General features: G+C 49.2%; 3 protein-coding genes and 1 long non-coding RNA gene across 6 annotated transcripts; 2 read left to right on the top strand and 2 right to left on the bottom strand.

The window, feature by feature from the left end:
- Positions 1-5,116: 5,116 nt before the first annotated feature.
- BHLHA9 (basic helix-loop-helix family member a9) lies at positions 5,117-8,091 on the top strand. Its single transcript, XM_033181940.1, has one exon. It carries the CDS (start codon positions 5,232-5,234, stop codon positions 5,922-5,924), a length of 693 nt encoding a protein of 230 aa, XP_033037831.1. The 5' UTR covers positions 5,117-5,231; the 3' UTR covers positions 5,925-8,091.
- A 4,360-nt stretch (positions 8,092-12,451) lies between these two features.
- Positions 12,452-27,279, top strand: TRARG1 (trafficking regulator of GLUT4 (SLC2A4) 1). Its single transcript, XM_033181939.1, has 3 exons — positions 12,452-13,143; positions 22,810-22,942; positions 24,577-27,279. The coding sequence occupies exons 1-3, from the start codon at positions 12,757-12,759 to the stop codon at positions 24,594-24,596; spliced, it is 540 nt and encodes a 179-aa protein (XP_033037830.1). The 5' UTR covers positions 12,452-12,756; the 3' UTR covers positions 24,597-27,279.
- Positions 27,280-69,409: 42,130 nt separating this feature from the next.
- YWHAE (tyrosine 3-monooxygenase/tryptophan 5-monooxygenase activation protein epsilon) lies at positions 69,410-132,571 on the bottom strand. 3 transcript variants are annotated; one of them, XM_033185194.1, is made up of 7 exons: positions 132,243-132,571; positions 90,320-90,519; positions 86,038-86,144; positions 85,117-85,323; positions 79,592-79,728; positions 73,553-73,599; positions 69,410-70,397 (listed from the first exon to the last, which is right to left on the bottom strand). In XM_033185194.1, exons 1-6 carry the CDS (start codon positions 132,304-132,306, stop codon positions 73,592-73,594), a joined length of 723 nt encoding a protein of 240 aa, XP_033041085.1. In that variant the 5' UTR covers positions 132,307-132,571; the 3' UTR covers positions 69,410-70,397; positions 73,553-73,591. The 3 variants fall into 3 exon arrangements, with proteins under 3 accessions (XP_033041085.1, XP_033041086.1, XP_033041084.1); XM_033185195.1 differs by lacking the exon at positions 73,553-73,599 and adding an exon at positions 95,800-95,832 and having other exon boundaries at positions 132,243-132,458; XM_033185193.1 differs by lacking the exon at positions 73,553-73,599.
- Positions 105,537-120,032, bottom strand: LOC117067960. Its single transcript, XR_004430909.1, has 3 exons — positions 118,376-120,032; positions 117,068-117,072; positions 105,537-105,631 (listed from the first exon to the last, which is right to left on the bottom strand). It is a non-coding gene; the product is annotated as an uncharacterized LOC117067960 (long non-coding RNA).
- Positions 132,572-142,303: the final 9,732 nt, after the last annotated feature.

The following is a 142,303-nucleotide window of genomic DNA, read 5'->3' as shown; positions in this document are numbered from 1 at the left end:
AGAGAAAGTTAATATTCACAGAGTTCCTTCTAGGAGCCAGGCCCTGCACCGAGAGCATAAAAACATGGTGTTTCATTTAATCCTACAGCAAACTTGATGAAGCAGTACCACTGCATACCCCATTTTACAGACAAGGAAACGGAGGCTCAAAGATGTGAAAGCATCTTGGCCAAGGCTACACAGCTAGTAAATGATGAGCCTGTTCCAGAACCTACGCGATGCTCTGCTGCTCAGTGTTACAGGCAGGGCTGCGGTGAGTGCAGGTGAAGAGCCAAGCAACATGCCAGCATTAGAGCAAGAAAGAACAAGCTGTCGGCAGGTGCTGGATGGGGGGACGCTGCTCTGTGGGCTGGGAGTGGCAGCAGCAGAGAGGACCAAACGTGTGCATGAGCTTGTTAGAAAGGAACCCTGGGGTATTGAGTATGTTCTCCAGAAAAAGGATAATAATAACAATAACTAATTATTAATTTTTTTTTTTTTTGAGATGGAGTCTCACTCTGTCAACCAGGCTGGAGTGCGGTGGCGTAATCTCAGCTCACTGCAACCTCTGCTTCCCCGGTTCAAGAGATTCTCCTGCCTCCTGACAGCCATCCTGGTCAACCTCTCTGACTCCCAAGACAATCCCAGCTTCAAGAGGTGCAGCAGGTGACTTAACCTCTCTGACCCTCACTTTCTTCATCTGTAAAATGGATTGGTAACTGCCTCATAAGAGAGCTGTGAGCATTAAATGACACCATGCACAGAAAGCCCTTAGGATGGTACCTGGCACATTGTGGGCACTTAATAGTTATTATCGGCCAGGCGCGGTGGCTCACGCCTATAATCCTGGCACTTTGGGAGGCTGAAGTGGGCGGATCACAAGGTCAGGAGATAGAGACCAACCTGGCTAACACGGTGAAACCCCGTCTCTACTAAAAATACAAAAAATTACCCAGATGTGGTGGCGGGCACCTGTAGTTCAGCTACTTGGGAGGCTGAGGCAGGAAAATGGCTTGAACCCGGGAGGTGGAGCTTGCAGTGAGCCGAGATCATGCCATTGCACTCCAGCCTGGGTGACAGAGGGAGACTCTGTCTCAAAAAAAAAATTATTATTATTATTGGCTAGGTGTGGTGGCTCACGCCTATAATCCCAGCACTGTGGGAGGCCAAGGTGGGTGGATCACCTGAGGTCAGGAGTTTGAGACAAGCCTGACCAATATGGTGAAACCCTGTCTCTACCAAAAATACAAAAAATTAGCCGGGCGTGGTGGTGGGCGCCTGTAATCCCAGCTACTCGGGAGGCTGAGGCAGGAGAATCGCTTGCCTGGGGACGCAGAGGTTGCAGTGAGCCAAGATAGCGTCACTGCACTGCAGCCTGGGCAATAGAGTGAGACTCCGTCTCAAAAAAAAAAAAAAAAAGGAAAAAAGTCTGGGAAATTAAGGTTGGGAAACTCATAAGAATCACAGGAACCTGGGCAGCTAGACCCACGGCCAAGCCAGGAACCTCCTCTAGATGCCAGTGTGGGACGTGGAGGGCCACCAGCCCCAGCACTGGCGCTGTGATTTCTTCACTGTTACCTATTTGTTTCTTTGGGACATCACTCCAGATTCAAGTCAGGCAGTCAAGTGCCTGGACTCATGTCTGTCCCAATTACCAGAAATCTCTGCCACGCAGAGCCCCACCACAGAGGCTCTCTTCTCCCCAGACAGGTAGGCTGTTCAAATGTCGCATAGGAAACAGTGATAACAAAAACATCCACCACGGTGCACACCTGCAGTCACAGCTACTCGGGAGGCTGAGGCAGGAGAATCACTTAAACCCGGGAGGCGGAGGTTGCAGTGAGCCGAGATTGCGCCACCGCACTCCAGCCTAGGCGACAGAGTGAGACTCCGTCTCAAAAAACAAAAACCACTGGTCGTGGGTGCCCTGGGTCCGAGGTGACCATATGCCACTGGCTTTCTTGTCCCCATGTTCATGGTTGGAACTTTGTAGAGAGCGTCTGAACTAAGGCTTCTGCTCTTAAAGGAGGATATGGAGATGACACCCCTTTTTGTTGTCTGCTTTATCCCATTGGCACCCCCACATGTCAATTCTATTTTCCAAACAGGTGTTGACTCCGTGCCCTTCTCTCACCATCACCTGCATAGCTCAGGCCCCCCCTTCCTCCAGGATCCTTGCTTCCTAAGTAGAATTTGTCTTAACATTCATTCTCCACACTGCTCAAAAAGCTCTAGCTGTAATTCAAATACAACTGTCATTCCTCAGTTTAATAACCTTTTGCGGTACCCAGCTGCCTACAGGATGAAAAGCTTTTGGCAGGACGTCTGGTGATCTCCAGCCTTATCTCCCATCACGCCCTGGCCTCACATTTGGTGGTTTGGCAAAGTCACTTTCCTGTATTTTCCGCATCATCCTGTGACGGTTTATACTTCCAGGGCCTGGCACCTGCTGTTCCCTCTACCTCCTGTCTGCTTGGCAAACTGCTATTCATCCTTTGAAATCCAGTTTAGGGCCGGGCGCGGTGGCTCACGCTTGGAATCCCAGCACTGTGGGTGGCGGAGGCGGGCGGATCACTTAAGGCCAGGAGGAGTTCGAGACCATCCTGGTCAACATGGTGAAACCCCGTCTCTAGTAAAAATACAAAAAATAGTTGGGCATGATGGTGGGCGCCTGTAATCCCAGCTACTCGGGAGGCTGGGGCAGGACAATCGCTTGAACCCGGGCGGTGGAGGTTGCAGTGAGCCGAGATCGCACCACTGCCCTCCAGCCTGGGCAACAGAGCGAGACTCTGTCTCAAAAAAAAAAAAGAAAAACAAAAACGTTGTTGAATGAATGCATGAAGGGGCAGAGGCTGAAATTGCGCCCCTACGTCTCCCACACTGGGCCGCGTGTGGGTCGCCCGGGAGAGAAGGAGGCTCAGGGCTTCCTGGGATCCGCACTCTGGAGGGGGTGGGGTCCAGGACCCCGTGAGCGGCTCCTTGACTTTCTCTCCCGCGCGTTCTGTCCTCCCTCGGGGAGCGGCGCCGGAACTTCCGGAGGAAGAGCCGGAACTTTTGAACCCCAGGCCCCGCCCGGCGCTAATAGGCACCTTCCCGGCCGCCGGCGGAGCCGCCCGACCCTAAATCACGCCGCCCCGCCCGCCGCCTCCTCCCGCCCCGGCCGAGAACTCGCGCTCCCGGGCACGGGCAGGTGCTGCGGAAATGCCAGGCCCGCCGCTCGCTTTGAAGTCAGCCGCGCCCCGCAGCGCCCAGGAGTCCCGGGTTCCAGGAGGGGGCGCCTGTCCCGGGTCCTCGGGGTTTTCACGTGGGGCTGTTTCCTGACTTGCGCGGGGAAGGGCGGGAGCGGCCGGGAAACGCCACCGGGAAACGCGCGCTGCGTGGGCATTTTCTTTGCTTTTACTTACCTTGTTTGTTTTTTGTTTGAGACGGAGTCTCCCTCTGTCACCCAGGCTGGAGTGCAGTGGTGCTATCTTGGCTCACTGCAACCTCCGGTTCCCGGGTTCACGCCATTCTCCTGCCTCAGCCTTCCGAGTAGCTGGGACTACAGGCGCCCGCCACCACGCCCGACTAATTTTTGTATTTTCTTAGAGACGGGGCTTCACCATGTTGGCCAGGCTGGTCTTGAACTCCTCACCTCAAGTGATCCGCCTACCTCGGCCTCCCAAAGTACTGGGATTACAGGCGTGAGCCACTGCGCCCGGCCTCTAGCTGCTTTATAATTCCACATATATTGCAGATTTGGGGGAAATAGAACCTGGGAAATGCAGATGTCCTTAGGATGGTTTCATCCTACTGGGCAAGACAGACAATCACAGAAGTAAATACATACACTCTGCTTCCTAATGCCTTGTTATTTTCTTCTATGGAGACACTCAGTTTGAAATAATGGGGTTACTGGCAACGCTCTCTTGGCGAGATGGATGTGAACCACACACACATAACAATGCCACAGGCCTTGGCATTTTGGAGGCATTTGGGTTGTGACTGGGAATGAGTGGCCCTCAGGTACTCCAAATAACTCAGCTGTGGATGCCGGAAATTCCACTGGGGGTCTTTCTCTGGGAATAAACATTATCTTTTTTCTGAGACCCTCTTTCAAATGCAAATCCCTGGGGGAAGAGGACAGAGGCTGCTCATTGAGTTCATAACCTGGCAGGGCTGTGTCACGAGTTAGGGCTGCCCGAGGGCTCTGGACCCCAAACATGCCCCTGATGGGGACCCAGGGCTGCAAAGGGATCTTCCCCTTCACCCTCTGCTGCCGACTCAGCCCAGCTCTGCCTGCAGAAGGGGAGTCAAAGGGCAGTGGAGAGAGAGGCCCAACCAAAACCTGAACAGCAATTGCAGCCAGCCGCACTCCATAGCTGAAAAAGCCGGAAGCTCTGGGTCAGCCTTACCTGCAGGGCCCTGGCCCTCCCATATGAGCCCTGCTGGCACACTCATGCTTTTCCTCAATGACATCTCTGTGGTTGCCCACAGGACTTGACAAGACCTTTCAAGGTTTGTTGTTGTTGTTATGAGATGGAGTCTCGCTCTGTCACCCAGGCTGGAGTACAGTGGTGCGATCTGTGCTCACTGCAACCTCCGGCTTCCGGGTTCAAGCCAGTCTCCTGCCTTAGCCTCCCGAGTAGCTAGGATTACAGGCACCCGCCACCACGCCCCGCTAATTTTTGTCTTTTTAGTAGAGACGGGGTTTTATATACCCTGTTGGCCAGGCTGGTCTCGAACTCCTGAACTCAAGTGATCCGCCGGCCTCGGCCTCCCAAAGTGCTGGGATGACAGACGTGAGCCGGCGCCCAGCCCTCTGCCACTCTTTATTTCTATCAGCTTTCCTGCTAGAAACCAAACTTAGCACCGTATCTGGGAGCGGGGAGGAAGAATGTGGAACTCAGACACCCCACAGCAGTCCTGGAGCGAGGCAGGGCAAGGTCCCCGGTACAGCGTGGCCGGACTGCCGTCTGGTCTCCGCTTACAAGAACCTGCAAGCTTCCCTCCTCGCTTTCCTTCTTCCCCTCGGTTCCTCCCTCGCCGACCTACCTGGAGGCCGGTAATAATGCAGGAGGAGGGAGATGGATGGATGGGAGGGCGGGGCGCCGCGTGGTGACATAAAGCCCAGCTGGAGGGGGCCTGTCTCGGGAGTGTCCAGCCCCAGGAGCCGGGAACCGTCCGCGTAGCGAGACGGGGCCGGGGCAGGGGGCAGACGGCAGAGGGCAGAGGGCCGGGGCTGCCGCAGAGGGTGAGGGCCCGGGAAGGCCATGCTGCGGGGCGCGCCAGGACTAGGCCTCAGGGCGCGGAAGGGGGCCGAAGGCTCTGTAGAGGACTTGGGGGGCCCCTGGCCCGAGCCTGGGGGTGATTTGGGGATGTTGGGGGCGAACGGCGCTTCCCGTGGCCAGGGCGAGGCAGAAGAGCCGGCTGGCAGGAGGCGCGCGCGGCCGGTGCGGTCCAAGGCGCGGCGCATGGCGGCCAACGTGCGGGAGCGCAAGCGCATCCTGGACTACAACGAGGCCTTCAACGCGCTGCGCCGGGCACTGCGGCACGACCTGGGCGGCAAGAGGCTCTCCAAGATCGCCACGCTGCGCAGAGCCATCCACCGCATCGCCGCGCTCTCCCTGGTCCTGCGCGCCAGCCCCGCGCCCCGAGAGCCCTGCGGACACCTGGAGTGCCACGGCCCGGCTATGCGCGGGGACACCGGAGACACAGGCGCCAGTCCCCGGACGCCTGCAGGGCCCAGTCTCGCGCGCCCAGACACCGCCCACCCCTCGGTGCCGTCTGCGCCCCGCTGTGCCTCATGCCCCCCGCACGCGCCCCCAGGACGGCCTAGCGCGGTGGCCGAGGGGCCGGGCCTAGGCCAGTCCTCCTGGGGAAGCTGGAGCCGCTGTCCAGGGCCTTCCTCTGCCGGGCCGCCTCCCTGGCGAGCCGCTCCCGGGATGGGCCATCCGCGCTCCTGACCAGCCTCGAGGCACCAGCGGGGCTGGAGGGAGGCCGGGCTGGCAGCTGGACTACAAAAGCCGGGACTGCAAAGGCGTCCTCGACAAGAGCAGAACTGGACGGGCTGAGACCTGGCGTGAAAAAGACGCGGCCTCCATAGAGAGAAGGAGCTCTGGGGCCTGAGGCTGCCCCCCACATCCCAGCCTGGGCCAGAGAGAAGGAGCTCCAGGGCCTGGGGCTGCGCCCCCGCATCCCAGCCTGGGGAGGCAGTTCCCAGAAAGGCTCAGGATCCTGAGCTCATCTTGGACTCGAACTCGCTTGGAGCCACCTTTGCACCCCTGCGCCTCCGAGCCCTGTGTGCTCTCGCTGCTTTTAGGAGAGTGAGGGCTCTGGGGCAGCAAGTGTGGGAGCGTGGGAGTGCGGGTGGCACCTGCTGTGGTCTCGAGGGCACATGAGTGCGGAGTCCCCTTCCCCTGCCTGCGCTGCTGCCCAAACCTGATCCGGGAGAGGCAGCAGCAGCAGCCAAATAAAAAGGAAAAACTCATTTCTGTCCGATACCACGACTCCAGTGGGCCCAGTAGCCCAGGGTGGCAGGAACGCCTGAGGGCCCGGGGCTCGCCTTGGTATGCTGGGCGGGGCCTAAGGCCCACAGGTCGGCGCCTGGGGGAACTCGTTCATAGCAAGACCCCAGGTGTGGCTGAGCACTGTGGGGGCCCAAGGGGAGGAAAAAGACATCCAGAGACCCCCCTCCCTGCGTCCCCTGGGGTGGGAGAGGGCATGATCAGGAGAGGGGTCACGGGGCCTGGGAGGATACGGATGCGGTCAGCCGTGTCTCTGGACCTGCCTGGAGTGAGCCACAGCGAAGGGAGAGTCTGGTCGGGTCTCAGGGAAGGAGGCCAGGGCAGGGCTGAGGATTGGGGGCCTGTGAGTCCTGCGTGCACGTACCTCGAGCGACAGGCAGGAAGAACTCCCAGGGAACTGTGGGCCAAGGCCCCCATGATGAGGGGCCGATTTGGAACCCAGGAACGATTCTGGGGAGGGGGTTGAGTGAGGGCACAGGGGCCTCAGGTCAAGCCCGCTGAGCGAGTGAGAGGCACAGCCAGCTGCCCCCGGAGTTTTGTCCAGAGAGCTGACCTGCGTCTGAGATGAGCTGGTGTCTGGCCCGGATCAGACTAAGGGTCTAATGCGGCAGGGGCTGCCTGCTAGGCCAGAGCCCAGAGGTGCTGGGGGAGAGCTGGGCTCTTGCCAACAGGAGAGGGAAGGGTTCCCCACAGCAGAGTGGGGATCCCACAGAAGTTAGAGAAACGCCATTAGGCATAAACCCAGGGAGAGTTTCCCAGAGCAGTTGGGGTGAGGCCCACCACTACAATTAAAAATGCCTCTGCTGTCTGCAAACCCCAGCCCTGGCTGGCGCGCTCAGCATCCTGTCCCCAGTCACAGCCCTTAGGGTTCCCAATTGCACAGGAAGGCGTGGCACAGACCACGGGGAGGCTTTGACTCTACTCAGCGGGGACGTGGGGTCTAGCCAGGAGCAGCAACACGTGAGATGCTGGCCCCAGCCCTGCCCGCCGAGCCCCACAGTGCCACGGGCTGCCAGTGGGAAGGAAAGAGCCAGGCCTGCCCCGGTCCAGCCCCTGCTCAGCCACCTGTCTCAGCCTCTAGTTCCTCCCCTCTGACATGAATAATGATTCCAGGGTGGCTGTGAGGATTGTAAGTGGTTCGTAATGGACCATTTCTGGCAAACAGAAGGTGTTCAAGGTGTTCACAAGCTGTCACTGTGTACTACTAGGATCTTACGAGAAACCAGCTTGGACAAGGCTGTAGCCGTGTCTCAGCCTCAGGTATTTATCATCTGGAAACATGATACGAGGACCAGCAAGTCCTGCTTTCCTAAATTCCAGGACTGAAAGAAATAAGGTGGCCGAGCGCGGTGGCTCAAGCCTGTAATCCCAGCACTTTGGGAGGCCGAGACGGGCGGATCACGAGGTCAGGAGATCGAGACCATCCTGACTAACCCGGTGAAACCCCGTCTCTACTAAAAACACAAAAACTAGCCGGGCGAGGCGGCGGGCGCCTGTAGTCCCAGCTACTCGGGAGGCTGAGGCAGGAGAATGGCGTAAACCCGGGAGGCGGAGCTTGCAGTGAGCTGAGATCCGGCCACTGCACTCCAGCCCGGGCGACAGAGCGAGACTCCGCCTCAAAAAAAAAAAAAAAAAAGAAATAAAATGTTTAAAAATCATGTGTTGAGGCTGGGCGCGGTGGCTCACTGTAATCTCAGCACTTTGGGAGGCTGAGGTGGGCGGATCCCCTGAGGTCAGGCGTTTGAGACCAGCCTGGCCAACATAGTGAAACCCCATCTCTCCTAAAAATACAAAAATTGGCCGGGCTTGGTGGCAGGTGCCTGTAATCCCAGCTGCTTGGGAGACTGAGACAGGAGAATCGCTTGAACCCGGGAGGTGGAGGTTGCAGTGAGCTGAGATCACACCACTGCACTCCAGCCTCAGCAACAAGGGGGAGACTCTATCTCAAAAAATATATATATATATTGAATCAACACTGTGCCAGCCAAACCCACCTTGTGTGAATGCAACCCATAGGCCTTCATGTAAGACCTAAGTGAGAACCTGCCTGGAGCAACTGCAGACGGGAGCGGAGCCCTGGGCAGCTGGTTGCGCTGGGGTCCGCTGGGCTGCGCTGGGCTGCGCTCACAGCGGGGACCCCAAATCCGTGGCAGCCTCCCTCTTGCTCGCTCCACTCTGGTCATGCCCCTCATCACTAGCTGCCACTAGGTGGCGCTGAGAATCCAGCATCCCACGCAGGCTGAACGAACGGGTCCCTAATTCCCCCCACCCCAGCCGTCCAGGCAACCTCCTGCCAGGGACTACTCTGAGGACTTCTTAGTTATTTCTGTCCTCCTTTTATGCAATCAAAATTTAACATATAGCCAGGCGCGGTAGCTCACACCTGTAATCCCAGCACTTTGGGAGGCTGAGGCAGGCGGATCACCTGAGGTCAGGAGTTCGAGACCAGCCTGGCCAACATGGCGAAACCCTGTCTCTACTAAAAATACAAAAATTAGCCAGACGTGGTGGTGGATGCCTGTAATCCCAGCTACCCAGGTGGCTGAGGCAGGAGAATGGCTTGAACCCGGGAGGCAGAGGTTGCAGTGAGCCTAGAGCCAAGATCACACCACTGTACTCCAGCCTGGGCAACACAGCAAGACTCTGTCTCAAAAAAAGAAAAAGGGGGGGTCTTGTTCTGTTGTGTAGAGGTGTGATTATGGCTCACCGCAACGTCAAACTTCTGGATTCAAGTGATCCTTCTGAACAGCAGGGACTGTAAGTGCTTGACTTGAAATCCCAATTTTTTTTTTTTTTTTTTTTTTTTTGAGACAAAGTCTCATTCTGTCACCCAGGCGAGACTCTGTCTCAAAAAAAAAAAAAAAAAATTAAAAAAAATTAATTTTCGACTAGGCATTTTTAAAACATAAACAGAAGAAATCAATAATGTTGATTTTAATAATGTTTTCTTTAACCCAATATATCCAAAATATTATCCTTTCAATATGTAATCAATAAAAAGTAATAATGAGATATTTTACATTTTTTGTGTGTTTGGACCCAGTCTTCGACGTCTTGTATTTTACACTCACAGCACACCTCAACTTGGATGAGTCACATTTCAAAGGCTCGGAAGCCACAAGTGGCTAGGGGCTACCGAATTGGGCTGGGCAGCTGTCGCCCCTCCACCTGGGCATCAGCTCCTAGGCTGTACCATGGAATTCTGCCCAACTGGATACTGGCTTGGAGCCTAAGGGGTCTCAGGGACTCACCTAGCCACCCTGTGAAGGAGCTTTCCTGTTATACAGGATTATCATATTTCTGGATGCTCCTGAGCAGGGGAGCCCAGTTCGTTCCCAGGCCCCACACCTGGCCTCCCTGAGGACTGACAGGAGGACGAGGCAGTTCCCCAAGGTCTTCATTTTGCAAATAACGATGGGTTTCCTTTAAAAAGTTTTTTTTTTTCTTTTTGAGACAGTTTCACTCTGTCACCCAGGCTGGAGTGCAGTGGCGCAATCTCTACTCACTGCAATCTCCACCTCCTGGGTTCACACCATTCTCCTGCTTCAGCCTCCTGAGTAGCTGGGACTACAGGCGCCCGCCACCATGCCCAGCTAATTTTTGTATTTCTAGTAGAGACGGGGTTTCACCGTGTTGGCCAGGATGGTCTCGATCTCTTGACTTCTTGATCTGCCTGCCTTGGCCTCCCAAAGTGCAGTGATTACAGGTGTGAGCCACTATCCCTGGCCTGAGCAAAATTCTTAATTTAATATAGTCAAATAACTGAAACCTGAAAAGTTGTCCCAAAGCCACAAACATTGTTTTTGTTTTTTTGAGACGGAGTCTCACTCTGTCACTCAGGCTGGAGTGCAGTGGCACAATCTTGGCTCTCTGCAAGCTTCGCCTCCCAGGTTCACGCCATTCTCCTGCCTCAGCCTCCTGAGTAGCTGGGACTACAGGCACCCGCCACCACGCCCAGCTAATTTTTTGTATTTTTAGTAGAGAGGGGGTTTCACCGTGTTAGCCAGGATGGTCTCAATCTCCTGACCTCATGATCCGCCCACCTCGGCCTCCTAAAGTGCTGGGATTACAGGCGTGAGCCACTGCGCCCAGCCTGTTTGTTTGTTTTTAGATGGAGTCTCATTCTGTCACCCAGGCTGGAGTGCAGTGGTGCAATCTCAGCTCACTGCAACCTCTGCTGCCTCCCAGGCTCAAGTGATTCTCTTGCCTCAGCCTCCTGAGTAGCTGTGGTTACATGCACCGGCCACCACGCCCGGCTAATTTTTGTATTTTTAGTAGAGACAGGATTTCACCATGTTGGCCAGGCTGGTCTCGAACTCCTGACCTCAAGTGATCCACCTGTCTCAGCCTCCCAAAGTGCTGGGATTACAGGTGTGAGTCACCGCGCCCAGCTGAATTTTCAAATCTTACTCATTTCCAGGTGTCCTTTCAGTGCCATAGCTCCCATTTGAGCAGCATGATCTTGGCTCACTGTAGCCTTCACCTCCCAGGCTCAAGCAATTCTCCTACCTCAGCCTCCCAAGTAGCTGGGATTACAGGTGTGCACCACCACACCCACCTAATTTTTGTATTTTTTGTAGAGATGGGATTTTTCCATGTTGCCCAGGCTGGTCTCAAACTCCTGGACTAAAGCAATCCTCCTGCCTCGGCCTCCCAAAATGCTGGGCTTATAGGCATGAGCCATGGCACCCCGCCTGATTGTAGGATTTTAAACTATTTCATGCAGCCACTTTTTTGTTGTTGTTGTTGTTGAGACAGAGTCTCGCTCTGTCGCCCAGGCTGGAGTGCAGTGGCCGGATCTCAGCTCACTGCAAGCTCCGCCTCCCGGGTTTACGCCATTTTCCTGCCTCAGCCTCCCGAGTAGCTGGGACTACAGGCGCCACCACCACACCCGGCTCGTTTTTTGTATTTTTTAGTAGAGACGGGGTTTCACCGTGTTAGTCAGGATGGTCTCGATCTCCTGACCTCGTGATCCGTCCGTCTCGGCCTCCCAAAGTGCTGGGATTACAGGCTTGAGCCACTGCGCCAGGCCCATGCAGCCACTTTCAAACCACACACATCCCTGGCGGCTCCAGGTCACATTTGTAAAACAATGTAAGAAGAGGCGTCAGGGATATAGAGAGAAAGAGATGCCGAGGATAGAGAAGAAGGCAGAGACAGAGGGAGAAAACCTAAGAGAGAACAAAGACACAGAGGAGAATCTGAGAAGACAAACAGCCTGAGGTCCTTCCGAGCTGGCATCTTCCCGGAGCGGCTCGGACCTAGCGGCTCTTAACACCACAGAGTCACTCTGATGGGCATGAGGCGGACCCAACACTCCCCCTTATCCTCTTCCCCACCTGGTGGTGAGCTACGTAGAAACCCTTTCACAGGGCCCTGCTGGTCCAGGCAGGATCCAGGGGCTGCTCTGGTGCTCACACCTCCCCTTCCCTTCTGGAGTCGGCAGCCAGGCTTTGGCCTGGATGCTCCTAGCTGTGGAGGGTCAGGGGCTGGGTGGGACGCAATAGGGGGGCCCAGGTTCCGGCATTTCCCAACAGAGAAGAAGTACAGGCTTGCTTTGGAAGAAGCAGCAGAGGGCTCAGTTCCTAGGACAGGTGAAGACACACCCCTGTGGGGCCGGGTGTGTCTCTCCCCATCCAGAGCCCCCGCCCAGCGGAGCAGGCCCTGAAGCTGCAACAGAAACCAGAGGCTGGCCCAGGTCCCTCTGGGCTGGGCTGGGCTGGGCAGAGCTGAGCGGGGCTGGGCTGGGCTGGGCTGGGCTGGGGCAGAGGCAAAATGCTGCCAGGGTGGTTCTCTGGGGAGAGGAGAATTGAAAAGGAAAAGCATCACCAAGGAGGGGGAGAGGGAGGGAGGCTGTGTGGTGCACACCCACACACACGAACACACACACACACACACACACACACACACACAGAGCCTCCCTAAGAGGCGCATTCCCCTCTCTGCTCTCTGAGATTTCTGTTGCTTCCCTGCCCATCTGTGCTCTCAGCAGCACCAGCAAAGTTGGCCTCAAACTTGAACGAAGCCGCAGGCTCCAGCATCTTTCTGGGAGCGCCGCAGGGGCAGCAGGCAGGCCACAGCCTCTGAACTCAGCTGGCCTTGAGGAGCCCAGCCCAACCCTTCCAGCACCCAGCCGGCCCTCCGTCCCCTGAGGGACGCCTCTGCCCCCGACCTAGAAGCCCTCAGTCAGGGCTGGGGAATGGTGCACTGAGGTCCCTCCAGAGTCCCTTGTCCCAGCCTGGAGCTGCAGCCGTGCAAGGCCCAGGCCCACATGGCCAGTCCGGTGCAGCCCGAGTTTCCTTCAGCACAGGAGCCAGGCTCCACCGCACCCCTGGACCTGCCGGAGATGGAGAAACTCCTCACCAAGGCAGAGGACAAGGAAGACAAGACCCTCAATCTGTCCAAGACCCTCTCGGGGCCTCTGGATCTGGAACAGAATGGCCATGGCCTGCCCTTCAAGGCCGTCTCCGAGGGGCACCTGGAGGCCCCACTGCCTCGGTCCCCCTCCCGGGCCAGCTCAAGGAGGGCGTCCTCCATCGCCACCACCTCCTATGCCCAAGACCAAGAAGCCCCCAGAGATTACCTCATCCTGGCCATCGTCTCCTGCTTCTGCCCCGTCTGGCCCCTCAACATCATCCCCCTCATCATTTCCATCATGGTAAGTGCTGCTCTTTGTTCCAGGGGCAGGGGCTGGGCCCAGGGCTGTGTGTCCCCCAGGCAGGCACCAAACACACTGCCCAGGGTGTGGAGAAGAGAGACCTGGGAGTGGGGGGCTTGAGGAAGACTCCTTTCCTCGCTGGCCTCCTCCTTCCCCTTCGAGAGGGGCCCTGGGGCTGCGAGAGCTCCCGTTCTGTTCTCTCATCTCTGCTTCTGGGCATCAGAGCTTGACTTTGTGCCTATGGCTGCTGGGGAGGGGCACTCAGGGAGCTGCCTGGTGGTACATCCCGCAGGCCAGAAAGATAGCCAGCTGGAGGTCTTGCTGTTTTAGGAGGGACGGGCGGTCCTAAAGAGTCATCACCGAGTGGGGCTGTCTCAGCAGAGGTTGTACCAGACAGGGGTCCCAGGGCCCCGTGTGTCCTCCCAGGCCACCTGGACATGCTCCCAGCCTCTGCCAGCTCCGGTTTCCCAGAGTCACAGCAGCTTCCCTGCGGTGCGCTGAGGGCTCCGGGGCCAGGATCCCCCAAGGGGCGCACGAAGCGGGGAGAGCTGGAAGGCTGCTCCTCCCCAGGCGTGGAGCTCCCTCCGGAGCCCTCTGCAACTCCTCAGCTGGGCTGATTTCAGCCTCCGTCTTCACGGCAGGGGAGGTCTGGGTCACAAGTGAAAACTGAGAGTCAGAGGGCATGGCCCGCCGTGCCCAGGAAGGGGCATGTGGCCGGGTCTTCATGTCTATGGGGTTTTGAATGAATCATCTTAGACTGTATCCAACCCAAGCCATTTGGGTAGAGCTACTTATAAAGGACTTCATAGAAAATGTCAGCAGATATTGGCAAGTGACTTTTGAAGTCCAGGAAGAAGAGAGAGTTATGAAAGGGCAGGGAGAGGGAGAAGCAGGGCCCAGCAATGATTTCAGAGTGAGGTCAGGGGCAGGGGGCAGAAAACTGCTGGCCCAGGCTGGTCAGAGCCAGAGGACTGGCGGAGGGGTGCGGGCAGCTCTCCCAAGAGGGACTCCCTGCAGAGTCACCATCACCAAACCCCCAGGAGTTGTCCTCTGAGAAAGCTCCTATTTCTTCAAACAACTCTGTCTACCTCAGTGAGGCCCAGCCTCCCACCAGGGAAACCTTCCGCATCCCACCAAAGCTAGTACTACCTTTCAGGACATCAGGGAGCCCTGGCAGCCTTCCTGAGTCTGAGGGACTTGGCATGGGCTCTGGAAGCAGGGCTGGGCAGGGGCCTTCCGGGCAGCTCTCTGTGATGCCTGCTGCACCTGGGGACCACTTCCAGGTACAGCCAGGACCCAGGGGTGCAGCCAGTGTCTCTGGGCAGGGCCCACCTCTTGGTTACAGGGAAAGGCCTCAGGAGGGGAGACCAGATTTGGGGAGGGAAGCCACCCAAAGGCTCAGGAGGAAACAGCTGCTGGAATCCGTCTCCGGGTGGGGTGGCAGGTGCAGGCTGGGCAGGACCTGCCTCTGTCAAAGGGAGCCTAAGTCCAAGGCGAGGAGACCACGGAAACATGCCCCAGTGCATTTCTACTTTTTCTTTTTTTTTCAAGACAGAGTCTTGCTCTGTCACCCAGGATGGAGTGCAATGGTGCGATCTTGGCTCACTGCAACCTCTGCCGCCCAGGTTCGAGCAATTATCTTGCCTCAGCCTCCTGAGTAGCTGGGATTACAGGCATCCGCCACCACACCTGGCTAATTTTTGTATTTTTAGTAGAGATGGGGTTTTACCACATTGGCCAGGCTGGTCTTGAACTCCTGACCTCATGATCTGCCCACCTTGGCCTGCCAAAGTGCTGGGATTACAGGTGTGAGCCACTGCGCCTGGCCTGTTTCTACATTCTTTAAAGGTTTTGTTTTGTTTTGTTTGAGACAGAGTCTCACTCTGTCGCCCTGGCTGGAATGCAATGGTGCGATCTCGGCTCACTGCAAGCTCCGCCTCCCAGGTTCATACAATTCTCCTGCCTCAGCCTCCCAAGTAGCTGGGACTACAGGCGCCTGCCACTGCGCCCAGCTAATTTTTGTGTTTTTAGTAGAGATGGGGTTTTGCCATGTTGGCCAGGCTGGTCTCAAACTCCTGACGTCAGGGAATCCTCCCATCTCGGCTTTCCAAGGTGCTGGGATTACAGGCGTGAGTCCACCACACTCGGCCCGTTTTACGGTTTTTGTGTCAGGTCTGATGAATACTGGGCTGGACACAGGGAATACAGTGCTGACCAGACACCGTTGCCAATTCCCCAGAGCCTCCAGTCCTGCGGGGAGGAACTCTTAAACAGATTCTTACGACATATTGCAAGAAGCACCCATGCTAGACATAAACTTAAGGTAATTAGCTGGGAAAGTCATTCAAACGGCTCTTCTCCCCAGCATGCCCGTCTGCAAAATGGGCATAACCATAATGCCTGCACGAGAGAGGGGGTGAAGTGAAACGGGCCACACCCATGGCTTCAGAACAACACCGGGAGGGTGTGGGGCTCTGACAGGGTCATGGTATGGTTTTTTGGGGTTTTTTGTTATGTTTTGTTTTTGAGACAAGTCTCGCACTGTTGCCCAGGCTGGAGTGCAGTGCCGCAATCTCGGCTCACTGCAAGCTCTGCCTCCCAGGTTCACGCCATTCTCCTGCCTCAGCCTCCCAAGTAACTGGAACTACAAGTGCCCGCTACCATGTAGAAATGGGGACACGGCGCTGCCAGCCACTTCCTCCTTCTTTCCCATCCTGCACTTCCCAGTTACGGCCCTCCCGCCCTCTCCCGCTCCTCCTCCGGCTCCCTTCCAGCCTTCTTTTCCCCAGCACCCGCTTTATTTATGAGTCAGTGTTCCCCACAGTCCTGTCTGTCTTTCCATCTGCCCTGGGATGGCCTCAGTTGCATCCCTGTGTGACTGACTCCTGCGCAACGGGGCCGGTGTATCCAAGTACAGCTACATCCCGCGGCACTCCCCACCTCTGCCCAAATCCAAGCCTGAACACTGCACGGCCCCCTTCCTGGTTCCCAGCTGGAGGAAGGGCACCTCCACTCATCCTGCACCCAAGCCGGGAACCCTGGAATCCTTCAAGTCCCGTTCCTCCCCCACACTCCATCTCACCTTTCACCAAAACCCATGGATTCTACCTTCAGAACTTCTCAAGTCTGAACTCTTTTTCAATCCTCTACTTCGTTCCCATCTTTGAAACTGTCTGCTCCCAATCTCTGGCCCATACTCTACACGGTAGTCAGAAAGATCATTCCTAAAATGAAAATCTGATCCTGTCCCCACTTCATATCCTTCATTGGCTCCCTGTTCCTGCAGGACAAAATCCTGACTCCCTTATGGGACCGTCAGGCCCTTCGTTTGTTCCTTTGTTTTTGAGGCTGAGTCTCGCTCTGTCGCCCAGGCTGGAGTGCAGTGGCACAATCTCGGCTCACTGCAGCCTCTGCCTCCCAGGTTCACGCCATTCTCCTGCCTCAGCCTCCCAAGTAACTGGAACTACAAGTGCCCGCTACCATGCCCAGCTAATTTTTTGTATTTTTAGTAGAGACGGGGTTTCACTGTGTTAGCCAGGATGGTCTCGATCTCCTGACTTCGTGATCCACCTGCCTCGGCCTCCCAGAGTGCTGGGATTACAGGCGTGAGCCACCATGCCCCACCTTTTGTTTTGTTTTCTTTTGAAACAGAGTCTTGCTCTGTTGCTGAGGCTGGAGCACATGGCGTGATCTCGGCTCACTGCAGCCTTTGCCTCCCAGGCTCCAGCGATCCTCCTGCCTCAGCCTCCTGAGTAGCTGGAGCTACAGACACATGCCACCACACCCGGCTAATTTTTGTATTTTTTGTACAGATGGGGTTTCGCCATGTTTCCCAGGCTGGTCTTGAACTCCTGACCTCAAGCACTCTGCCCACCTCGGCCTCCCACAGTGCTGAGATTACAGGCATGCACCACCGCTCCTGGCCCAGGGCCCTTGTTGATCTGGCATTTTCCCCCTCCCCAATTGCTTCTTGTACCATGTCCACATCATGGTCTGTGCTGTGCCCCCATCTCTTCTTCTGTGAAATGGAGTAATCACAATCCCTGCCTCGTCGGAGTGTTAGAAAGGTGATACGGCTTGGCTGTGTCCCCACCCAAACCTCATCCTGAATTGTAGTTCCCATAATCCCCTCGTGTCCTAGGAGGGACGCAGTGGAGGTCACTGAATCCTGGGGCAGTTACCCCCGTGTGCTGCTCTCGTGATAGTGAGTTCTCACGAGATCTGGTGGATTTTCTTTTTTTTTTCTGAGACAGAGTTCTGCTCTTGTTGCCCAGGCTGGAGTGCAGTGGCACGGTCTTGGCTCACTGCAACCTCCGCCTCCTAGGTTCAAGCGATTTTCCTGCCTCAGCCTCCCAAGTTGCAGGTGCCACCACACCCGGCTTATTTTTTGTATTTTTAGTAGAGATGGGGTTTCACCATGTTAGTCAGTCTGGTCTCGAACTCCTGACCTCAGGTGATCCGCCCACCTCAGCCATGCAATGGTGCAATCTCAGCTCACTGCAACTTCTGCCTCCCGGGTTCAAGTAATTCTCCTGCCTCAATCTCCTGAGTAGCTGGGATTACAGGCACCTGCTACCACGCCCGGCTAATTTTTGTATTTTGAGTGGAGACAGCGTTTTGCCATGTGGGCCAGGCTGGTCTTGAACTCCCGATTTCAGGTGATCCACCCACCTTGGCCTTCCAAAGTGCTGGGCTTACAGGCGTGAGCCACTGCACCAGCCAATGTGATGGTTTTATAAGGGGCTTTCCCCTTTTGTTCAACACTTTTCCTTCCTGCCACCATGTGAAGGAGGACGTGTTTACCACCCCTTCCGCCATGATTGTAAGTTTCCTGAGCCTCTCCAGCCATGCTGAACTGTGAGTCAGTTAAACCTCTTTCCTTTATGAATTACCCAGTCTAGGGTATATCTTTATTAGTGACATGAGAACAGACTAATACAGGATGAATTGCTCTAATGGGTGGCAGCATTTAGCATCGTTCCCAACATAATATACATTCCAAGAGTGCCAGGGTTTATTATTCTTCTGGCAGAGCTGGAGGAATCTTGGTGGGCTTCACAGAGGAGGTGGCCTTGGAGCCACCCCTTAAAGGATGGAGGGATTTGGACATGTGGCGTTTTGGAGAAGCAGGAGAAATAGCCAGAATAAAGCCTTGTGGAGGTCGTTGCTCGAACCTCAAGCAACTCAGATCGGCTGGGCCCAGTGATTGTGGAAGAAAATAGTGGAGGATAAAACAGAAAATGTAGGCTAGGCATAGTGGCTCATGCCTGTAATCCCAGCACTTTGGAAGGCTGGGATCACCAAGGTCAGGAGTTCAAGACCAGCCTGACCAACATGGTGAAACCCTGTTGCTACTAAAAATGCATAATTAGCTGGGCATAGTGGATGCTATAATCCCAGCTACTTGGGAGGCTAAGGCAGGAGAAATGCTTGAACCCAGAAGGTGGAGGTCGCGGTGAACCGAGATCTCGCCATTGCACTGCAGCCTGGGCAACAAGAGCAAAACTCCATCTCAAACAAACACACACCCACACAGAAAATGTAAAGCCGGCCTACATTTGGACTTTGTTCTGTGGAAGACCCTGAGCAGCTGGGATTGCCTCAGCCACCATCATCTCACTGAACCTTCGCAACAGCTCCCGACTCATCTCCCTGTGATCCCCATGCTGCAGCCAGAAGGGTGTTTTGGAAATCTGTATCCAGTCCTGTCACTCCAGACTCACATCCTACATTGGCCCCTGCTGCTCATGATATAAGGACCATTCTCCTTCTGGTGCTGCTCGAGCCCTGCCTGGCCTGGCCCTGCCCGTCTCTGCAGCCTCGCCCTCCTCCCTCCATCAGCCCCAGTGACGCTGACCTCCGTCCGGTGCCTCCAACCTCCTCAGTCAGCGACTGTTTTTTGAACATGTACACATTTGCCATGCAGCACCTTTGCACATGGCTGCTCTCTCTGCCTGGGATACTCCTTCTTCCTTTGGAAACAATCGAATTCTTGCTCATCCTTCTCCACATCTCAGCTGAAATGTCCTTCCTCCAGGAAGTCTTCCCCGGTTCTCCCCTTTCACGAGCTCTCCTGGTACCACGTGCCTCTCCTTTGTCATGCTACCCATAGTTGCATTTTTACCTTTCTTTGTGTGATCACAAACATGGCCAGTGGGCTGAGAGTGCTGTGACAACAGGAACCGGATACTTCTCCATGCCGCTGCGTCCCGGGGCCTCGCAGAGTGCCTGATACAAATACAGACAGTGTTAATCAGGGCATGAGCCTGGTATAAATACAGTGTGAATCGGGGTCATGAGCCTGGTATAAATACAGTGTGAATTGGAGGTATGTGCCTGGTATAAATACAGACAGTGTGAATCGGGGGCGTGGGGAAAGGGTGAGGAAGAACAGAGACTGGTGCCGGGCACGGTGGCGCAAGCCTGTAATCCCAGCACTTTGGGAGGCCGAGACGGGTGGATCACAAGGTCAGGAGATCGAGACCATCCTGGCTAACACGGTGAAACCCCATCTCTACTAAAAAAAAAATACAAAAAACTAGCTGGGTGAGGTGGTGGGTGCCTGTAGTCCCAGCTACTCGGGAGGCTGAGCCAGGAGAATGGCGTGAACCCTGGAGGCGGAGCTTGCAGTGAGCCGAGATCCGGCCACTGCACTCCAGCCTGGGTGACAGAGCGAGACTCCGTCTCAAAAAAAAAAAAAAAAAAGAACAGAGACTGGTGCTGGGGGGATCTTTGAGAGGAAAAAGGCTGGGCGCAGTGGCTTGCACCTGTAATCCCAGCACTTTAGGAGGCCGAGGACGGATCACCTGAGGTCAGGAGTTCGAGACCAGCCTGGCCAAAATGGTGAAACCCCACCTCTACTAAAAATACAAAAATTAGCCAGGCATGGTGGCAGGCGCCTGTAGTCTCAGCTACTCGGGAGGCTGAGGCAGGAGAATGGCGTGACCCTCGGAGGTGGGGCTTGTGGTGAGCCAAGATCACGCCACTGCACTCCAACCTAGGCGACAGAGCAAGACACTGTCTCAAAAAAAAAAAAAAAAAAGGAAAGAAGCATAACAAGCTGCTCAACAGGCTGGGCACGGTGGCTCACGCCTGTAATCCCAGCACTTTGGGAGGCCGAGGTGGGCAGATCACGAGGTCAGGAGATCGACACCATCCTGGCTAACACAGTGAAACCCCGTCTCTACTAAAAATAACAAAAAATTAGCCAGGCCTGTTGGCAGGCGCCTGTAGTCCCAGCTACTCAGGAGGCTGAGGCAGGAGGATGGCGTGAACCTGGGAGGTGGAACTTGCAGTGAGCCAAGATTGCGCCACTGCACTCCAGCCTGGGCGACAGAGTGAGACTCCGTCTCAAAAAAAATAAAAAATAAAAAATAAAGCTGCTCAACTGTCACAAACAGGTTTATTTCAGAGAGTAAACCTGAGAGGGGCTTCTGGCCAATTTTGGTCAGGACTGTTCTCTCTTACAGACTAAGGATATTTAAGGGTTTTGGAAGCAGGGGGCTTATCACAGGTTTGGAATGTTTCTACGTGAGGAAAAGTTGACTGCGGGCTGGAACATCTCTATCTCAGGGTTGGCATGTTTCTGATTGGAGAGGGGTTCATCTCGGGGTTGGCATGTATCTGGTTATGCTAACATTAGGCTGATGTTTTGGGGCTAGATTTAGGCGGTTTTTTAATCAAGGGAAACTTAGAGTTTGTTCAAGATAGTGATGCTCCTGCTTTATCACAGGGCAGAGGAGCCATCACAGAGAGGGAGGAGCTCAGGCCTGGACAAGGAGGAGGAGAGACACAAGGCACAGGTTGAATTTGATGTCGCGGGTTGAGTGTGATGGTATCACACTGTCCCGGACGGAGCTTGGAATGAAGTGCGGGGCTGGGTGGAGGTTGGTTAGAATTCTGAGCAGTGAAATGAAAGGACCCCAGGAAGCCACCTGCAGAGAGAGGAGAGAGGGAGGAAGGGGCAGGGCTCTGAGGCTCAGTTTCTTCCTCAGGGAGGTGCGGCTGCATTGCCAAACCCCCAGGATGACTGAAGCTAAATGAGGTAATCTAGGTACAGACTTTAGCAAGCTGCCTGGCACGAAGTAAACTCATCATCGTCTTCGTCATCATCTTCATCATACTTAACCGCATTTCCATGTTGAACTCAGGAGCCTCAAATAATCCGAAAATAAAATAACCAAGGGACTTCCTTGAGGCCCTGAAATCAGCCATAATCAGAAAACAAAATAACCAAGAGACTTCCCTGAGACCCTGAAACCAGCCACACCATCAGAGAACTTCTGCGTGTGCCTCTGTTCTAGGGAGGTGGGGACACAGGACCCTTAGAGACGCTTGGCCCCACCTCCTACCAAGTCACCCCAGGACCCTCCTAGGACCTCTGTCCTCACCCTCATCCGTTTTCACTAGGTTCAGGAAGAACAGAGCTCACTGAGAAGGAGTGACACATATAACAGGGCCCCCGGGAAGCCACATGTGGCCCCACCCAGTCCTGGTCTCCCCAGGCAACCACAAGGCGTTTCATGCTTTTGTGTGACCAGGGAAGTGGGCTCGACTGAACAAGGATGTGGTTCTTGGGTGGGAAACGGAGGCTGTAAAGACAGTTTTTTTTTTTTTTTTTTTTTGAGACGGAGTCTGGCTCTGTCGCCCAGGCTGGAGTGCAGTGGCCGAATCTCAGCTCACTGCAAGCTCCGCCTCCCGGGTTTACGCCATTCCCCTGCCTCAGCCTCCAGAGTAGCTGGGACTACAGGCGCCCGCCATCTCGCCCGGCTAGTTTTTTGTATTTTTTAGTAGAGATGGGGTTTCACCGTGTTAGCCAGGATGGTCTCGATCTCCTGACCTCGTGATCCGCCCGTCTCGGCCTCCCAAAGTGCTGGGATTACAGACTTGAGCCACCGCGCCCGGCCGACAGTTTTTTTTTTTTTTTGAGACGGAGTTTCACTCTGTCACCCAGGCTGGAGGGCAGTGGCGCAATCTCGGCTCACTGCAAGCTCCGCCTCCCAGGTTCATGCCATTCCCCTGCCCCGGCCTCCTGAGTAGCTGGGACTACAGGCGTCCACCACCACGCCCGGCTAATTGTTGTACTTTTAGTAGATACGGGGTTTCACTCGTGATCCACCCGCCTTGGCCTCTCCAAGTGCTGGGATTACAGGTGTGAGCCACTGCGCCCAGCCGACAATGTCTCTTTTTATGGCGGTAGGGGTGGAGAGGAGGCCGGTGTGTCAGGCTGTAGGAAGAGCCAGGGGCTGTCTTTGATCCCAGTGCCTCTGCAGAAGTGAGCCTTGCGCTGGAGTCTGGGGGTCCTGGCCTGTCTGTTCTTATCAGTTGGCCTGGACCTGGTCCACTTTCTCAGGCCCTCAGTCTCTAGCCTACCACCTGCCACTGCCGCCGCCGCCCCCTCCACCACCACCCTGAGAAGTGCCAGGCTTTTCTGGGTTCTGCTCCCAGCTGTCCCCAGCCAGGAAGGGACAGGTGTGGTTAGGGGTCAGCACGAGAGGCCCCGGCCACTTCTCCATGGGGAGCCCTCTTCCTCTCCCCTAGAGTGGACTGTCATGGGGACAGGATGTTTCCGGAGGCCCAGGCTCAGGACCACCCCAGGGCTGCCTGCTGAGGCCCACGAAGCTGACAGCCTTCCCGGTTCCCGGGGTCTCCACGCTCTCTCCGCAGTCGCGAAGTAGCATGCAACAGGGCAACGTGGACGGCGCCCGCAGGCTGGGCCGCCTGGCTCGGCTGCTCAGCATCACCCTCATCTTCATGGGCCTTGTCATCATCATGGTGGCCGTGATCGTCAACTTCACAGGTGAGACCCAGCTCCTTGGAGAGGAGGGAGCCAGCTTGCCTGGCGGGAGGACTGCGCAAGGGTGTACCCAGCCTCAGGGGCAGACGTGGTGGGTTGGGGGAAGAAGGAGGGCCGGTGGGGGCCCCGGCCTTATCCTCCCACTCCAGAAAAGGGACCCAGTTCCCAGCAGGGACCGGCTGAGTGGGGATGGGCTGGCAGACTTGTCTGATGCCTGGAGACTGAATTGATGGCAAGGGTGTGGAAAGTCCACAGCCTCAGAGTCAGCGGCCAGGAGCTCCAGCCTCAGCTCTGATGGGCCTGGGACTGGGCCGGTTCCTGACTAAGCCTCAGTGTTTGCTGGTATCAAGTGGCAGGAAAGAGCCTTCAGCACAGAGACTTTCTTAAGCATCACCCAAGATAATGGATGTGACTGTGCTTTGTAAACACTAAAATCCCTGCATAGCCAGCCAGGAAACCCCAGAAGCAAACAGTATATATGGTGGAATTCAAAAAGTAGGTGACCCTTCTGTGGGCACCCATAAATGGCCCAGTGAAGTCATCCAAGCAAGGGAAATTTTATTTTGTATTTTTTTTTTTTTTTTTTGAGAGAGTCTCGCGCTGTCGCCCAGGCTGGAGTGCAGTGGCCGGATCTCAGCTCACTGCAAGCTCTGCCTCCCGGGTTCATGCCATTCTCCTGCCTCAGCCTCCTGAGTAGCTGGGACTACAGGCACCCGCCACTTCGCCCGGCTAGTTTTTTTTATTTTTTAGTAGAGACGGGGTTTCACCGTGTTAGCCAGGATGGTCTCGATCTCCTGCCCTCGTGATCCACCCGTCTTGGCCTCCCAAAGTGCTGGGATTACAGGCTTGAGCCACTGTGCCTGGCCCTAATTTTATTTTTGAAACGGAGTTTCACTCTTGTTGCCCAGGCTGGAGTGCAATGATGCGATCACGGCTCACTGCAACCTCTGCTTCCTGGGTTCAAGTGATTCTCCCGCCTCAGCCTCCTGAGTACCTGGGATTACAGCTATGCACCACCATGCCCAGCTAATTTTGTATTTTTAGTAGAGACGGAGTTGCTCCATGTTGGTCAGGCTGGTCTGGAACTCCCAACCTCAGGTGATCCGCCCACCTTGGCCTCCCAAAGTGCTGGGATTACAGGCACCCACCACCACGCCCGACTAATTCCTGTATTTTCAGTAGAGATGGGGTTTCATCATGTTGGCCAGGCTAGTCTCCAACTCCTGACCTCAGGTGATCCGCCGGCCTCAGCCTCCTAAAGTGCTGGGATTACAGGCGTGAATCACCGCGCCCGAACAGAGTGGCACACATTTTAATCAGTCCAGTAACTAAGCAGGGAAAGAACTGTCAATAGTTACCTAGTGAAAGTCTCAGGACTGATTCAGATTGGCTCAGTTAGGGTTGCATGCCCACCTCTAACCCAGTGCCCACCTGAGCCGGTCACTGAGGCCGCAGTCCTCTTATTGGCAGGAGTTCAGTTTTTCCAAGAGCCCCAAACCAAAGAGGTCCCCAATCCTTAGCCTTATCCCTATTACCATTTCCCACTGGGAACCAGAAATCCAAATCCTCCCATCAGGGACCTGAAGAGCCAGGGTTCTGAGCCCTGTTCTGCCTTTTATCTGTTCTTTTCTTTACAGTTCAGAAGAAAAAAACTTAACCGGGGAGCTGGGCTAGCAGAGGCCGGCCCTGGCCATCGGGAGAGCTCTGACCCACACCCCCCACACACCGCGGGAGGCCGGGGTGGTGACTGTCAAGCATCCCCTGTCCCCAAGTTCTAAAAGCACAAACTCAGAGGGAAACTTCCCAGTCACCCATCGTCAGCCCCCATCCGACGGGAAAGCCTGGAGAGAAGGAAAACACGGCGAACCCGACGGGTAACGTGGTTTACTCTCCCGGGCGTGTCCTGGGATTTCAACCCCGGCACTCTGGCTTGTTTCTCGTTCCCACCATTTCCTGGGTTCTACCAAGCAGCGAAACTGCCAGGATAAGGAAAAAACCCAGCCCCACAAACGAGACACACGCCGGCAGGGAGAGATGCAGCAGAGCTCCTTTGTGTCTGTGGACCAGTAGCAAAGACGTGGGGCTCATCTGTTGTATTTTTCTCAAGCGGGGAGAGAACGGACTGTTTGCATGCTTCGTGCCACCTGCCTGCTGCGATCCCAGCCAGGGCCCTGAGCGCAGAGGTGGAGCTGTGCTCAACACAGGCCCGGAACATCCCCCGCCACCTGCCGCAGGACCTGTGGGGGGTGCAGCTCCTGGGAAGGAGGCACCTGCCTCAGTTGACATCCTCCGCTGCAAGGTGATGGTGCTGAGAGGGAGGCATGTCTGTGAAGACAGGTACCGAGACGGTGTGACCTGCATGCCTCTTCCCAAACCTGTCAGCTTTGGAAGCATCTCTACAGGACTCTGGTCCCAGGATGTCTCTCAGGACAAGCCAGTCTGCCTCTTCCTCCTACTTCTGCTGTAGCCCGGGGCACCGACCAGACCTGGCCAAGGTCAGCCAGTGGGGAAGGCCGAGGTCTGAGCTCTTGTCCTGCCGTGGCCTCTGAAATGGCCTGGGATGCAAGCTCGGGGCCCCGAGTGGTGTGGCTCAGGTGGTGGTTTCAGGCCTCCAGCCTAGCCCTAGGCTCTGTGCTTGGCCCTGGGCCCCCGGCCATCCACAAACAGCAGGGGCCTTCCCTGGAGGAAGTTTTGGGACCACCCTGGGGGGACTTCCCAAGGGGTCCCAGGCTGTCAGGGGCGTTTGTGCCACCTGCAAGGGCGTGAGCCACAGTTTTTATGGGGTCTGTTTGACGGTCCTGAGACCAAGGGAAGGGCTCAGCTGAAGGACTCCGTCTGCAGAGAGTGGGGGGACCAGGTTTGTGGATATACTTGCATGCACAGAGCCTGGGGCCTGGATGCCACGGCCTGTCTTAGGACCTAATGGGACCCCCAAAAGGAGCCAAGCGGGGCCCTCGGCCTCTTCCCTTGTTCCAGGCCCATGATTTTCCCTAGACTTCTCCCTGGCCCAGGCTCCAGCCACAGGTACCTCTCCTGCCCCCGCCTACCCTCCTGACTGCAGCTCGCAGGCCTTGGAGAGGGATGCTCCAGGCTTTCCTGTCCTAGGAGGCCCCACCTCACAACCAGAGTCAATGCCTTCATGGGCAGGGTTCCCAGCCACAGTCAGGCTGGCCCAAGGCTGTTGAAGTCAGCATCCTCTGTGCCCCATCAGGACCCTCCTGCCTCCTCTCCAGGGCCCCTGTTCATCTCCCCATCCTCCTCAGAGGCCTGGGGAAGGGAAGAGCAGGTCAGTACAGAGGTTCTGTCTGCAGGGAGGGGCCCTGGGCCTATGCACAGCTGGAGCTCTGAGCCTTCCAGAGCCCGTGTGACTGCTGGAGGGCAGGGGTGCAGGGTTCGGGGTGCCAGGTTGGTCCTTTGGAGCTGGTGTTCCTATGTCAGTCCCCCACCTGCAGAATAAACTCCAGCCTCTCCTGGTCATATAGAAGGGACTGGTTGGGTTTGCTTAATGGGATCTTTGAGGCCAAAACCGATGCCCCTGTTTGTTGGGGAAGGGTGTGAGCACCGAGTATTTGTGTCACTCGTGAGGTCACGTGACCCGGGGGAGACGTGAGGTGGATGGAACTGGCCCCGCACAGGCTCTGGAAGGAGATGATGAGTGGGTGTTTTCCCAGCAGGCCCCCGGGGTCCTCAGCCTCAGCAACCCAGGGAGAGGAGAGAAACGAACCGATGGTTGAGGGATTGTCACAAGAGGAACGTGATACCCGAAGGGACTCTAGGTGCCCTCAGAGCGCACACATGCCCAGACCTTTTCACACCCGCACAAATAGGCTCCGCCATGCACTCCTCCACACACACACACACACACACACACGCTTGTTCACACTTGGAACCCAGGACAGCCATAGGCCCTGCTTAGGGGAAGCCACTGCAGATGCCCCAGGAATGGGCACAGCCAGGGCGCTCTTCCAGGCAGGTGAGGATGACTTGAGAGTTTCCTCGGGCGCCGGGGACAGAGCTCAGAGGCCCCCGAGGTGTGTGGAGGCGGCGGAGGCCCACAGAGCACAGAGCAGGAGGGCTCGGGCCCTGGAGGAGAAAGCCATTCTGGACACCAGGGGACCTGGACGGAGGGTCCCGCAGCCCCTGCCCCACACCACCTGGAGGCCAGAGGGGTCAGTGGCCCTGCTGACCTGCATGAACACAGTGGCCCGGCTTAAGGCACTAACCCAGCCTCTCCGTGTGTCCCACAGGGAGTAGCAAGACCCACCCCTCACACTGCCTACACCAGTGACACTGCTGTGTGTCTCAGCATGGAAAGAAATAAACCTGAATGTGCACACTCGCCTCCGGCCTATGTGTTTGTGCTGCGGGGGTCAAGGGGGTTCCAAACAATAAGGGGGTGAGCAGTCCACTCTGCCTGTGGCCCCAGGGTCAGGCTGAGGCTGGGCACCGGGAACCTGGCACACTCTGTGGCCAACTCAAGGCATTCCTCTGGGCAAGTCACTTGTCCCCTCCAGGACTCAGTTTGTCCAACTGTAAAATAAGTGGTAATGTCAGCCCCATCTCCCTTTAGTCCTTTCTGCATAGATCTCAGGCCTGGAGAGAAGAGGGCAGGCAAGAGTTCGAGACCAGCCTGCAACATAATGAGACTCTGTCTCTACAAAACATTTAAAAATCAGCCAGGCGTGGTGGTGTACACCTGTGGTCCCAGCGACTCAGGAGGCTGAGGTGGGAGGATCGCTGGAACCAGAGAAGTTGGAGCTGCAGTGAGCTGAGCCATGTTCCTGCTCCTGACTCCCAGACCTCCTGGACAGTCCCTAGACCACCAGGTTCCCCACCCTGCTGGCCTCACTACTGAGACACTCACTGCCACCCCCAACAACCAACTCTCTGCCTGCCTAGCGCGTTTTCTTTAGGTCAGAGTCGCATGGTCCAGGAAGGTGTCCTGCATGTCTGCATCCTCAGGGTTCAGTACGGGGCCTGGCATGTAGCAGGTGCTGAGGCCAAGTCTGTAGAAGGGAGGAGGGAGGGCCCCAGCCACCAGGAGCCTCCGGGTTGCAGGCTTCCTGTGAGTGAAAGCTCCTTCCATCCAGACTGGAGGCCACAGCACCGCTTCCTGCATGCCAGGTGCCGGGCTCCCTGCGCTGCTGGGATTACCTCATTTAATCCTCACAACACTTCCATGAGGGATCCTCCCCTTTTCCTGGGAAGAAATAAAACTCAGAGAGATCCAGAGAGATCCAGAGGCTTAGCCAAGATCATAGTCAGGAGCCAGCCAGGGGCTTAGCTGAGGTCATACAGTCAGTAGCCAGTAGAGCAGGACAGTCCCTGAGAAGCATGCTGTGGTGAGAGGGGCCTCTCCAGCTGTGCTGAGGGAGTTGACCGTTTCCACATCCTGTAACCGCTCCCAGCACTTCAGGAGGCTGAGGTGGGCAGATCACCTGAGACCACGTTTGAGACCAGCCTGACCAATATGTTGAAGCTGACAAGCTTCAAAACAAACATTGATTGAACTGAAAAATATGATATACACGTATACTTACATACTTTTTTTTTTTTTTTTTTTTTTTGAGACGGAGTCTTGCTCTGTCGCCCAGGCTGGAGTGCAGTGGCCGGATCTCAGCTCACTGCAAGCTCCGCCTCCCAGGTTCACGCCATTCTCCTGCCTCAGCCTCCTGAGTAGCTGGGACTACAGGCGCCCGCCACCACGCCCGGCTAGTTTTTTGTATTTTTTAGTAGAGACGGGGTTTCACTGTGTTAGCCAGGATGGTCTCGATCTCCTGACCTCGTGATCCGCCCGTCTCGGCCTCCCAAAGTGCTGGGATTACAGGCTTGAGCCACCGCGCCCGGCCACTTTTTTTTTTTTTTTGCTTTTTTGAGATGGAGTTTCGCTCTTGTTGCCCAGGCTGGAGTGCAGCGGCGTGATCTCAGCTCACTGCAAACTCCACTTTCCCAGGTTCAAGCGATTCTCCTGCCTCAGCCTCCCAAGTAGCTGGGATTATAGGCACCCACCACCATGTTGGCTAAATTTTGTATTTTTAGAGACGGGGTTTCACCATGTTGGCCAGGCTGGTCTCGAACTTCTGACCTCAGGCCGCCCAAAGTGCTGGGATTACAGGCATGAGCCACTGCGTCCGGCCACCTGGAGGTCATTAAGGTGAAATGCCACCAGTGTAATGTCAGCAACTAAGCCACACTCAGGTGAGCCGGCCCCTTCTACACACCCTCTGTCCGCAACAGCCACGCCCTTTTACAGCAGGCATGGGGGCCTGAAGTTTCTTTGGGATCATTTGTCAGACACCGATTTCAGAAGTTTAAAAGCAGGTTGGGAGGAGAACATGTAAGGGGAAAGTGAGGCTCTCACCTTGCAGAGGCTTCCATGGCGGACACTGTGCTTCTGGGACCCGGGGGCTCTGGCTCCCTGTCTGTAAACAGGGCTGTGGGAGGCCCGACAGAGAGCAGGACACACAAAAGGCCGTGTCCTGGGGCTCAGCAGGCAGCTCCTCCCATCCCACAATCTGGGAGGTTCTGGGTACCCCAGGCTGACCGTGATGTTCTGATCTCCTCCAGGCCCAGCCCTACCTCGCCTCCTTCCCGTTCCTTGATGCAAAACAGGAGACAGCCCACTGTGTCCAGGAACCAGTAGCGCCTGGCCCGGTCCCAGGCCTTTCACGCATTGGCTGTGTGACCTCTGGCAGCTCCCGGCCTCCCCCTGGACCTCAGTCTCCCTGTGTAAAGGAGGGACTCAGCCCGGAGCAGGCTTTTCAAGCGTGGCCACACACTGGAATCACCTGAGATGTTTAAAAAATCCTCCTACTGGCCAGGCACAGTAGCTCACACCTGCAATCCCAGCATTTTGGGAGGCCGAGGCAAGTGGATCACCTGAGGTCAGGAGTTCACGATTAGTCTGGCCAACATGGCGAAACGCCGTCTTCTGCTAAAACTACAAAAATCAGCTGAGCCTGGTGGTGGGTGCCTGTAATCCCAGCTACTCGGGAGGCTGAGGCAGGAGAATCATTTGAATCCAGGAGGTGGAGGTTGCAGTGAGTTGAGATCGCACCACTGCACTCCAGCCTGGGTGACAGAGTGAGACTCTGTCTCAAAAAAAATAAAAAATAAAAAAAATCCTACTACCTGGGTGCCACTGCTAGTGAATCTGGCTTAATTGGTCTGGGTGCGGCTTGCACACCAGAGTTTTAAAAGCCTTCCAGGTGATCCCAGTGGACACTCAAGCCTGGGCCCCACCGGTCTGGACTCTAGAGGCTGTTGCTACTCAAAGTGTGGTCCCCGGATCATCAGCATGGGCATCACCTGGAGCGGTCAGAACACTCAGGCCACACCCTGGCCTCAATCAATCGGAATCAGCCCTTTCACAAGATGCTCAGGTGCTTTCTATGCAATTTAAAATTGGACCAGGCCGGGGCGATCACCAGCCTGTAATCCCAGCACTTTGGAAGGCCGAGGTGAGCCGATCACAAGGTCAGGAGTTCAAAACCAGCCTGGCCAATATGGTGAAACCCCGTCTCTACTAAAAATACATAAATTAGCCGGGCATGGTGGCGGGCGCCTGTAATCCCAGCTACTCGGGAGGTTGAGGCAGGAGAATCACTTGAACCCAGGAGGCGGAGCTTGCAGTGAGCTGAGGTTGAGCCACTGCACTCCAGCCTGGGCGACAGAGCGAGACTCTGTCTCAAAAATATACATAAGCCGGGCGCAGTGGCTCAAGCCTGTAATCCCAGCACTTTGGGAGGCCGAGACGGGCGGATCACGAGGTCAGGAGATCGAGACCATCCTGGCTAACACGGTGAAACCCCGTCTCTACTAAAAAAATACAAAAAATTAGCCGGGCGAGATGGCGGGCGCCTGTAGTCCCAGCTACTCGGGAGGCTGAGGCGAGAGAATGGCGTAAACCCGGGAGGCGGAGCTTGCAGTGAGCTGAGATCCGGCCACTGCACTCCAGCCTGGGCGACAGAGCGAGACTCCGCACGTCTCAAAAAAAAAAAAAAAAATACATAAATAAATAAATAGTTGGACCAGCTCTGATCAGATGCCTGAGGCAGCTTCCGCTCTCAGTGTTCCTTGTCGGGGGCTGGCTTTCCTGCAGTCCCAGAAAGGCAGAGTCATGGAGCTGAGAGGCACTTCCAGGCGTGACCCCTGCCAGTGGGTCCCTTATCTCACCTCTAAAAATAACCCTCCCTCCCTCTCTCTGTTCGTTTTTCTTCATCCTATAATTTATTGTAACAAACTGAGAACATCTAGGCAGTACTGAGAAACTAAGAGGATATGAGAAACCCCAGATAAGTTTGGGGGGTCTCACAGCAGAAAAGGCCTGCACCCCACGTCCAGCGTGGTCACAGCGAGGCTGTGGCCCAGGTGGAAAAAATGACCTTTGTGTGGGTGGTAAGAAGTTGGGGGGCAGGGTGGGCGTGGCTCAAAAATGCAATTCTGGGGGATATTGGAACCTTCTAGAACCTTCCCAGGGTTGGAGGACAGCCAAGTGGGTGTCTCAGAGCTGGTTGGATGGAAACTTCTACTCACAACCAACATTAATACCCTGGGTTCTCCCGGGTCTCCACCCCAACTCTAGGCCTGGAGGAAGTGGGAGAAGGCAGGGACCCTGGGAAGCTGTAAGGCCTCTCGCACCCCTGTCCCGGGGCAGGAATTCCAGCTCCTGGAGTTGGCCCAGGTTCACATGCTGCCTTTGTGCTGACCGCAAAACGGATCCCCCTAGACAGAAAAATCATGAAAACTGCAAACGGCTCTCCTTCCTGGGATGTTTGCGGCCGGGCGCCCAGCCTGGTGTGCTGAGCGTAGCTGGATTTCAGAGGTCCTGGGCACCGTCCTGGGCAGGCCTGCCTGCTACGCCCTGCTGGGGTCCTTTTCCGGAGGTGGCCGTGCAGCCGGTCAGCTGGAAGCGGGACCCAGCCAGGGCTTCTGCTCCTGCATTATTGATCTGCTGCCTGGTCGTGGGTATGAATAATTCATCAGAGCGAGGAAGCACAGAGGATTGCGAGCTGAGGTGCAGCCCAGCTCCTCCCCGCCTCGCCCCTCAGGGTTGACTCCTCTCTGCTTAATGTGCTTCTGTGGGGGAGGCCGTACTGAATCTCAAGCTTCTCCTCCCGCCCACAGAGCAGGCCCAGGAAAGGCCTCCCAGAGTCAGGCAGCCTGAGTTCAAATGCTGAATCCTTAAGCATCTTTTTTTTTTTTTTCCCTCCTGAGACGGAGTCTCACTCTATTGCCAGGCTGGAGTGCAGTGGCACGATCTTGGCTCACTGCAAGCTCCGCCTTCCGGGTTCATGCAATTCCCCTGCCTCAGCCTCCCGAGTAGTTGGGATTACAGGTGCCTGACACCATGCCCGGCTAATTTTTTTTTTTTTTGTATTTTTAGTAGAGATGGAGTTTCACCATGTTGGCCAGGCTGGTCTTGAACTCCTAATCTCAGGTGATCCACCCTCCTCAGCCTCCCTAAGTGCTGGGATGACAGGAGTGAGCCAGGGTGCCCGGCCCTCCAACTTCTTTGAGCCTCCACCTCCTCATCGGTCAAATGGAAACAGTGTATTAGGTGGGTTGTGTTTGCAGTGAGAAGCAGCTGGCCTGGTCCTGAACACGAGTTCCCTAAACAGGAGTTGATGCTGTTGCTGATATTGTTTATAATAAATGGCTTCTTTCACTGTTGCCAAGGTCTTGGGAAGGGGAGATTGCTGGGTACCTGACCCGCCTGCTTAGGGCAGAGGTGGCCAGAGCTTCAGGGAAGAGGGTACGAGCCAGGGTGGGTGATGCCCCATCTGGGTTATCTCTGGGTAGGGCCGCCAAGGAGGGGCAGGGGTGGAGGTAGGAAGATACCAAAACAATGATCCAGAATTGCCAGGTGCGGTGGCTCACGCCTATCCTCCCAGCACTTTGGGAGGCCAAGGTGGGCAGATTACAAGGTCAAGAGATAGAGACCATCCTGGCCAACGTGGCGAAACATTGTCTCTACTAAAAATACAAAATTAGCCAGGCGTGGTGGCACATGGCTGTAATCCCAGCTACTGGGGAGGCTGGGGTGGGAGAATCGCTTGAACCTGGGAGGCGGAGGTTGTAATGAGCAGAGATTGCACCATTGCACTCCAGCCTGCGCAACAGAGCGAAGCTCCGTCTCAAAAAAAAAAAAGAAAAAAGAAAAATGTGACTGGTTGTGACCAATTCGTTGTAAACACCACTGCCCTGGACCAGTGGGTCCCCTTTCCAGGAGTTCCTGTCAAGTGACTTCTGCTTTCTATGACCACGACTGTACCTCATACAACCTCCGCTAGCTGCCGAGGAGGCTGGGAAATTCCTTCCTTTCAGCTGAGCACACGGATGCCCCAAGGAAAAACCACGGTTCTGTTAGGAAGAGAATGGATACCACGGGGCAGTCAGTGTTTCAACTAGATGTGGACTATCGAGGTATCAGCAAATTAAGAATAAGGTATCGGCCAGGCGCGGTGGCTCATGCCTGTAATCCCAGCACTTTGGGAGGCCGAGACGGGCGGATCACGAGGTCAGGAGATCGAGACCATCCTGGCTAACACGGTGAAACCCCGTCTCTACTAAAAATACAAAAAAAAAATTAGCCGGGCGTGGTGGCGGCGCCTGTAGTCCCAGCTACTCGGGACGCTGAGGCAGGAGAATGGCGTGAACCCAGGAAGGTGGAGGCTGCAGTGGGCCGAAATCGCGCCACCGCACTCCAGCCTGGGCGACAGCGAGACTCCGTCTCAAAAAAAAAAAAAAAGGAATAAGGTATCCAGTTATAGTTTGTTTACTGAAAGAACAGTTGTTGAATGCCTATTATGTAGCAGACACCGTGCTGTGTTTTGGGAACTTTCGGTGCCTGGAGAGAATAAACAAATGGATACATCATTACAATATGTGATACTGACTAGGAAGGTCTGAGAAAGTATGTGATGGAGGGAATCAGGGAAGCTCTGCCTGAGGGCGTGGGCCAGGTGTGGAAGGGGTGAAGGTGACCAGTTGGAGGCAGGCCGATCGATGGCAGGCGGGGGTCAGGGCCGGGAGGGCAAGTGCTGGGCTCATCACACGCAGGGTCAGGGAGGCATCGACTTGTGACCGTTCGGTGATTAATCCCTTCCAGCAGGCAGATTAATCACAGTGCTGGTTGATTGATGACTCATTTCCTATGATAAACACCATTAAAAGAAGAAGGAGGCCGGGCGTGGTGGCTCACGCCTGCAATCCCAGCACTTTGGGAGGCCGAGGCGGGCGGATCACAAGGTCAGGAGTTCGAGACCATCCTGGCTAACACGGTGAAACCCCGTCTCTACTAAAAAGACAAATGGGTGCCTGTAGTCCCAGCTACTCGGCAGGCTGAAGCAGGAGAATGGCGTCAACCCGGGAGGCGGAGCTTGCAGTGAGCCGAGATCGCGCCGCTGCGCTCCAGCCTGGGCGACAGAGCGAGACTCCGTCTCAAAAAAAAAAAAAAAAAAAAGAAGACGAAGAAGAAGGAGGCCGGGAGTGGTGGCTCAGGCCTGTAATCCCAGTCTTTGGGAGGCTGAGGAGGGAGGATCGCTTGGGCCTGGGAGGAGGAGGTTACAGTGAGCCATGATTGCACCACTGAACTCCAGCCTGGGCGACAGAGCAAGACCCTGTCCCAAAAAAGAAAAGAAGAAAAAGAAGGGGAGAAAAGTCAAATCATGCGTATCTTAGAAACAAGCGTGGACTCCAATTCAGTCCAGTCCCCCAAGCTGTTACTGAAAACTCCCACGACGGAGTGGGCATGAGGGGCGGGCACGGCAGGCAGCAAAAGGGCTCCTGCAGCCTCCAGGAAGGTGTGGGTGGCAGCCGTCAGTGGCTGCCTCAACAGGGGACAAGGAGGCAGAGTGACATGTCTCAGCCCTGGAGATGGCAAAAGGGGTTCTCTAGAGAAAGGCTCTGTCATCAAACAGATCAGGAACACGGTGAATTACATCGAGCTGAACGGCACGGGGCAGTAAGATTTCTCAGAGACCTTCATACACCCACGTGCACCACGGACCTCCAAGAAAGGGTGGATTATGCATTATTTCCTAAATTCGGTGGGTTGCCAAGCCCCTTCTTTGAGAAACAAAGCTACCTTTTAGATTTGCAAACCCAAGTATTTCTCTGTTATTAAAAACTCTGCGTACAAAAAAATTATCTGTAAACATCCTTTTAAGACGGCTATATAATGCACATCAATGATGGCTTCTTTATTTACTTATCATTTCTCCCATTGCCAGGCATTAAGGTGCCCAGTTTCTCTCCCATTTTTTTTTTTTTTGAGACGGAGTCTCGCTGTGTCCCCAGGCTGGAGTGAGTGGCGCGATCTCGGCTCACTGCAAGCTCCGCCTCCCGGGTTTACGCCATTCTCCTGCCTCAGCCTCCGAGTAGCTGGGACTACAGGCGCCGCCACCGCGCCCGGCTAGTTTTTTGTATTTTTAGTAGAGACGGGGTTTCACCGTGTTAGCCAGGAAGGTATCGATCTCCTGACCTTGTGATCCGCCCGCCTCGGCCTCCCAAAGTGCTGGGATTACAGGCTTGAGCCACCGCGCCAGGCCTTCTCTCCCATTTTTTTTCTGCCTATAATTTTTGATGTTGTTGGTGTTTCGAGATGGAGCTTCGCCCTTGCCCAGGCTGGAGTGCAATGGCGAGATCTTGGCTCCCTGTAGCCTCCGCCTCCCGGGTTCAAGTGATTCTCCTACCTCAGCCTCCCAAGTAGCTGGGTCTACAGGCGTGCACCACTGCGCCCAGTTAATTTTTGTATTTTCAGTAGAGACAGGGTTTTGCCATGTTGTCCAGGCTGGTCTTGAACTCCTGACCTCAGGTCATCTGCCCGCCTCAGCCTCCCAAAGTCCTGGGATTACTGGCGTGAGCCACCACGCCCACTCCCTACCTATAATTTAAACATAGGGCCTAGGCACTAGGGGAGTGAATTCCAAAGGTGCTTCAAAAGCAGACCTTGCTGTGGAGGCCCCACTGGGTCCACCGTCTCCTGAGCCAGGGAGAAGAAGGCAGCCTGGACCTTGCCTCCTCGCTGGGTCGGCTGACTGGGTCGCCATGGCAACCACACAGGCCTGGAAGAGGGAGGGTGCCCCTGGGATGGGGCTAGACATGGAAGCCCCAGGGCCAGCTGGCTGGGAGCCTGGGACACTGGGACTGACCAGACCAGATGGCTGGGGGACCCCCTGGGAATGGGGACTAAACTGTCTTTGGAGAGTGCCAGGTGAACACGGGTCTCAGCCAGAAGTCTCAGACAGAGCCCCTTCCCTTCCTGGTAAGCCATTTGGAGGACGGGTGGCCTGTGAAGAGGCACCACGGATGCTGGAAAATCTGGGTAATGGGATTGAACGTGATTTAATAATAAGCCAGTGTGAATTGCTCTCACCCGTAAAACCAGACCCCCACAGTCTTCCCAGAACTCCTCCATCTCTTGGGGACTTTGGGAAGTCCCAGCCTCCAATCTGCTCTCTGCCCCAGTGGGAATTCTCCCCTCCTTGGTGGGAATGCTCTCCCCTCCCCACTGAAAATGCTCCCTGGTGCAACGGGCAGATTGGAGGCTGGGTCACCAGAAGCAGATGAGCCCTCGTTCCTGCCTTTGTATGTGCTGGTGTTTTCAGTTTCCCCACTTGTTTTTTCACTGGATAGAAGCTTTTCTTCCACAAATTTCTCAATTTGGTTTGAATTTTATGTTCCTCAAGGAAGTGGCGAGAGGGTGCCCTTGTGCACAGTTGACTATCAGGAGAAGATGTTTCTGGGTGAGAGGAGACCCTGGTCTTCTTGGGACATGCCCAGGAATGCATAAGCAAGACTATGGTGCAAGGACCAGGTCCCAGAGGCCCCTGTCTGATGCTGCAATGCTTGCCCTGACTCTGTAGGGCAACCATTGTCCGCAAGAACTTTCTGTGCTCCCCGGCCCATGTCAGATTCACTTTTTTTGTTTTTTTTCTTCCTCCAAGATGGAGTCTCGCTCTGTCACCCACGCTGGGGTGCAGTGGCGCAATCTCGGCTCACTGCAACCTTTGCCTCCCGGGTTCAAGCGATTCTCCTGCCTCAGCCTCCTGAGTAGCTGGGACTGCAGGTGTGCACCACCACACCTGGCTAATTTTTGTATTTTTAGTAGAGACGGGGTTTCACCATGTTGGCCAGGCTGGTCTCAAACTCCTGACCTCATGATCTGCCCACCTCGGCCTCCCAAAGTGCTGGGATTACAGGTGTGAGCCACCACGCCTGGCTGAGATTCACTCTTTAAACGTATTTAAAACAAAACATTATGCTTCCCCTGACTCTGTAGGGCAACCATCCTCCGCAGGAATTTTTGTGCTCCCCAGTCCATGTGAGATTCACTCTTTAAACTTATTTAAAACAAAGCAGAAAAGCCATCTAACTTCTCCGCACCAAACTGATACCAGCTGTCACTCATGGCTGGGGGAGTCGCTATGGGACTGGAGGTGAGAAAGGCAGTCTCCAGGTTTTATCCCACATACCTTGTATCTTAGGAACCTTACACCAAGAATTTCTAGATGTATTACCTTTATCATTTATAATTTAATTTAAAAAATAGGAATGTCTGAAGGAGGACAGATGATTCCCTGTAATCCATTAGCTGAAGCAATCAGTGTGAAGAGCTGAACATTTTTCTTCCAGGCTTTTTTTTTTTTTTTTTTGAGACGGAGTCTCATTTTGTCGCCGGGGCTAGAGTGCAGTGGCCGGATCTCAGCTCACTGCAAGCTCCGCCGCCCGGGTCTACGCCATTCTCCTGCCTCAGCCTCCCGAGTAGCTGGGACTACAGACGCCCACCACCGCGCCCGGCTAGTTTCTTGTATTTTTTAGTAGAAACGGGGTTTCACCGTGTTAGCCAGGATGGTCTCGATCTCCTGACCTCGTGATCCGCCCGTCTTGGCCTCCCAAAGTGCTGGGATTACAGGCTTGAGCCACCGCACCCGGCCTCTTTCGGGCTTTTAAAAAGGAATTTGTGAGATACAGCAACAGCTGCTGTATAATAAAAGGCTCTACTAAGTGGCCTTTGCATGGAAGCCAGACTTCGAGGGGCTTTTAAGTAAGAGACCCCTTCTGTCTCCCACAAACCTGCCTCCTTAAGATGCATCAGCCTCGGCCGGGCACGGTGGCTCAAGCCTGTAATCCCAGCACTTTGGGAGACCAAAGCGGGAGGATGACGAGGTCAGGAGATCGAGACCATCCTGGCTAACACGGTGAAACCCCGTCTCTACTAAAAATATAAAAATTAGCTGGGCGTGGTGGCAGGTGCCTGTAGTCCCAGCTGTTTGGGAGGCCAAGGCAGGGGGATCGCTTGAACCCGGGAGACGGAGGTTGCAGTGAGCCTAGATCACACCGCTGCACTCCAGCCTGGTGACACAGCGAGACTCCATCTCAAAAAAAAAAAAAAAAAAAAACGCTTCCCCTCCCTCCAGGACAGAGATCGCCAGAGAAGTGTCTCACTCACGCCCCCCAGGCTCCTATCTTCCTGACCTTTGCTTTGGATTTGGTTCTTGCTCTTCGCCTTCGCCCTGGAGCTGGATGCTTTGGCCGGGCTCTTGCTTACAGCGTCTCCTTGCTATCAGCCTGCCCTCCCCGTGGCCCACTTGGAGGCAGGGCTGCGGGCCCCAGCCTGGTCAGTGGGGAAAATGGATGCCTGTACCTCCTCTTGCCCTACTGAGGTCAGAGCCCCTTTGCGACCTCCTTTGCCATTTGGGGGGCCCGTGGCTGCACAAGCTATCCAGTGAAGAGGCACCACAGATGCTGGAAAATCCAGGTAATGGGATTGAACCCGACTCTAAGAACGGGCCAGTGTGATTTGCTCTCACCCCTAACACCAGACCCCACAATCTTCCCAGAACTCATCCACCTGTTGGGGGCTTTGGGACGTCCCAGGGCCCCGAGATCTCAGGGTACAGAGGTCCCAGGCTTGGCTCCCTCTGGTTGCTAGCCGGTAAGAGACATTCCAGGGTTTACAGACATTCCCTGGAGAGGGGAACACGAGGCTCCAGGCAGGGCCCGGCTGCCCTCCCAGGGGAACCGAGCTGGAGGAACTCATGTTTTCATCATGGCCTGTGGGAGCTGCTTAAACAGGCAGGAGGAAAACACAGCCCAGGCGACCAAGATCTGCAGCTCCCTGCACAGGGGGTTTAATTATAAGAGCAACATAATAACAACGGGATAGAAAGAAGGGGAAGGGGTGGGAAAACCTCTCCGCGGCCCACAGCCTCCGCATTCCCGCTGCCTGGCTGTGAACCTTCTCCCTCCTGGGTGACCTCGCCCAGGGGTGTGGAATGGGTTTTTCCTCTCTTAATTTCATTCCAATTGCAAAATTAATATGTCATTGCAGCAAACTTGGAAAATGCAAAAAGCCTTAAGAAGAAAACAATTTCTCCAAATCCCATAGTCCAGCCACTCTCTTTCACATTAAGTGGCTTTTTTGTTTTTGAGACGGAGTCTGGCTCTGTCACCCAGGCTGGAGTGCAGTGGTGCGATCTCAGGTCACTGCAACCTCCACTTCCCGGGTTCAAGTGATTCTCCTGCCTCAGCCTCCCAAGTAACTGGAATTACAGGCACTCACCACTGGGCCTGGCTAATTTTTATACTTTTAGTAGAGATGGGGTTTCACTGTGTTGGTTAGGCTGGTCTCGAACTCCTGGCCTCAAGTGATCTACCCACCTCAGCCTCCCAAAGTGCTGGGATTCCAGGCGTGAGCTGCCCACCCAGCCCCTGGGGTTGGTTTGTGTAGAAGTGAGAACTTGCTCAGAAGCTTGCAGCTGGTCAGAGTGGAATTAGAATGGGAACCACAGATGTAATAATGAAAGCTTCATCTTTTAGAAAAAGATCAAATCAGAAATATGGGTTACATTTGTAAAAGGCTTTCAATTAAAAAGAGGCTGTGAAGCACATCTCGAGAGACCTAAAAGTCCTTTTCATTTGGATATTGTTTTATCAAAAGCCCTAGTCTGTGCTGATAAGAAAATGGATTTCACAAGATTGAATCCAACAAAAAGCTTTGGCTAGCTGATTTTTTTTTTTTTTTTTTTGAGATGGAGTCTTGCTCTGCCACCCAGGCTGGAGTGCAGTGGCCGGCTCTCAGCTCACTGCAAGCTCCGCCTCCCGGGTTCACGCCATTCTCCTGTCTCAGCCTCCCGAGTAGCTGGGACTACAGGCGCCCGCCTCGTCGCCCGGCTAGTTTTTTTTTGTATTTTTTAGTAGAGACGGGGTTTCACCGTATTAGCCAGGATGGTCTCGATCTCCTGACCTTGTGATCCGCCCGTCTCGGCCTCCCAAAGTGCTGGGATTACAGGCTTGAGCCACCGCGCCCGGCCTGGCTAGCTGATTAATTAGGTGAGTCACGGGTCTCCTGGGAGTTTAAAGTCAGGAGTTTAAGACTCTATGGCCGGGCGCGGTGGCTCAAGCCTGTAATCCCAGCACTTTGGGAGGCCGAGACGGGCGGATCACGAGGTCAGGAGATCGAGACCATCCTGCTAATACGGTGAAACCCCGTCTCTACTACAAAATACAAAAAACTAGCCGGCGACGAGGCGGGCGCCTGTAGTCCCAGCTACTCGGGAGGCTGAGACAGGAGAATGGCGTGAACCCGGGAGGCGGAGCTTGCAGTGAGCTGAGAGCCGGTCACTGCACTCCAGCCTGGCGGCAGAGCAAGACTCCGTCTCAAAAAAAAAAAAAAAAAAAAAAAAAAAAAAAAGACTCTATGAAAATACATAGGAAGCTGGGCACAGTGGCTCACACCTGTAATCCCAACACTTTGGGAGGCCGAGGTGGGTGGATCACCTGAGGTCAGGAGTTTGAGACCAGCCTGGCCAACGTGATGAAACCCGTCTCGACTAAAAATAAAAAATTAGCCAGATGTGGTGGCGGGTGCTTGTAATTCCAGCTACTCGGGAGGCTGAGGCAGGATAATCGCTTGAACCCGGGAGGCGGAGGTTGCAATGAGCTGAGATCGCCCCATTGCACTCCAGCCTGGGCAAAAAGAGTGAAACTCCATTAAAAAAAAAGAAAGAAGGAAAGAAAGAAAGGAGGGAGGGAGGGAGGGAAGGAGGGAAAGAAGGAGGGAGAGAGGGAGGGAAAGAAGGAAGGAAGGAAGGAAGGAAGGGAGGGAGGGAGGGAGGGAGAGAGAGAGAGAGAAAGAGAGAGAGAGAGAGAGAGAGAAAGAAAGAGAAAGAAAGAAAGAAAGAAAGAGAAAGAAAGAAAATACATAGAAGATAGTAATAGTTCACCAATCCGTCCATCACTTCAGATAAACTGGGCCAGGCACAGTGGCTCACACCTGTAATCCCAGAGCTTTGGGAGGCTGAGGCAGGAGGATCACTTGAGCCTCAGAGTTTGAGACCAGCCTGGGGAACCCAGGGAAATCCCTTCTCTACAAAAAATGCAAAAAAATATTAGCCAAGCATAGTGGTGCACACCTGTAGTCCCAGCTACTTAGGAGGCTGAGGCGGGAGATTCCTTTGAGTCCAGGAGGTGGAGGCTACAGAGAGCCGTGATTGTGCCACTGCACTCCAGCCTGGGTGACAGAGCAAGACTCTGTCTCAAAAAATGTGTATAAAAACATTAAAAGAATAAAAAATAAGGCCGGGCGTGGTGGCTCACGCCTGTAATCCCAGCACTTTGGGAGGCCGAGGCGGGCGGATCACAAGGTCAGGAGATTGAGACCATCCTTGCTAACATGGTGAAACCCCATCTCTACTAAAAATACAAAAACTTAGCCAGGCGTGGTGGCGGGTGCCCGTAGTCCCAGCTGAGGCAGGAGAATGGTGTGAACCTGGGAGGCGGAGCTTGTGGTGAGCCGAGATTGCGCCACCGCCCTCCAGCCTGGATGACAGCAAGACCCTGTCTCAAAAAATATATAAAAACATTAAAGGAAGAATAAAAGTCATGCTGGGCACAAATTAAATCCACAGTAAGTACTGTATTTTTATTTTCACCAAAAATCTTATCACCAGTGTGAATTTTCTGGGGGAAAATCACAAGCTACACTGTTCTACTCTCAGAAGCTCTGTTTTGCTCTCACATTCAGCTCTCTCTCTCTTTTTTTTTTTTTTTGAGACAGATTCTCGCTCTGTTGCCCAGGCTGCAGTGCGGTGGCCCGGTCTCTGCTCACTGCAGTCTCCATCTCCAAGGTTCAAGCGATTCTCCTGCCTCAGCCTCCCGAGTAGCTGGGATTACAGACGCCCACCACCACACCCGGCTAATTTTTGTATTTTTAGTAGAGACGGGGTTTCACCATGTTGGTCAGGCTGGCCTCGAACTCCTGACCTCAGGTGATCCGCATGCCTCGGCCTCCTAAAGTGCTGGGATTACAGGCATGAGCCACTGCGCCCGGCCTCAGCTAACATTTATTGAATATCTACTATGTGCCACTTACTTTCACATACATTTCATTTGACCCGTGACAACCTGTTTATTTATTTATTGAAACTGAATTTTGCTTTTCTTGCCCAGGCTGGAGTGCTGTGAGTCGATCTAAGCTCACTGCAACCTCCACCTTCCAGGTTCAAGCGACTCTCTTGCCTCAGCATTCCAAGTAGCTGGGATGACAGGCATGAGCCACCACGCTCAGCTAATTTTTTGTATTTTTAGTAGAGACGGGGGTTTCGCCATGTTGGTCAGGCTGGTCTCGAACTCCCAACCTCAGCTGATTGGCCCGCCTCGGCCTCCCAAAGTGCTGGGATGACAGGTGTGAGCCAGCGCGCCCGGCCCACCTTCTGGCTATTGTAAATAGTGCTGCTGTGAACATGAGTACACAAACATCTTTTTCAGATCCTGCTTTCAATTCTTTTGGGCATATACCCAGAAGCGGAATTGCTGGATCATATGGTAATTCTATTTTTAACTTTTTGAGGACTTGCCTTACTGTTTCCCATAGTGATTGCACTATTTTGCATTCCAACCAACGGTGCACAGGGGTTCAAATGCCTCAGCATCCTCACCAACACTATTTATTTATTTATTTATTTATTTATTTTCTTTTTTTTTTTGAGACGGAGTCTCACTCTGTCACCCAGGCTGAAATGCAGTGGTACAATCTCAGCTCACTTCAACCTCCCCCTCCCCAGAGTCAAGTGATTCTCCTGCCTCAGCCTCCTGAGTAGCTGGGATTACAGGCGTCCGCCATCACACCTGGCTGATTTTTGTACTTTTAGTAGAGATGGGGTTTCACCACGTTAGCCAGGCTGGTCTCGAACTCCTGACCTCAAGTGATCTACCCACTTTGGCCTCCCAAAGAGCTGGGATTACAGGCGTGAACCACTATGCCCGCCCAACACTTTTTCTTTTGTTTTGTTTTTGAGACACGATCTTGCTCTGTTTCTTGGGCTGGAGGGCAGTGACGTGATCATGGCTCCCTGCAGCCTCGACCTCCTGGGCTCAAGCGATCCTCCCACCTCAGCCCTCTGAGTCGCTGGGACCACAGGTACATGCCACCACACCTGACTAATTTTTTATTATTTGTAGAGACGGTGTCCCCTTCTGTTTCCCAGGCTCAAGTTCCTGGGCTCAAATGATCTGCCCACATTGGCCTCCCAAAGTGCTAGGATTACAGGCGTGAGCCCCTGTGCCCGGCCTCTGTTTTGTTTTTTGATGGCAGCCATTCTGACGGGTATGAGGTATTAACCTACAGTTTTATATCCTGCTCACTGTCCCCAATAACAGGGAGGATAAAAATGCAATGAACACATGGACATTGATCAGACAGGCATCAGCAGCTGCCAATAACAGGCACTGAAATATTGACAGGACCAAAATAAATGGGGGGAAATATCAAGACATGAACTCGAAGATTCAATATTCTAAAGACATTCATTCTCCTCCAGTTGATCTACATATTTACCGTAATGTCAATCAAAATCCAGAAAGTTTTTCTTGGAAGCTGACAAAGTGATTTTACAATTTATATAAAAATGCAAAGGACCAGCTGGGCTCACTGGCTCACACTGTCATCCCATCACTTTGGGAGGCAGAAGTGGGCAGATCACCTGAGGCCAGGAGTTCCAGACCAGCCTGGCCAAGATGATGAATCCTCCCCATCTCTACTAAAAATACAAAAATTAGCTGGGCATAGTGGGGCATGCCCCTAATCCCAGCTACTCCGGAGGCTGAGGCAGGAGAATTGCTTGAACCTGGGAGGTGGAGGTTGCAGTGGGCCGAGATCACACCACTGTACTCCAGCCTGGGTGACAGAGCGAGACTCTGTCTTGGAAAAGAAAAAAAAAAAAAAAAATGCAACGGACCAAGAATAGCCAAGATAACCTTGAGGAAAAAGAACAAAAATCCACAGGACCCATCACCAGATATCAGGACTTACTGTAAAATTACAGTAATTAAGATAGAGTGGGCCGGGTGCGGTGGCTCAAGCCTGTAATCCCAGCACTTTGGAAGGCCGAGACGGGCGGATCACGAGGTCAGGAGTTCGAGACCATCCTGGCTAACACGGTGAAACCCCGTCTCTACTAAAAAATACAAAAAACTAGCCGGGCGAGGTGGCGGGCGCCTGTAGTCCCAGCTACTCGGGAGGCTGAGGCAGGAGAATGGCATAAACCCGGGAGGCGGAGCTTGCAGTGAGCTGAGATCCAGCCACTGCACTCCAGCCCGGGCGACAGAGCGAGACTCCGTCTCAAAAAAAAAAAAAAAGATAGAGTGGTATTTTCTCAAGGATAGAAGAATAGACCAATGGAAAAGAATGAAATATCCAGAAGTTTCTGCTACCTAGACAACAGCTTCATTCGTGACAAAGTTGGTGCATCAGTACAGTAAAAAAGGATGAGGATGGAGGCCGTAGCTCACACCTGTAATCCCAGCACTTTGGGAGGCTGAGGCAGGTGGATTGCCTGAGGTCAGGAGTTCGAGACCAGACTGGCCAACATGGTGAAACCCTGTCCCTACTAAAAGTACAAAAATTAGCCAGGCATGGTAGCACACGTCTGTAGTCCCAGCCACTAGGGAGGCTGAGGCTGGAGAATCGCTTGAACCCGGAGGCGGAGCTTTCAGTCAGCCGAAATCATGCCACCGCACTCCAGCGTGGGTGACAGAGCAAGACTCTGTTTCAAAAAAAAAAAAAAAAGATGACCTTGTCATATGGTGCTGGATCAATTGTATATCCATATGAAAAAATGAATCTTGACCCCTGCCTCAAATTATACATCATAATTAGTTGTTGAATATTTATAGTTCTAAATTGAAAAGCAAAATAATACAGCTTCTAGAAATAAAAACACTGGAAACCATCTTCATGGCACTGGGGGCAGGCAAAGATTCCTTAACAGGATACAAAACACTACCCACAAAGGAAAAACATTGATAAATTGGGTTACATTAAAATTCATAACTTCTATTTATCAAAACCACCATTAAGAAAGTAGAATGACAAAAGCCGGGTGTGCTGGCTCATGCCTGTAATCCCAGCACTTTGGGAGGCCAAGGTGAGCAGATCACCTGAGGTCAGGAATTTGAGACCAGCCTGGCCAACACAGTGAAACCCTGTCTTTACTAAAATACAAAACTTAGCCGGGTGTGGTGGCGGGGTGCCTGTAATCCCAGCTGCTGGGGAGGCTGAGGCAAGAAAATCACTTGAACCCGAGGGCGGAGGTTGCAGGGACCTGAGATTGCACAACTGTACTCCAGCCTAGGCGACAGAGCCAGACTCCGTCTCAAAAAAAACAAAAAAAGAGAGAGAGAGAGAATAACCGAGTGAAACATGGGTGTTTGTAGAGTGTGACACTACGAAATAGTGGTTCTCCACATATGGCCTGCATCAGAACCACTGGGAAGCTGGTTAAAATGATGGCTGGGTTCCACCTGTCTGTCCACACAGAACATAGCTTACATGTCCCCCACTTAGCTGCCTTTATCAAAGTTAAAGATGTTAAAGACCTCGGCAATGTTCTCTCCTCTCCCACATCAGTGAGGGAAACAAAAGAGGCTCAGTTTCTAGCTATGGGGACAAACCCAAGGATCTCTCTTATGTCAGGTCAGCTGACTTTGCTGATATGAGCATTTTCTCACATAACCCTGACAATATAATTAGAGCATAATTATGGTAGCCATCCTTCTCGCCACTTTACAGAGGAGGAATTGACCACCAGCTGGGTTAATTGCAAAGTCACGCTGCTGGGCTAAAGCAGAAATGACATTCAAGCCCACATCTCTGACTCTGGATCTGATGCTCCCTCCTCCATAGCCAGCTGCCTCCCACAGTGTCAGGCATGCTCTTCCCTCCTCTTGACCCATCCAGGAACTACCAAGCTCCAGGTCCAAGACCAGCCTGACCAACGCGGCAAAACCCTGTCTCTACCAAAAATACCAAAAAATTTGCCAGGCGTGGTGGCAGACGCCTGTAATCCCAGTATAATTATGGTAGCCGTCTGAGGCCCCCTTTCTCCAGAAAGGAAATACGTTCACCTAAAGCTAGATGTTTTTGCTTGATGTGAATATTCTATTGTTTAGCTACGTGATGTGCTTCTGGATGTTAAAAGCTCAGTTCTGAACTGTCTCCTTAGGCAGCAGCTGTTTCTGTGGCTAATTGGCTGTCTGGGGCGGCAGATGCAGCAGCAGCAATAAAATACTGATCTTTCAGCCAAGCCACTTAGAAAGAGCCGGGATAGGGGGGACGAGGGAGGGATTGCATTGGGGAGTTATACATGATATAAACGTTATGCACATGTACCCTAGAACTTAAAGTATAATTAAAAAAAAAAAAAAAAAAAAAGAAAGAGCTGGGATACCCAGTTCCTCCATGAATCAGCTTTTTTTTTTTTTTTTTTTTTTTTTTTTTTTTTTTTTTTGAGACGGAGTCTCGCTCTGTCGCCCAGGCTGGAGTGCAGTGGCCGGATCTCAGCTCACTGCAAGCTCCGCCTCCCAGGTTCACGCCATTCTCCTGCCTCAGCCTCCGAGTAGCTGGCACTACAGGCACCCGCCACCTCGCCCGGCTAGTTTTTTGTATTTTTAGTAGAGATGGGGTTTCACCGTGTTAGCCAGGATGGTCTCGATCTCCTGACCTCGTGATCCGCCCGCCTCGGCCTCCCAAAGTGCTGGGATTACAGGCGTGAGCCACGGCGCCCGGCCAATTTTTTGTATTTTTAGTAGAAACAGGGTTTCACCATGTTGGTCAGGCTCCAACTCCTGACTTCAGTTAATCCACTCGCCTCGGCCTGCCAAAGTGCGGGGATCACAGGCGTGAGCCACCGCACCCGGCCGCATCAGCATTTTTGAAACACCTGCTTATGACTTTGGCAGAACCGGATGGGAGGTATAGATTCCTCTATAGTGCTGGTGGCCTGAAGCTATTCAGCACCAAGGCCAGTGACGCAAACCCCAAGGAGGCTAAGAAGCCAGGCGCGGTGGCTCACGCCTGTAATCCCAGCACTTTGGGAGGCCGAGGCGGGCGGATCACCTGAGGTCGGGAGTTCGACACCAGCCTGACCAACATGACGTAAACCCGTCTCTCCTAAAAATACAAAAAATTAGCCGGCGTGGTGGCGGGCGCCTGTAGTCTTAGCTACTCGGGAGGCTGAGGCAGGAGAATCGCTTGAACCCAGGAGGCGGAGGTTGCAGTGAGCCGAGATCGCGTCACTGCACTCCAGCCTGGGGAACAAGAGCGAAACTCCATCAAAAAAAAAAAAAGCCATAAAGCAGAAGTTCTCAACCCCAGCTGTAGATTGGAAGAGCTTAAACACACACACACACAGAGTGTGTGCCTGGGTTCCACCTTAGTCTAATTGGATCAAAACTGGATCAACAGCACTCTAGAAGTAGATTCCAGCATTGCTGCTGCTGTTTTTAAAGCCCTGCTTTTGCAGGTGATGCTAATAGGTTAAAAGGATTGAGCATGACTGCAGTAATGAATTGACACACAGGAGGCGGAGTGTTCCAAAGAAGAGGTAGCACCGTGGGAACCATGAGACTTTGAGTCCAAAAGGAACCTTGCAAAGGAGGTCATCCGACTCCTCCGCTCTGCTTCCGGGGTCATCCGCCTCCTCCGCTCTGCTTCCGGGGTCATCCGCCTCCTCCACGCTGCTTACATGAAAACTGTTCTTGGCATACTCTGAAGAGATGACGGTAGCCTCCACTCCGGGGTCGTCTCGTTCGGCTTCTCTTCTTTTTGTATCCACAAGTTCAAGAAATAGCCTAGACATTCTGCTCAGCAAATTGGAGCACTCGACGGGGCTCAGTTCATAAAACACACACACACTCACACTCAGAAGCCACAAGTCTGCAGATATCACAGCAGTCTGGCAGTTGGAGACTGTATCCTGCTTTCAAGATTTTTTAAAAGAAAAATCAAGTGTTGCTTGGTTATTTTAATGGGATAAAAATTGGAAACCACTTTACAGTTAAAAATAGGATGTTGGCTATCTTTGAAAAGTTCATTAATCAGGGGTTGGGCGTCTGCATAATAAAATTAAATGCAGCCATTACAAAGTATGCTTCATATGAAAGTTTAATGACACGAGAAGCTATGCATGCTGTTACATGAAAATGGATGTACCATATGATCCCAATTAAAAAAAAAATGCTTGTAAGTTTTTAGACGTGTAAAACAAAAATATGCAGTGTTAACAGCTATTACAGCATATTAGGGAAACATAATTTTTATTTTCCTTGTTTCTATTTGATCCTTTTTTTTTAGAGACAGAGCCTTGTTCTTGTCACCCAGGCTGGAGTGCAATGGCACGATCTCGGCTCACTGCAACCTCTGCCTCCCGCATTCGAGCGATTCTTCTGCCTCAGCCTCCCAAGTAACTGGGATCACAGGTGCCTGCCACCATGCCCGGCTAATTTTTGTACTTTTAGTAGAGACAGTGTTTCACCATGTTGGCCAGGTTGGTCTCGAACTCCTGACCTCAAATGATCCACCCACCTCGGCCTCCCAAAGTGCTAGGATTACAGGCGTGTGCCACCGTGCCCAGCCTTGATCCATATTTTCTATAATAAACATACATTGATTTTGTCAGAAAAAAATGTAATAAAAAATGCTTAGATGCTGAACCAGTGGATTGATCCATAAAAATTTGCCATTTTCAACAGAAGATTGCTGGGAGCTTTGGACTACAATAAAATTTCATACCATAATCAAAGACATTCAAATAATAACAATATAGATTCTTCCCTGGAATAAACAACTTTTTTTTTTTTTGAGACAGAGTCTCGCTCTGTGGCCCAGGCTGGAGTGCAGTGGTGTGATCTCTCCACTCACTGCAAGTTCCGCCTCCCGGGTTCACACCATTCTCCTGCCTCAGCCTCCCCAGTAGCTGGGACTACAGGCATCCGCCACCACGCCCAGCTAAGTTTTTGTATTTTTTAGTAAAGTCAGGGTTTCACCATGTTAGCCAGGATGGTCTCAAACTGCTGACTTCGTGATCCACCCGCCTCGGCCTCTCAAAGTGCTGGGGTTACAGGCGTGAGCCACCGCGCCCGGCCATAAACAACTTCTTTAAGGCAAATGTCCACATTTCCTTGGAGTTAAATATTAATCTGATAGAACTCAGCCTAGGAGATGAAATTCAGTTTATGTGAAATTTTTATGAACTAATAAATGGGCTGGATCAAGAATAGAGTCACAAAGAAGTCTTACAAGATTAAGCATTTACTGTGAATTCTCCATTGCTTTCTTTTTTTTTTTTTTTTTTTTTGAGACGGAGTCTCGCTCTGTCACCTAGGCTGGAGTGCTGTGGCCGGATCTCAGCTCACTGCAAGCTCCGCCTCCCGGGTTTACGCCATTCTCCTGCCTCAGCCTCCCGAGTAGGTGGGACTACAGGCGCCGCCACCTCGCCCGGCTAGTTTTTTGTAGTTTTTTTTTAGTAGAGACGGGGTTTCACCGTGTTAGCCAGGATGGTCTCGATCTCCTGACCTCGTGATCCGCCCGTCTCGGCCTCCCAATGTGCTGGGATTACAGGCTTGAGCCACCGCGCCCGGCCTGCTTTCTTAAAAGGGTATGAACTTGGATGAGGCACTTACCTACCTCGTGTCTATGGCACGGCACCTACACGCCTGCCCTGTGTCCCGCGTGGGAAGTGGTGCTGGAAGCAGAAAGTGGCTGTGAGAAGGGAAATTAGCAAGACCCTTATCCAAGGCGAGCTGGGAGAGCCACTCTTCGGTTCTCTTTGCATAGGTCACCTTCAGCAGGAAGTTTAAAAGCTGGAACCATATTCAGTTAAATATAAATATCAAGTCGTGCTTGATGGGGTTTCAGAGGAGCCAAGGCCCAGACGCCATAGTTGCCAACTGTGCACCACCATAAATAATTGAATATGACCCAGTGCACAGGGCTCACACTCCATTAACGGTTCAGTGCTCCCGTCTCCTACCAGAGTGGAGCTTCTGAAGTGCTCGTGGCGAAACAGAACAGTCTCCATCCGTCCATACTGATGTTTTCAAAGCAGTTTCTCTGGTGAAAAATATAATTCAAATGATTTAAAAATGCAATCTGGGCCGGGCATGGTGGCTCACGCTTGAAATCCCAGCACTTTGGGAGGCCGAGGCAGGAGGATCACTTGAGGTCAGGAGTTCAAGACCAGCCTGGCCAACATGGTGAAACTCCGTCTCTACAAAAAATACAAAAATTAGCCTGGTTTGGCCAGGTGTGGTGGCTCACGCCTGTAATCCCAGCACTTTGGGAGGCCGAGACGGGTGGATCACGAGGTCAGGAGATAGACACCATCCTGGCTAACACGGTGAAACCCTGTCTCTACTAAAAAATGCAAAAATCTAGCCGGGCGAGGTGGTGGGCGCCTGTAGTCCCAACTACTTGGGAGGCTGAGGCAGGAGAATGGCATGAACCTGGGAGGTGGAGCTTGCAGTGAGCCGAGATCCGGCCACTGCACTCCAGCCTGGGCGACAGAGCGAGACTCCGTCTCAAACACAAACAAAAGGCCGGGCGCGGTGGCTCAAGCCTGTAATCCCAGCACTTTGGGAGGCCGAGACGGGTGGATCACGAGGTCAGGAGATCGAGACCATCCTGGCTAACACGGTGAAACCCCGTCTCTACTAAAAAATACAAAAAAATTAGCCGGGCGAGGTGGCGGGCACCTGTAGTCCCAGCTACTCGGGAGACTGAGGCAGGAGAATGGCGTGAACCCGGGAGGCGGAGCTTGCAGTGAGCTGAGATCCGGCCACAGCACTCCAGCCTGGCGGCAGAGTGAGACTCCGTCTCAAAAAAAAAAAAAAAAAAAAAAAAAAAAAAAAAAAAAAAAAAAAACAAACAAACAAAAAAGAAAACAGGAGGCACAGAGGGGCAGGACAGCGATCCTTCAGGAGGAAGGACCATTTGGGTAGTGTTATGGACTAAATATTTGTGCCCCTCTAAATTCATATGTGGTAGGATGCGGGGCTTTGAGAGATGATTACGTCAGGCATGAATTACATTAGTGGCTGGGTTTTTTTTTTTTTTTTTTGAGATGGAGTTTTGCTCTTATTGCCTAGGCTGGAGTGCAACGGCGCAATCTCGGCTCACCACAACCTCTGCCTTCTGGATTCAAGCAATTCTCCTGCCTCAGCCTCCCAAGTAGCTGGGATTACAGGCATGTGCCACCACGCCCAGCTAAGTGTGTATTTTTAGTAGAGAGGGGGTTTCTCCATGTTGGTCAGGTTGGTCTCAAACTCCCAAACTCAGGTGATCTGCCCGCCTTGGCCTCCCAAAGTGCTGGGATTACAGGCGTGAACCACCGCGCCCGGCCTATTTTCTTTTTAAAGTATATAATTCTGGCTGGGTGGGGTGGCTCAGGCCTGTAATCCCAGCACTTTGGGAGGCCGAGAGGCCAAGGAGGGTGGATCACCTGAGGTCAGGAGATCGAGATCAGCCTGGCCAATGTGGCGAAACCCTGTCTCTACTGAAAATACAAAAATTAGCCAGGTGTGGTGGCGTGTGCCTGTAATCCCAGCTACTAGGGAGGCTGAGGCAGGAGAATCCCTTGAACCTGGGAGGTGGAGGTTGCAGTGAGCCAAGATTACACCATTGCCCTCCAGCCTGGACAACAGAGTGAGACTCTGTCTCAAAAAGTAAATAAATAAATGATATAATTCAGTGGCATTGAGTACATTCCCATTTGTGCAACTACCACTTCTGCGTGGTTTGAAAACACCTCAAGATTCCAAAAGAAATCACCAGACCCGTTATGCAGTCCCTCCCATAGGTTTCAAAACAAGGAGGAAGTGGCCAGGCACGGGACTCGGACCTGGTATCCCACAGAGACAGCTGAAAGGACTGACCTGGTACCCCAGAGAGACTGCTGGAAGGACTCTGGCCCAGTACCCGACAGAGACCAGTGGAAGGACTCTGACCCCGTACCCCAGAGGGCCCACTGGAAGGACTCTGACCCAGTACCCCACAGAGACCACTGCAAGGACTCTGACCCGGTACTCCACAGAGACCACTGCAAGGACTCTGACCCGGTACCCCACAGAGACTACTGCAAGGACTCTGACCCGGTACCCCACAGTTCTAAGGAAGAGGGTTAGTCCACGGAGCTGCAGAGGTGCCCGCTCCGGCTCTATGGGGTCAGCTGGATGTGACTCAGGTCCACCTCTGAGGATGGGCTTTGGGTCCTGAGCTCATGGACACAAGCAAATTGGTGTTAAAACTTGATGGCGTTTGCTTGTATTCCTTTCTCCAGTCACTCAACAACCACTTAATGCAGACAGTGTGCCAGGTGCTGAAGCCACTGCCCCTGGGGTGAGTTATGAGAGGGTCAGCCTCTCCTTCCTTTGCCTTCCCATCCCCATCGAGAGAGGAGCAGCTCCTCTGGCATGGGGTGGGAGCGCAGGACCTTGGGAGGCGGAGGGAACCCCGTAGAGCTTCCTGGAAGATAGGAGTGGTGGGGAGGACGGGCCACTGGTGCCAGCCTGTGACTGCTCCCGCCTGTGTCCCCTCCTTCACAGTTCCCCTGGGAGTGGCAGCCCCTTGGCTGGTGGGGTGGGGCCCACCAGAAAACCCCAGGCCCAGGCCCTCCTTAGCAGAGACCTCTCTGAGACGCTCTGGCAGCTTCAAGGGACCACTACGTGGCTCAGTTGGCAGCGTCTCAGGGGGGCTCCAATGTGGATTTGAGTGTTTTCCTCAAATGTCCTGGACGGTGAAAGACTCTTGGGAACTTTGCATAACGCAAGAGGCAAAGGGAAGGAGATTCAGTGTGACTAAGATTGATTGCATTTTGGGTAGCCCAGTAGGATACGGGCTCCGAGAGGGGTTGAACTGAATTCAGGAGTGACGTGACAGTTTCTGCATCAAGTTCATACACATGATACAGAGGTGAACAGCACACAGCGCCCAGCTCTCCGGGGACTGGCAGTCTAGTGGAAAACCACCCCTGCCCCCACATTCTTTCTTGAGAACATTCTGAGGAATTTTATACCATGGTGATCCTTTATCTGATGTTATCTCTACAAGTTCACAAAGTTGCTGCAGCCCATTTTGCAGGTAAGAAAACAAAACTCCAGTGACTTAGTGACTTTCTTACAACCTAATACTATCAGATTCTGCCGGGCGTGTGGCTCACACCTGTCATCCAGCACTTTGGGAGGCCAAGGCAGACACATCACCTGAGGTCAGGAGTTCGAGACCAGCCTGGCCAACATGGCGAAATCCCATCTCTACTAAAAATACAAAAATGAGCCGGGCATGGTGGCGGGCACCTGTAATCCCAGCTGCTCAGGAGGCTGAGGCAGGGGGAATCGCTTGAACCTGGGAGATGGAGGTTGCAGTGAGTTGAGATCGTGCCACTGCATTCCCCACTGGGTGACACAGTGAGACTCTGTCTCAAAAAAAAAAAAAAAAAAAAAAACGAATACTACTATCTCATTAAGTGAACAGAATTGTATTGGGGTGTGTGTGTGTGTGTGTGTGTATGTGTAAGTTCTGGGGTACCTGTGCAGGAGGTGCGGGTTTCTAACATGGGTAAATATGTGCCATGGTGGTTTGCTACACAGATCAACCCACCACCTGGATATTAAGCCCAGTATCTATTAATTCTTCTTCCGGATGCTCTCCCTCCCCGACCCCTCTCCCTGACAGGCTCCAGTGTGTGGTGTTCCCCGCCATGTCTCCATGGGTTCTCATCATTCAGTTCCCGATTATAAGTGAGAACATAAGGCATTTTGTTTGTGTGCGTTTTTTAAGAGATGGAGCCTTGCTATGTTGTCTAGGATGGTCTTGAACTCCTCGGCTCAAGTAACCCTTCTGCCTTAGCCTCCCAAAGTGCTGGAATAACAGGTATGAGCCAGCTGGGAGCGGTGGCTCATGCCTGTAACCCCAGCACTTTGGGAGGCCGAGGCGGGTGGATCACCTGAGGTTGGGAGTTCGAGACCAGCCTGGCCAACGTGGTGAAACCTCATCTCTACTAAAAATACAAAATTAGGCCGGGCGCGGTGGCTCACACCTGTAATCCTAGCACTTTGGGAGGCCGAGGAGGGCAGATCACAAGATCAGGAGATCAAGACCATCCTGGCTAACACAGTGAAACCCTGTCTCTACTAAAAATACAAAAAATTAGGGTGTGGTGGCAGATGCCTGTAGTCCCAGCTACTCGGGAGGCTGAGGCAGGAGAATGGTGTGAACCTGGGAGGCGGAGGCTGCAGTGAGCTGAGATTGCGCCCCTGCACTCCAGCCTGGGTGGCAGAGCGAGACTCTGTCTCAAAATAAATAAATAAATAAATAAATAAACAAACAAACAAACAAACACAATTAGCTGGGCGTGGTGGCACATGCCTGTAATCCCAGCTACTCAGGAGGCTGAGGCAGGAGAATCGCTTGAACCCAGGAGATGGAGGTTGTAGTGAGCCGAGATCCTGCCATTGCACTCCAGCCTGGGCAACAAGAACAAAACTCCATCTCAGAAAAAACAAAAACAAAAGAAAAAAATTGGTGTGAGCTACCATGCTCTTGTGTGTTTTAGGTCTAATGTATGAAGCAAAGTGCTGGCCAGACATCTCATGGGTTAGTTAACGCACCACCACACATGGTCACAAACAGCAGGGAGCTGCACCGTATCCTTGAACAGAGGGATGACAGGTTGCACGCTGCTGAGGAAGGTGAGGCGGCAGCTCTGTGCAGGGTGGGTTGAGAGGGGTTACATGAGAGGCAGGGCACTGGCTCAGAGATGGCTGGCACTGAGTCAGGTCGAAAACAACGGGGCCCCAGCCAGCAGAGCATGCAACAGAGGATAGAACGGCAGATGGAGAGGACGCGAGGGCCTGTTCCAGGGTGAAAAACACAAACTGCCATATTCATTCAGTAAAAAGTTGTCACTTTTTGGGAAAGGATTGTTTTTTGTGTTTTTTGTTTTTGTTTTTTGAGATGGAGTCTTGCTCTATTGCTCAGGCTAGAGTGCAGTCGCGTGATGTTGGCTCACTGCAACCTCCGCCTCCCGGGTTCAAGCGATTCTCCAGCCTCCTGGGTAGCTGGAACTACAGGCGTGCGCCACCATGTCCGGCTAATTTGTTGTTGTTGTTGTATTTTTAGTAGAGACAGGGTTTCTCCATGTTGGTCAGGCTGGTCTTGAACTCCCAACCTCAGGTGATCTGCTTGCCTCGGCCTCCCAAAGTGCTGGGATTACAGGCATGAGCTACCACGCCTGGCCTGGAAACGATTGTTTACACCAAACCTTTTTTGGCACTAAGATAAAAATGGCTACCAACCACATTTGCCCGTTCTCATGTAAGCTATAAGTAATTTCTGTAAAAGACTGGATGTTAGAAAATTTCTAGAAAAAAAATGCGCTAGTTAAGAGACAGTGGCTGGTTGCAAAAGATTTATCTCTCAAGGAGGGAAACTGAATACCACAGAGCAGGACAACAGATTAAAAGGTAATTTTGGAGGGTGAAGAAAACATCACCAAGTGATCGCTGGTCTTCCTCCAAGCAGAAAGACTTTCCCGCACCTTACTGTCTCAGCTCTTCTGTGTCTGCATAGGGTTAATGATAAAACGAGCTTTGCAAGCTGAGCAGCTCTGCCAAGGTGGGAAATCTTTGCCAACCTGAGCAGAAATCACCAGGCAAAGGTACATTCCTTCCTTTCTGTTCCACGCCAGTCACACAAATCTGTGTCTTTAGGAGGAAGAGACTTGTTTTTGTGCCAGTTTTTGACTTAGAGAAACAAAAGAAAATGCCCTGATAGCAAATATCTTTAGCGAGATTCTCCAGTCACCTGTTTATCGAATTCTTGGTGTCTCTGCCATCGGAGGAGAGTGTGTTAGGACAGAGCCTCAGATCCCTTGCCATGAAAGGGAACATCAGCCAGACATGGTGGTTCATGTCTGTAATCCTAGCACTTCGGGAGGCCGAGGAGGGCGGATCACGAGGTCAGGAGTTCAAGACCAGCCTGGCTAACACCGTGAAACCCCATCTCTACTAAAAATACAAAAATTAGCCGGGCGTGGTGGTAGGCATCTGTAATCGCAGCTACTCAGGAGGCTGAGGCAGGAGAATCACTTGAACCTGGGAGGCAGAGGTTGCAGTGAGCTGAGATCACACCACTGCACTCCAGCCTGGGCAACAGAGTGAGACTTGGTCTAAAAAAAAAAAAAAAAAAAAGTGGGCGGGGCACAGTGGCTCACGCCTGTAATCCCAGCACTTTGGGAGGCCGAGGTGGGTGGATCACAAGGTCAGGAGTTCAAGACCAGCCTGGCCAATATGGTGAAACCCCATCTCTACTAAAACTACAAAAATTAGCTAGGTGCAGTGGCAGGCACCTGTAATCCCAGCTACTTGGGAAGCTGAGGCAGAAGAATCACTTGAACTCAGGCAGCAGAGGTTTGCAGTGAGCCAAGATTACACCATTGCACTCCAGCCTGGGAGATAGAGGGAGACTCTGCCTCAAAAAAAAAAAAAAAAAAGGATACTTAATAATCATAGATTTCATCAGAATAGTGAGTTTATCTTTAAATGTATATCAAATGCTTAGATTTAGAATCCGTAGTTATTGAGAAACTACTGTAGTAGCAAAAAGTACTTAGCACTTACTGTGTGCTGGGCACTGATCCAATCACTGTCTATACAAACGCCGACTTTTTTTTTTGAGATGGGGTCTCGCTCTGTCGCCCAGGCTGGAGTGCACTGGCGCGATCTCAGCTCACTGCAGCCTCTGCCTCCCGGATTCAAGCAATTCTCCTGCCCCATCCTCCTGAGTAGCTGGGATTATAGGTGCACGCAACCACGCCTGGCTAATTTTTGTATTTTTAGTAGAGACGGGGTTTCTCCATGTTGGTCAGGCTGGTCTCAAACTCCTGACCTCAGGTGATCCGCCTGCCTCGTCCTCCCAAAGTGCTGGGATTACAGGTGTGAGCCACTGCACCTGGCTTTGTATTTTTTTAGTAGATGGGTTTCACCATGTTGGCCAGGCTGGTCTCAAACTCCTGACCTCAGGTGATCCGCCCGCCTCGGCCTCCCAAAGTGCCGGGATTACGGGCGTGAGCCACCACACCCGGCCACTAGAAGAGTTTTAATACACGGGTTATGGAGTAATGAAATGGTTCACTCGTTTCAGCATCAAATCATCTTTTCAAAGTAAACTGCTGCATTTCTAACTGCTGCTACTTGAGGCAATAAATATAAAAACACACTGCCATCTCATCTTTATTCTGTGCTACTGGACGATGCTATCTCTTAAAAGTGGCTGTGTTCCCCAAGAATGTATTAATGTAATTTTGGACGCAATGCAAAATACTTTTTATGGTGGCCTTGATCCAACACAAAAAGCAGTAGCGAAGCTGCAAACGCTGCAAGCGACACATACCCTAGGAGAGGGCGCCCCCTGGTGGGAATCGGTAACATCAACAGATTCAGACACGCCAGCTCCAACGTGGGGAGCACCCAGGCTGCTCAACAGGTCTTGACCCTTCTGTGTACTGATTTTTTTTTTTTTTTTTTTGAGATACCAGGCTGGAGTGCAGTGGCGCGATCTCGGCTCACTGCAAGCTCCGCCTCCTGGGTTCCTGCCTCAGCCTCCCTAGCAGCTGGAACTACAGGCGCCCGCCACCGCGCCCGGCTAATTTTTTGTATTTTTAGTAGAGATGGGGTTTCACCGTGGTCTCGATCTCCTGACCTTGTGATCCGCCCACCTCGGCCTCCCAAAGTGCTGGGATTACAGGCATGAGCCACCGCGCCCGGCCCTGTGTACTGATTTCAACAGCTTTGACTGATTGACTGATGGACTGATTGATTGAGACGGAGTCTCACTCTGTCCCCCAGGCTGGAGTGCTGTGGCGCGATCTCGGCTCACTGCAACCTCCACTTCCCGGGTTCAAGTGATTCTCCTGCCTCAGCCTCCCGAGTAGCTGGGACTACAGGCACCCGCCACCATGCTCGGCTCACTGTTTGTATTTTTAGTACAGACGGGGTTTCACCGTGTTAGCCAGGATGGTCTCGATCTCCTGACCTCAATTGATCCGCCTGCCTCGGCCTCCCAAAGTGCTGGGATTCCAGGTGTCAGCCACCATGCCGGGCCTTGCAATTCCTTTTCTAATGAAAAAAGTCACTAGGAGAATAAAATGAATTTGCATGGATAAAGCACTTTCTATAAAAACATCATGACCGGGCGCGGCGGCTCACGCCTGTAATCCCAGCACTTTGGGAGGCAGAGGCGGGCGGATCACGAGGTCAGGAGATCGAGACCATCCTGGCTAACACGGTGAAACCCCGTCTCTACTAAAAAGTACAAAAAAACTAGCCGGGCGAGGTGGCGGCGCCTGTAGTCCCAGCTATTCGGGAGGCTGAGGCAGGAGAATGGCATAAACCCGGGAGGCGGAGCTTGCAGTGAGCTGAGATCCGGCCCCTGCACTCCAGCCTGGGCGACAGAGCGAGACTCCATCTCAAAAAAAAAAAAAAAACACACATCATAAAACGTTTGTTACACAAGTAAATGATATTAATAAACATGGAAAACCACATAATACACATACATTCAATAACACTTACTTTCTTTTCTTTTTCTTTTTTTTTTTTTTTTTTTTTTTTTTTTTTGAGACGGAGTCTCGCTCTGTCGCCCAGGCTGGAGTGCAGTGGCCGGATCTCAGCTCACTGCAAGCTCCGCCTCCCGGGTTCACGCCATTCTCCTGCCTCAGCCTCCCAAGTAGCTCGGACTACAGGCGCCCGCCATCTCGCCCGGCTAATTTTTTGTATATTTTAGTAGAGACGGGGTTTCACCGTATTAGCCAGGATGGTCTCGATCTGCTGACCTCGTGATCCGCCCGTCTCGGCCTCCCAAAGTGCTGGGATTACAGGCTTGAGCCACCGCGCCCGGCCAACACTTACTTTCAAAGGTGGTCATGTTCCTCCAAAAATAGTTCAGTCCTTCCGTTGTTTGCTCCAGACCCACTTTTACATGACCCAGGACAAAAGAGAACAATTTAAAACATTTTTGGGCCGGGCGCGGTGGCTCACGCCTGTAATCCCAGCACTTTGGGAGGCCGAGACGGGCGGATCACAAGGTCAGGAGATCGAGACCATCCTGGCTAATACGGGGAAACCCCGTCTCTACTAAAGAATACAAAAAACTAGCCGGGCGACGAGGCGGGCGCCTGTAGTCCCAGCTACTCGGGAGGCGGAGGCAGGAGAATGGCGTGAACCCAGGAGGCGGAGTTTGCAGTGAGCTGAGATCCGGCCACTGCACTCCAGCCTGGGCGACAGAGACAGACTCCGTCTCAAAAAAATAAATAAATAAATAAATAAATAAAACATTTTTGGCAGAGAATACAAAATCAGATTAAGTGACAGACCTAGTGATACTGAGAATACGTGAATTGAGCCGCTTCACAGTTTTGAAAGAACAGAGTGCACAATCCTTTTCATTCCCCTCTAAAAATGGTATCTGTTAAAAAGAGATAAATATTAATGCCTCTCTATTTGGGGCCTAACAATTTACTATGTTTTTCACCAAAATGATATTCTGAAACAAACAAAGGATCTTACTTTTCCTTTGTCTATTATCTCTGATACCTTCATTTCCTCCAAATGGAAGTAAAACTTAGGAGTGATAATTAGCTGGGTGTGGTGGCGGGCGCCTGTAGTCCTAGTTACTGGGGAGGCTGAGGCAGGAGGATGGCGTGAACCCAGGAGGCGGAGCTTGCAGTGAGCTGAAATCGCGCCACTGCACGCCAGCCTGGGTAACAGACCCAGACTCCATCTAAAAAAAAAAAAAAAAAAAGGCAGGAGTGATTTAGTATCTGGTACATGGGGTAGGAAAGCTGTTGAAATGAAGTGTTTTTCCCTCACAGCAGTACACGCAGGCCACCAACCGAAGCCTAAAGACACTGAAATCAAGCCAACAAGATTTTTGTTTTTTGTTTTTTTTTTTTAAGACAGAGTCTTGCTCTGTCGCCCAGGCTGGAGTGCAGTGACACGATCTCAGCTCACTGCAGCCTCCGCCTCCCAGGTTCACGCAATTCTCCTGTCCCAACCTCCCAAGTAGCTGGGATTGCAGGTACGCGCCACCATGTGTGCAGCAGACTCGGGGCTTACACAGGACTGCAGGATATCTGCAGACGTGGGGAATGGAAGCATGAGGGCCTGTTCAGATTGGTGTAGCCCTGTGACTCCAAAGGTCAGGGCCTAAGGAAGGGTCAACAAATTGTGCCTTCAAAAACTGTTAAATGCGGCCGGGCGCAGTGGTTCACACCTGTCACCCCAGTATTTTGGGAGGCCAAGCCAGGCGGTGGCTAATTTTTGTATTTTTAGTAGACGGGGTTTCACTCTATTGGCCAGGCTGGTCTTGCACTCCTGACCTCGTGACGCCTGTAATCCCAGCACTCTGGGAGGCCGAGGCAGGTGGGTCACCTGAGGTCAGGAGTTCGAGACCAGTATGGACAACGTGATGAAACCCCATCTCTACTAAAAACACAAAATTGGCCGGGCGCGGTGGCTCAAGCCTGTGATCCCAGCACTTTGAGAGGCCGAGACGGGTGGATCACGAGGTCAGGAGATCGAGACCATCCTGGCTAACACAGTGAAACCCCGTCTCTACTAAAAACTACAAAAAACTAGCCGGGCGAGGTGGCGGCGCCCGTAGTCCCAGCTACCCAGGAGGCTGAGACAGGAGAATGGCGTGAACCCGGGAGGCGGAGCTTGCAGTGAGCTGAGATCCGGCCACAGCACTCCAGCCTGGGTGACAGAGCGAGACTCCGTCTCAAAAAAAAAAAAAAAAAAAAAAAAAAACCACACACACACACAAAATTATCCAGCTGTGGTGGCAGGCACCTGTAATCTCAGCTACTCGGTAGACTGAGGCAGGAGAATCGCTTGAACCCGGGAGGTGAAGGTTGCAGTGAGCTGAGATCGCGCCATTGCACTCCAGCCTGGGTGACTAGAGGGAAACTTGATCTCAAAAATAAAAAGAGGCTGAGATGGGAGGATCATTTGAGCCCAGGAGTTTCAGGCTGCAGTGAACTATTACCATGCTACTGCATGCCCACCAGAGTGATAGAGGGAGACCCTGTCTCTTTAGGAAAAAAAACAAAAAACAAAAAACTGACCATATCCAATGTCAGTGAAGATGTGGAGTAGCTGGAACTCTCATGCCCAGCTGATAGGACCGTAAAATAGTACAACTCATTTAAAAAACTGTTTTGCGGCCAGGCACGGTGGCTCACACTTGTCATCCCAGCACTTTGGGAGGCTGAGGCGGGCGGATCACAAGGTCAGGAGATCGAGACCATCCTGGCGAACATGGTGAAACCCCGTCTCTACTAAAAATACAAAAAAAAATAGCCAGGCGTGGTGGCAGGTGCTTGTAGTCCCAGCTACTCGGGAGGCTGAGGCAGGAGAATGGCGTGAACCCGGGAGGCGGAGCTTGTAGTGAGCCGAGATCGCTCCATTCCATTCCAGCCTGGGTGACAGAGCGAGACTCCATCTCAACAAAACAAAACAAAACAAAACAAAAACTGTTTTGCAGTTATCTACTGTAATGTCTGATGACCCAGTCAGTCACATTCCTACTTATAAATGCATACATGTATATACCAAAATGCACGTCCAAGAATATCTGTAACATCATTTGTAACATCCAAAACATGAAAATACTCCAATGTCCATCCACAGAACAGTGGTATACAATTGCCACAGAATACGACATAGCTAGTTATCACAATGACATGGATTCATACAACCAACACGCTGAGAGATAAAACTCCAGAAAATACTGTATGATTCCATTTATATCAAATTCAGAAACTACCAAGACTAACAGAAGTTGATACTAGATTCCATTTTGGGGGTGAGAGAGTAAATGATGAGAGGGGATCTTAACAGGGTCTTACACAATGCTGGTCCTGTTCTAGTTCTTGATGTGGGCGGTCGTAAAATGGTGCATTCCCTTTGTGAAAATGCATTAAGCTATTTTTAATGGTTTAAGTTTTTATGTTACACTTGAGTAAAAGTTTACTTTAAAAATACAGCAACAGCATACAAGAACATTTCTGGGCTGGGCGTGGCGGCTCACGCCTGTAATCCCAGCACTTTGGGAGGCTGAGGTGGGTGGATCACCTGAGGTTGGGAGTTCGAGACCAGCCTGACGAACACGGAGAAACCCCCGTCTCTATTAAAAATACAAAAAGGGGCCGGGTGCGGTGGCTCAAGCCTGTAATCCCAGCACTTTGGGAGGCCGAGACGGGCGGATCACGAGGTCAGGAGATCGAGACCATCCTGGCTAACACGGTGAAACCCCGTCTCTACTGAAAAATACAAAAAACTAGCCAGGCGCGGTGGCGGGCGCCTGTAGTCCCAGCTGCTCAGGAGGCTGAGGCAGGAGAATGGTGTAAACCCGGGAGGCGGAGCTTGCAGTGAGCTGAGATCCGGCCACTGCACTCCAGCCTGGGCGACAGAGCCAGACTCCGTCTCAAAAAAAAAAAACAAAAACAAAAAGTAGCCGGGTTTGGTGGCATATGCCTGTAATCCCAGCTACTTGGGAGGCTGAGGCAGGAGAATTGCTTGAACCTGAGAGGCGCAGTTTGCGGTAAGCCGAGATCATGCCATTTCACTCCAGCCCGGGCAACAAGAGCAAAACTCTGTCTCAAGAAAAAAAAAGAAGATTTCTGTACATCCTCACCATAACAGCATATAATATAAATCTAATTACTGCAATTAAAGCAGGTGAAATTGACATCTTATCTCCTGTTTTGGCTTACATCTCCTTAATGACAAACAAGATAAAACCTCTTTAGGGTTGTTTGTTCCTGGAATTCTTTTTTGTTTTTTGGAGACAGAGTCTCACTCTGTCCCTCAGGCTGGAGTGCAGTGGCCGGATCTCAGCTCACTGCAAGCTCCGCCTCCCGGGTTCATGCCATTCTCCTGCCTCAGCCTCCCGAGTAGCTGGGACTACAGGCGCCCGCCACCACGCCCAGCTAATTTTTTGTATTGTTAGTCGAGACGGGGTTTCACCTGTTAGCCAGGATGGTCTCCATCTCCTGACCTCGTGATCCGCCCACCTCGGCCTCCCAATGTGCTGGGATTACAGGCTTGAGCCACCGTGCCCAGCCAGCACCAGGATTTTAAATCCCAAAGACAAAAATCTTTGTGAAGACCCAGGAACAAGCACTCACCATGGGGCAGAAGCACGAGCGCCAACAAACGCCCGGAGTCACAGGCATGACTGGAACGCGCGGCTGGTGGCTCTTGTGAGGGAAGAAAATGCCTGGACATAACTGACACTGCCGGGTTGTGTGGTTAGACGCTCTTAGACGTTCTTAAATCCAGTTATGTGAGAAACAAGTGTCAAAAAGCAAGGGATTTAAAAAAAAAATAACTTTCTGGCCAGGTGCAGCAGCTCATGTCTGTAATCCCAGCATCTTGGGAGGCTGAGGCGGACGGATTGCTTAAGTCCAGGAGTTTGAGACCAGCCTAGGGAACATGGTGAAACCCCGTCTCTACAAAAAATACAGAAATTAGCCAAACGCGGTGGGGCACGCCTGTGGTGCCAACAACTTGGGAGGCTGAAGCAGGAGGATCCCTGGAACCCAGGATGCTGAGGTCACACTGAGCCGTGATCGTGCCACTGCACTGCAGCCTGGGTGACAGAACAAGACCCTGTCTCAAATAAAAATAAAAAAATAACTTTGTCTCTATACACAGCAGGCCAGTTACCTCCTGTCCAGCACAGTGAGCTGGTGCTATGAGGGCTGACCCAAGCTCTGCCCCAAAGCAGGAGCTGAGAACGTTTCCCAGAAGGCAGGCACACTGGAAATGTCTCCACCAAAAGCAGCTACAAATGAATGTGACCTTAAGGTATTAAGGCTTTGGTTCTGTGGAAAACTGTCACGGCTCTTAGGCAACCTGACAACTCATAACCATTGTTCTCCACATGGACTGTGGCTCTACTTGTCCAAGGTAAAGTATCTTAAATTGGAAAGAAGTATTGATCCAATTGTAAAATTTTTTCTTGAAACTTTCCAAATTAAGTTAAATTTAAAAAACAAAAATTGCCAAAACCTTAACCTACAAAATAAACTTTTTGGACAGTAGCCACCTGAGCTCTAAATAATGGTATCATTTATATCTCAATTCTTTTTTTTTTTTTTTTTTTTTTGAGACGGAGTCTTGCTCTGTGGCCAGGCTGGAGTGCAGTGGCCGGATCTCAGCTCACTGCAAGCTCTGCCTCCCGGGTTTAAGCCATTCTCCTGCCTCAGCCTCCCGAGTAGCTGGGACTACAGGCGCCCGCCACCACGCCCGGCTAGTTTTTTTATTTTTTAGTAGAGACGGGGTTTCACCGTGTTAGCCAGGATGGTCTCGATCTCCTGACCTTGTGATCCGCCTGTCTCGGCCTCCCAAAGTGCTGGGATTACAGGCTTGAGCCACCGCGCCCGGCCATATCTCAATTCTAATACACTGATGAATATGCATACTGCAGCTTTTCCAAGACACGTATTAATTATAAAACATATACTGACCTCGAAAATGTGGCTGGATGCGGTGGCTCACGCCTGTAATCCCAGTACTTTGGGAGGCAGAGGCAGGCGGATCACAAAGTCAGGAGATCCAGACCATCCTGGCTAACACGGTGAAACCCTGTCTCTACTAAAAATACAAAAAAATTAGGCCGGGCGCGGTGGCTCAAGCCTGTAATCCCAGCACTTTGGGAGGCCAAGACCAGGGGATCACGAGGTCAGGAGTCCGAGACCATCCTGGGTAACACGGTGAAACCCCGTCTCTACTAAAAATACAAAAAGCTAGCGGGCAAGGTGGCTGGCGCCTGTAGTCCCAGCTACTCAGGAGGCTGAGGCAGGAGAATGGCGTAAACCCGGGAGGCGGAGCTTGCAGTGAGCTGAGATCCGGCCACTGCACTCCAGTCCGGGTGACAGAGCGAGACTCCGTCTCAAAAAAAAAAAAAAAAAAAAAAAAAAAAAAATTAGCCGGATGTGGTGGTGGGCGCCCGTAGTCCCAGCAACTCCAGAGGCTGAGGCAGGAGAATGGCGTGAACCTGGGAAGCGGAGCTTGCAGTGAGCCGAGATCCCGCCACTGAACTCCAGCCTGGGCGACAGAGTGAGACTCTGTCTCAAAAACAAACAACAACAAAAAAAGTTTAAATACTTTAAATGATCACTTTAGAATATATTAATAAGGGGGAATAAAGTATTTCGAGAAAACACTGAGTTTGAATGAAGAGCAAAGGTAGTATGGCCTAATGGGACTCTTCAGTGATACAGATGAAGTTTATTCTGTATTTGAATCATCAGCTGTGCAGCTGTCAGCAAGTTCTTAAGTACTTCCCATTCAGCTTTCCTATCTGCAAAAACGCAGGCAGCAGCTCACCTGATGACTCTTGAGCACTTACCTACTAGATTTCAGACATTGCTGAGTAATGACCACAGTGCCTGGTGCAAAGCTGATACTCAGTGTTAGCAAAATTATTTGATTTTGAGACACAGTCTCGCTCTGTCGCCCAGGCTGGAGTGCACTGGCAGGATCTCGGCTCACTGCAAGCTCCGCCTCCCGGGTTCACGCCATTCTCTGCCTCAGCCTCCCGAGTAGCTGGGACTACGGGCGACCGACACCATGCCCGGCTAATTTTTTGTGTTTTTTATCAGAGACGGGGTTTCACCTGTTAGCTAGGGTGGTCTCGATCTCTTTACCTCGTCATCTGCCCACCTCGGCCTCCAAAGTGCTGGGATTACAGGCTTGAGCCACCGCGCCCGGCCATATCTCAATTCTAATACACTGATGAATATGCATACTGCAGCTTTTCCAAGACACGTATTAATTATAAAACATATACTGACCTCGAAAATGTGGCTGGATGCGGTGGCTCACGCCTGTAATCCCAGTACTTTGGGAGGCAGAGGCAGGCGGATCACAAAGTCAGGAGATCCAGACCATCCTGGCTAACACGGTGAAACCCTGTCTCTACTAAAAATACAAAAAAATTAGGCCGGGCGCGGTGGCTCAAGCCTGTAATCCCAGCACTTTGGGAGGCCCAGACCAGGGGATCACGAGGTCAGGAGTCCGAGACCATCCTGGGTAACACGGTGAAACCCCGTCTCTACTAAAAAATACAAAAAGCTAGCCGGGCAAGGTGGCTGGCGCCTGTAGTCCCAGCTACTCAGGAGGCTGAGGCAGGAGAATGGCGTAAACCCGGGAGGCGGAGCTTGCAGTGAGCTGAGATCCGGCCACTGCACTCCAGTCCGGGTGACAGAGCGAGACTCCGTCTCAAAAAAAAAAAAAAAAAAAAAAAAAAATTAGCCGGATGTGGTGGTGGGCGCCCGTAGTCCCAGCAACTCCAGAGGCTGAGGCAGGAGAATGGCGTGAACCTGGAAGCGGAGCTTGCAGTGAGCCGAGATCCCGCCACTGAACTCCAGCCTGGGCGACAGAGTGAGACTCTGTCTCAAAAACAAACAACAACAAAAAAAGTTTAAATACTTTAAATGATCACTTTAGAATATATTAATAAGGGGGAATAAAGTATTTCGAGAAAACACTGAGTTTGAATGAAGAGCAAAGGTAGTATGGCCTAATGGGACTCTTCAGTGATACAGATGAAGTTTATTCTGTATTTGAATCATCAGCTGTGCAGCTGTCAGCAAGTTCCTTAAGTACTTCCCATTCAGCTTTCCTATCTGCAAAAACGCAGGCAGCAGCTCACCTGATGACTCTTGAGCACTTACCTACTAGATTTCAGACATTGCTGAGTAATGACCACAGTGCCTGGTGCAAAGCTGATACTCAGTGTTAGCAAAATTATTTGATTTTGAGACACAGTCTCGCTCTGTCGCCCAGGCTGGAGTGCACTGGCAGGATCTCGGCTCACTGCAAGCTCCGCCTCCCGGGTTCACGCCATTCTCCTGCCTCAGCCTCCCGAGTAGCTGGGACTACGGGCGACCGACACCATGCCCGGCTAATTTTTTGTGTTTTTTATCAGAGACGGGGTTTCACCTGTTAGCTAGGGTGGTCTCGATCTCTTTACCTCGTCATCTGCCCACCTCGGCCTCCCAAAGTGCTGGGATTACAGGGGTGAGGCACCGGTGCCCAGCTGATAAAGATCTTTCTTATAAACCTGTACCAATCACCTCTTTCCTAATTACCTTTGTAAGTTTCTCTGAGTGGCAGGTTCTGTTTCTTCACCTTGCAAACATCGCCACACCTATTGAAAATGCTCGTGCATCTTCAAACTGCTGACTGAACGTCTTAAGAAACCCTTTCACGGGCCGGGCGCGGTGGCTCAAGCCTGTAATCCCAGCACTTTGGGAGGCCGAGACGGGCGGATCACGAGGTCAGGAGATCGAGACCATCCTGGCTAACACGGTGAAACCCCGTCTCTACTAAAAATACAAAAAAACTAGCCGGGCGAGGTGGCGGGCGCCTGTAGTCCCAGCTACTCGGGAGGCTGAGGCAGGAGAATGGCGGGAACCCGGGAGGCGGAGCTTGCAGTGAGCTGAGATCCGGCCACTGCACTCCAGCCTGGGCGACAGAGCGAGACTCCGCCTCAAAAAAAAAAAAAAAAAAGAAACCCTTTCACAAAGCAAAAGTCACGTGAACCAACTTGGGACAGTTGTAACATTGGTATTGCCTCATTACAAGATAAAAAACCAGCAGCGCCACCTGCATGAAGCATGTTTTCGTAAGAAACACCCCCCATTACATGAGCTCATCTGAGCTCTGCGAGTCGTTCACGCATTAGTGTTCAGTGTGGCGGCGGCAAATCCCTGCACCCCACGAGTGGTTTCTTCCAACTCGGCAACAGACTTGACACTTGGATTCTGACCTGTAGCAGGTGTGCTGGAAACAAGAGCAAATCAACTTGAAAGCTTCTTGGAGGTTGCTCAAGACAGATAGCAGTATGTGATTATATTCAATGGTCTCCCTAGCCCTCGGAAACGCAACTCACAAAAACATGTTTATTCTCATTGCCAGCACTCACTAAACACGACTGGGGTATCACGAATCTGTTCATTTCCTAAATCTCTGCTACTAAGAGTTTAAGCTGAGAGTAAATTTGCGGTCTCAACATCCAATTTTAGAAGACAAGTGTGACGAGGAAGCATTTATCAACTCAAAAGTGTTTACTGACACAGGGAATCTAGAAATGTACCTTCCAGATATATACAAATATTTAAGCAGAAACTGCTGCAAGGGTATTTACTGCAGCACCTGCCCAAAAGTAGCAAACTGATCTTGACAAAAATCAGGTGTACATCAATGTTAGAGTCAGAGTGAGACACATCTAAATGCCTTACATAAAAAGATCTACAGTAAATAGGTATCTACACACACTGATGTATGAACTGTTAATGGAAAGAAGCTTCTTATAGGGAGTGTTTCTGGGAAGGGAGACTGCCACTTGCTGTCTACAACGTGTGCATGGATTACTATCAAAGGATTGAGTAGTTCTCCACTACTGCCTCTGGAGGAAGAGGGCACACAGTTTCACCTCTTAAGAATTATTGTGGCCGGGCGCGGTGGCTCAAGCCTGTAATCCCAGCACTTTGGGAGGCCGAGACGGGCGGATCACGAGGTCAGGAGATCGAGCCATCCTGGCTAACACGGTGAAACCCCGTCTCTACTGAAAATTACAAAACACTAGCCGGGCGAGGTGGCAGGCGCCTGTAGTCCCAGCTACTCGGGAGGCTGAGCTTGCAGTGAGCTGAGATCCGACCACTGTACTCCAGCCTGGGCGGCAGAGCGAGACTCCGTCTCAAAAAACAAACAAAAAAAAAGAATTACTGTAAGACATGCAGCCTTATTTGGTTGTACAAAATACTACGCTAGAAAATGATCCATAATTACACTTTGTACTACTTATGTTGTACTTTAATGATTAAAATAAATACCCTGTTGCTGCCTGGTCTGGAGGACAAGACACGCCATCAACTGACTCAGTGTTCTTCACAACCAGACTACAGGCAAATTTTTTCCAAAATATACATCTTTGGGAAGCAAACAAATTATTTATGGAAGAAAAAAGGAGGAATGTTTCACATTCAGGCAAACATAATACTGACAGTGTGCTTGGACTAGAGATTTTATTTTAGAAGTATAAAGGATGGAGGCGCGATGATATTTGGCATTTTTAATTTAGGTTTGTTTTATTTAAGTTTAATGTTAATTCCATGCTGTGTTTCAGTAAGAACAATACAGATTCTGTATCTGTGGCTCCAGTCAGATATCCAGTAGTACAAATTAGCTTCAAGTTACACATACTGAACAAAAGAGGTTGAGCGAGCGAAGGAGGGGAGGAGTGAGGGGAAGGAGGTAGGGGGAGGGGGAAGGAGAAGAAACAAAGAATTGAAGAGGCATGCAGGCTTTTCCACACCACCTTCAACGTTAACCTGCTTCAGTGGGAGAGTAAAGTAGGCAAGAATGAGCAGCCACGGATTGTTGAACTGTTACCAGCACCATGCTTTTCAGCAACATTTCAGCAGAGTTTGAAACACTTTTTTACAGCAAAACCATGACAACAAGCTCCCTCCCCAAAAACCACCTTTAACCATCTCAAGCTAACACCCAATTACTTTCAAACACTGGTATAAAATACAGTTTAAACAATTAGAAAACTGATACCACTTATGCCTCTATAGTGTGATTAACCTCTCTCAGATGCTTGTGCATCACCTAGAAGTCTAATGGCTTTCAAATGTAATTTCCATTTCTAATGGTGATCTTGCCACATCTGGCACGGAGACAACACAGTAATGCTGAAAAAGCCTCTATGCAGTCCTGTTAGTGTCTTAAAGAACCTAAAAGCTGGGACCAGTAAAATCCACAGAAATTCACTCTTGCCTTTAAGAACTTTTGAAAACGGTTTTTAAAAAAAAAAAAAAAAAAAAAAAAAAAAAAAAAAAAACCAAAAACCCAACAGGGCAGGAACCTAAATTCTGAGACCAAATGTAAAAGTCAGATTTGGTGGTTCTCAGTGACAATGGGGACTTTCCAAGGGGTGGGATGGGGAGGAGGGGTGGTGAGAGATGGTTTCTCTTGTTGGCTTTTATGTCTCACTGATTTTCGTCTTCCACGTCCTGCAGCGCTTCTTTATTCTGCTCTTCACCTGTTGAAAAAAGAAAAAAAGTTAAATTATTTCTTACTGACTACATTAGGCTATGGTAGCCACAAACAAAGGTGTCGTTCTAAGCATAAAGACTCCTTCTATTTGCTACGATTGATATTAAACACAGGCAAAGGACTTCTATCATCCTTGACACCTGAGATGCCTAAGCCAAGAAGGGATTATGGTCCTGAAAATATTTATCGGTCAACAGAATGAAAAAACTGATGCGCAGTACAACTCAATGCTTTTATGCTAAACAAGCTCTTAAAGTAGACAGCCAAGGAAACCATCTTACTAGAATGATGTTCAAGCTTTCACATAAATCTTGGGTCAAAATACTCTTTCTCAATAACCTCACCTCTTCAACAATCAAAGAGTATTTTGCAAACATTTTGCAAAATCTAATTTACCCACAAGCTAATTTTCAGAAATGACTCAAAATAGTTCACTGAGCAATAAAGTGTTCTTAAGAAGTTCTATAGTATTTTACTGTGGGGTTCTGCTGTTGTGAGTATTTCACCTTTTGTATCTTGGCCAGATACACCAAACTATCATCAGGTTTTACTGCAGAGTGAAACACAGCATGCTCAAAGTAAATCAGACCACTGAGGTTATTAAAGAACGGCATTTGGACCACTTCACTCATGCTATTTGTCTTTCGCCTTTAAACAGGGTGATTGCCCGAAGGAGTTTCAACTGCACTATGACATGCAATAGAAAGCCAGCCTACTGGTTGGAGGGTATCTACCTATTAGTATGCATTAAACAAGTCAGCCGAAATAAAGAAGCATGCAGGCTTTTCCCTTAAAAATGATGTAACAGGTAAAAGTTACATTCACTTGTACTTAAAAAAAAAAAACCACTTACAATTCCTATATACTTAACTAGTTTGAATCAAAATAAATGAAAAATCAACCCAAGAATCATAAACGTTCAGATGACCATCCATCCATAATGCTTGTTAAATTATTTAAACAGGATGGACAAACACCACCAAACTAGCTGCCTACAAACATGAAGCATTTACACTGAGGACAGCTTTGAAACAGCCTAAAAGATCTCAAAGTGATAAATGTCACAGCATTAAAGTTTCAGTGAAGACAGTTTTAAAATCTCTTCTGTGATGGAAATGTTTGACATTGATATGTGACTTCAAAAAAAAAAAAAAACACTAAGCCTGAGCAACACAGTGAAGCCCCGTCTCTACAAAAAATAAAAATAAGGCCGGGTGTGGTGGCTCATGTCTGCAATCCCAGCACTTTGGGAGGCCAACGCGGGCAAATCATCAGGTCAGGAGATCAAGACCATCCTGGCTAACATGGTGAATCCCCATCGCTACTGAAAAAATAATACAAAAAATCAGCCAGGCATGGTGGCACATGCCTGTAATCCCAGCTACTTGGGAGGCTGAGGCATGAGAATCGCTTGAACCCAGGAGGCGGAGGTTGCAGTGAGTCAAGATCACGCCACTGCACTCCAGCCTGGGTGACAGAGTGAGACTCTGTCTCGAAAAAAGAAAAGAAAAAAAAAAAAAAAAAAAAACTAAAAGTAATATGTACGCTGGGAACGGGAATGGGGCCACATGTCTATATATAGTCTCAGTACTTGGGGGACTGAGGTGGGGGGAGTTCTAGTCTGCAGTGAGCTTTGAAGTCACTGCACTCCAGGCTGGCTGACAAAGCAAGACCCTGTTTTTATTTTATTTTATTTTATTTATTTATTTTTTTTTTGAGGTGGAGTCTCGCTCTGTCTCCCGGACTGGAGTGCAGTGGCCGGATCTCAGCTCACTGCAAGCTTCCGCCTGCCAGGTTTACGCCATTCTCCTGCCTCAGCCTCCCGAGTGGCTGGGACTACAGGCGCCCGCCACCTCGCCCAGCTAGTTTTTGTATTTTTAGTAGAGACGGGGTTTCACCGTGTTAGCCAGGATGGTCTCGATCTCCTGACCTCGTGATCCACCCGTCTCGGCCTCCCAAAGTGCTGGGATTACAGGCTTGAGCCACCGCGCCCGGCCAAGACCCTGTTTTTAAAAAATTTAAAAAACTGGCCAGGCGTGGTGGCTCACAAATTTCAGCACTTCTGGAGGCCGAGGCGGGTGGATCACCTGAGGTTGGGAGTTCAAGACCAGCCTGGCCAACAGGGAGAAACCCCATCTCTTCTAAAAATACAAAAAATTGGCTGGGCGTGGTGGCGCATGCCTGTAATCCCAGCTACTCGGGAGGCTGAGGCAGGAAAATGGCTTGAACCCAGGAGGCAGAGGTTGCAGTGAGCCGAGATCACGCCCCTGCACTCTAGCCTGGGTAACAAGAGCGAAACTCTGTCTCAAAAAAGTGTAAAAAATTAAAAAACTACTTAAGGTCGGCCGGGCGCGGTGGCTCAAGCCTGTAATCCCAGCACTTTGGGAGGCCGAGGCGGGCGGATCACGAGGTCAGGAGATCGAGACCATCCTGGCTAACACGGTGAAACCCCGTCTCTACTAAAACATAAAAAAAAAAAACTAGCCGGGCGAGGTGGCGGGTGCCTGTAGTCCCAGCTACTTGGGAGGCTGAGGCAGGAGAATGGCGTGAACCCAGGAGACGGAGCTTGCAGTGAGCCAGGATCCAGCCACTACACTCCAGCCTGGGCGACAGAGCGAGACTCCATCTCAAAAAAAAAAAAAATAAAAAAAAAATAAAAATTAAAAATAAATAATAAATAAATAAAAATAAAAAACTACTTAAGATACATAAAGATTTTTAATTCATAATGCAAACGCAAAAAAAAAAATTGCTTAGGGATGAAAGAACTGATGGACACCCAACTGTTCTCCAAAGGACAGTAATGTATTCAAATGCAGGAAACATGACAGGAACATTCACGCTCGTTAACAGCAAATCACTGCCAAAATATCGTTAACACACAACACTAGAACACAACTCGCTCGTAAGCAACCATGAGATGTGCCAGAAGTTCCAAGTAACTTAGGCGTAAAAATGTCACTGTCATACACATCACAGCCAACCACAGGAGGCAGGAGGAGAGGCCAGAAAAGGATTAGGCCAGCGCCCTGGAAGGTGGAACAGGCAGAGTCTGTGAGCAACAGGACGATCATACACAGGCATGATTAGTGAAGAACCAAAACTGAAAGCAGAATTCATTGTGCCATGAACATGACTTACAAAGTAGAGTTTTTAGGAAAGGAAGAGTTGGGTTTTCCTTTAGGAATCTATATTGCAAGGAAAAAGGGAGGGAGAACAATCATATGATAGCAACATTACAAGAAAAATAAACCACCAGAGCAGGACAAAGGAAAACATCAATGACATAGGAGGCAGACTTGGGTCTTTATACTTTGTATAAACTTCACTCTAAGAAACAATCTGTCTCCTCCTCCCTTCTGCTCTGCGAAGGATGGAATATCCTCTTCAAAGGCATACAAATACTAGGGGAAAAGGATTCCCTGGGTATGTTTCTTTCCCCAGTGTATCTACATCTTGGAGGCAGAGGAACAGGCAGAGAGAACACGTATTTCCTATCTATGGATTGGTATATGAACTAATCCTCTTATCACAGGGTAAAGGGACTAAAATCACTTGAGAAAAAGCAATATCCCTCCCTTTAAAGAAATTATGTTCCAACATGCTGGGACAGACATTAACATATTCTAAAGTTAAAAGACATAAAGACCCTGTCTCTTTAAAAAAAAAAAATCTAAACAATCCTTAAACTAAATGCAAAGTCACATCCTAGTAAACTGCCAATTTCATGACGATTCTCCTATAATCACCACGGAACCCAAGTCACAAAAGTAGTATTTTATTTCGTGAGATCAAATTTTATGTTGCCCAAGGTAGTGTCCAACTCCTGGGCTCAAGTGAGCCTTCTGCCTCACCGTGCCAAACAGCCAAGATTACAGGCAGGCACCATTGCAGTTTCAAAACCTATTTATTAAAAAATGCAATACCAGGCCAGGTGCGGTGGCTCAGGCCTATAATCCCAGGACTTAGGGAGGCCGAGGCAGGTGGATCACAAGGTTAGGAGATTGAGACCATCCTGGGTAACACGGTGAAACCCTGTCTCTACTAAAAATACAAAAAAATTAGGCGTGGTGGCGGGTACCTGTACTACCTGTAGTCCCAGCAACTCAGGGAGGCTGAGGCAGGAGAATTGTGTGAACCCGGGAGGTGGCGGTTGCAGTGAGCAGAAATCACGCCACTGCACTCCACCCTGGGCGACAGAGTGACACTCCGTCTCAAAAAAAAAAGAAAAAAGTAAATACTCTATTTTTTGACAAATTCAACTTCTCAAACTGATGCACAATTTCTTTGTACCCACAAATATTTGTGTATTCAGTTTGTTAGTTGTACCAGAACGTCAGCAGACAACCTGAATTTTTTACCGTTGAACCATTTCATGACTGGAAACATTATATAAATAAAAATGTTTCATTTAATAAAAATTAATTGTAAAAATTAGTCTGCTTAACCAAATTTGATCAACTGCTTTACAGACTCAATAGGAACGCAAATTAATTTCACTACATTTTTTTTTTTTTTTTTGAGACAGAGTCTTGCTCTGTCGCCAGGGCTGGAGTGCAGGATCTCGGCTCATTGCAAGCTCCGCCTCCCGGGTTCACGCCATTCTCCTGCCTCAGCCTCCCTAGTAGCTGGGACTACAGGCGCCCTCCACCACGCCCGTCTAACTTTTTTGTATTTTTAGTAGAGACAGGGTTTCACCGTGTTAGCCAGGATGGTCTCGATCTCCTGACCTCCTGATCTGCCCACCTCGGCCTCCCAAAGTGCTGGGATTACAGGCGTGAGCACCGCGCCCAGCCGAATTTCAATACATTTTTAAAAACTGCGAGGTTATTACCCTTTTTTTTTTTTTTTTTTTTTTTTTTTTTTTGAGGCAGAGTCTCGCTCTGTCGCCCAGGCTGGAGTGCAGTGGCCGGATCTCAGCTCACTGCAAGCTCCGCCTCCCGGGTTTACGCCATTCTCCTGCCTCAGCCTCCCGAGTAGCTGGGACTACAGGGCCCGCCACGTCGCCCGGCTAGTTTTTTTTGTATTTTTAGTAGAGACGGGGTTTCACAGTGTTCGCCAGGATGGTCTCGATCTCTGACCTCGTGATCCGCCCGTCTCGGCCTCCCAAAGTGCTGGGATTACAGGCTTGAGCCACCGCGCCCGGCCTTTTTTTTTTTTTTTTTTGGACGAAGTTTCTCTCTTGTTGCCCAGGCTGGAGTGCAATGGAGCGATCTTGGCTCACCGCAACCTCTGCCTCCTGGGTTCAAGTGATTCTCCTGCCTCAGCCTCCTGAGTAGCTTGGATTACAGGTGCCCACCACCACGCCTGGCTAATTTTTGTATTTTTAGTAGAGACGGGGTTTCTCCATGTTGGTCAGGCTGGTCTCGAACTCCCGACCTCAGGTGATCCGTCCACTTCGGCCTCCCAAAGTGCTGGGATTACAGGCATGAGCTACCGTGCCTGGCAATGTTTTTATTTAAAAAAATAATAATAATAATGAAAATGGCCAGGCAGGGTGGCTCACAGGGAGAGACTCCGCATCACAAAACAAACCAAAACAAAAAATGAGCCGGGCGCGCTGGCTCACATCTGTAATCCCAGCGCTTTGGGAGGCCGAGATGGGCAGATCACGAGGTCAGGAGTTGGAGCCAGCCTGGCCAACATAACATAGTAAAACCCTGTCTCTTTTAAAAATACAAAAAATTGGCCGGGCGCGGTGGCTCAAGCCTGTAATCCCAGCACTTTGGGAGGCCGAGACGGGCGGATCACGAGGTCAGGAGATCGAGACCATCCTGGCTAACACGGTGAAACCCCGTCTCTACTAAATATACAAAAAATTAGCCGGGCGAGATGGCGGGCGCCTGTAGTCCCAGCTACTCGGGAGGCTGAGGCGAGTGAGAATGGCGTAACCCGGGAGGCGGAGCTTGCAGTGAGCTGAGATCCGGCCCCTGCACTCCAGCCTGGGACAGAGCGAGACTCCGTCTCAAAAAAAAAAAAAAAAAAAATACAAAAAATTAGCTAGGCGTGGTGGCGGACACCTGCAGTCCCAACTACTAGGGAGGATGAGGCAGGAGAATCACTTGAACCCGGGAGGCGGAGGTTGCAGTGAGCTGAGATAGCGCCATTGCACTCCGGCCTGGGCAACAAGAGCGAAACTCCGTCTCAAAAAAGAAAAAAAATAAATAATAATAATAATAATGAAATACACACACACACAACTTTCAAGTCAAATCACTTTTATTACTTTTTTTTTTTTTTTTTTTTTTTTTGAGACAGAGTCTCGCTCTGTCGCCCAGGCTGGAGTGCTGTGGCCGGATCTCAGTCACTGCAAGCTCCGCCTCCCGGGTTTATGCCATTCTCCTGCCTCAGCCTTCCAAGTAGCTGGGACTACAGGCGCCCGCCACCTCGCCCGCTAGATTTTTGTATTTTTTAGTAGAGACGGGGTTTCACCGTGTTAGCCAGGATGATCTCGATCTCCTGACCTCGTGATCCGCCGTCTCGGCCTCCCAAAGTGCTGGGATACAGGCTTGAGCCACCGCGCCCGGCCTACTTTTATTACTTTTTATTACTTTTACTCTCAGAAACATGTCCCCAGGGGTGAGAGGGTATCATTTCCTCAAGTCAATCCCGCTTCCCAAACTCTCCACATGCTTTCCCTCTATCAACAGGCAGAGAGGTACCAGCATCTGAGCAGGGGTGACTGTCAGGAGTCCACAGCTGTTTGGCCATTCTTCTTCATAGTTGTTAAAACCATTTTTTTCCCTTAAGAGATGGCACCTCATTCAGTCATCCACGTTAGAAGGCAGTGGCGCAATCAAGGCTCACTGCAGCCTCAAGATCCCCCAACCTCACTGAAGTTTTTTTTTTGAGACAGTCTAGCTCTATGAAGCCTCACTCTGTCTCCCAGACTAGAGTGGAGTGGCGTGACCTCAGCTCACTGCAATCTCCACCTCCTGTGTTCAAGCAATGCTCCTGCCTCAGCCTCCCAAGTAGCTGGGATTACAGGCGCATAACACTGCGCCCGGCCTTTTTTTTTTCTTTTTTTTAAGACAGGGTCTTACTATGTTGCCCAGGCTGGTCTTGAACTCCTAGGCTCAAGCATCATCCCACCTTGGCCTCCCGAAGTCCTGGGATTACAGACATGAGCCACCGCAACCAGAGTAGGATAGATTTTCAAGCTGGAAGCCACTTGTTTAGAGTTGGTAAATTATTTCTGAGTTCCAAGGACTGGGAGTAGCTGCCTGAAATGCTGTGCTGGGAAGTGTTCTGTGGCTCCATTTGGCACTATTGCAAGTGTGTAAGTCAGTCCTATGTATATGAATATCTCATGCCAATCCCGATCTAATCAAATCCTAAACATTTCATAGAGCTAGTAAGCGTTAAAAGCTGAGTCACCTAATTGTCACTTTAGTACCATAACACAAAAGTCACAAATCTGATTTGATCCTTTCAGAGAAAAGACACATACACGCCCACTTTCAGAAGCATTTTCAAAAAGTGTAACACTTCCAAAGACAATACAGCAGGTCGATTTCCCCAACAGACAATACAGATAGCCTCAAGCAACGTGACATATGTTTCAGTCTAAAAAACTTTTTTTTTTTTTGAGATGGAATCTCCCCTCTGTCACCCAGGCTGGAGTGCAGTGGCACAATCTCAGTTCACTGCAACCTCCGCCTCCCGTGTTGAAGCAATTCTCCAGCCTCAGCCTCCTGAGTAGCTGGGACTACAGGCGCCACCACCACACCTGTTGTATTTTTTAGTAGAGATGGGGGTTTCACCGTGTTAGCCAGGATAGTCTCGATCTCCTGACCTCGTGATCCGCCTGTCTCGGCCTCCCAAAGTGCTGGGATTCTAGGCCTGAGCCTCTGCGCCCGGCCCAGCTTAAGAAACATGCTTAAAGGAACCGCAGCTAAAACTGACAACAGACTTTGTTTCCAACCTCCTACCAGCACTACCAAATGTAAAACTATCATGTAATGCTCATATCACACAATTTGTCTTTCTCCATCCTGTTCAACAATCTACCATGGATAAAAATGATTCTTTTTTTTTTTTTTTTTTTTTTTTTTTTTTTTTGAGACGGAGCGCTCTGTCTCCGGGCTGGAGTGCAGTGGCCGGATCTCAGCTCACTGCAGCTCCGCCTCCGGGTTTACGCCATTCTCCTGCCTCAGCCTCCGAGTAGCTGGGACTACAGGCGCCTCCACTCGTCCGGCTAGTTTTTTCTATTTTTTAGTAGAGACGGGGTTCACGTGTTAGCCAGGATGGTCTCGATCTCCTGACCTCGTGATCCGCCGTCTCGGCCTCCCAAGTGCTGGGATTACAGCTTGAGCCACCGCGCCCGGCCGGATAAAAATGATTCTCTAGAGAGAGAATTAAATTTGGGCTTCTGTATTTAAAGTAAACATTAACACACACTCAACATCACAATTTAGTAAAATACTCTAAAGTGTTTGCAATGAAAACCGCTTAAAAGTAACAACAGCCGGGCACAGTGGCTCACGCCTGTAATCCCAACACTTTGAGAGGCTGAAGCGGGCAGAACACCTGTGGTCAGTTCAAGAACAGCCTGAACAACATGAAGAAATCCCGTCTCTACTAAAAATACAAAAACTAGGTGGACATGATAGCGGGTGCCTGTAACCCCAGCTACTCCAGGAGGCTGAGGCAGGAGAATTGCTTGAACCCGGGAGGCAGAGCTTGCAGTGAGCCGAGATCATGCTACTGCACTCCAGCCGGGGTGTTGCAGCGAGAAAGACCCAAGGGCCAACATACAATTTCTCTGCAGAACCCCAGAGGCAAATGGGAAACTAGTTCCCTTTTAGATAAAAGATTTCAACAAAGAGAAAAACTTCATAAATACCTATTGATACCACCTGGATTTAAATTTAAATACAGTTAACTTCAGCCCCCTAAAATTGAATCTGGACGAAGATAAAATAAACTACTTGCTCTCCACTTTTCCTGTCCTCAACCTTTGAAACAGTGTAAAGGAAGAATTAAACTAAGTTCCCCAAAATGGAACTCGGTACTTTAGCACCATTTCCTATAAAGGCAATAATTAAAATTTCATAGAGAGCAGGCAGTGAGTCTGAATTGTAGCTTGATGTAAAGATATGCCAAGGAATGTCTACAGAGAGTAAAAACAAATCCTGCAAATGAAAGAGGTGCCTCTTTTACTTCCTAGTGTTTGCTTACCGTCACCCTGCATGTCTGAAGTCCATAGTGTCAGATTATCACGTAACAACTGCATGATAAGAGTAGAGTCCTTATAGCTTTCTTCACTCAGCGTATCCAGTTCTGCAATTGCATCATCGAAAGCTGCTTTTGCCAACCTAAAGGTATTTAAATAAATGTATTATAAAAATTAAGTCCAAAATCAGAATTAGAAATGATATGTTAGACATCAATCTTTTCTTCAGTTATTCCAGTGTGTAATAGTGACAATGATACAAAGAAAAAAGCAAATACAATAAAAATTAACTTAAAAGTATGTGGAGCACTACTTTTTTTTTTTTTTTTTTTGAGACGGAGTCTGGCTCTGTCGCCCAGGCTGGAGTGCAGTGGCCGGATCTCAGCTCACTGCAAGCTCCGCCTCCCAGGTTCACGCCATTCCTGCCTCAGCCTCCCGAGAAGCTGGGACTACAGGCACCCGCCACCATACCTGGCTAATTTTTTGTGTGTGTTTTTAATAGAGACGGGGTTTCACCATGTTAGCCAGGATGGTCTCGATCTCCTGACCTCATGATCTGCCCACCTCGGCCTTCCAAAGTGCTGGGATTACAGGAGTGAGCCACCGCGCCCGGCCAAGTTTTTTTTTTAAGAGACTCGTTATGTTGCCCAGGCTGGACCTGAACTCCTGCATTCAAGCAATCTTCCCACCTTTGCCTCTTGAGCGGCTGGGACCAATGGTACAAACCACCCCTCCCAGATATTTAACAAAGTATTAATGCAAAAAGAAAATCTTGGACAATACCTCAAAGTTTAATAAAATTTAATTTCACGTTAATGGAGGCAGGGAAGCAAAGACAATAAAAGGCAACACAGAAGCCATGGAAATGTGGTCATGTAAGCCATTTACAGTTTTAAAAGAAAATCCACACTTACTGAATACTGTGTACTATGCCCAAGAAATGATACCAGATACCAACAGAAAAAAAAAAAGAGAGACATAATCTAAGTCCACAATCACCTTAAAACTTTAGAAATGGAGGATGGACAAATATATAACTATTTTAAAAGAAGGAGGAGACTGGGTGTGGTGGCTCATGCCTGTAATCAGCACACTTTGGGTGGCCAATGCGCGCAGGCAGATCACTTGAGGCCAGGAGTTCAAGACCAGCCGGGCCACCACGGCAAAACCTATTAAAAACACAAAAAATTAGCCAGGTGTGGTGGTGTATGTCTACAGTCCCAGCTACTCAGGAGGCTGAGGCAGGAGAATCGCTTGAACTCGGGAGGCGGAGGTTGCAGTGAGCTGAAATTGTGCCACTGCACTCCAGCCTGGGCAAAAAAGAACAGAAAAAAAAAAAGAAGAAGAAGAATGAAGTGCTACTCCAAATAAAGTATTTCAGGGACCCAGGAGGAGCAACTAATGGGAAGGTCAAATCTGAGCTAACCTTAATGGATCAGGAGAAAGCAAAAAGAACACACTTCAGGTTTAAGCAAAAGCATGAGCAAAGATATGGAAGTGACTTAAAACTGGAGCTACATGTGGGACAGCTAGACGGGAGTCTTGACAAGGAAAGGTGCAACCACCAGTATCAGTTAATCCCAGCACTCTGGGAGGCTGAGCTGGGTGGATCACCTGAGGTCAGGAGTTTGACACCAGCTTGACCAGTATGGTGAAATCCTGTCTCTACTAAAAATGCAAAAAAAAATCAGTCGAGCACAGTGAAGCATGCCTGTAATAGTCAACGTTAAAGTTCTAATGTATCAGTTGATCCACTTTCCTCAGTCTCTGAAAGGCTTTCACTTAAAAAACCTACTTTGCTTAAGCAGTGGTCCTCAACAAACCAAAAAAAAAAAAAAAAAAATACAAAAAGCAAAGAGGCCGGGCGTGGTGGCTCACACGTGTAATCCCAGCACTTTGGGAGGCCAAGGCAGGCAGATCACGAGATCAGGACATTGAGACCATCTGGGCTAACACGGTGAAACCCTGTCTCTACTAAAAATATTAAAAAATTAGCCACGCTTGGTGGCGGGCGCCTGTAGTCCCAGCTACTCGGAAGGCTGAGGCAGGAGAATGGCGTGAACCCAGGAGGTGGAGCTTGCAGTGAGCCGAGATCGCGTCACTGCACTCCAGCCTGGGCAACAGAGCAAGACTCCATTAAAAAAAAAAAAAAAAAAAAAAAACCATTTTGCTACTGCAGCATTTACTGTAAAAATTTCAAATAGACTGGGTGCAGTGGCTCACGCCTGTAATCTCAGCACTTTGGGAGGCTGAGGTGACCGGATCACTTAAGGTGAGGTCAAGACCAGCCTGGCCAACATGGTGAAACCCCATCTCTACATAAAAAATACAAAAATTAGCCGGGTATGGTGGTGGGCATCTATAATCCCAGATACTCAGGAGGCTGAGGCAGGAGAATCGCTTGAAACCGGGAGGCAGAGGTTGCAGTGAGCCGAGATTGCGCCACTGCACTCCAGCCTGGGAAACACAGCGAGACTCTGTCTCGGGGGGGAAAAGAAAAAAGACAAGAGCAAAAACAACAACAACAGAATGCCAACCTACAGAAGAGGAGAAAATACAAACTGTTTACTTGCTAAGAGATCACTATCTGGATAATAGAACTCCCAACACTCAACTAACAAAAAAACATGAATTCAAAAATGGGCAAAAAGGGCCTGGTGCAGTGGCTCAGGCCTGCAGTCTTGGCATTTTGGGAGGCTGAAGCAGGAGGATTACTTGAGGCCACAATTTCAAGACCAGTTTGGGCAACATAGCAAGACCCTGCCTCTACAAAAAAAAATTAAAAATTGGCACAGTGGCTCATCTCTGTAATCCCAGCACTTTGGGACGCCGAGGCGGGCAGATCACACAAGGTCAGGAGTTTGAGACTAGCCTGGCCAACAACATAGAAACCCATCTCTACTGAAAATACAAAAAATTAGCTAGGTATGGTGGCAGGCGCCTGTAATCCCAGCTACTCTACATGCTGAGGCAGGAGAATCGCTTGAATCTGGAAGTTGGAGGCTGCAGTGAGCCAAGATCACACCACTGCACTCCAGCCTGGGCAACAGTACCAGGCTCTGCCTCAAAAACAAAAACAAAAACAAACAAACAAACAAACAAACAAAAAAAACACAGGAAAAGAAAAGAAAAGGCCAGGTATGGTGGCACCCTCCTCTAGTGACAGCTACTTGGGAGGCTCAGGTACGCGGATCAGCTGAGCTCAGGAAGCCACAGCTGCAGTGAGCTATGAGTGCACAACTGCAGACGGAACAAGATCCTGTCTCGGGGGAAAAAAGTTACACACAGAATTTTCAGTCCCAATTCCACCTCAATGTGAAGTTAAATACGAGGACTCAAGCAAATACTTAATGCATCCATGTTCACAGCAGCACTGTACTCACCACAGAAAAAGGGCGGAAAGATACTCACCACCAAAAGTTTAATGACTAAACAATGTGTCAAAATACGTAAAATGAATTGCGTGAATTCAGTCACTGCAAGGACTGAAGCTCTGATTCATGGTTTTACTTTTACATGGATAAAAACATTATGCTAGATGAAATAAAGACAGCCACAAAAGGACAAATATTATATGATCCCACTTACATGAGGTATCTAGAATGCGGGCAAAATTCATAATGACAAAGTAAAATAAAAGTTGCTAGCAGGTGGGCAGAGGGGAAATGAAGTTATTGATCGTTTAATGGCTGTAATTTGCTTTGTGTGGGGTGAAGAGAAAGTTTTCAAATAAATAGTGGTGATTACACAATACTGTCAAGGTATCTGGTGCCACTCAATTGTGTGTGCGCGCGTGTGTGTATTTTTTCTTTTTTTTGAGACGGAGTCTCGCTCTGTCGCCCAGGCTGGAGTGCAGTGGCCGGATCTCAGCTCACTGCAAGCTCCGCCTCCCGGGTTTACGCCATTCTCTCGCCTCAGCCTCCCGAGTAGCTGGGACTACAGGCGCCCGCCATCTCGCCCGGCTAATTTTTTGTATATTTTAGTAGAGACGGGGTTTCACCGTGTTAGCCAGGATGGTCTCGATCTCCTGACCTCGTGATCCGCCCGTCTCGGCCTCCCAAAGTGCTGGGATTACAGGCTTGAGCCACCGCGCCCGGCCGTATTTTTTCAAACAAAGTCTCGCTTTGTCGCCCAGGCTAGAGTGTACTGGTGTAATCAAGGCTCACTGCAACCTCTGCCTCCTGGGTTCAAATGATTCTCCTGTCTCAGTCTCCCAAGTAGCTGGGATTACAGACATGCACCACCATACCCAGCTAATTTTGTATTTTCAGTAGAGACAGAGATTCACCATGTTGGTTAGGTTGGTTTCGAACTCCTGATCTCAGGTGATCCACCTGCCTCAGCCTCCCAAAGTGCTGGGATTACAGGTGTGAGCCACCGCGCCCAGGCTATCACAATTTTTTAAAAGTAAAAAGTTATGTACATATAAATATTCCTTACATTTGCATCGACATTATCAAAACCTGGGAACAAGATGAAGTATAAATGGGGGAACAGTTTAACACACATTAGTAAGACTGAAACTTGTTTATGCTAAAACAGAAAATATAAAATTATGTTTTCTACAGGAGTAACTATTAAAAACATGCCCACAAAGACAGAAAACTGGGCCAGGCGCGGTGACTCAAGCCTGTAATCCCAGCACTTTGGGAGGCCGAGGCCGGGGAATCACGAGGTCAGGAGATCGAGACCATCCTGGCTAACACAGTGAAACCCCGTCTCTACTAAAAAATACAAAACATTAGCTGGGCGAGGTGGCGGGCGCCTGTAGTCCCAGCTACTCGGGAGGCTGAGGCAGGAGAATGGCATGAACCCGGGAGGCGGAGCTTGCAGTGAGCTGAGATCCGGCCACTGCACTCCAGCCTGGGCGACAGAGTCAGACTCCGTCTCAAACAAACAAACAAACAAAAAGACAGAAAACTGGCTGGGTGTGATGGCTCATGCTTGTAATCTCAACACTTTGGGAGGCCAGAGCAGGCAGATCACTTGAGGTCAGGAGTTCCAGACCAGCCTAGCCAACACGGTGAAACCCCGTCTCTACTAAAAACACAAAAAAAGTTAGCTGGGCATGTTGGCAGGCCCCTGGAATTCCAGCTACTCAGGAGGCTGAGGCAGGAGAATCACTTGAACTCAGGAGGCGGAGGTTGCAGTGATCTGAGATGGCATCACTGCACTCCAGCCTGGAAGACAAAGTGAGACATGGTCTCAAATTTTAAAAAAAGACTGAAAACTAATATACAAAATTAAAATAATTCTATTTTATAATTCGTCTCATTTCCTTCCTCTACTCATTTTAACACATTAGATTTCAATCTACCAAAATATCCCACACAAAAATAATTATCCTGACTGCTATGCTAGTGGGTTGAGACAGGTCTGTCTTAATACTATCCAAAGTGGTTTCAGTAAGAGTCAAAAGAATTACTACGCAGCCAAGTCTACAAAGGCAGGCCCAAGAAACAATACGGAAAATCCAAATAGCTACCCCTTAACTTTCAAGCTGAGAGGTTTTTTCTTCCCCACAACTTACCTGCAGGCACGGTCAGGGGAATTAAGAATTTCGTAGTAGAATACGGAAAAATTGAGAGCAAGACCTAAGCGAATAGGATGCGTTGGTGGAAGTTCTGTCATTGCAATATCACTAGCAGCTTTATAAGCCACTAGGCTGTTCTCCGCAGCCTCCTTCCTGTCATTTCCTGTGGCAAATTCTGCCAGATACCTGTGGTAGTCCCCTTTCCTAAAACAAAACCAAAATTTAAAAACAAAATTTTTAAACCAAGAATGACGATTTTTAAAGGAAAATAAGCTAAAGTTGTTCTATATTATATAAAATATGTGACAAAAATGTATGTAACAATTAGCAGGTGTACTTCAATAATTTTAAATACCCTCAGGAATAACTGGCTTCCTTTTGTGTTTTTCCTTAGACATTTCATATTACTAAATATAAGCAAAAATCCCAAGGAAATTAACTGAGGAGCCTCTAAAAATTAACAAAATTATCACCTAACAGACCAGAATTAAGCAAGTGGTTCCAAAGGAATGGCATGACTGTTTATTAAAAATAAAATTTCTATATAAAACACTAAGCACTGAAATGTATGCCGTTTGGGGGAAGAGAATGGGATAGGTATCACAAAAACAAAAGAATATAAAATAAGCAAAAGTTGGGAACAATCTGAAGTATAAATGGGGGAACAGTTTAACACACATTAGTAAGACTGAAACTTGTTTATGCTAAAACAGAAAATATAAAATTATGTTTTCTATGAGTAACTATTAAAAATTTTACATTTTCATAATATTCCATCTTTTTATTCCAATATTAACTATCCTTCTAACATTGAACAATTATTCTTAAATAAAAGTTGAAAACCCACATAGAAAAAAGTTATGATTCTAAAAGGACCAACTTTCAATCTTACATTTTCCCTTCTAGTATAGAACCTACATTTTATAATAGAAAACCTTGGACTCGCCAGTGTTAGCTGCTGGAATGAGGTGTTTGTCCAGTACATCCAGAATGTCACAACAGATTAACTTTAGCTCGGTCTCAACCTGAAAAAATAAAAATAAATTTTTTTTAAAAATCTGATTAAGTCTAGAAATTCTACAAATTATTACACATTCTATGTATCTCTGGTTTTGAGGAGCTTAGTATTGTACTAAAAAGAATTAATAACCTTCTCCCAACTCCCTTCTTCCTTCTTGACACAAAAGTAGAGAAAAGCTGCCTCTAGGTTATAAAAAGCATGGTTTCCTTTCTGCATGCCATTAAGTGTTACATACACACATGCAGGTGCACATACACCAGCCCCCACACTCCCTTCACAGTTACAGAATTACCAATGACTAAAACACTGATGCTTCTTGATAAATGCTGGTCAATTACATGAATTAACTTCTTTCACGAGGTAGCAATGTAAAGACATTGTTCTAAGATCAACTTAAAAGAATTTAATAAGCAGAGCTAGGATTTGAACTCAGGCCGGTTGCAAGGGATAGAATCAAAATTTAAATGCAGGCAGTTTGTCTTCAGCACTCACATTCCTAACAGTCACCAGGCAATTCCTTAAATGGCAGAGATCTGTAACTAGTTAAGATACCAAAAACCTATCTACCAAAGTAGCTATTGCCACCATCTCTATCCACTGATAATGCTGAGCACGTACACCACCTCTCGACGCACATCCCCAGCTTGCTTCCTATTTGCTATTAACTCACGTACTATTGCTGAACTTTCATGAGGTTCCTCTCCATGCCCCTGGAACCTCCGTTTCACTGCAAAACATTCTCTCACTTTTTCTTCTATAATCACATCCTTATCCCAAGCAAAACCATTTTCTGAATAAACCACCGCCCTGAAGGCTTTTCCAACAGAGACTGGTCTAGGAGAAGGAAGATTTCTAAGTTCTCCCAGCTCCTCGCACAGTCAATGACTGCTCTCCTATTACTCCAAACCCTTCCTCCTCACAAGCTGACATTCTACGTTCTATTTCTCAGTTTCTGTCCTCAGTAGATCTCTACACCCTTCTCCCAGATTCACTGAATGTCTACAGCAAACCGATCTGATACCTGAGATCACACCAAGGTATGGTGCGGCCATGTTCCATTCAACAAGTTCTTGGCTCTCTACTCTAAGACAGGCTTGTCGCCACTTGTCCACTTGTCCACACCCATGACCGCACTGCCTCATACTAGCAGTCTGAATTGTAACACTCCACTCTGGGCCCATGGCTTCCTTTTTCAGTTCCTCTTCTCTTGTAATTTCTATTTAGGGGCTCATCAAGACAACTGGACTCTTTTTTACTTTTTCTTTCTTTGATTCACTTTCGCTCTTGTTGCCAAGGCTGGATGGGGTGCAGTGGCTTGATGTTGGCTCACTGCAACCTCCGCCTCCTGACAGGAGAATCAAGCGATTCTCCTGTCTCAGCCTCCTGAGTAGCTGGGATTACAGGTATGTGCCACCATGCCTGGCTAATTTTTGTACTTTTAGTAGAGATGGAGTTTCACCATGTTGGTCAGGCTGGTCTCGAACTCCTGACCTCAGGTGTGACCCACCCACCTCGGCCTCCCAAAGTGCTGGGGTTACAGGCATGAGCCACCGCGCCTCACCACTTTTCTTTTTAATGCATGTATCTCATCTAAGACATCAGACTCTTGAGCTTTTTACATCTTCTCCCACTTTATCAGTTGCTCTCTTTGATTCCCACTTCCCTTTCCCAGGCAGCCAAAATCCCACAGAAACCCCATAGTGGAGCTCCTGGGCTTCAGCACTTTCTCACCTCCTCCTTCCACTGGGACACAAAACTTTTCTATTGACCAAATTCTTTGACCCAACATATTTCAGGGTAATGGTTAACACATCAACCCCAGCTTACAACTTTATTTTTAGAGACAGGGTCTCACTTTTCTGCCCACTACGGGGCTCAAGCAATCCTCCTGCCTCTGTCGTCCCCAAGAGCTGGGGTTACAGCCAGGAGACACCACGCCCGTCCCCAGCTCACACCTGAGTGACCTCAGGTATGTTAAACACTCAAAATCCTGGCTTGTGCATTCATAGGTTGGGATAATACCTCCCCCTTCCAGTGCTATTTTAAAGATTTCATGTACTACCTTGCACAAATACATATAATAAAAATATTTCTCTACTCAGGACAGTGCCCAGTACAGCTGGCGAGTCAGTAACTGTGGTTCCCCCACCTTTCCCTCTCCCAACCAAGCTCACTTTCCACCTGCCCTGTAATTCTCTTCCCTGTTCTCTTTCATGCGTTACGTGCCTGTCTCTTCCACTAAATCAGTTTCTCACCAGCAGCACTATTGGAGTTTGCTGTGGGGCCGTGCTGCGCACAGTAGAATGGTAAGCAGCATCCCGTCTCCACCCTACTAGATGCTAGCAGTACCCTCCAAGTGACAAAAGTATTTCTAGGCATTGTCAAATGTCCTCTGAAGGACAAAAGCACCTCTAATTGAAAACCGCTGGCCGGGCGTGGTGGCTCAAGCCTGTAATCCCAGCACTTTGGGAGGCCGAGACGGGCGGATCACAAGGTCAGGAGATAGAGACCATCCTGGCTAATACGGTGAAACCCCGTCTCTACTAAAAATACAAAAAACTAGCCGGGCGAGGTGGCGGGCGCCTGTAGTCCCAGCTACTCGGAGGCTGAGGCAGGAGAATGGCGTAAACCCGGGAGGCGGAGCTGCAGTGAGCTGAGATCCGGCATTGCACTCCAGCCCGGGCGACAGAGCGAGACTCCGTCTCCAAAAAAAAAAAAAAAAAAAAAAAAAAAAACCGCTGCATCAGAGTGATAGCTATACAACTTTTTTAACAAGACCTACAATGAGAAACATTTTATATATGCATATACACACACAGTATGTAAAATAACTTCATTAAATAATCCTTATGCTTACAGTGTCCCACTCTGGTATGTTTTATTCTGTTGAAAAAACTAGGCCAGATGTGGTGCCTCACACCTCTAATCCCAGCACTCTGGGAGGACTAGGCTGGCAGATCACCTGAGGTCAGAAGTTCGAGACTAGCCTGGCGAACATGGTGAAACCCCGTCTCTACTAAAAATACAAAAATTAACCAGTTGTGGTGGCAGGCACCTGTAATCCCAGCTACTTAGGAGGCTGAGGCAGGAGAATCACTTGAACCCGGGAGGCAGAGGTTATAATGAACTGAGATCACACCATCGCACTCCAGTGTGGGCAACAAGGGCGAAACTTCCTCTTTAAAAAAATTTTTAAAAAAAAGGGCTGGGCGCGATGGCTCAAGCCTGTAATCCCAACACTTTGGGAGGCTGAGACGGGCGGATCATGAGGTCAGGAGATCGAGACCATCCTGGCTGACATGGTGAAACCCCGTGTCTGCTAAAAATACAAAAAATTAGCCAGGCATGGTGGCGGGTGCCTGTAGTCCCAGCTACTGGGGAGGCTGAGGCAGAAGAATGGCATGAACTCGGGAGGCGGAGCTTGCAGTGAGCCGAGATCCGGCCACTGCACTCCAGCCTGGGCAACAGGGCGAGTCTGGGGGGGGGCGGGGAGAAGAGGACTGAGACAAATTAACCCAATATATTTGCTTTGTGTGTGTGGTTTTTTTCCTTTTTTTTTTCTTTTTTGAGATGGAGTCTCACTCTGTCACCCAGGCAGGAGTGCAGTGGCACGATCTCGGCTCACTGCAAGCTCCGCCTCTCGGGTTCACACCATTCTCCTGCCACAGCCTCCAGAGTAGCTGGGACTACAGGTGCCCGACACCACACCCGGCTAATTTTTTCTATTTTTAGTAGACAGGGTTTCACCATGTTAGCCAGGATGGTCTGGATCTCCTGACCTCGTGATCCGCCCACCTCGGCCTCCCAGGGTGCTGAGATTACAGGAATGAGCCACCGTGCCCAGCCAACCCATCGTATTTGTTTAAAAAACAGTCATCATTTTGCTTGAAAATACAACAGTTCCCCCTTACCCAAGAGGCGTCCATTCTGAGACCAGCCAGTGGATGTGCTGAAACCATGAATAATACCAAATCTGATATAGACTATGTTTTGTCCTACACATACATAGCCATGGGAAAGTTTAACTTACAAACTAGACACAAAGATAACAGAAACATTATAACATACTGTAATGAGTTATATGAATGTAGTCTCCTTTCCTCTCAAAACCTCTTAGTGTACTGTCCTACAGGTAACTCAAACTGTGGATAAGGGGGGACGACGGCACAGTAATCTCACCATTTGCCGATATTCCCGAATCATTTTTAGCTTGTCTTCTCCTCCCTTGTTTTCTTCTTTCTGTTCAATGCTGCTGATTATTCTCCAGGAGGCTCTTCTAGCTCCAATCACATTCTTATATGCAACAGATAGGAGGTTTCTTTCTTCAACTGTCAGCTCCACATCCATCCCTGCTACTTTCTTCATTGACTCCACCATTTCTGCATGGGAAAAGGAAGTCAGATCTTACACACTGGAAGTTTTCTTAACATATCCCATTCAAAGTAGGTTTTTTTCTGTCAAGCTACTGGAAAAAAATTTTAACAAAAATAATTTCATAATCATCAAAACTAATATGAGTAAAAAGCCAAAAACATGTAAAGGAAACCAAACTAAGAGCCAATGCAAAGACTCTAGAATGTAAGTTCTATGGAATCAGGAAGACTTCATATACTATCTAATACAATTTAGTGTGGTCTGAAAGCACTTCTCTAAGATAATTAGGCATACCTAACCATTGTTCAGCCAAAAAAAAAAAAACCGCCAGTTTAAGAGAAAGATTAAGAATTTACAGATTCTAAAACGTATTGTCTTACAAATAAATAGTATTTCCAAAAAAACAAGAGAAGGGGCAATTTGTTCATACAGCAAAAATGTACAGAGTATATGGCTGGCCACCAACAGACTTTGGATGTTTTCTATCCTTCCTCATATGAAGCTACTTCTGGTGAAACTTCTGATGACTCCTATTTGTTACCACTAGGTGGCGAGCAAAGAAAGGGGCCCAGAGAAGCCTTGGGATCTATGGCAAGCACAGGGAGACACAGTTAACACAACAGCGTGGGAGTGCAAAGCGCAACAGCACAAGAAATAGTAACTGAATAAATACATTAACAGAAACTTATTTTGATGCCATATTACCACGTGGCTCTCCAACATTACGCACGTTTGAATCTTTGGTGATGAGACTCAAGAATCTGCATTTTAGGCCAGTAGTAGTGGCCTAGCACTTTGGGAACTGAGGCAGGAGAATCTCTTGAGCTCAGGAGTTCGAGACCAGCCAGGGCAACACGGTCAGACCCTGTCTCTAAAAAACAAAAATAGGCCGGGTGCGGTGGCTCAAGTCTGTAATCCCAGCACTTTGGGAGGCTGAGGCAGGCGGATCACAAGGTCAGGAGATCGAGACCATCCTGGCTAACACGGTGAAACCCCTTCTCTACTAAAAATACAAAAAACTAGCCGGGCGTGGTGGTGGGCGCCTGTAGTTCCAGCTACTCGGGAGGATGAGGCAGGAGAATGGGTGAACCCGGGAGGCGGAGCTTGCAGTGAGCCGAGATCGTGCCACTGCACTCCAGCCTGGGTGGCAGAGCGAGACTCTGTCACAAAATAAATAAATAAATAAATAAATAATAAAATAAAAATAGAGGCTGGGCATGCTGGTAGTCCCAGCACTTTGGCAGGCTGCGGTGGGCGCATTACGAGGTCAAGAGATAGAGACTATTCTGGCCAACATGGTGAAACACTGTCTTTACAAAAAATACAAAAAAATCAGCTGGGCATGGTGATGAGCACCTGTATTCCCAGGTACTCCAGAGACGGAGACAGGAGAATCACTTGACCCCGAGAGGTGGAGATTGCAGTGAGCCAACATTGTGCCACTGCAGTCCAGTCTGGCAACAGATGGAGACTCCATCTCAAAATAAATAAATTAATTAATTTAACTTAATTTAAATTTAAATTTAAATAGGCCGGATGCAGTGGCTTATGCCTATAATCCCAGAACTGTGGGAAGCCAAGGTGGGCAGATCACTTGAGGTCACGAATTCAAGACCAGCCTGGCCAACATGCACACCACCACAATCCCAGCTACTTGGGAAGCTGACGCAGCAGAATAGCTTGAACTCAGGAGGCAGAGATTGCAGTGAGCTGAGATCACATCACTGTATTGCCACTCAGGGCAACATAGCGAGACTCGTCTCAAAACAACAACAACAACAAAAATTATCTGCATTTAAATAAGCATCCTTAGCATTCACTAACACCCTAAGAATAAGCATACCTTAACTAGCAGGTATGAAAGAGATGGTGACTTCATAAAACACTACTAAACTGGGTGGGCATGGTGGCTCACGCCTGTAATCTTAGCACTTTGGGAGGCCAAGTCTGATGGATCGCCTGAGGTCAGGAATTCGAGAACAGCCTGGCCCAACATGGTGAAATCCCGTCTCTAGTAAAAATACAAAAATTAGTTGGGTATGGTGGTGTACACTTGTAATCCCGGCTACCACGCAGGCTGAGGCAGGAGAACTGCTTGAACCTGGGAGGCAGAGGCTGCAGTGAACTGAGATCGTGCCACTGCACTCCAGCCTGGGTGACAGAGCGAGACTCCGTATCAAAAAAAAAAAAAAAAAAAAAAAACCAAAACACAAAACAAAAACCAAAACACTACTAAATTAAGAGGAGTGTGCCTAAAGTATCCAGGAAAATATGTTTCAAAAATTAATCCTTTTGGGAATATAAAAAAAAGAGAATATTTTGTAAAGTCTCTTTGAAAAAAATTGGCAATGTTTTAATAAACATTTACCACGACTCAGCAATCCTAGTTCTATGTATTATACAGAAGAAAAATAAATAAACCGTTACAAAGACTTTTACACACTCACTTACTCACAGCAACTATATTCATAATAGCCAAAAAGTGGAAACCACTCGAATGTGCATCCATAGAGGAAATGAGTAAGTACACTGATGCTCACATCTGTAAGACGGAACACCACTCGAAAGAAAAGAATTCACGTCCATGCACAGTAGCTCACATCTATAATCGCAGCATTTGGGGAGGCCAAGACAGGAGGATTACTTGAGCCCAGTAGTTTGAGACCAACCTGGGCAACATGGTGAGACACTGTCTCTGCAATAATTAGCTGGGTGTGGGGGTGTGTGCCTGTAGTCTCAACTACTCAGGAGGCTACGGCAAGAGAATTGCTTGAGCCCAGGAATTCAGGCCTTCAGTGAGCTATTAGGTTGGTGCAAAAGTAACTGCGGATTTTGCCATTAAAAGTAATGGTAAAAGCCACAATTACTTTGTATAATCCTAACACTGTACTCCAGCTTGGATGACAGAGCAAGAGACCCTGTGTCCAGAAAGAGAAGATGAGGAGGAGGGGAGAAAATAATTAACTGGTAACAAGCAACAACATGGAATAATCTCAAAAAGATATTAAGTGAAAAGAGCTAGATTAAAAAGACTTTATCATTCCATTTGTATCAAACTACAAAAAACACAAACTAAAAAGACAAAGCAAATGGTTATCAAGGTGCAGGGGTGAAGTGAGGGGCTTTTGTGCAAAGGAGAGCTCAGGGAATCGTACCTGTAGAAGTGGCACGTTTAACTGTACACCTCAAGCTGAGGTTTCTAATGCAATTCTGAACCATTAAAGAAGGATGACACGTCGGGTGCAGTGGCTCACACCTGCCATCTTAGCACTTTGGGAGGCTGAGGCAGGTTGGTCACCTGAGGTCAGGAGTTCAAGACCAGCCTGGCCAACATGGTGACACCCCATCTCTACTAAAAATACACAAATTAAGCTGGGCATGGTAGCTCACGCCTGTAATCCCAGCACTTTGGGAGGCTGAGGGAGGCAGATCACCTGAGGTTGGGAGATTAAGACCAGCCTGACTAGCATGGAGAAACCCCGTCTCTACTAAAAATATGAAAAAATTAGCCGGACGTGGTGGCACATGCTTGTAATTCCAGCTACTCGAGAGGCTGAGGCAGGAGAATCACTTGAATTCGGGAGGCGGAGGTTGCAGCGAGAGGAGATCACGCCACTGCACTCCGGTCTGGGCAACAAGAGCGAAACTCCATCTCAAAAAAAAAAGGAAAAACAAAAACACAAAAAATAGCCAGGCATGGTGGCAGGCGCCTGTAGTGCCAGCTACTCAGGAGGGTGAGGCAGGGGAATGGCTTGAACCCCAGAGACGGAGCTTGCAGTGAGCTGAGATCACACCATTGCACCCCAGCCTGGGCAACAGAGTGAGATTCTGTCTCCAGAAACACAAAATTGTACAATATGGTAATAAGACCACTCATTAATTCACTTGTAGGAGTCTGAAAGCATTCATTTAAAACATGCCCAATTTTGTTTTCTAAACCATAGTCATGAAACAGGCTAAATTTAGAAGCAGTGGACTAAGTAATCTCACCTCCACACTAGTTTCATTCTCAAAAACCAGCAAGTCAAATATAACTCAGAGGTAAGCCTGTAATTAAACTTTCGGGGTTTTTGTTTGTTTGTTTGAGACGGAGTCTGCTCTGTCGCCCAGGCTGGAGTGCAGTGGCATGATCTCGGCTCACTGCAAGCTCCACCTCCCGGGTTCACACCATTCTCCTGCCTCAGCCTCCTGAGTAGCTGGGACTACAGGCGCCCGCCACCACGCCTGGCTAATTTTTTTGTATTTTTAGTAGAGACGGGGTTTCACCGTGTTAACCAGGATGGTCTCGATCTCCTGATCTTGAGATCCGCCTGCCTCAGCCTCCCAGCGTGCTGGGATTACAGGCGTGAGCCACCGCACCTGGCCAATTAAACTTTCTAAACTGATGGCAAAGTAAATCTTAACCCAGCTACACAAAAACAGTACCATTCTTTTAATTTTAAGGCTTTACAATATTCTATACAGAAAAACTACACAGATGTCCAATACCACCAAAAATTTAAGTTACGTATCTCGAATATTCCACATGATTTAATTTTCTTCAAATTTCTGTGCTTTACAAATTTTCAATAATGAAGACTTAGTATTTTTATAATGCAAGGGGAAATATATAACACTCAGCGATGCTCTACTGTTTCAGATTCAAGCATAAATGCCTTCATTTTTAGATATAAACAAAACAATGCACAGACTGGTAAAATTATAGAAGCGACAGTTATCCCTTTAATAATACATTTATATATAATTCGCCTACCATAACAATTCACCCATTTAAAGTGTACCATTCGGCCAGGAGCTGGGGTGAGCCCCTGTAATCCCGACACTTTTGGGAGGTCAAGGTGGGTGGATCACGAGGTCAGGAGATCAGGAACAGCCTGGCCAACATGGTAAAACCCCATCTCTACTAAAAATACAAAAATTAGCTGGGCATGGTGGCACGCGCCTGTAGCCGCAGCTAATCAGGAGGCTGAGGCAAGAGATTTGCTTGAACCTGGGAGGCGGAAGTTGCAGTGAGCCGAGATGGCACCACTGCACTACAGCCTGGGCGACAGAGAGAGACTCTGTCTCCAAAAAATGAATAAATAAACTCTTCCATTTAATGGTTTTTAGTATATTCACAGAATTCTGCAATCATCACAATTTTAGATTTTCATCACTCCAAAAGAAAAGCCCGAACCCCATTAACGATCACTTCCCATGTACCCGAACCCCAGCCCAAGGCAACCACTATCTACTTTCCACCTCTACACACTTGTCTCTTATGCACATTTCAGGTGTGGGCATACCTTGGAAGATACTGCGGGTTCAGTTCCAGAGCACTGCAAAAAAAAAATATTGCAATAAAGCAAGTCACATGAAATTTTGTGTTTCCCAGTGCATAGAAAAGTTATGTTTAAACTACACTGTAATCTATTAAGTGTACAACAGCATTATGTCTCAACAATGTACATATCTTAATTTAAAAACACCTTATTGCTAAAAAATGCTAATGCTCATGTGAACCTTCAGCAAGTGATAACATTTTGCCGTTGGAAGGTTTTGCCTTGATGTTGATGGCTACTGACTGACTAGGGTGACAGCTGCTGAAGGTTGGAGTGGCCGTAGCAAGACAATGAAGTCTGCCACGCTGATGGACTTTTCCTTTCCTGCATGATTTCTTTGTAGCATCTGATGCTGCTGGACAGCATTTACCCACAGAAAAACTTTTTTTTTTTTTTGAGACAGTCTTGCTCTGTCGCCCAGGCAGTGGCACTATCTCGGCTCACTGCAGCCTCTGCCTCCAGGGTTCAAGCAATTCTCCTGTCTCGGCCTCCTGAGTAGCTGAGACTACAAGCGGACGCCACCACGCCCGGCTAACTTTTCTATTTTTAGTAAAGATGAGGTTTCAGCATGTTGGTGAGGCTGGTCTTAAACTCCTGACCTCAGGTGATCTGCCCACCTAGTGTGTTAACAGGCATAAAAACAACATTGCAGGCCGGGCATGGTGGCTCGTGTCTGTAATCCCAGCACTTTGGGAGACCAAGGCAGGTGGATCACGAGGTCAGGAGTCCAAGACCAGTCCAAGACCAGCCTGGACTAGTGAAGCCCCGTCTCTATTTAAAAAAAAAAAACCTTGCTCTCCTTACACAACTTCATCAGAGCTCCCTCCAGATGACCAAGTACAGTGTGTGAGTGTGAGAGAAAGACAGAACTGTATGGTGTGTTTTGAAACAGTCTCACTCTGTCACCCAAGATGATACAACAGTGGCACCATCTCAGCTCACTACAGCCTCAACCTTCCCAGCTCAGGCAATCCTCCGACCTCAGCCTCCTGAGTAGCTGGGACTGCAGAGGTGTACACCATTATATCCAGCTAACTTTTATTATTTTTTGTAAAGACAGGGTTTTGCCATGTTCCTCAGGCTGGTCTTGAATTCTTATGCTCAAGTGCCCCACCCCCTCGGCCTCCCATAGTGCCGGGATTACAGCTGTGCACCACTGCACCCAGCCTCGGGGCATTTTCAATGTGCAGTAATACATTGAAGGTAGTTTTTTTTTTTTTTTTTCCTGAGTACTAAGTTTCAACAGTGGACTTAAGATATTCAGAAAACCATGCTGTAAACAGAACTGCTGTCTTCCAGGCTTTGCTCTTCCATTTATAAACCAGGCAGAGTAAATTTAGCATAATTCTTACAGAGGCCTCGAATTTCTGAAACGGTCAATGAGCACGGGTTTCAATTTAAAGTCACCAGCTGCGTCAGTCCCTAACTGCATCAGCCTGTCCTAGCCAGACACACTGACTTCTCTCTAGCTAGGAAAAGTCCTAGACAGCATTTTCTTTTAATACAAGGCTGTTTTGTCTACACTGAAAATCTATTTGGTGTGGTCACCATCAATAATCTTAGCTAAATCTTCTGCATAATTAGATGCAGCATCTACATCAGCACCTGCTACCTGACCCTGTACTTTTTTTTTGAGACAGAGTCTCACTTTGTCGCTAAGGCTGGAGTGCTGTCACAACGTCTCTGCTCACTGCAACCTCTGCCTCCTGGGTTGAAGCAATTCTCCTGCCTCAGTTTCCCAAGTAGCTGGGATTACAGGTGTCTGCCACCACACCCAGCTAATTTTTTTGTATTTTTAGTAGAGGCAGGGTTTCACCACGTTGGTCAGGATGGTCTTTTAACTCCTCACCTCGTAACCTGCCCGCCTCGGCCTCCCAACGCACTAGGATGACAGGCGTGAGTCACTGCGCTCAGCCAACCTTGTGCTTTTTAGGTAATGGAGATGGCGTCTTTCCTTAAACCTCATGAACCAACTTCTGCTGGCTTCCAGCTTTACATCTGTAGCTTTCACACCTCTCTCAGCTTTCTTAAATTTGAAGAGAGTTAGAGGGTTGGTCTGAATTAGGCTTTCGCTTAAGGGAATAGTGTGGCAGCTTTGATCTTCTATTCAGACCACTAAAACTTTCTGTCATCAATAAGGCTGTTTTGCTTTCATCATTGCTGTGTTCACTGGAGTAGCACTTTTTAATTTCCTTGAAGAACTTTTCCGTTGCATTCACAACTGTGGTGCAAGGACCACCTTTCAGACCATTATCTCGGCTTTTAAGGTAGCCTTCCTTACTCAGTTTAATCATTTCCACCTAAAGTGAGAGACTGGGACTTTTCCTTTCCCTTAAACACTTAGAAGCAATTGCAGGGTTGTTAATTGGCCTAATTTAAATATTGTTGTGTTTCAGGTAATAGGTAACCCTAAGGGAAGGCAGAGAGGGCGTCAGAACACAAACAAGAGGTCATGCCTATAATCCCAATATTTGGGAGGTCGAAGGCAGGAAGATCATTTGAGCCTAGGAGTTCAAGATCAGCCTGGGCAACAGGTGAGACCTCTCATCTCTACAAAAAACACAAAAACTAGCCAGGCAGGGTGATGTGTGCCTGTCGTCCCAGCTTCTCAGGAGGCTGAGGCAGGAGGACTGCTTCATCCCAGGAGGTCAAGGTTGCAGTGAGCCATGATCACAAGACTGTAGCCTGGGTGACAGAGTGAGACCCTGTCTCAAAAAATCAATAGCAAAAGAATACAGGCCGGGTGTGGTGGCTCACGCTGTAATCCCAGCACTTTGGGAGGCTGAGGCAGGCAGATCACACGAGGTCAGGAGTTCAAGACCACCCTGACCAACATGGAGAAACCCCATCTCTACTAAAAATACAAAAAAATAGCCAGGCGTGGTGGTGCACGCCTGTAATCCCAGGTACTCGGGAGGCTGAGGCAGGAGGATCGTTGAACTCAGGAGGCAGAAACTGCAGTGAGCTGAGATGGCGCCATCGCACTCTAACCTGAGCAATAAGAGTGAAACTCTGTCTCAAAAAACAAACAAAAAGGAATACACATATTAATTTCCCTCAGTTCATGGATCCCCAGAACAATTACAATAGTAACGTCAAAGATTACTGATCACAGATAACCACTATAACATACAACGAAAAGTTTGAGGCTGGGCGTCTTGGCTCACACCTGTAATCCCAGCACTTTAGAAGGGCCAAGCAGGGCGGATCACGAGGTCAGGAGATCGAGACCACACTGGCTAACATGGAGAAACCCTGTCTCTACTAAATAATACAAAAAAAAAATTAGCCAGGCGTGGTGGTGGGCACCTGTAGTCCCAGCTACTCGGGAGGCTGAGGCAGGAGAATGGCGTGAACCCAGGAGGTGGAACTTGCAGTGAGTAGAGACTGGGCCACTGCACTCCAGCCTGGGTAACAGAGCAAGACTCCGTTTCAAACAAAAAACAAGTGTGAAATATTGCACAAGTTACCGAAACAGAGACACAGAGTGAGCACCTGCTGTTGGAAAATGGCACCAATAGACTTGCTCAAAGCAGGTTCCAGAAACCTTCCGTTTGTTTTGTAAAAATGTAGTATCTGTGAAGTACAATAAAACAAGGTGTGCCTATGAACAGAACCTGCAGTATGGACCCTGCTGTGACTGGCTTCTTTCCCATAGCATGGTCTCAATGTTCACACCTAGTGTAGCATGGCATCAGTACTTCACCTATTGTATGGATATACCATGCTTTAAAAATCCATTCATTAAGTCTGGGCGGTAGCTCACGCCATCTCAGAATTCTGGGAGGCGGGTGGATTACCTGAGGTCAGGAGTTCAGGAACAGCCTGGCCAAAACATGACAAAACCCCGTCTCTACTAAAAATACAAAACTGAAATTGGCTAGCCATAAGTAGAAAGCTGAAACTGGATCCTTTCCTTACCCCTTATACGAAAATTAATTCAAGATGGATTAGAGACTTAAATGTTAGACCTAATACCATAAAAACCCTAGAAGAAAATCTAGGTAGTACCATTCAGGACATAGGCATGGGCAAGGACTTCATGTCTAAAACACCAAAAGCAACGGCAGCAAAAGCCAAAATTGACAAATGGGATCTAATTAAACTAAAGAGCTTTTGCACAGCAAAAGAAACTACCATCAGAGTGAACAGGCAACCTACAGAATGGGAGAAAATTTTTGCAACCTACTCATCTGACAAAGGCTAATATCCAGAATCTACAAAGAACTCAAATTTACAAGAAAAAAACAAACAACCCCATCAAAAAGTGGGGAAAGGATATGAACAGACATTTCTCAAAAGAAGACATCCATACAGCCAACAGACACATGAAAAAATGCTCGTCATCACTCGCCATCAGAGAAATGCAAATCAAAACCACAATGAGATACCATCTCACACCAGTTAGAATGGCAATCATTAAGAAGTCAGGAAACAATAGATGTTGGAGAGGATGTGGAGAAATAGGAACACTTTTACACTGTTGGTGGGATTGTAAACTAGTTCAACCATTATGGAAAACAGTATGGCGATTCCTCAAGGATCTAGAACTAGATGTACCATATGACCCAGCCATCCCACTACTGGGTATATACCCAAAGGATTATAAATTACTCTACTACAAAGACACATGCACACGTATGTTATTGCGGCACTATTCACAATAGCAAAGACTTGGAATCAACCCAAATGTCCATCTGTGACAGACTGGATTAAGAAAATGTGGCACATATACACCATGGAATACTATGCAGCCATAAAAAAGGATGAGTTTGCGTCCTTTGTAGGGACATGGATGCAGCTGGAAACCATCATTCTTAGCAAACTATCACAAGAAGAGAAAACCAAACACCGCATGTTCTCACTCATAGGTGGGAACTGAACAATGAGATCACTTGGACTCGGGAAGGGGAACATCACACACTGGGGCCTATCAGGGGGAGGGGGGAGGAGGGAGGGATTGTATTGGGGAGTTATACATGATATAAACGTTATGCACATGTACCCTAGAACTTAAAGTATAATAAAAAAAAAAAAAATATGAGCCTGCCCTGACGGCGCACGTCTGTAATCCCAGCTACTCGGGAGGCAGAAGCAGGAGAATCACCTGAGACCAGGAGGTGGGAGCTGCAGTGAGCTGAGATCACACCACTGCAGGTCAGCCTGGGCAACACAGCAAGACTCTGTCTCCAAGAGAAAAAAAAAAAGGAAAAAAAAAAGGCTGGGCACAGTGGCTCACACCTGTAATCCAAGCACTTTGGGAGGCTGAGGCAGGCAGATCACGAGGTCAAGAGATCGAGACTAGTCTGGCCAACATATGGTGAAACCCTGTCTCTACTAAAGAAACAAAAATTAGCCGAGTGTGGTGGTACACACCTGTAGTCCCAGCTACTCAGGAGGAGGAGGCAGGAGAATCGCTTGAACACAGAAGGCAGAGGTTGCAGTGACCCGAGAACGTGCCACTCAACTCCAGCCTGGCAGCAGAGCAAGACTTGGTCTCGGGGCGGGGGGAACCAGTCATTAGTTAATGAACGTTTGGGTTGTTTCCACTTTTGGACTACTATAAACAATGCTGCTACGAACACTCTTGATGTTTTTGTATGAATATACGCTTTCAGTTCCCTTGAGTACACATCTAGGAGGAACTTGAGGATCACATAGTAACTAGCTTTTTGAGGAAGGACATTCCAAACTTTTCTATGGGAGCGGCACCATTTTTACACTCCCACTAGCAACGCAGGATTCTAATCTGGCTGCATCCTCAGGAACATCTGTTAGTTATGCTTTAAACTAGTCATCCTAGTGGGTGTGAAGCTGTATTTCCTTGTGGTTTTGATTTGCATTTCCTTGATAGCTAATAGTGTTGAACATCTTTTCATGTGCTTATGAACCTTTTGTGTGTTCTTTGAAGAAATATCTATTCAAACATTTTGCCAAATATTTAATTATTTGTCTTTTCATTACCGGTTTGCAGGAGTTGTTCATTTTTAAAATCCCACTGACTCTTCTACCCTAACCCCCCCCACTCATCCCTTAAGGTAGCAGATTAAGGAACAGAAGTAGCATGAGTCAGGAGACACTTATTGCTTCAAGAGACAGGGTCTCATTGACTACGTTGCCCTGGCTGTATGTAGTGCAGTGGCTATTCACAGGCCCATGATCATAACACACTATGTAGCCTTAAACTCCTGGCCTCAAGTGATCCTCCCACCCGAGCCTCCCAAGTAACTGGGACTACAGACGCACACCACCCAGCACACTATTCCTTCAAGAGTAAGAAAAGTTAACTTCTCAATCTCTCCAAACATTCTACGACCAGTGCTTTGTACCAGCTCGCACAAATAATAACTACAATGACACACTCTCCTAATATCACTGTCATCTTTGTCCTTTTAACACCAGTAACAGAAACATAATACTAATGATAATGTACCCCAAAACTATATAGAAAAAGCTCATCCTGGCTAACACGGTGAAACCCCGTCTCTACTAAAAACTACAAAAATCTAGCCAGGCGAGGTGGCAGGCGCCTGCAGTCCCAGCTACTCGGGAGGCTGAGGCAGGAGAATGGCGTAAACCTGGGAGGCGGAGCTTGCAGTGAGCTGAGATCCGGCCACTGCACTCCCGCCCGGGCGACAGAGCAAGACTCCGTCCCAAAAAAAAGAAAAAAGAAAAAGCTAGGCCGGGCGCGGTGGCTCAAGCCTGTAATCCCAGCACTTTGGGAGGCCGAGACGGGCGGATCACGAGGTCAGGAGATCGAGACCATCCTGGCTAATACAGTGAAACCCCGTCTCTACTAAAAATACAAAAAAAACTAGCCGGGCGAGGTGGCGGGCGCCTGTAGTCCCAGCTACTCGGGAGGCTGAGGCAGGAGAATGGCGGAAACCGGGAGGCGGAGCTTGCAGTGAGCTGAGATCTGGCCACTGCACTCCAGTCCGGGCGACAGAGCGAGACTCCGCCTCAAAAAAAAAAAAAAAAAAAAAAGAAAAAGCTGATTTATCCAAAACTCTAGACTAACTACACCCTTCAGTCCTCCCTCAGTAGAGGATGTGCTCCAACCATTATATTCACATAAAGGTCCTCAACACAATTACCACTTCCTGAAGTCACCTTTGCAGGGAGTATTTTAACACTGGGATGCAGGCATTTTGGGGGTGGGGGAAAGCTGTCATGTGCTTGCAGCAGGTGTGATCGAAACTTATGAATCAGAAAACTGAAATGCTCGAAATCACTTCTTTTGGATCCACAGGCAGTTTTGCTACAGTAAGTTTGAGTAACAAAATCAAATTTCTGGAACTTTTCATGGTTTGGAGACAATGGGTGGGTGATTAAAATCACCATTCTGAAGAACATAATCCTCACAAGTTAATTAAACATGGTTAAGTCTGTTTAGATCCAGGGAAGTTTCCCTTCATTGTATAATAGCCTAGACACAGATCCACCACAGGAAACCAGCCTGTGTCTGGGACACCCACAATCTGTTGCTGCCAGTAGAGTCTGAAGTTTTTCACCTTGACTTGTTAACTGAGGTTTGGTTTTTGGTTGTGTTCTTTCAAGTATTTATGCATTCATTCAACAAAGTCATTCACAAATAAAACACCCCATGCTAAACTAAGCACTGTTCCAAACGCTTCGCTGTATTAATGCACTTATCTTCTAAATAGACCTCTTAGGTAGGTACCAGTATTATCCCATTTTAGAATACCTCCATATGTTGAAGAACATAAAGGTTAAACTGATTCCAGATCACAAAGCCAATGGACTACAATTCAGGGGGTCTGACTTGAGCTGCGCTTTAATCATATTGCCTCAGATTTGAATGCGTATTTGAATGCATCTGCACGAGGATCCTTTTATTTGCTTCTGTAACAACAGGGGGGAAATAACTAGTTTCAGTGACTATACTAGAAAGACAAGTTTCATATATTAATATGTGGTTTAGACCCAGGCATGGTGGCGTCTGCCTACAGTCCGACCTACCTGCAAAGCAAGAGGCTTAAGAGGTTCAAAGCCAGCGTGGGCAACATAGTGAGACAGTTTCAACAACAATTTAAAAAGAAAATGTGGGGCCAGGAACGGTGGCTCACACCTGTAATCCCAGCACTTTGGGAGGCTGAGACTGACAGATCACCTGAGGTCGGGAGTTCGAGACCAGCCTGACCAACACGGAGAACTCCGTCTCCACTAAAAGTACAAAATTAGCCGGATGTGGCGGCGGGTGCCTGTAATCCCAGCTACTCGGGTGGCTGAGGCAGGAAAATCGCTTGAACCCGAAGGCGGAGGTTGCAGTGGGCCAAGATTTCACCACTGCACTCCTGCCTTGGCAACAAGAGCAAATCTCTGTAGAAATAGAGACAGAAAGACAGAGAAAGAAAAGACAGAACAGAAGGAAAGACAGAAAGAAAAAGAGACAGAAAGAAACAGACAGAAAGCAAGTAAAGAGGTTTGTTCCTACTTAAAACACATTTCTTTTTCCACCTAGAGGTTTACCCCTCTCCCAAAAAAAGCTTTTTATATTCTTTTCTCTTTTTTTTTTTTTTTTGAGACAGAGTCTCGCTCTGTCACCCAGGCTGGAGAGCAGTGGCCAGATCTCAGCTCACTGCAAGCTCCGTCTCCCGGGTTTATGCCATTCTCCTGCCTCAGTCTCCCGAGTAGCCAGGACTGCAGGCGCCCGCCACCTCGCCCGGCTAGTTTTTTGTATTTTTTAGTACAGACGGGGTTTCACCGTGTTAGCCAGGATGGTCTCGATCTCCTGACCTCGTGATCCGCCCGTCTCGGCCTCCCAAAGTGCTGGGATTACAGGCTTGAGCCACCGCGCCCAGCTTTATTCTTTTCTCTTAAAGAGACAGGAGTTGGCCGGGCGCGGTGGCTCAAGCCTGTAATCCCAGCACTTTGGGAGGCCGAGACGGGCGGATCACGAGGTCAGGAGATCGAGACCATCCTGGCTAACACGGTGAAACCCCGTCTGTACTAAAAAATACAAAAAACTAGCCGGGCGAGGTGGCGGGCGCCTGCAGTCCTGGCTACTCGGGAGACTGAGGCAGGAGAATGGCATAAACCCGGGAGGCGGAGCTTGCAGTGAGCTGAGAACTGGCCACTGCACTCCAGCCCTGGCGACAGAGCGAGACTCCGTCTCCAAAAAAAAAAAAAAAAAAGAGACAGGAGTCTCTGTATGTTGCCCAGGCTGGTCTCCAGCAATCCTCCCAGGGACCTTAGCCTCCTGAATACAAAAAGCTTACTTTTATACCTCTAATACCTTTACATCAACATCCCAGTAAACTTGATTTTCCCAAGACTGTCCCTGCCTGGTAGTAAAACAAGTCTCCACTGAGCTTCAACAGTTTCTGATAAACGCAGAGTACAAAATCATAAAAGAAGCACGTCTCCCCCTATCAGGCTGACATGTCACAAGACACAATTTACAGCTTCTAATGAAATTCAGGGTCAGGGAAAAAAAAAAAACTGTTCAGAATCTGTCATGGGAAAAACGAGCAGGTTCTGTACTGGCTGACAGGATTAATGTACCTCTTACCAAAGCATACAGGATCATAACCCTAAGTTTTTTTGTTTGTTTTTTGTTTTGAGACGGAGCCTCACTCTGTTGCCCAGGCTAAAGCGCAATCTCACTGCAACCTCCATCTTCAAGGTTCAAGTGATTCTCCTGCCCCAGTCTCCCTGGTAGTTGGGACTACAGGTGCCTGCCACTATGCCCGGCTAATTTTTGTATTTTTAGTACAGAAGGAGTTTCACCATGTTGGCCAGGCTGGTCTCGAACTCCTGACCTCAGGTGATCCACCTGATTCGGCCTCCCTAGGTGGTGGGATTACATGCGTGGGTTACCACACTCGGCCTTAATCCTGATTTTAAAGGCAGAAAAATTAAGCTGAGAGGATTGTTCCTAAACTCACACAATGGTAAAACCCAAACAAACCCAGACAGAAACAAATTCTTCAGCTCAAGAACAGTAAAAGAAATCACACCAAGGGAAGAAAAGGGCACAGCATCAGGCATTGACATAAAAAGGTTCTGTCAGAACCGAGAATGTGGCTCACACCTGTAGTCCCAGCCACTCCAGAGGCTGAGACAGGAGGATCGCTTGAGCCCAGGAGTCCGAGGCTACAGTGAGCTATGATCACGCCACTGCACTCCACCCTGGGCAACAGAGCAAGACTCTGTCTCTCAAAAAGAAAGAGTTTGGTCACTTAGGTTCTGGAAAGGTCCTGAGCTTGCTTTATATAAAGGCTAACCAATTAGCCAATGACCTTTCCTTTTTCCTAGCAAACATCATCCCTCTGGATCACACTCAAATGTCTTACTTCGTAAAGACTTCCTGGCTGGAAGCAGTGGCTCACGCCTGTAATCCCAGCACTTTGGGAGGCTGACGGAGGTGGATCACCCAAGGTCAGGAGTTCGAGACTGGCCTGGTCAACATGTTGAAACTCCATCTCTACTAAAAATACAAAAATTAGCTAGGCGTGGTGGCAGGTGCGTATTATCCCAACTACTCGGGAGGCTGAGGCAGGAGAACTGCTTGAACCCGGGAGGCAGAGCTTGCAGTGAGCCGAGATCGCATCATTGCACTCCAGCTTGGGCAACACAGGCGAGACTCCATCTCAAAATAAAAGCCTCAAATTGTTTTGATGGTTTGGCAGGGGTAGCATGCAAGTCTGTTGGGGAAAAACTTACAAGGTACTACTTTCTAAGGAATTTACCTTGTGGATATTTACTTAAAAAGGAGTCATTGCAGGAAATACATGACTAGATTTACACATGCGAAGCAATCTTCAATTGGATACTTCTGACCCCATGAAGTAACTGAGGATTTTTCTGCAGAAGGCTGACATTATAATGCCCAGGAACTACAGAGCTTTCAAATAACCTGATTAAGCTTGGACAGCCTCCAAGGAATGGGTAAAATTAAGCAAAAGTTGGACAATCACTAAACATAGTCGATTCACAGATAATTCAATGACAACATTCTGCCTTTTTGTTTGTTTGTTTGTTTGCTTTTGAGACAGAGTCTCGCTCTGTGGCCCAGGCTGGAGTGCAGTGGCACAGTCTCGGCTCACTGCAAGCTCCGCCTCCCGGGTTCACTCCATTCTCCTGCCTCAGCCTCTGAGTCTCTGGGACTACAGGCGCCCGCCACCTCACCCAGCTGATTTTTTTTTTTTGTATTTTTAGTAGAGATGGGGTTTCACTGTGTTAGCCAGGATGGTCTCGAATTCCCGACCTCGTGATCCACCCACCTCAGCTCCCCAACGCGCTGGGATTCCAGGCCTGAGGCCCCGCGCCCGGCCCACCTTACTGTTTTCTAAAAGGTCCCAATTTCTTGTTAGTGACACGAGAACTCTCCTGTTACTATTCAGAAATATAAAGGTGGAGCAAAACTTTTTCTAAAACAATTATCACGCACCTTCTCTATCACACTGACAATCTGGGAGGCATCAGTTCTATACTATAAAGAATGTCTAAAAAACCCGATTCAGACAATTTTAGGGGCAACACTACTAGTTTACCATAAAAGAAATTCAGTATGGGCCAGGGACAGCGGCTCACGCCTGTAATCCCAGCACTTTGGGAGGCCAAGGTGGGTGGATTATCTGAGGTTAGGAGCTCAGGACCAGCCTGGCCAACATGGTGAAACCCTGTCTCTACTAAAAATACGAAAAATTAGTCGGGCGTGGTGGCACACACCTGTGATCCCAGCTACTTAGGAGGCTGATGCAGGAGAATCACTTGAACCTGGGAGGCAGATGAAGTTGCAATGAACCAAGGTCATGCCATGCCATTCCATTGCACTTCAGCCTGGCGACAAGAGCAAAACTCTGTCTCAAAAAAAAAAAAAAAAAGAAATTCAGTATGATCGAAAGTTACAAAACATTCTCAGATGGCTAACCTGACTTATACTGGTTTTTAAACATGAAATCTCTGCCCAAATTTGGCAATTTTAATTTTATCATAATTAATTCGGCTGCTTGAAGCCTGTTCAAAGTTTGTGACGTCATCACTTTAAGGTTGACTATACTCATGTCAGTGTGCTTCCAAATCACCTAAGAGCTCTATGGGATGTTAAGACACACTTCAGATTTTACATGGCCTCGTGCCTGTAATCCCAACACTTCAGGAGGCTGAAGTGGGTGGACTGCTTGAGCTGAGGAGTCTGGGCCCAGTCTGGGAAACACAGTAAAACTCCATCTCTACTAAAAATACAAAAAATTAGCCAAGCATGGGGCACACACTGTAGTCCCGGCTACTCTGGAGGCTGAGGAAGGTGGATCACTTAAGCCCAGGAAGTCAAGGCTGCAATGAGCTGTGATCACACCACTGCACTCCAGCCTGGGCAAAGACAGCAAGACTGTGCCTCAAAAGATTTCATGTATGCAAAACTTCTAATTCGAATGATGAAAAAAATTACCAAGTACACTAATTCTAATAGTAAATAACATGGAAAGAATCTAAAAATGTAACAAAATGTCAAATCTGTAGCTTGAGGAGTCTTAAGTCATATTTTCTTAGAAAGATAAAATTCAAGAAGAGTAATCACTAGCTCTATTCAACTAAGACAAGCAAAAGGCTGGGATGTATCCTGGGGTGTGTTACAATGAGTTATGAAGGAAGGAGTAACTTGAGGTAAACAGTTGGACAAGATTTAGGAAACACTCTTGGAACTTGTTTTAATGTAAGCTAAGATTAAATTGTGCAAAATGAACAGGATTAGCTGACATATAAATTATACTTTGTCTTCAGTACAGGATGCTGTTAACAGAAATAATGCAAGTACTAAGAAGCTTCTCTGAAGAGGCCCTACTCTAACCTAGTAACTTTTGACTCTTCTTGTAGTACCCATACCACTTGCACTTTTATTAGACAAAAATGACACACACTTTGGGAACAGCACAGGAACGTACCACCACAGCACAGAAAACACCACAGTTACAGCAAAAAAGATTCAGACTAGTAGACTTTTTTTTTTTTTTTTTTGAGACAGAGTCTCACTCTGTTGCCCAGGCTGGAGTGCAGTGGTGCGATCTCAGCTCACTGCAAACCTCTGCCTTCCGGGTTCAAGAGTCTCTGGCGTCAGCCTCCCGAGTAGCTGGGATTACAGGCACATGCTACCATGCCCAGTTAAATTTTGTGTTTTTAGCAGAGGCGAGGTTTCATGATGTTGACCAGGCTGGTCTCGAACCCATGACCTTGCCTGCCTCGGCCTCCCAAAGTGCTGGGATTACAGGCATGAGCCACCACACCCAGCCCAGACTAGATTTCCATTTCTGCTTATTCATATGCTATTTGGCCTCAAGTATGCCACTTAATCTCTAGGAGCTTGTTCCTCACCCATAACATGGAGGATATCCAGCCCTGAGTTATGAGAGTTTAAAATGAGACTGTAGAATAAACTGTCTGGCATATAATATGAATTAAATCATATGTTTAATTTCTTTTCTTCGCCTCACTTCCAAGATTAAATAACAAAAAAAAAAACAAAAAACAAAAAACAAGAATCCAGACGGGTGGGGGTGTTAATGTGCCTGATATAAGAAAGAGCTAAACAAAGAACACAGAGTTTAGAATCTAAGTCTAATAAAGCCTTTTGTAGAATATGGCTCCATTTATTCTAACCCACATTTTCCATTCATACATCTCATATATTTAATCCCATATCTGTGCCTTTGGTAAACATAACCTCACTCTCCCAACATCCAAATCTTACCCCCCAATTAATGTCTCATCTACTACTCAAGTTTTCCCCAACTACTACAGCACAAAACCCCTTATTCCCCTTCTCTACAATGCCTCTATCATACAAGCTGGCGATCATCACTGTTTCTAGCCACAGCTTGCCTGATTAGACTATAGCTCTTCCATAGTAGGTATTGTAAGTAATCATTTTACTACTCACAAGGAGGAAGCTGTTCCCAATACATGCCAAATAAAGACGTATTGATTAAACAATCTAAGAGGCTGGGCGCAGTAGCTCACACCTGTAATTCCAGCACTTTGGGAGGCCAACAGTCACCTGAGGTCAGGAGTTACAGATTGGGCTGGCCAACATGGCAAAACCCCACCGCTACTAAAAATACAAAAATTAGTCTGGGTGTGATGGCTCACGCCTGTAATCACAGCACTTTTGGAGGCTGAGTCGGGCGGATCACCTGAGTCGGGAGTTCGAGACCAGCCTGACCAACATAGACACACCCCATCTCTACTAAAAATACAAAATCAGCCGGGCGTGGCGGCGCATGCCTGTAATACCAGCTACCCTGGGGGCTGAGGCAGGAGAACTGCTTGATCCCGGGAGGACGAGGTTTCCACGAGCTGAGATCACGCAACTGCGCTACAGCCTGGGCAACAAGAGCGAAACTCTGTTTCAAAAAAAAACAAGTGGAAAAACTATATTTCACAAATTGTTATTTATTTTATTTTATTTCTGAGACAGAGTCTTGGTCTGTTACCCAGGCTGGAGTGCAGTGGCGCAGTTTCAGCTCCCGGCAACCTCCACCTCCCAGGTTCAAGCAATTCTCCTGCCTCCGCCTCCACCAGTAGCTGGGATTACAGGCACATGCCACCACGCCAGGCTAGTTTTTGTATTTTTAGTAGAGACGGGGTTTTGCCATGTTGACCAGGCTGGTCTTGAACTCCTGACCTCAGGTGATCCACCGGCCTCAGCCTCCCAAATTACTAGGATTAAAGACATGAACCACCACACCGCACCCTGCCCTTGTTTAAATTTTTTAAAACACAAGTTTTTAGTTAAATTTTGTGCTGCACATTCGCAAGCTGCCAATTTATATACAGTTAATAAACCTTTTCAGAAAACAGAGAGTATTCCTGTAATCTCCGCACTTCGGGAGGCTGAGGTGGGAAGATTTCCTGAGCCCAAGGGTTCAAGACCGGCCTGGGCAATATGGCAAGATCCCATCTCTTCATACATTTAAAAAATTAGCTGAATGCCTGGAATCCAAGCACTTTGGGAGGCTGACGTAGGTGGATCACAAGGTAAGGAGTTCAAGACCAACCTGGCCAACATGGTGAAACCCTGTCTCCACTAAAAGTACAAAACAATTAGCCATGCGTGAAGCAGGCACCTGTAATCCCAGCTACTCGGGAGGCTGAGGCAGAGAACTGCTTGAACCCAGGAGGCGAAGGCTGCAGTGAGCAAAGATCCAGCCACTGCTCTCCATCCTCGGAGAAAGAGTGAGACCCTGTCTCAAAAAAAAAAAAATTAGGCAAGCACGGTGGGCACACCTGTAGTCTCAGCTACTCAGGGTGCAGAAGTGGGAGGGTCGCTTAAGCCCAGGAGGTAAAGGCTGCAGTGAGGTGTGTTTGCTACTGCACACCAGCTTGGCCAACAGTGAGACCACATCTCAAAACAGTAAGAGTACACATGTAAAAAGATTTATATTCCGCCGGGCGCGATGGCTCACGCCTGTAATCCCAACACTTTGGGAGGCCGAGTTGGGCGGATCACGAGGTCAGGAGATCAAGACCATCCTGGCTAACATGGTGAAACCCCGCCTCTACTAAAAATATAAAGAATTAGCTGGGCATGGTGGCAGGCGCCTGTATTCCCAGCTATTTGGGAGGCTGAGGCAGGAGAATGGCATGAACCCAGGAGGAGAGCTTGCAGTGAGCCAAGATCACACCACTGCACTCCAGTCTGGGCGACACAGCGAGATTCCGTCTCAAAAAAAAAAAAAAGATTTATGCTCATTTACTAACAAGTCCCACTTCTCATAACTAGTAAACAATTCAAATCACAAAAATCACATTTTGGATATAAATAGTTCACTGCAGTGTCAATACAAAATGGATTATTAGACATGTTAGTCAATAAAAACATTCACAAGCAGTTCATAATGTAAGATAAATATTCAGTCAGATATAAACATGCATCTATGTAACATAATGAAATGGTAAACAAAACACCTGCACAGAAAGTACCAAGTCGTAGAAGTTTTCTTCTAAGCTTCCCAGTGAAATACAGAATTACGTACATACATCTAGACTGAAAAAATATTCTGAGTAGGTATTTTAGCTAGAAAATATCCAAGTTGCCCAAGTTGATTTTTTTTTTTTTTTTGAGAGGGAGTCTTGCACTGTCGCCCAGGTTTGAGTGCAGTGGCGCAATCTCAGCTCACTGCAAGTTCCGCCTCCTGGGGGTCACGCCATTCTCCTGCCTCAGCCTCCCGAGTAGCTGGGACTACAGGCGCCCGCCACCACGACCGGCTAATTTTTTGTATTTTTAGTAGAGACGGGGTTTCACCATGTTAACCAGGATGGTCTCGATCTCCCGACCTCGTGATCCGCCCGCCTCGGCCCCCCAAAGTGCTGGGATTACACAGGCGTGAGCCACCGCGCCTGGCCCCAAGTTGATTTTAATGTAATTTAACCAGTGGTTGCATGTAATAACTGTCTTCCTAATAAAGGGTAAACATACAAAGAATTCTTATCTTGTTCATACAAAAAAAAAATTTTTTTTTTTTTTTGAGATGGAGACAGTTTCTTTTTTGTTTTGTTTTGTTTTCTGAGATGGAGTCTTGCCCTATCACCCAGGCTGGAGTGCAGTGTCGTGATCTCGGCTCACCACAATCTCCGCCTCCTGGGTTCAAGCCATTCTCCTGCCTCTGCCTCTCAAGTAGCTCAGATTACAGGTGCATGCTTCCACGCCCAGCTAATTTTTGTATTTTGAGTAGAGATGGGGTTTCACCAGGCTGGTCTTGAACTCCTGGCCTTGTGATCCACCCACTTTGGCCTCTCAAAGTGCTGGGATTACAGGAGTGAGCCACCGTGCCCAGCCCAGAGTTTCTCTCTTGTTGCTCAGGCTGGAGTGCAAGGGCGTGATCTCGACTTACTGCAACCTCCGCCTTTCAGGTTCAAGAGATTCTCCTGCCTCTGCCTCCCGAGAGCAGCTGGGATTAGAGGCATGCGCCACCAAGTCCGGCTAATGTTTTGTATTTTTAGTAGAGATGGGTTTCTCCATGTTGGTCTGGCTGGTCCTGAACTCCCAACCTCAGGTGATCCGTCCGCCTTAGACTCCCAAAGAAACTTTTTTTAAAGTCAGTTTCAGGTTTGTTTTTTCTTTTTAGAGGAGTCTCCCTATGTTGCCCTGGCTGGCTTGCAGTGGCTATTTACAGGCACGACCATAACACATTACAGTCTGCAACTCCTTGGGTGAAGCTCACCCTCCATGCACTCCAGCCTGGGTGACACAGCAAGACGCTGTCTCAAAAAAAAAGTAAAGATAAAATGAATAAATGAATAAAGAAATGTTGGCAGCATTCTGAAACCAGAAATGGTAAAGGCTAAAAAGAAATCTGCAGAATCAGATAAAGGCATTAAGACCATGTTAAAGGGCCGAGCGTGGTGGCTCACACCTGTAATCCCAGCACTTTGGGAAGCCGAGGCAGGTGGATCACAAGGTCAGCAGTTCAAGACCAGCGTGGCTCAAATGGTGAAACCCCATCTCTACTAAATATACAAAAATTAGCCAGGTGTGGTGGCGGGTGCCTGTAATCCCAGCTACCCTGGAGGCTGAGGCAGGAGAATCACTTGAACCCGGGAGGTGGAGGCCACAGTGAGCCGATATCATGCCACTGCACCCCAGCCTGGGTGAGAAGAGCAAGACTCCGTCTCAAAAAAAAAAAAAAAAAAAAAAAGACCATGTTAATGACGTAAATAAATTGTTGAGAAGATGAAAATCTACCAGCAACTGGTCTAGAGGAAAACACCAAGGTCTCCTATGATCATTCCCCCAGGCCTCCCAACTACATACGAGAAAGTCATCTACTGAAAAGGTACACAAAGAAAAAGTACACCACCATACTGCAATTTACTAAGTTCCCAGAGCTTCTTATCCAGCCATTTATAAAGCTTTAGTCCCATATATCAGTGCTCCCCAACTGTTCTGGCACCAGGGACCAGTTCCGTGGAAGACAATTTTTCCAGGGACCAGTATGGGTGCACAGCCTGGGCGTTAGGGACTCCTGCCATGTATCAAAGAGTTAAAAACAATGTAGATTTTTCAGAGGCTGGCGAAAGCAGGGAGAAAAGGACGAGGGAGGATGGCGATGGCCTGCTCCTAAATTTAATGACTCCTATTTCAATGCTAGTTTCATTATCTGTTACCTGGAAAACATACTCAACCTATATTCCATTCTGTCTTCTTCATATTAAAGATAACATTGGACTGGGTGCAGTGGCTCACGCCTGTAATCCCAGCACTTTGGGAGACCAACGCGGGCAGATAATGAAGTCCAGAGTTCGAGATCATGCTGCCTAACATAGTGAAACCCCGTCTCTACTAAAAATACAAAAAATTAGCCAGGCATGGTGGCAGGTGCCTGTAGTCCCAGCTACTCAGGAAGCTGAGGCAAGAGAATGGCATGAATCCGAGAGGCAGAGCTGCAGTGAGCTAAGATCGTGCCACTGCACTCCAGCCTGGGTGACAGAACAAGACTCTGTCTCAAAAAAAAAAAAAAAAAAAAGGTAACAGTATTCAGAGAGAAGCTAAGCCAAAAGACTGCTACAATCCCAGCACTTTAGGAAGCCAAGGTAGGAGGACTGCTTGAGCCCAGCTGAGAGACTAGCCTGGGCAACAACATAGAGAGACTCAGTCTCCACAAAAAGGCGGGGCGGGGTGGGGGAGCTCCAAGAAGCAGTTTGGACTGATGTTTACACCTAAGAAATACCGAAGCGGAAGGAGTACCAGTTTTGTAGGGCACCAGCCTACAAGAAACACCAAAGTGGAAGGAGTATCAGCTTTGCAGGACACCAGCCTTGGCAGAACACCAGTAACATTCCAAATTTGTCACTTCTCCTCAAGTACTTGATCCGTACCTGTAAAATGGGTAGTACTTTGCATGGTTGTTTGGATGACAAGTGAGAGAAATAGCCAATAAACAGTAGATGGTATTATTACTACAGGGTTTTATCATCACAATGAAACACTTTAAAGAGGTTTTTCAATTTGTTAGTCCCATTTTACACCAGTAGGCAGTGAAGAAAACACTGAGCTTTCTACAGTCTTTAATATGGGCCCCCCAACACCTGATACTGTATGCTGCATACAACAGACACCATTGTTGTTAACTAATTCAAAGTAACTTTTTTTTTTTTTTTTTTTTTGAGACAGAGTCTCACTCTGTCGCCGGGGCTGGAGTGCAGTGGCCGGATCTCAGCTCACTGCAAGCTCCGCCTCCGGGTTCACGCCATTCTCCTGCCTCAGCCTCCCGAGTAGCTGGAACTACAGGCGCCCGCCACCTCGCCCGGCTAGTTTTTTGTATTTTTTATTTTTTATTTTTTATTTTTTTTTTTTTTTTTTGAGGCGGAGTCTCGCTCTGTCGCCCGGGCTGGAGTGCAGTGGCCGGATCTCAGCTCACTGCAAGCTCCGCCTTCCGGGTTCTCGCCATTCTCCTGCCTCAGCCTCCCGAGTAGCTGGGACTATAGGCGCCCGCCACGTCGCCCGGCTAGTTTTTTGTATTTTTTTTAGTAGAGACGGGGTTTCACAGTGTTAGCCAGGATGGTCTCGATCTGCTGACCTCGTGATCCGCCCGTCTCGGCCTCCCAAAGTGCTGGGATTACAGGCTTGAGCCACCGCGCCCGGCCTCAAAGTAACTCTTAATTACACATAGGAACAGAGTAACTCTGAAAGCAATTATACATTCACTAGAATATATAGTTCTTGAAGAGATCTATTTTGTTCACTGATGAATCTCAAGTGTCTGAAGTGTCTAAAATAGTGCCTGGTACATAGCTGGCATTCAATAAGTATTTGTCAAATGAGTTTTGGAACTTGTTTTTTAATACTTGAATACTTTAAGTTTTTTCAAAAGACAATAATCTTGACACTCAAGGATGTCAAGATTCCTCTTCATATACCCGCCTAAACAGAGGTACCTCTCCTCACTCTAAAACCACATGAGCCAGGCAAGGTGGCTTCACGCCTGCAATCCCAGCTGTTTGGGAGGCCAAGGCGGGCTGACCACCTGAGGCCAGGAATTTGAGACGGGCCTGGCCAACATGGTGAAATCCCCATCTCCACTAAAAAAAAGAGAAAAATTAGCTGGGCATGGTGACGGGTGCCTGTGATGCCACACAGGAGGCTGAGGCAGAAGAATCGCTTGAACCAAGGAGGTGGAGGCTGCAGTGAGCCAAGATCGCGCCACTGCACTCCAGTCTGGGCAAGAGAGTGAGACTCCGTCTCAAAAGAAAAAAGGAAAAGAGTAAAACATGAATTGTTTAACCTTCTATGGAACTTTAAGACTTCTTTCCAAACCAGCTTCTGCTAGGTTAAAAAGAAACAAAAACAAGACAATCTTTTACCAAGATTCTACAATTTTGACTACAAAAGGTACTTTTCCCTTCGGTCTCAATATTTAGGGTAGGGTTGTGCTCACTTTGGCAGCAGATACACTAAAGTTGGAATGATACAAAGATTAAAAAACAAAAATAAAAATCAGTCCACATTCTAAATTGGAATGACACAAAGATTAAAAAACAAAAATAAAAATATTGCGGATAGGGGAGTAATCCCCTAGTCCACCAGAATGGGAGATTCCTCCTCTCAATTTCATGAGAATACTCCCTCGTAAACACATTTGGCTGCAGTAGAACCAAAGAGGTGAAGGTCCAGTGAAAGCCGAGGTGGAAAATAAGAGGCTGGAAAGATCAATGACCTAAAACACTAAGTACAGGAAAAAGAGGTAGATCAAAGTCTAAATCTTTTTACGATTTTTACGGAATTAGAAAAGACACTGAAACAAAAAATACTTTAAAATTCTCTTTTGGAATACTCAGGAAGAAAACCACCATAAATAACCCTTGGGTCCAATTCAGTTTAGAAGAAGGATTAACTATCCATTCAGATTTTTAAGACGTTTGACTTGTTTTCTTAAGTCGCTGAGAGTGGTAAGAATTTTTTTGGGGGGGGGGAGGGGCATGGGCGGGGACAGAGTCTTACCTTACTCTGTTTCCCAGGCTGGACTGCAGAGGCACAATCTTGGCTCTCTGCAGCCTCTACCTCCTGAGTTCAAGCGATTCTCCTGCCTCAGCCTCCTGAGTAGCTGGGATTATAGGCACACGCCACCACCACTTGGGCCCGGTTAATTTTTTTTTTTTTTTTTTTGAGATGAGGTTTCACCCTGTTGGTCAGGCTGGTCTCGAACTCCTGACCTCGTGATCTGCCTGCCTCAGTCTCCCAAACTGCTAGGATTACAGGCATGAGCCACCACACCCAGCCTTTTTTTCTTTTTTTTTTTTATAGAAACGGATGTCGCAATGTTGCTCAGGCTGGTCTCAAACTCCTGGCCTCAAATGACCCTCCCACCTTGGCCTCCAAAAGCAATGAGATTACAGGTACCTCAATTCTTTGACGAGCTGAGAAACCCCCATCAAAATTTCAATACTTTAATAATATATTTTAATGTTTCTTAAGCAGTATATTCTGCATGAAGTATTTCATACTCATGAATGTGTTTCTAAAAATCTACAAAAATGGTCGTAACTATCATACAACAGTAACAATTATTTTCTGGTCAAATAACGTTCTTGAAAATTTCATGGTAATCCTACCATAAATCTTAACTAATTATTTTACAATTAAACCTATTACAATCAAATACAAGTCATCGGCCCGGCGCGGTGGCTCAAGCCTGTAATCCCAGCACTTTGGGAGGCCGAGACGGGTGGATCACGAGGTCAGGAGATCGAGACCATCCTGGCTAACACGGTGAAACCCCGTCTCTACTAAAAAACACAAAAAACTAGCCGGGTGAGGTGGGGGGCGCCTGTAGTCCCAGCTACTCGGGAGGCTGAGGCAAGAGAATGGCGTAAACCCGGGAGGCGGAGCTTGCAGTGAGCTGAGATCCAGCCACTGTACTCCAGCCTGGGCGACAGAGCGAGACTCCGTCTCAAGAAAAAAAAGAAAAAAAAAAAAAACAATCAAATACAAGTCATCAATCCCACTAAATCTTTCTTCTTTCCTTTTTGAGACAGGGTCTCACTGTGTCACCCAGGAGGGAGTACAGCGGTCTTATCATGGCTCACTGCAGCCTCGACCTCCCGGGCTTAAGCCAGACATCTCACCACCTTAGTCTCCCAAGTAGCTGAGGCTACAGGTGCATGCCACTAGGCCAAGTCAATTTTGTTTCTTTTTGTAGAAACAGGGTCTCGCTATGTTGCCCAGGCTGGTCTCAAACTTTTGGGCTTGAGGGATCTTCCTGCCTCTGCCTCCCAAAGTATTGGAATTACAGGGATTATCAGCCACTGCACCTGGCACCTACTAACACTAAAATTTCTTTTTTGTTTTTTGAGACGGAGTTTCACTCTTGTTGCCCAGGCTGGAGTGCAATGGCGTGATCTCGGCTCACTGCAACCTCCGCCTCCCGGGTTCAAGCGGTTCTCCTGCCTCGGCCTCCCGAGTAGCTGGGATGACAGGCACCTGCCACCATTTCCGGCTAATTTTGTATTTTTAGTATAGATGGGATTTCTCCATGTTGGTCAGGATGGTCTTGAACTCCCGACCTTGGGAGATCGGCTCAACTCGGCCTCCCAAAGTGCTGGGATTACAGGCGTGAGCCACCGCGCCCAGTCTACACTTTCATACTACAGAAGCTTTCATCCCAAATTCAGACAAAAGGTGTTACATTTGCTAAGGAGAAATAATCTCTTATTAATCTAAAATTAATACCAAAACAACTACATACCAGATCAACATGACAAAATTATTATTTGGGAATAATCTGGATGACCTTTACTTTGGATATGCAAATTTACAGATGTAAGATTAAGGATTTTGAGAATATTTCTTTGTGCAGATCTTACATAAGAACTAAGCCCAGCAGAGTACACTTGCTAAGAATAACTCAAAAAGGTAGGTTATCATCTCCTAATATAATCCTAGCACAGCAGTAACAAAAACACTTATCTGACCTTTCACGTCAGAAAAGAATGTTTCACAATAAATAGTACTGACAAGTATTACACTTTCATAGCCACCCTGTAAATTAGTAGGCAAGAGAGACACCACTAATCCCCACTCAAAAGATAAGGAACCCAGTGATTCCTGTGCATTCTGGGATGGCAGATACACCACATCCGCCAAATTATGAAATACCGTCCTAACTCTTACAGTAATGCGTCTCCTTCAAACTTTAGATATGAAGAGTTGAACACATTTCATATTGCTTTCGCTCAACAAAATCCTGATCCGATCACAAATCAAGCCTACCAACAACAGATCTGTACAGCTACTATGATAGATTGTTGAAAGGGCAATAAATTCAAGATTAAAATTTCAAAAGAGATAAGCCAGGATCACAGTCATATGGTCTGAACTATAGAGTTTGGCGTTCTGAACAGAACAGTTGTAACAAGATACGGGTGAGTCTTTAAATTTTTATGTGGGTATTTGGTTTGAAAGAGACTTACAAAAAATTTTTTTTAAAAATGTATGTGGGGAAAGCTCTGAGCTTAGGACACTGCTACCAACACCTAGGTCTATTATATCTTTAAACGCAGGACTGGCTCAAGGTAGCCATAAGAAAACCAACACACTAGGTGTTGACACCATCAGAGGATTTGGAATGCCAGCAAGCTCTATTTTCAGCAACTACCACATCCTTAACTAGCACGTTCCCATTTGTGGGGGAGGGAGCTAGGAGGAGGAAATTTTCACTTTTCCTTTGACTTATGTTCTGCCAAATGCTAACTTCATTTGGAAAAAAATGAAATTCAACCTTCTAGACACTTAGATCTAAGATATCTCTGTGATAAAAGGCTGGACAAAGTTTAGGAAACTTTTCCATGAGTCTAAATGAGAAAATCTAGTAACAAACGGCCTTACGTAGGGCGACCACAAGGCAAGTTTGCCGCCCAGGACAATCCCAGTTTATGCTTGCTGGTCTAGCTTATGAATTAGTATGTCTTTTCAAGATGTGCTTATTTGGATGTTAAATTATGGTGACTTTAATTATTACTTGCTACAATTTAATAAATTTAAATGAACATCTGAAATTGTTCTCAGGGCCAAGACTAGCATTAACATTTAGTCAGAGCACAAACCATGAAGTTCTGCTGGCAACCCAATTCATCAATTTGGATGTATCAATACCTAAATATATCAAGCTGGCCAGGCGCAGTGGTTCATGCCTGTAATCCCTGAACTTTGGGGAAGTCAAAATGGGAGGATCGCTGGAACCCACGAGTTACTAGACAACACAGTGGGATCCCGTCTCTACCAAAAAAATTTTTCTAATTAGCCAGTCATGGTAGTACCAGCTACTTGGTGGGAGGACCACATGAGCTCAGGAGTCCAAGATCAGCCTGGGTAATCCGCTGGGACCAGGCCTCTACCAAAAAAAATTTTTTTTACCAGCCATGGTGGCTCACGCCTGTAATCCCAAAACTTTGGGAGGCTGAGGCACATGAATCTTGAGCTACAGAATTCAAGACCAGTCTGCACAACATGGCAAAATCCTGTCTCTACAAAAATTAGCCAGAAGTGGTGGTACACTTCTGTAGTCCCAGCTACTTGGGATGCTGAGGTGCCCAGGGGGTTGAAGCTGCAGTGAGTCATAACTGTGACACTGCATCCCAGCCTGAGGAATACAGTGAGATCTTGTCTCGCGGTGGGGGGGGGAGAAAGAAAAAAAATGTTATTTTAAATTACCCAGGTATCGTGGTGCACAGCTGTGGGCCCAGCTACGTGGGAGGCTGAGATGGGATGAGCGTTTGGGCCTGGGAGGTTGAGGCTGCAGTGAACGGTTACTGCACCAATGCAATCCAAGCCTGGCCAACAGAACAAGACCTTGTCTCAAAAAAGTGTATGTATCTCTCTCAAACTGTTAACTGACCATTTCAAAAGTAGTAGCAAAAATAGCCCTTTTTCTTGCTGCTCTTTGCTACTCCTTAATGGATTCCATTTGACAGCTATCTAGCCAACTACCTGGAACAACATTTGTGAATCATACGCCAACTTTTGTCCCTCCTAAAAGTTGTATGACTGTATCTGGCCGAGTGCAGTGGCTCACGCCTGTAATCCCAGCATTTTGGGAGGCTGAGGCGGGAGGACTACCTAAGGTCAGGAGTTGAAGACCAGCCTGGCCAACGTGGTCAAACTCCATCTCTACTAAAAATACAAAATTAGCCGGGCATGAAGGCCCAAGTCTGTAGTCTCAGCTACTCGGCAGGCCAAGGGAGGAGAATCACTTGGGCCCAGGAGGTGGAGGCTGCAGTGAGCCAAGATCGCGCCACTGCACTCCAGCCTGGATGACAAGAACAAAAATCCATCTCAAAAAAAAAAAAAAAAGGCCGGGCGCGGTGGCTCAAGCCTGTAATCCCAGCACTTTGGGAGGCCGAGACGGGCGGATCACGAGGTCAGGAGATCGAGACCATCCTGGCGAACACGGTGAAACCCCGTCTCTACTAAAAATACAAAAAACTAGCCGGGCGCGGTGGCGGGCGCCTGTAGTCCCAGCTACTCGGAGGCTGAGGCAGGAGAATGGCGTAAACCCGGAGGCGGAGCTTGCAGTGAGCTGAGATCCGGCCACTGCACTCCAGCCCTGGTGACAGAGCAAGACTCCGTCTCAAAAAAAAAAAAAAAAAAAAGTTGTATGACTACATCACTAACCTAGCAACCTAATAGCATTCAGTAAGACAAAGGTAGCCTGAGGTGGTGGCTCACACCTATAATCCCAGCACTTTGGGAGGCCAAGTTTGACAGACTGCTTGAGTCCAGGAGTTCCGAGAACAGCCTGGGCAACGGTGGCGAAACTCTAGACTTAAAAAAAAAAAAGAAAAAAAGCCAGGCACGGTGGCTCACGCCTGTAACCCCAGCACTTTGGGAGGCCGAGACGGACGGATCACCTGAGGTCAGGAGTTCGAGACCAGCCAACATGGAGAAACCCCGTCTCTACTAAAAATGCACAATTAGCCACGCGTGGAGGTGCATGCCTGTAATCCCAGCTACTCGGGAAGCTGAGGCACGAGAATTGCTTGAACCTGGGAGGCGGAGGTTGTGGTGAGCCGAGATCGCGTCACTGCACTCCAGCCTGGGCAACAAGAGCAAAACTCCGTCCCAGGGGGAAAAAAAACAAAGGCCAGGAGTGGTGGCTCACACCTGTAATCCTAGCACTCTGGGCGTCCGTCCGAGGTGGGAGGATAGCCTGAGCTCAGGAGATTGAGACCAGTCTGGGCAACATGGTGAAACCCCGTCTCTACTAAAATACAAAAGAAATTAGCCAGGAGTTGTGGATCACGCCACTGCACTCCAGCACTCCAGCCTGAGTGAGAGAGCAAGACTCCATCTCGCCAAGTAAGTAAGTAAGTAAGTAAGTAAATAAATAAATAAATAACATAAAATAAAATTTAAAAAAAACAGCTACTTGGGAGACTGAGGTGGGGGAATCATATGAGACTGGAAGGCAGAGGCTGCAGTGAGCTAAGATCGCACCACTGCACTACAGCCTGGGTGACAGAGTGAGACCCTGCTTCAAAAAAAAAAAAAAAAAGATAGCCGGGCGCGGTGGCTCAAGCCTGTAATCCCAGTACTTTGAGAGGCCGAGGCAGGCAGATCACGAGGTCAGGAGATGGAGACCATCCCGGCTAACACAGTGAAATCCCGTCTCTACTAAAAAATACAAAAAAACTAGCCGGGAGAGGTGGCGGGCGCCTGTAGTCCCAGCTACTCGGGAGGCGAGTGAGCCGAGATCCGGCCACTGCATTCCAGCCTGGGCAACAGAGCGACACTCTGTCTCAAAAAAAAAGATAAAAGTGAAAGGAGAAAATAGTTTAAAGCTACTTTACAGAAATGAAGAGCGTCAGCCATACTCCAGCACAGACATGATGATAAAATATGGGGCTTTTCTTTTCTTGAGATAGGATCTCCTTCCGTGGCCCAGGCTGGAGTACAACCGCACGACCTGGGCTCACTGCAACCTCCACCTCCCGGGTTCAAGCGATTCTCCCGCCTCAACCTCCTCAGTAGCTGGGACTAAAGGCACAAGCCACCACAGCCGGCTAATTTTTGTACTTTTAGAAGAGACTGGGTTTCACCATACTGGTCAGGTTGGTCTCAAACTCCTGACCTCAGGTGATCTGCCGGCCTCAGCTTCCCAAAGTGCTGGGATGACAGGTGTGAGCCACGGTACTCGGCTGGAGCTTTTTTTGTTGTTTTTTTCTTTGCTTAAAGAGGTGACATCTGTCTACAATAAACCATGTTTTTTAAGAACCTGTATGTGAATAAACATTCTGAGAGTAAACTTCCCAGAGTATCTAAACTTCCCCTCATTTTAATTTCACTGTGCCTTGAAAGTGAAAAAACTTTGTCTACAATTCACCATAGATATCAGTCATCATAAACATCAAGATGTGAAGTAATTGCTATTAGAACTGTTCAAGAAGTATACCGTACTCACCCCCTACTCCCCTAAAAGGCACCACCTTACTTAAACAGAGGTCTTTTTTGAGAGGATAAGGAGAATAAGTGTACCAATCTAAAGGTGAGCAGACACTAAGTTCTGGCTTTACCATTTAATACCTGATTAGCCATATCATCACAGGAAAATCTCTCTCAAATTCACTTTATTGAACCAGAAAATGGGAGTAACACTCTACCTGCTTCAATCTGGTTATATAAATTAAAAACTTTTGGCCGGGCGCGGTGGCTCAAGCCTGTAATCCCAGCACTTTGGGAAGCCGAGACGGGCGGATCACGAGGTCAGGAGATCGAGACCATCCTGGCTAACACGATGAAACCCCGTCTCTACTAAAAAATACAAAAAACTAGCCGGGCGTGGTGGCGGCGCCTGTTAGTCCCAGCTACTCGGGAGGCTGAGGCAGGAGAATGGCGTAAACCCAGGAGGCGGAGCTTGCAGTGAGCTGAGATCCGGCCACTGCACTCCAGCCTGGGCGGCAGAGCGAGACTCCGTCTCAAAAAAAAAAAAAAAAAAAACAACAAAAAAAAAACTTTCATCAACGTGGTCTGTGAACTATGAGGTACATATCATATACATATATGTATATGACATTTACATATATGTATACTACACGTATGTAATATATGTAAAGTTTAGGCCAGGGCAGTGGCTCACACCTGTAATCCCAGCACTTTGGGAGGCCAAGGTGGGAGGCCAGGAATTCAAGACCAGCCTGGGCAACACAGACACCCCATCTCTACAAAAAACACAAAAATTAGGCCGGCACAGTAGTCCCGGTAACTCGGGAAGCTGAGGCAGGAGAGTCACTTAAACCCAGGCGGTTGAGACTGCAGTGAGCTATAATAGCGACACTACACTTCAATCCGGATCACAAAGCAAGACCCTGTCTCAAAAAAAAAAAAAAGAGCTCAAAATTTAGTGTTCCCATAAATATATACACCTAATATGTACCCATTAAAAAATTAAAAATTTAGGCCAGGTACAAAGGCTCACATCCTTTGGGAGGCCAAGGCGGGCGGGATCACCTGAGGTCAAGAGTTAGACACCAGCCTGGCCAACATGGTGAAACCCCATCTCTACTAAAAATACAAAAATTAGCCAGGTGCGATGGCGAGCGCCTATAGTCCCAGCTACTCGGGAGGCAGAGGCAGAACTGCTTGAACCCAGGAAGCAGAGGCTGCAGCGAGCCGAGATCGTACCACTACACTCCAACCTAGGTGACAGAGACTCTGTCTCAAAAAAATTAATAAAAATAAAAATGTAGCCTTTACTCTATGCTTGTCATTACTGGCGGTGTACAGTGTTCTTGAAATATAAAGAAAAAATATGCCTGCAGTTATCAGTCAGCCTTAGAGTTGTCCAAATCGGGCCAGGTGCGGTGGCTCACGCCTGTAATCCCAGCACTTTGGGAGGCCGAGGCAGGCGGATTATGAGGTTAGCAGTTCCAGACCAACCTGGCCAACATGGTGAAAACCCGTCTCTGCTGAAAATACAAAAATTAGCCAGGCGTGGTGGCAGACGCCTGTAATCCCAGCTACTCGGGAAGCTGAGAGAAGAGAATCGCTTCGCTCGAAACCTGGGAGGCAGAGGTTGCAGTGAGCTGAGACTGTGCCACTGCACTACAGCTTGGGCAACAGAGGGAAACTAAAAAAAAAAAACAAACAAACAAAGGAAGGAAAAAAAAACTCACCAGGCGCGGTGGCTCACTGTAATCCCAGCACTTTGGGAGGCTGAGGCGGGCGGATCACCTGAGGTCAGGAGTTTAAGACCAGCCTGTCAAACATGGTAAAATCCCATCTCTACTAAAAATAACAAAAATTGGCTAGGCGCGGGGGCTCACGCCTGTTAATCCCAGCAGTTTGGGAAGCCAAGGTGGGCGAAACACCCGAGGTCAGGAGATCAAGACCATTCCTGGCCAACATGGTGAAACCCTGTCTCTACTAAAAATACGAAAAATTAGCTGGGTGTGGTGGTACGTGCCTGTAGTCCCAGTTACTTGGGAGGCTGAGCCAGGAGAATCCTTTGAACCCAGGAGGTAGAGGTTGTAGTGAGCCAAGACCACGCCACTGCACTCCAGCCTGGATGACACAGTGAGACTCCACCTCAAGAAAAAAAAGAACCTAAAAATACAAACATTAGCCAGGAGGCATGCACCTGTAATCTCAGCTATTCAGGAAGCTGAGGCAGGAGAATCGCTTGAACCCGGAAGGCGGAGGTTGTAGTGAGCCAGGCCCAGCCACTGCACTCCAGCCTGGATGACAGAGTGAGACTCCATCTCAAAAAAAAAAAAAAAAAAGAACCTAAAAATACAAAAATTAGCCAAGTGGCGTGCACCACCGCACCTGGCCCGATTTGGACAACTCTAAGGCTGACTGATAACTGCAGGCATATTTTTTCTTTATATTTCAAGAACACTGTACACCGCCAGTAATGACAAGCATAGAGTAAAGGCTACATTTTTATTTTTATTAATTTTTTTGAGACAGAGTCTCTGTCACCTAGGTTGGAGTGTAGTGGTACGATCTCGGCTCGCTGCAGCCTCTGCTTCCTGGGTTCAAGCAGTTCTGCCTCTGCCTCCCGAGTAGCTGGGACTATAGGCGCCTGAATAGCTGTAATCTCAGCTATTCAGGAGGCTGAGGCAGGAGAATCGCTTGAACCTGGGAGGCGGAGGTTGCAGTAACCCAAGATGGCACCACTGCACTCCAGCATGGGAGACGGAGACTCCATCTCAAAAAAAAAAAAAAAAAAAAATCAATGCTTTCAGATCAGCTTGATCAAGTATTTAAAACATATTTATTTGTAAATGAAATATATTAATCTCTGGGGCTGAAATTTCACTTGGTATACCAGGTCAAAGGCAAGGAATTTAAAGGCAAGCCTATCTGTGTGGCCTTTCAATGCGTCTGTCTGTACTTACTGACTCCAAAATCTTGCTGTTTTAATACTTGCCCTAAGTGTTCTTTCTCATACTGTAAAAGCTCCAATTGAAATCTTTTCATAGAAAGGTGACAAGGGTGGCAGCATATCCACAATAGTTAAAAACTCACCCTTCGGCCGGGCGCGGTGGCTCAAGCCTGTCATCCCAGCACTTTGGGAGGCCGAGACGGGCGGATCACGAGGTCAGGAGATCGAGACCATCCTGGCTAACACGGTGAAACCCCGTCTCTACTAAAAAAATACAAAAAACTAGCCAGGTGAGGTAGTGGGCGCCTGTAGTCCCAGCTACTCGGGAGGCTGAGGCAGGAGAATGGCGGGAACCCGGGAGGCGGAGCTTGCAGTGAGCTGAGATCCGGCCACTGCACTCCAGCCTGGGCGACAGAGCGAGACTCCGTCTCAAAAAAAATAAATTAAATAAAAATAAATAAATAAACAAAAACTCACCCTTCACTGCAAATTGCAGGAATTCTTGATTTCATATATCGCAAACTTGTGAGAGACAACCAAACAGAATATGCCAGCTATGTACAATTTTATAAAAACACCTAAAGGAGGCCGGGCGCGGTGGCTCAAGCCTGTAACCCCAGCACTTTGGGAGGCCGAGACGGGCGGATCACGGGGTCAGGAGATCGAGACCATCCTGGCTAATACGCTGAAACCCCGTCTCTACTAAAAATACAAAAACTAGCCGGGCGAGGTGGCGGGCGCCTGTTGTCCCAGCTACTCGGGAGGCTGAGGCAGGAGAATGGCGTAAACCCAGGAGGCAGAGCTTGCAGTGAGCTGAGATCTGGCCACTGCACTCCAGTCCGGGCGACAGAGCGAGACTCCGTCTCAAAAAAAAAAACAAACAAACAAACAAACAAAAAAAAAACAAAAACACCTAAAGGATACACAAAAGAGCATCTGTTTTAAATACACAGACTAAGTACTACCTGTAGAAGGAATTCTTTTTTCTTTTTTTTTTTTTGAGACGAAGTCTCGCTCTGCTGCCTGAGTGCTATGGTGCGATCTCGGCTCACTGCAACCTCTGCCTCCTGGGTTCAAGTGATTCTCCTTGCCTCAGCCTCCCAAGCAGCTGGGATTACAGGTGCCCGCCACCACTCCCAGCTGTTTTTTGTATGTTTTTAGTGGACACAGGGTTTCACTATGTTGGTCAGGATGGTCTTGAACTCCTGACCTCATGATCCACCTGCCTTGGCCTCCCAAAGGGCTGCGATTACAGGCACAAGACACTGTGACCGGCCATAGAAGGGATTTTTATTTATTTCTTTTCTGACACGGAGTCTCGCTCTGTCGCCCAGGCTGGAGTGCAGTGGCGCAATCTCGGCTCACTGAAAGCTCCGCCTCCCGGATTCCCGCCATTCTCCCGCCTCAGCCTCCCGAGTAGCTGGGACTACAGGCGCCCGCCACCTCGCCCAGCTACTTTTTTGTATTTTTAGTAGAGACGGGGTTTCACCGTGTTAGCCGGGATGGTTTCGATCTCCTGGCCTTGTGATCCGCCCGCCTCGGCCTCCCAAAGTGCTGGGATTACAGGCGTGAGCCACTGCACCCGGCCAGAAGGGGTTTTTAACACATTACCCGGTTCTGCCTATGCATTTCAGAAGGAGAAAAACTTTATTCCATAAAGTTACTCCATTAAATGAAATGGCAATGGAAAACTACTGGCCTACAGTCAAAGAATGGGTAGTTAATCTAAATGCTTCTAAACTTATTAACAAAGTTAATTTACTACTACCTACTTTTTCCCTAACAAGACCATAGTTTTTAAAAAGTTCATTCCGCACATGCTCCCTTCCCTATTCTTCACTAACTAGCAGAATAAGCTAGCTAGAGGTGAGGCTCTGGTGTTTTAAAACGACAGCTCTCAGCGGGCTTGGTGGCTCATGCCTGTAATCCCAGCACTTTGGGAGGCTTAGGCGGTCGATCACCTGAGGTCAGGAGTTCGAGATCAACGTGGTCAACATGGCGAAACCCCATCTCCACTAAAAATACAAAATTAGCCGGGCATAGTGGCAGGCACCTGTAATCTTGGAGTTGATGCAGGAGAATCGCTTGAACCCAGGAGGTGGAGGTTGCAGTGAGCCAAGACTGTGCTATTGCACTCCAGCCTAGGCAACAAGAGCAAGACTCCACCTCAAAAAAAAAAAAAAAGACAGCTCTCAGCCGGGCGCGGTGGTTCAGGCCTGTAATGTCAGCACTTTGGGAGGCCGAGGTGGGCCAATCACCTAAGGCTGGGAGTTCGAGACCAGCCTGACTAACATGGAGAAACCGTGTCTCTACTTAAAAAAAAAAAAAAAAAAAAAAAACAAAATTAGTCTGGCATAGTGGCACATGCCTGTAGTCCCAGCTACTCGGGAGGGTGAGGCAGGAGAATCGCTTGAACCCGGGAGGCGGAGGGAAAAAAAAAGCACAGCTCTCAAGTAGATAACACAACAGATGCATTCCTAGTGAACCCAACACGACCATCAAAACTTCACCCACCTTCCACGAAACGATCTTGACAGGGAAGAGACTAGGAAAGGACAAAACCAACAACTGCTCCACAAGCCCAAATGTAGTTTATGTTGCCCCTCTGCTCCCCCAAAACGGGGAAACTATTCATTTCCCCCCCTACATTCCCCGTTTTTTGTTGTTGCTGCCCTGGCTGGACTCCAATGGCATGATCTTGGCTCACCGCAACCTTGGCCTCCCAGGTTCAAGTGATTCTCCTGCCTCCGCCTCCCAAGTAGCTGGGATTACAGACACCCACCACTCCGGCGAATTTTGTATCTTTAGTAGAGACGGGGTTTCTTCATGTTGGTAAGGCTGGTCTCGAACTTCTGACCTCAGGTGATCTGCCCGCCTTGGCCTCAAACTCCCAAAGTACTGGGATTATAGATAGACGTGACCCACCACACCTAGCCGCACTTTCTTTTTTTTGGAGACAAGAGTCTCGCTCTGTTGCCCAGGCTGTAGTGGAACGCCACAATCTTGGCTCACTACAACCTTCACCTCCTGGGTTCAAGTGATTCTCCCACCTCAACCTCCTCAGTAGCTATACTCAGATAATTTGTTGGCCAGGTTGGTCTTAAACTCCCAACCTCAGGTGATCCACCTGCCTTGACCTCCCAACACGCTGGGATTACAGGCGTGAGCCACTGCGTCGGGTCTATTCCCCACTTTTTTGTACTAATTCATATACACTATTCATTTTATACTAATTCATATATATTCTCAAACAATAATATTTGTTTGAGAAATGCTAAGAAATAATGGACTTGCTTAATACAGTTTCAAAGGACGTAAAAATGATTCCTTAGACTACTGGCTTGTTAAAGTGATGAGATGCTAGATTTAATCTTCACCTCCTGGCCCCAAACTTAAATATTTCCTATGACATAAAAGTGTCCTTTTCCTGAACACAGCTTGGCTTTTCCTCCCGTACCATTAAATAATCTCTATAAATGGATTCCAACGTCCTAGGATAGAATTAAATGAGGGTACATGTAAGTTTAGGCACTAATTCAACACAGCAAGCAAAATAAAATAGGCCTACTGCACTAACAGAGAGATAAAGGAGCAGCTGGAAAGCCAGCATTTGGGTAAAAGTACCCAACAAAGAAATCCTGCCAATACACTGTCTTACCTTCTTCCACCACCGACACCTGCTAAATTCTGTTTGGTGACCAGAACTCCGGCAACACTTCGTCACCAGAAACAAAAAAATACTGCACTCAATAAAGGAATGGACACAGGCAGAGGACACAGGTAGAAATTCCTGGTGTCTGTCTCCTCCTCCTCCTCTCCTTTCTACTGAGTTCCTACCACATGCCCCAAGTCACAGGAAGAGCTCCTCACCTTGTAGATTCTATTTCCTTACCCCTGTAGATCCTGAAGCAGACACCTAACATTAACAACCGTACTGATGTGGCTTTATCAGAGTCCTATGTTCAACAACCAGGGAGGGCTCTGGTCAGAAGGCCTCACCACTCACATCAAAAACATGATTATCACTAACCTGTCACTTAATTGGAAACTACAATCATAAGCTTTCAAATCGGTTTTTTAAAGGAGCTTTCAAAAAAAAAGACCTTCCCTCACATCCTTTCTAGTTATCACAGCAAGTTTACTCAGAGCTCCAATGCCCACAAAACAGAAAGCATTCAAGCATAATTTGTTGCCTCCCAAGAACACTAACAGATGAAGAGGGGACATCTGGAGATGAGGAGCGGAGGAGGAGACTTCCAATACAAGCACATCTTTATCGGTTTGATTTTTAAACACTGAAATAAAGACAAAGCTGACCTTGAGCTGTACTTCCCCATCTTATTCCCCTCCCTCTCCCAACAGGAACCTTATTCAATACAAATAGCAATTTAAGAATTTACAAGACGTAATTTAGTTTAGTGTATTTCCCAAATTTGACTTCTAGAGGCCTTGTCTTTTCAAATCCCTGAATCCTTGTTTCTGATAACCGGGACTAGCCCTGAGGTTATTCACATGACGAAATCTGCCTTTCGAGGAAAGCAACGGCCCTAGGTAACATTTTGAAATATAGGTAGCTTAATTAGGAAAAATCTAAGGATCAAAGATACTTGATTCCAACCATGTCTCACCCCACCCTACCACGCAAAAGCATTAAAACCACAGGACCCACATACGTGACTTTTCCTTTAATACTACAGCATCGCACAATTATAAATGTGAAGGTATTTCAAAAGGTGGTCCAAAAGGTGGACTGGGAGGGAGGACTAAGAATAAATAAACTTCCTGACAATGACTAGACAGACACAATGGATATTTCGATAAAGTTATGAAAAAGGACTGGAGAACCCGTTATGGGCAAAGGAACAACGAACAAAGGGGAACTACTACAATTTCTACATAAACCCATTTATTTGAAATGGAAAAAAAGAAAGTAACAGGATCTCCAACCTTCATAACTCAAAAAGCCCAGCCTCAGCCGAGTGCCTGGAATAGGTTAAGCTCCCCCACGAAGTACAGACCAGCATTCCGAGCCTGCAGAGTCAACCAAAATACAGTTACCGAACGCTATTGGAAATCACTTTATTTCAACAGGTCTTTCCATGTGTCATGATGGTGCGCACGACCTGTAAAGTCATCGTTTTTACAAACGGGTGGACAGAGGCTCGGGCCCTACAAAGGCTCGAACTCTCAGAGTCGTGGCCTCCTGGTCTCCTGCTTCTATCCATCAGAACCCACTGGTGATGCAGTCAGAGAAAGGTTACAGGAACTTCGAGGTCTCCTGTTTTAAGTCTGAGGAAAGGGGAGGGAGGGAGGATTTTCTGGGCCTCCCCAGAAGGCGGCGAGGAGGAAAAGCCCCAAAGCCCCTCACTCCGAGGTGCCGGCCTACGGGAGAGAAACCCGATCGCAGCCCCGGAGCCTGCCACCGCCCCAGACGAACTGCAGCGATCCCCACTCACCCCTCTTCCCTCACCATCGCCCAGGACTGTCCCCCGCCTCAGGCCTGAGGAAGCCCATCGCTCTTAAGGCTTCTCCTTTGTGAGACTCCACGGCCGCCGCCCCACACGGGGCCTCCGGGGAAAAGCCACCGCCCCCACCCGCCATATTTCCCTGAAAGGCGCCCGCGCTACAGCTCCCGGTCTCCGCTCGCTCCCATGTGGCGGGTGCTGCTTCCCCCGTCACCCCACCCAATTGTTCTCCACATCCCAAGACCGTCCCAGAAGCTCCCCTGAGGCTTGCTCGTTCGGAGACAGCACCCGCCATCTCCTCCCCCTCCCCCGCCCCGGGACTCGCCCTCCCCCCAGCCGCCATTTTACAACCAACTCCTCCACCCTGTCGCCCCGGCCTCCCGGCCCGCGAGTCGTTTGCAGTTAAGGACGGCGAAGGGGTCACATTCCAGGACATACAGCCTCCCATCGCCCCGGGAGCTCCCAGGCCATTTCCTGCTTCCCGAACCCAAGCCCCCGGGCCAGGCTCGCAGACGATGCCGCCATTTTGTCTCCTGTTCCCGGCCTCTGTGGGCGGCGGCAGAGGGTCCGAGAATTCCAGCCCCCCGCTGCCCCCCCAACTCACCGTCGTATCGCTCAGCCTGCTCGGCCAGCTTCGCCTGGTACACCAGATCCTCTCGATCATCCATAGCGGCAGCGGCTCCGGCAGGGTCTGCGCGACGGATGGAAGCGGATAGTGTCTCCGACTCTCTCAGCCTCTCGCTCCGCGTCCGGGCAGCAAAAATGGCGGCGCCTCAATCCGGGACTTCCGCCTGCGCACGCGGACAACTGCTCAGCTCTATGGCAACCGCTCCCTGGCAACTGGCGCGGGGGGCGGGTCCTGGAACTCGGCGCCCGAAGAGGCTGGAACCAGCGCAGGAGACGCCCCTCCTCCGTCGGCTCAGCGGCCGCCGGAGCCCAGAGGCGGGAACTGCGACTGCAGAGAGGGAGCGGCCCCCGGGGAACGCGAAGGGCTGAGGCGGGGCCGGCCGGGACTACTCCTGAAAAAAGCCAGCGAGAGACCTGGGCCCGAGGCCCGACCTGCGGAAAAGAACGACGGAGGCTCTAACGGTTTCTGTCATGGCAGGTCTTCCTCCCTGAAAGCAGCGGCTGTCACTACCGCGTCCTGGTTTCCTTTTTGTTTTTTTGTTTTTGTTTTTTTTTTTTTTTGAGACGGAGTTTTGATCTTGTTCCCCAGGCTGGAGTGCAGTGGTGCGATCTCGGCTCAACACAATGTCTGCCTCCCGGGTTCAAGTGATTCTTCTGCCTCATTCTCCCGAGTAGCTGGGATTTCAGGCACCCGCTACCAAGCCCAGCTAACTTTTGTATTTTTAATAGAGACGGGGTTTCACCATGTTGGCCAGGCTGGTCTCGAACTCCTGACCTCAAGCTGATCCGCCCTCCTCGGCCTCCCAAAGCGCTGGGATTACAGGAGTGAGCCACCGCGCCCAGCCCGCGTCCTGGTTTTTTTCCGCCACTCCTGGTCATGGGCCTATTTCAGACACTTTTACACTCAGGGTAACAAACTGGGCCGTGGCCGGGCGCAGTGGCTCACGCCTGTAATCCCAGCACTTTGGGAGGCCAAGGCGGGCGGATCACAAGGTCAGGGGTTCGAGACCAGCCTGGCCAACATAGTGAAACCCCGTCTCTACTAAAAATACAAAAACTTAGCTGGCCATGGTGGTACATGCCTGTAATCCCAGCTACTCAGGAGGCTGAGTCAGGAGAATCTCTTGAACCCGGAAGGCGGAGGTTACAGTAAGCCGAGATCCCCCCATTGCACTCCAGCCCGGGCGATAGTGCGAGACTGTCTCAAAAGAAAAAATATATATATATATACAAAAATGCGCTGGGTGTGGTGGTGCACGCCTGTAATCCCAGCTACTTGGGAGGCTGAGGCAGAAGAATCGCTTGAACCAGGGAGTCAGAGGGTGCAGTGAACCAAGATTGCACCATTGCACACCAGCCTGGGCAACAAGAGCACAACTCCATCTCAAAACAAAAAAGAAACGAACTGGGTCCTGTTGTAGTCAGAGACAGGGGAGCTCCAGTTGTCACGCATCAACTTTCCCCTCACACTGATCTTTTTCTTCTCCTCCTATTTAACCTTTTTCCCTCCCTAGGCCCACCATCAATAGGAGCAGGGAATTTGTTAGATGAGGATGGTGTGGAGTACAGGGTACAGAAGAGTTGGACCAAGATCAAATTAAGATTGTGGAGGTAGGAATAACTCGGTGAACATTGCTTCGGTGCCTGGCACTTGGGAGGCCCATGCGGAAGGATGACTTGAGCCCAGGAGTTTCAAGACCAGCCTGGGCAACATAGCGAGACCCCATGTCTACAAAAACCTTTTTATTTTTTTTATTTTTAGTTTTATTTATTTATTTATTTATTTATTTTTTTTTTTGTTTTGGAGACGGAGTCTTGCTCTGTCTCCTGGGCTGGAGTGCAGTGGCCGGATCTCAGCTCATCGCAAGCTCCGCCTCCCGGGTTTATGCCATTCTCCTGCCTCAGCCTCCCGAGTAGCTGGGACTACAGGCGCCCGCCACCTTGCCCGGCTAATTTTTTGTATTTTTTTAGTAGAGACAGGGTTTCACCGTGTTTGCCAGGATGGTCTCGATCTCCTGACCTCGTGATCCGCCCGTCTCGGCCTCTCAAAGTGCTGGGATTACAGGCTTGAGCCACCGCGCCCGGCCTTATTTTTTTTTTGAGTCGGTGTCTCCATCTGTTGCCCAGGCTGGAGTGCAGTAGTGCGATCTCAGCTCACTGCAACCTCCACCTCCTGGGTTCAAGCGATTCTCCTGCCTCAGCCTCCCGAGTACCTGGGACTACAGGCACGTGCCACCACGCCCAGCTAATTTTTTTGTGTTTTTAGTAGAGACGGGGTTTCACCATGTTAGCCAGGATGGCCTCCATCTCCTGACCTCGTGATCTGCCCGCCTAGGCCTCCCAAAGTGCTAGGATTACAGGTGTGAGCCACCACGCCTGGCCATATCTTAGCAGTTTCAGAGGCTGACATAGGAGGATCTCCTGAGTCCAAGAGGTTGAGGCTGCAGTGAATTGTGATTGCACCAGTGTACTCCAGCCTGGGTAACAGAGCAAGACCCTGTCTCAAAAAATAAAGTGGGGATAGGGAGGGATCTTGCCATGTTGTGCAGAGTGGCCTTAAACTGCGCTCAAGCGGGCCGGGCGCGGTGGCTCAAGCCTGTAATCCCAGCACTTTGGGAGGCCGAGACGGGCAGATCACGAGGTCAGGAGATCGAGACCATCCTGGCTAACACGGTGAAACCCCGTCTCTACTAAAAAATCCAAAAAGCTAGCCGGGCGAGGTGGCGGGCGTCTGTAGTCCCAGCTACTCAGGAGGCTGAGGCAGGAGAATGGCATAAACCCGGGAGGCGGAGCTTGCAGTGAGCTGAGATCCGGCCACTGCACTCCAGCCCGGGCGACAGAGCGAGACTCCGTCTCAAAAAAAAAAAAAAAAAACTGCGCTCAAGCAATCCCACCTTGGCCTCCTGAGTAGCTGGGAGACTACAGGCTTGCACCAACATACCCAACTTTGCATCTTATTTTATGGCCAAGGGAGCTGTATGATTTTGCATGGAGAATGATATCATTGTAGTTATATTTCAGAAATATTAACAAATATTCCATAGCAATGATTAAAGAGGAGGATAACCAAAGATAATAGATGGGAGCAATGATAATAGAAAGGAAAGGATAAATAGGAATGGCACTATAGAGGGAAGCCACAAGTAGCTGATCAGATTGCAGCTTTTTTTTTTTTGAGGGAGTCTCGCTGTGTCGCCCAGGCTGGAGTGCAGTGGCACGATCTTGACTCACTGCAACCTCTGTCTTCCGGGTTTGAGCAATCCTCCTGTCTCAGTCCCCCGAGCAGCTGGGATTACAGGCGTGCACAACTGCCCAGCTAATTTTCATATTTTTAGTAGAGACGGGGGTTTCACCATATTGGCCAGGCTGGTCTCGAACTCCTAATCTCAGGTGATCCACCCACCTAGGCCTCCTAAAGAGTTGGGATTACAGGTGTGAGTCACCGCTCCAGGCCCAGACTGGAGATCTTATAATAAAAATTGACTTTCCATCTCTCCACCCTGAGAATATTAACAAAAAATGGGAATGCTAGGAACACTTGCTGATGGAATGCAGAGAAAGACAAAGTTCCTTTTAGCACATGTTGGTTCAGAGGATCAGGGATCCTCAGGTAGATCCTTAGGTACCCAAGGATCACCCAGGTACAAATGACCACGAAGGAGTTGTAAAAGGGGACATGCATCCCAAATAGAAGGGAAGCTGTTGGCCGGGCTCGGTGGCTCACGCCTATAATCCCAGCACTTTGGGAGGCCAAGGCGGGCGGATAACGAGGTCAGGTGTTCGAGACCAGCCTGACCAACATGCTGAAACCCTGTATCTACTAAAAATACAAAAATTAGCCGGGCATGGTGGCACGCGGCTGTAATCCCAGCTACTTAGGAGGCTGAGGCCGGAGAATCACTTGAACCTGGGAGGCAGAGGTTGTGGTGAGCCGAGATTGCACCACGGCACTCCAGCCTGGGCGACAGAGTGAGACTCTATATCAAAAAAAAAAAAAAGAATAAAGGGGGTGTGTCAGTCGAATTAAATTCTGCAGAAATGTAAGTAAGATTAGCACTGAGGGAAAGCCATTGGATATAGCGATTAGGTCATTAGTGACCTTCAAGAGGAGTTTCAAAATGGTGTTGGCAGCCGACTGCGTTTGGTTGAAGCTCAGGGAAGCCGCAAAAGTGGAACTGGTACGTATAAGGGTCTCCTGAGAGGAGCAGTGAAGACAGACAGGTAATTTGAGAGCCATGAGTGGCCAATAGGGGTGGGCAAATTATGGATTTGGTCAACACGTTCACAAAAGCCTACCTACGAAGACAGTTCCGCTGCCAGGTGGATTACCGGGCTGCCGTGCACATGCAGCTGTCTGTGCTGGGGAAAGAAGCGTCTGCACAGTGTCTCCCCAGACCCGCTGAAGTCTCTCCAAAAGTGCTTCTTCCTAAGCAACTGCTGAGACGGCAGAAATCCTACACGTAGATTGCTTCTGTGACTGTACTGCCTGTTCTCGCAATACATGGAACTAACGGGCAGACATTGTTGCTCGGGCACCAAAAATATACACAGACACATTCTGATGTAGCATTTGGGATGATAAACAGATATAAAACATCCTGGTGCTGCACAGAGGTGGCTGTCGTGATACGGTCCTGCGCTCCTCACTGCTGTTCCCTGCTGCCGCGGCAATAGATCCTTCACGTGCTATTGAACATTCTTTGACGCAATCTCCAGGTCATTAGGTCACAGCCCCAAGTGTAAGTCTCCCTGCCTGATTGAAAATTGGCTTTCATAAGAAACAAGAACTCACTTCGTCCGTCCGGAGAGCCCCTGGATACGTGGCCGTCTGCTAAGCACTATAGAAGGAAATAAGATGTTACAAAAATATCATTAGGCCGGGCGCGGTGGCTCAAGCCTGTAATCCCAGCACTTTGGGAGGCCGAGACGGGCGGATCACAAGGTCAGGAGATCGAGACCATCCTGGCTAATACGGTGAAACCCCGTCTCTACTAAAGAATACAAAAAACTAGCCGGGCGAGGTGGCGGGCGCCTGTAGTCCCAGCTACTCGGGAGGCGGAGGCAGGAGAATGGCGTGAACCTGGGAGGCGGAGCTTGCAGTGAGCTGAGATCCGGCCACCACACTCCAGCCCGGGCGACAGAGCGAGACTCCGTCTCAAAAAAAAAAAAAAAAAAATACCATTAACCGGGCTTGGTGGCTCACTCCTGTAATCCCAGCACTTTGGGAATCTGAGGTGGGTGGATCACCTGAAGTCAGGAGTTTGAGACCAGCCTGGCCAACATGGTGAAACCCCTTCTCTACTAAAAATACAAAGGCCAGGCTTGGTGGCTCACTCCTGTTATCCCAGCACTTTGGCAGGCCAAGGTGGATGGATCACGAGATCAGGAGTTCGTGACCAGTCTGGCCAACATAGTGAAACCCTTTCTCTACTAAAAATGCACAAAAAATTAACCGGGTATGGTGGCAGGTGCCTGTAATCCCAGCTACTCAGGAGGCTGAGGCAGGAGAATCGCTTGAACCTGGGAGGTGGAGGTTGCAGTGATCCGAGATTGTGCCATTGCACTCCAGGCTGGGCAATAGAACGAGACTCCGTCTCAAAAATAAATAAAATAACAATAAAACTATAAAAATTAGCTGGACATGATGGCAGCACACCTGTAGTCCCAGCTACTCGGGAGGCTGAGGCAGGAAAATCACTTGAAGCTGGGGGGAGGAGGTTGCAGTGAGCCAAGATCACACCACTGCACTCCAGCCTGGGTGACAGAGCAAAACTCTGTCTCAAAAAAAAGAAAAAGAAAAAAATCAATAGACTTAATGGCATTAAAAAAAAAAAAAGCCCAGGCTCAGCACAGTGGCTCATGCCTGAAATCCCAGCACTCTAGGAGGCTAAAGTGGGAGGATCACTTGAGACCAGGATTTGAAGACCAGCCTGGGAAACATAGTGAGACCCCTGTCTCTACAAAAAATTAGTGTGGTGGCATGCACCTGTACTCCCAGCTACTCGGGAGGCTATAGTGGGAGGATCGCTTGAGGCCAGGAGGTGGAGGCTGCAGTGAGCCATGATAACGGCACTGCACTCCAGCATGGCCAACAGGGCCAGACTATGTCTTGAAAAAAAAAAAAAAGAAAAAGAACAAAGAAAAAAGAAAAATAATCTATCCAGGCTTGGTGGCTCCTGCCTGTCATGCCAACACTTCAGGAGGCTTAGGTGGGGGAATCCCTTATGCCCAGGAGCTTGAGACCAACGCGGGCAGCATACTGAGGCCGTCTCCCATATTTCTAATTCATTTTGTTCCCAAGTATTTAGGAGGCTATTGATGTTATAAATGGGCTCTCCCCCCATTTTATATTTCTGATTGAGCTATACTTCCACTGATACAAAAATCCTTTTCTTTTTTTTTTTTTTGGTATAGATGGGGTTTTGCCCTGTTGATCTGTCTGGTCTCAAATGCCTGGGCTCAATGATCTTCCAACCTCAGCCTCCCAAAGTGCTGAGATTACAGGCATGAACCACTGTGCCCAGCCCCAAATCAATGATTTTTGATAGTTATCTTGTACCCAACTGCCTACTGAACTGTCTTATTAGTTCTTTTTTTTTTTTTTTTTTTTTTGAGACAGAGTCTCACTCTGTTGCCCAGGCTGGAGTGCAGTGGCACAATCTCGGCTCGCTGCAACCTCCACCTCCCGGATTCATGCCATTCTCCTGCCTCAGCCTCCTGAGTAACTGGGACTACAGGCGCCCACCACCACGTCCAGTTATTTTTTTTTGTATTTTTAGTAGAGACGGGGTTTCACCGTGTTAGCCAAGATGGTGTTGATCTCCTGACCTCGTGATCTGCCCGCCTCGGCCTCCCAAAGTGCTGGGATTCCAGTCATGAGTCACCGCGCCCAGCCCCGATAAATAATTTTTATCAAGTTAAGGAGATCCTTCTAATTCTAATTTGGTGAGTTTTTAAAAAATGAGCTTTCAGGCCGGGCTGAATTTGCTTTATTTCATTATTGTCTTTTTCCATGTTCCAACATTCTTAGTTTTATTTATTCAATTAATTTTATTTATTTATTTATTTTTATTTATTTATTTTTTTTGAGACGGAGTCTCGCTCTGTCGCCCAGGCTGGAGTGCTGTGGCCGGATCTCAGCTCACTGCAAGCTCCGCCTCCCGGGTTCACGCCATTCTCCTGCCTCAGCCTCCCGAGTAGCTGGGACTACAGGCGCCCGCCACCGCACCCGGCTAGTTTTTTGTATTTTTTTAGTAGAGACGGGGTTTCACTGTGTTAGCCAGGATGGTCTCGATCTCCTGACCTCGTGATCCGCCCGACTCGGCCTCCCAAAGTGCTGGGATTACAGGCTTGAGCCACCGCGCCCGGCCTATTTTTTTTTTTTTTTTTTTTTTTTTTTGAGACGGAGTCTCACTCTGTCGCCCAGGCTGGAGTGCAGTGGCCGGATCTCAGCTCACTGCAAGCTCCACCTCCCGGGTTCACGCCATTCTCCTGCCTCAGCCTCCCGAGTAGCTGGGACTACAGGCGCCCGCCTCGTCGCCCGGCTAGTTTTTTGTATTTTTTTAGTAGAGACGGGGTTTCACTGTGTTAGCCAGGATGGTCTCGATCTCCTGACCTCGTGATCCGCCCGACTCGGCCTCCCAAAGTGCTGGGATTACAGGCTTGAGCCACCCCGCCCGGCCTATTTTTAAAATTTATTTACTTACTTATTTTTGAGACAGGGTCTTGCTTTGTCACCAGGCTGGAGTCCAATGGCACAATCTTGGCTCACTGCAACCTCCACTTGCTCGGTTCAAGCGATTCCCCTGCCTCAGCCTCCTGAGTAGCTGGGCCTGCAGGCACACGCCACCATGCCCAACTAATTTTTTGTATTTTTAGTAGAGATAGGGTTTCTCCATGTTGGTCAGGCTAGTCTCGAATTCCTGACCTCAGGTGATCCTCCTGCCTCAGCCTCCCAAAGTGCTGGGATTACAGGCCTGAGCCACCATGCCCGGCCTAATTTATTTACTTTTTGAGACAGAGTCTCATTCTGTTGCCCAAGCTGGAGTGCAATGGCACAATGTTGGCTCACCACAACCTCTACCTCCTGGGTTCAAGCAATTCTCCTTCCTCAACCTCCCAAGTAGCTGGGATTACAGGCACCCACCACCATGCCTGGCTAATTTTGGTAGTTTAGAAGAGATGGGGTTTCATCACGTTGGTCAGGCTGGTCTGGAACTCCTGACCTCAAGTGATCCACCTGCCTCAGCCTCCCAAATTCATGGGATTACAGGCGTGAGCCACCGCACCTGGCCTCTATTTGATTTTTTAGACACAAACGTCTCGCTATTTTGCAGTCTGGACTCAAACTCCTGGGCTCAAGTGATCCTCTCTATGATTGAAAGAAAGAAGAAAAAAAACATGAAATGCAGCTCAACAGTTAAAGACAGATTTATTTTAGAGAAAATAAACCTGAGAGGGGCTTCTGGCTGACTTCAGCCAAGAGTGCTTAGTCTTACAGACTAAGAGTATATATTGGTTTTAGGGTGAGGGGGCTTATTACAAGCTGGGAATGTTTCTGTGTGTGTAAGTTTTATGGCAGGCTTGGAATGTCTTGGGTGGAGAGGGTTATCTTGGGGCTGACATCTTTCCAGCTGGAGGGGGTTATCTTGGGGCTAACATGTCTCTGGTCAGGAAGGAGTGTGGACTATTTCTGTTCAGAAATGTTATTTGTGGTTTATGGTCATACTAACCTTAGCCATTAGGTTGATGCCCTGTGGGTTTAGGTGGTTTTTTTGTTTTTTGTTTGTTTGTCTTTGAGATGGAGTCACGCTCTGTTGCCCAGGCTGGAGTACAGTGGTGCGATCTCGGCTCACTGCAACCTCCGCAACCCAGGTTCACAGCATTCTCCTGCCTCAGCCTCCTGAGTAGCTGGGACTACAGGCACCCACCACCACACCTGGCTACTTTTTTGTATTTTTAGTAGAGACGAGGTTTCTCCATGTTGGTCAGGCTGGTCTCGAACTCCTGACCTGAGGTGATCCACCCACCACGGCTTCCCAAAGTGCTGGGATTATAGGCGTGAGCCACCGCACCCGGACATTTTATTTTTCACATCATGTATGAAAAGACGATGACGGCCGGGCGCGGTGGCTCAAGCCTGTAATCCCAGCACTTTGGGAGGCCGAGACGGGCGGATCACGAGGTCAGGAGATCGAGACCATCCTGGCTAACACGGTGAAACCCCGTCTCTACTAAAAATACAAAAAAACTAGCCGGGCGAGGTGGCGGGCGCCTGTAGTCCCAGCTACTCGGGAGGCTGAGGCAGGAGAATGGCGTGAACCCGGGAGGCGGAGCTTGCAGTGAGCTGAGATCCGGCACTGCACTCCAGCCCGGGCGACAGAGCGAGACTCCGCCTCAAAAAAAAAAAAAAAAAAAAAAAGAAAAGACGATGACACTGGGCTGTTTGTCATGTAAAATATCTCACACTCTGGACTTGGGGTTTTTTTTTGTTTATTTGTTTTGAGACAGGGGTGTGTTGCTCTGTTGCCCAGGCTGGAGTGCAGTGGCGCAATCTCGGTTCACTGCAACCTCCGCCTCCTGGGTTCAAGCCATTCTCCTGAACTCAGCCTCCCCAGTAGCTGGGATTACAGCCACCTGCCACCACACCCAGGTAATTTTTGTATTTTTAGGAGAGACAAGGTTTCACCTTATTAGCCAGGATGGTCTCCATCTCCTAACCTCATGATTACAGGTGTGAGCCACTGCACCCGGCCTTCTGGACTTATTTCTTTGCTTCCTTGTGATGCTATTTAAATTCTTTCCTATTCCTTAAATTTTTTTTTCTTTTTTCTTTTTTTTTGGCCAGAATACCTCAGAGGTGGTGCTTGCTGCAAGCTTCGTTTGGTCTTATTGTGCTAAGACTGACAAGTGACAATATTTAAAGAATATGTTTGTTGGAGCCAGGCACGGTGGCTCATGCCTGTAACCCTGGCACTTTGGGAGACGGAGGTGGGCAGATCACCCCAAGTCAGGAATTTGAGACCAGCTGGGTCAACA

Source organism: Trachypithecus francoisi, unplaced genomic scaffold (assembly GCF_009764315.1).
Source record: "Trachypithecus francoisi isolate TF-2019V2 unplaced genomic scaffold, Tfra_2.0 Lachesis_group20, whole genome shotgun sequence".
NCBI lineage: Eukaryota > Metazoa > Chordata > Mammalia > Primates > Cercopithecidae > Trachypithecus > Trachypithecus francoisi.
Note: the sequence above shows the minus strand (reverse complement) of the source record. Positions and strands in the feature narration are given on the sequence as shown.

Bases quoted from the DNA above. Each gene is read 5' to 3' on its own strand.
- BHLHA9 (XM_033181940.1), top strand. From the start codon at position 5,232: ATGCTGCGGGGCGCGCCAGGACTAGGCCTCAGGGCGCGGAAGGGGGCC.
- TRARG1 (XM_033181939.1), top strand. From the start codon at position 12,757: ATGGCCAGTCCGGTGCAGCCCGAGTTTCCTTCAGCACAGGAGCCAGGC. The intron at 13,144-22,809 runs GTAAGTGCTGCT...CTCTCTCCGCAG, and splicing joins CCCTCATCATTTCCATCATG to TCGCGAAGTAGCATGCAACA. The intron at 22,943-24,576 runs GTGAGACCCAGC...TTTTCTTTACAG, and splicing joins CGTGATCGTCAACTTCACAG to TTCAGAAGAAAAAAACTTAA.
- YWHAE (XM_033185193.1), bottom strand. From the start codon at position 132,306: ATGGATGATCGAGAGGATCTGGTGTACCAGGCGAAGCTGGCCGAGCAG. The intron at 86,145-90,319 runs GTGAGATTACTG...TTATTTTTTCAG, and splicing joins TTCGGGAATATCGGCAAATG to GTTGAGACCGAGCTAAAGTT. The intron at 85,324-86,037 runs GTAGGTTCTATA...GTTTTGTTTTAG, and splicing joins AAGGTTTTCTATTATAAAAT to GAAAGGGGACTACCACAGGT.